Here is a 124514-nt window from a genome sequence, read left to right as displayed (position 1 = left end):
CCCCCCCCCCCCCCCCCCCGCTTTCTAGAAGATTTAAGAATCTTCTCATTATCGGCCTTTTTCTTTTCTTCCCTGAAATGTCATGAGACCGAATCCAGGTGCTGATATTTTTTCACCTTCCATGCGGGCTCTCGCCGGACCCCCTCACTGTGGAGATCTCCCCTCCTCGACTCTGACACACACACTTGATGCCGTTTTGTGATTAGCTCCTTTCTCCGTTCTCTCTTTCCCTGCCGGGAACACTCCTTCCCCGGGCCTCAGTCTTTTTAAGTTGGTCACGTAATGTCTCAACTCATCTCTCAACGCTTTTCATTTCTTTTTTAGTTTGGTTTCATTTTAATTTTATTTTTTAAAAGATCTTATTTATTCATTTGAGAGAGATCTTATTTATTCATTGAAAATTCATTTAAATTTATTCATTTAAAAGATCTTATTTATTCATTTAAAAGATCTTATTTATTCATTTGTGAGAGGACACGCAGGGGTGCGGCAGAGACAGAGGGAGAAGCAGACTCTCCACGGAATAGGGACACCCACCCCCATGCGGGACTCGATCCCTGGATCCTGGGATCATGACCTGAGCTGAAGGCAGACGCTTAACGACTGAACCACACGAGGGCCCAACACTCTTCATCTCTCTGTGGGTTTCATTGGGTTTATTCTCCAGCCTAGGAGATCCCACTGGTGGGCATCTCCCCGCCCCACTATTGTACCTTATTTCCCTCATCTTGTATTTTGACAGTCGCTCTTGGTACTTACATAAACTGTCCCTCTGTTCAGGCAGCCCGTTCCATAGCAATCTGTTCTTATTTTGCGGGTGTGATTTCTGCTGGAATCTCTTGGAGGATACTCATTAGAGGTTTTTTTGGATCATTATGCTTCCTTCCCTACCCTGTGTTACCCTCCCCACCCATGGGAGATGCTTGTCCTATTTGCTCAGAAAGTCCCCTCTTTCAAGCTGCCGCTTTATGCCCACATTTCCAAAGACCGGGGGTTGACAAATGTTTTCCGACCTCCTTATGAGAGGCTGGCAGGGCTCTGTGGGGCAGACGTGGCGTGCCACACTGACTTTTCTCTAGGGCAGCGCTGTACAAAATCTGGCTCATGAACCTCAGTCCTTCTGTGCAACAGAAATCGAAACCAAGCGTTTAGAAGCTCTTTTATACCATTTCGGACTTGCCGCAATAACCGAGCATGAAGGGCAAGTTTGTATCTTGAGTGTCTTTTTTATTTACTGTCATTTGCTAGAATTCCTTTTATTATATTTTATAAAAGTACCAGTCCAAAAGAGATTAGAAGCTTTTTTTGAAAAGGTGGAGGGCTGGGGAATGTCTTCTCCTATTAATAGTTCAGGAGACACTGCTTTGGGGGGCTCAGGTCAGTGGGGGTCTAGGCAGGCTGTCCCTCTAGTAAATGTCACATGGAGAGGGGCCCTTGGGCCAGTGTCCCCATTCCAAGAGCCCTGGACACTCAGAGCAGGTTTCCTATAAATACTTCTTTGGGGGCTCCTGGGTGGCTGAGTGGGTTAAAGCCTCTGCCTTCGGCTCAGGTCATGATCCCAGGGTCCTGCTCAGTGGGGAGCCTGCTTCCTCCTCTCTCTCTGCCTGCCTTTGCCTACTTGTGATTTCTCTCTGTCAAATAAATAAAATCTTTAAAAAAAAAAAAAGAAATACTTCTTTGGCCTTAAATTTTAAATTTTCTAGTAGCAACGTTAAAAAAGCAGGTGAGATTCATTTTAATATATCTTTTATTTAATTGAACTTATCTAGAATACTGTTATTTCAACATGTGAGCAATATAAAAAATATGAATGAGATATTTTGTATTTTTTTTTATAGACTCTTCCAAATCTGGGTGTCTCTTACACATTTAGCACCTGAACTCAGACGCTAAATTTTTCTTGAAAATACTTGACCTCTTCTTAGATTTTGTAAAATTTACGGTTGAAAAAGTAGATTAAGACACAGTTCTGTCTTCATAAGGGATCAAGTTCCACGGTGTGTGCATTTGTCAAAGCTTACCTCATGACATAGTTAAGATCTATAAATTTTACCTCAAAAAAAAAAAAAAAAGGCCAAGCCAACTTCCATTTAATGATATGCATGTATGTAAATTTTGTCCCAAAACCCACCACTAGTTAATGAGATGCCTGACGCAGTATTGAAAGGTAAAGTCTGCTGATGTTTTCAACTTACTTGGAAATGTGTCATCAGAAATAAGGATTAATGACTAAGGGATACCTCAATGGATATATATGTAATAAATCAAATTAAGCAGAAAGCTCATTGTAGAATCAGGTGGGTGGGGTATATGGGTGTTCGCTCTACAATTTTTCTAATTTGTCTGAATGCTTAAAAATTCTAAGAAGGTATTGGGGAGGAAAAGAGACATGCGTGTCTTCAATGAGCTGTACCTACACGTAATCTTACTGCTAAATTTCAGAATTACAGTGTTGAGTGAAAGAAACCAGACTCCAGAGGGGATCTAGGTGTGGTTCCATTCACACAGTTTTGGGGCTGCGTAGGTCAGATGTCAGGCACAGTTATCTATGCTGTCAAGGGTCGGATGGTTAGCCATGGTGGGGAGGGTGCCTAAAAGGCGGCACAGCGTTCTATTTCTGATTATGTGTGTGGGCTACAGAGGTGTGTGTTTGCCTTGTGACAACTCACCAAGCTTTTTGCAGAAATTTGCCCTTGGCTGTGTGCATTAGCTCCCTAATGGGCTGCGTTGTTTTAAGGCAGGCTGACCCTTCCCACCCTGCGTAAAGGAAGCCAGACTTCTTGAAAACCACGCTGCCTGATGTGAAGGTCTCAGATTGCAGGGGAGATCCCTACCCGATCCCTGGCAAGTCCTCTGGGCCTCGCTGCTATTTATTTGGAGGAACTTTCTCTCTGTGCGGGTCTCGGTCACAGTCTCAAACACGCTCCACAGAAAGCAAGCCTGTGTTCCTCAGTCCCCAGTGCGCACACATCCCCACCACCGCGCCCCCCAAGACGGCCTGGATGTCAGATTCTCCCGCGCTCCGACCACACGCCATGATTGATTTTTCTCTCGCTTAATGTGTTAATATATCAAATGCCTTTCGCTCTGGTAGCTCAAGGGACTTTTCTCAGAGAACTTACAACATGAAATGGGAAGGCATGTCCTCTAGCTATTACAGGGGTAAATGAAAAGAGAAGGGGAAGAAAAATGGCAAACTGAGGCAGAATAGGAGGGGTGGTGGGGGCTGGGGGAGTAGGGGTGCCTCAGCCGGGAGAGAACAGTCTGAGAATATTAGGCTGTGTCCAAGACAGCCAGATTTTTGGGTTCATGATTCAGATAAAGCCTCAGGCAGGATCTTCCCACCCACACAGTGAAGATCAAGGACCACCCCCCACCCCCCCACCCCCGCCCCAGGATCTATGGCCATAGCTGCCAAGAGTAAATTATTATAAACGTGGACATCTGGAAAGCACAATTTCTCTTATGGGGTCATTCAGCAGAACTTTTGAGAGCACTAGTGGGGGTGGGTGTCCCGGGCCCAGGACAGTGGGTCGGGGGAGGAAGGCAGAAGTAGGGTCTGTGGCCATGAAGTGTCCAGAAGCGGCACATGCCGGGCAAGCCCAGAGCAGTTTCCAGAACAGAGGCTGAGGGTGAGGAGATGTTGGGGCTTAGGGGGGAAGGGGATGACAAGGCTATAGGATTCCTAGCTTCCGGCTTCCTTGGGGGGAAAGCCTCCCACCAAATCACAGGGAGGAGGCCTGGAAGTTCTTCAGAATGTGCCCAATTCCTGCAAAAGGACAGCTGCCTACACCCGGACCCAGAGCTGGCACCCCCTTGGTCCTCCCCAAGTTCCCTGAGCCAAGGCAGTGGAACTGGGGGGTCTGAACTGCAACCCCAGGACCCACGGGCTCTCCCCTCCACTCTCTTCCCCTCTGCTCCCCAGGGGCCTGGGACCCAAACCCCGCCCCACCCCCTCTTCCTTATCTCTTTCTAACCTTTTGCATTTTTTAGTCTCATTTCCTGTCGGGTTTTGCATTTCCCTCCCCCTGCCAGCCTATGACACACTTTCTCTCCTTTTTTTCTCTCTTTCACCTCCTCTGGCCTCGGGGACTCCGGCCTGGGCTGCGCGTAGCCCCCTCCCCGCCCTGCAGCCCCTGGGCCGGTGGCACCCTTTAACCTACGGCCGGGCGGTGGCGCGGAGGGCCGAAGGGCTGGGACCCAGGGGGAAGACGGCCGCCTGCGCGGAGGAGGCGGCCAATGCGGCTGGTGGAGCATGAGCGCCCCAGGTAGGCAGGGCAGACGTGGGGGTGGGGGGCATGGGGCGCGACTAGGGGGCGCAGCGTGGGGATGCCTCCGCCGCGGGGGGCACCGTCGGGGTGTGGGGGGGTGTGCTGGGGGAGAGGACACGCGGGGGTGGGACGGCGTGGGGGGGGCCACAATGCATCCGGGCCCAGGAGGGGTGCGGCGGGAAGATGGGGGGTGGGCCACGGGCGGTGCTGGCGATGGGGTGCGGTCGCTGTGGGGGTGCACCCGGGGAGAGCACACCCGGGGAGAGCACACCCGGGGTGGGAGCGACCTGAGAGGTCTAGGACGACTTGCCCTCCTCGCCCTGCGGAGCTGGACCCCCATCTATCTCTCTCCCCCTCCCTTTCTCTACCTCACTCTCCATGTGGTATCCCCGCCCCCCACGGCTACCCCAAACCTCTCCTTCCAGTCCTGATTAGTCCCACTTTCCACCTCCCTGTGTCTCCTCCGGTGCTCTCTGGGAAGGGTCAGTCTCCCTGTGTCTCCACCTGGCAGAGTCCCCACACCCCTCTCAGAAGAAAGGGGTGAACCTGGACGTGGGTCCGGGGAAGCAGGTCCCCAGAGCGGTCCCTGGCAGTGGCCTGGCAGGGCACCCCTTGGTGCACCTGCCCCACAGAGAGGAAAAGAACCTTTTCTAACATCTGAAAGGACAGGAAGTTTCCGTACCACAGCGAGGCCTGACTCAAGAGGCTCCCGAGAAGGTGGGGCCCCTGGGTGCGGAGGGGGAAGGACCGCCTCTCCCATGGAGAGGGGACAGGAGGGGCTCCAGTTCCCAGCAAAGCCAGGAGGAGGTCCTGGTGACCGCAGCCTGCAGTTCCCTTCCCTGGATGGAGGACCAGCCCAGCACAGGGTTAGGCAGGAAGGCCCCCCTCCCCCAAGCTCTCCTGCACCCTGGGGCATGGGGAGAGAAGGTGAGTTCTCGGTGGCTTCATAGCTCAGAACAAAGTTGGAGGGGCCACAGGGAGACTAGGAGGCTGTAGGGAAACAGCCTTCCCAGCTGCACTTGCCCTGCAGGAACGGAGAGGTTTGTCTAAGCTGGGAGCCTCCCAGCACCACCAGCCCAGGAGTGGGTCAGCGGAGGGCCATTTGCTTACACCTGGACTTGGACCAAACTGACGTCTGTGCCTAGACCGCCCCGAGAGCCTTTGATTTGCAATTCCAAAAATTTGCCCTGACATTTACAACTCTCTCGAACCTACAAGGTTATCAACCTTCTAGAAAGGGAAAACATGTTGGTCAGTCCCTTGACAATTACTGAGTGCCTACCGTGTGTGCAATGTTCCCTGGTAGTCCTGGGGGCCACGGATTCATCCCTTCTGTCCACCCCCGAGGAAGCCATAAAGAAATGCTGGTCCCACCGTGGGCCAGCGGTGCTCTGAGGCCAGAGGGAGCCTGGCACCGAGCCTCGACACACTCCAGCAACAAAGCTTATTTCAGCACTGGCATCAAAAAGGAAGGCGTCTGGCCCCGCCAGTCTGGTCTTGAGTCAGCGCACGAATGATCCTTGATGGGATGTTTTTCTTAATGGTGGTAAAATACACGTAATGTGAATTTTACCTTCTCCACTGCTGTTGCTGTGTCCAGAACTTTCTCATTTTCCCACTCTGAGGCTCTGTCCCCATTCAACACTAACCCCCCCACCCTCCCCCCAGTTCCCGGCATCCATCCTGCTGCTTTCTGTCTCTGTGAGCCTGATTCCTCCAGGGACCTCCCATAAGGCGGTTCCTGCATCTGAATCGCCTTCCTCTCTAAGGCTGAGCTGTATTCCATGGTGCCAACCCTCTTGGCTTTGTTTTATCCATTCATTCTTGGTGAGATCTCTTCAGATGACTTGTGCACCTACCTAACTGTTCATCGAAATGTCACGGCCCTTGTTGAATCAGGCAGTGGGCACTGTCGAGGGGGGTGCTGCCCTGGGCGTCGAGGGGGACACACCGAAGGGAAGTGAGACCCAGATGTCCTTGCCCTAAGTAGTTCGTGCTGAGCGTACTGAGACTCAAAACAAGATGGAACAGAATTGGGGAGGGAGGACGGTGGGCAGTAAGGCTGCGGCATGGTAGGTGAGCACGCTCAGAGGGCATGACGGGTAGAAGGCTCCAGGCTGAGACAGCACTGGCAGGACAACATCCTGGCCTCTTCTTTCACTTTCCTACTAGTGTTTCTCCATCCTTTGGAGAGATGACTTGCTTCCCAGGACTGAAGGCCTGTGTGTCTGGTGCGCTGGGGGCAGAGGGGAGGGGCGGGGGGGGGGGAGGGGCGGTGAAGGGGGAAGGCGGCCCCTTGCGGCACATCACCGGGAAGACGAGCTCGGGTCCTGATGTTCAGATGATGGCGATGAAGAGGAACGTTGGAAGATCCGCGGAGCCGCTCGAGTCCGTTTTAAGGCCGCCTTCCACTCCCCGCTCAGCCTTGGAGGCCGGGCACCCTGGTGATGGGGACAGGGCGTGACGTGTCCTCCGTGCTCTGCCTGTGACCTTGGATGGGCCGTCACATCAGCTTCTGGGAGTCGTTTCTCCCCGGCGAAACCCGGATATTCCTACGGATTATTCTCAGGATTGTCGGTTATATCAAACATCAAATGAGAAAACATGAATTGTGACAAATGACCACCTTTGCGAGTATCGCTAACGGCTTCCTTGTCCCCAAGCGCCGTCCTCCAGGTGATTGTTTGGACGTTCTTCAGTATCCCATCGGCCTAGAAAATATTTGCATCAATTTAAATACAGGAACAGAGAGAAAAGGGAAAGACAGCTTTCCAGGATGCCCCTTAAAAATGCTTTTCTCCAGGGCACCTGGGTGTCTCAGTCATTAAGCGTCTGCCTTCGGCTTGGGTCATGATCCCGGGGTCCTGGGATCGAGCTCCGCTTCCGGCTCCCTGCTCGGCGGGAAGCCTGCTTCTCCCTCTCCCTCTGCCCCTGCTTGTGTTCCTTCTCTTGCTGTGTCTCTCTCTGTCAAATAAATAAACAAAATCTTTTTTAAAAATGCTTTTCTTCTAAGATCAGTTTTCCCAGATGCCAGTCCCGACCTGGGCCAGCCCTCGCAGGAGAAACACTCTGGGCATCAACCCCTGACCTCTTGGTGAGCTCCTCCTGCTCTGTGGATCAGTGGTTTTAATGTTCTCAGGAGGGTAACTTTTTTTTGGTCACGATCTGTTCAGGGCTTCGAGATTATGATGGTCGCTGTCATGCTTGTGTTCGGGTGTCCATGGCCCAGTGCCAAGGAGTCATAGGGGTTGTGTTCCCACTTCCCCCAGGTTTGTGTGCTCTCTCTGTGGTCCAGCCCCACGGTCAGGCTCCCCCAGACACATGTACTGTGTCACAGCTCCCCACACAACTGGAGGGGGTCATTCCCCACTGTATGATGGTCTTCACTTGTGGCTGAGCCCAAGGGAGGGGTGCACAGACTCTACACCCCAGAAGAGGGCTCCCTCCTCCCTGTTGGTTTCTCTTTTGAGGGTACAGACTTCCTTCCTGCCCCACTCCCACTCAGGAATGAGCAGTCCTTGGACATACATGCGGTAGTGACAAGGCGGGGCCTGCCACACTTCTGTCCCAAATCCCACCCCTCACCCCCGATCCTGATGGTGCCGCAGGCAACACTCATTAGCCTTGGCTTTCTCCGGTCACCGCCACCCACCCCTGGTGCTGGTCCTGTCCACAAGGAGGCAAGATCCTTGAGTGGGAATATCTGTGGTCTTGGACTGAAGCAGAAGGGGCATGCACCCTGACTCTGCAGAGCGCTAGCTGGTGTCCTCAGCACACTCAGGAAAGTCAGCATAGCTCCAAGCCTTAGCTGCCCTTGTGTAAAATGCGTATAAAAATACCAACCCTTAGGGGCACCTGGGTGGTTCAGTGGGTTAAAGCCTCTGCCTTCAGCTTGGGTCATGATCCCAGGGTCCTGAGATCAAGCCCCACATCGGGCTCTCTGCTCAGCGGGGAGCCTGCTTCCCCCTCTCTCTCTGCCTGCTGCTCTGCCTACTTGTGATCTCTGTCAAATAAATAAATAAAAATCTTTAAAAAAAAAATACCAACCCTAAATTAACGTAGACCTCAGTGCCTCCAAATGAAGGTGTCTGGGGACTTCTCCTTTTAAAGTTGTACTTCTGACTTGGTTCCTTGGGGTGGAGGTGGGGAGCAGAGTGAGGAATTAAACACGAAACCGTATGTACCACAGTGCTCTCTTCGAATTCACACACACACACACACACACACACACACACATCAACAAGATGTAGGAATTGGCACACTTTCTCTGTGATGGTCCAGAGAGTAAATATTTTAGGCTTTTTGAGCCCGACGATCGCTATGGAAACTGCTCAGCTGTGGTCTTGCAGCGTGAGAGCGGCGTGCACAAGCAACTATGGCCAGATCAAGCCAAGGGCACAAAATGGGACACGCAGGATTCACCCCTGACCATAGTTTGTCAAATCCAGAAGGGGAGAACCTGGTCCACGAGGAGAATTCTTTTTTTTTTTTTTTTTTTGAAGATTTTATTTATTTATTTGAGAGAGAGCTAGAGCACGAGCGGCAGGGAGCCACAGAGGGAGAGGGAGAAGCAGGTTCCGTGCTGAGCGGGGAAACCCACATGGGACTCCATCCCAGGAAGGCTGACATCACAACCTTAGCCAAATTCAGATGCCAAAACCGACTGAGCCACCCAGGCGCCCCAAGAGGAAAAGTCTTAAAGGACCTGAGCAAACAGTATGAACACGCCAGTCAACGCGTTTCCTTCCTAATGAAATGCACGCGAAGTCAAACGGCAGGGGCGTACCACTTTCCACGTCGTGGCTTTGACAATATTCACCAACAGGATAAGTGCTTAAACCCTCTGGCCCAAGAATCCCGCTTCTAAGAATTTAGCTCACAGATGGAGTGTTTCTGCGCGCCGATGTCCACTGTAGCATCATCACAAGAAAAAGTTCGAAGCCACACCAGTGTGCCCCAGGAGTGAGGTCCATCCAGTACTGTGGAATTCTATGAGGCCATTAATGGGCCAGGCAGGACTCGAGGGGACATCTGAGGAGTTTCTGGAAAAAACTAACACGTATAAGAAACTGCTCTGGTCTGGACCTTGGGGAGAGCGGCTTGGTATTTATTTTATGTTTCGTAGGATTTATTTTGTGTCTTTGTCCCTCTTTATGTTTCTTTTTTTACCAAGAGCATCTGTTATCTTGATGATCAAGAAAACAACAACGCAGGGGTGCTTGGGTGGCTTGGCTGGCATCTGCCTTCGGCTCGAGTCCCGATCTGAGGGTTCTGGGATCGAGCCCCATGTCGGGCTCCCTGCACAGTAGGGAGTCTGCTTCTCTCTCTCCCTTTGCCCCTCCCCCTGGCTCAGGCATGTGCACACGTGCTCTTTCTCAAATTAAATTTAAAAAAAAAAGGAAACAATAAAAAGTAAGGTTAGGAAGCGTGTCTAGAGTCATTCCCATCCACTGCTGCTGCTGTCCTAGCTGCCCTGGGTCCCACCTTCCCGCTCCCCCCCCACCCCGAGAACCTGACTTCTGATCTCAGTGGCATCACAGTAAGAGAAATCCCAGGACCTCAGCACTCCCGTTGAAAGACATGACATGCATCTGACCTGCACAGCCACTGAGTGTGTCCATCCACCTGTGTAGCCAAGCACCCAGGTGGAGACACAAGTCCCTTCCAGGTCCCTGGGGTCAGTGAGTCCTGCTGCTCACCCCCCACCTGCTTTGCCTGCCCTTGGATGTCACATAAATGGAACCACAGGGCACGTTCCCTTCTGCCTCCTGCCTGAGACCCGCTGGTTGACGCCGTGTGCTGCCGCACTGGGGTTGTAGGGCCCGCGCCGTGTGAACGTACCGCGCTTTCTTTACCATCTCCCGTTGGGAAACATCTGCGTGTTTGCACTTAGGGGCTCTTATGATAAAGGCGCAGTGGACATTCTTGCGGAAGTCTGAGTAGCAATGACCCGTTCTTTTTTTTTTTTTAAATCTAAAGGCACACAGAAGCCCCACGCCAGCATTACTGAACGTCAGTTAATTATTATTTTAGTGGATGAACATTGGAATGAAATATAACCGTGACTTACCGACATTAGTACTTCCTTCCTGGCCTCTGAGTAAGGATTATGGGATTCACTGAAGGTTTCTAAGAAGAAATGGCCTTTTCTTTTCTTTTTCCTTTTCTTTTCTTTTTTTAAGGGATTCAAGTATAGTTGGTTCAGGGCGACATGTTCAGCTGAGTAGTAGAGATACCTCACTCAGCCATCCCAGGCTTCAGGCCCCGATTCTCAGGTGCTTTTCAAAGCCCCGCATGTAAACCTCCATCACTCCTGGGGCGCCGTAACCCAGGGTCATCCCTGTTTGTGGACGAAGAGACGGGTTCAGAGAGATCCTCTGTTCGGGGGGATGTTCTCCCAGGGTCTCTTGGGCAGTTTCTGTCTCATGGCTTCTATATTCGGGGAGGTTTTAGGTCTCAGAGGAAAGTGACTCCAAGTAGGGGACCCACCCCCCGACTACAGCAGAGCACGGGGCGTCCACAGGGAACGGACCCATCTTTCTCCCTCAGTGTCATATAGAACTTTGACAATGTATTGTGCCTTTCTTAACTAACTTTAAAATATACTTTTTAAGCCCAACCTTCTCTGTCTTGTGGCAGAGTCAAACGAACAGGCCCTCCTGCCCTGAGCCGGCGGCCACCCTCCCTCCTGGGTCTGGGCTCGCTGCCGCTCCCCACCCCCTTCCCCCTGCATGGGTCCCAGGGCCAGTCACATCTGTCCAGAGGATCCCTGCCCCCCAGCACCCTTGCTCTCCTAAGTCGTCCACATCTCCCCTCTCCCTAAGGATCATGGCCATCTGCCTACAGATAGGCTGTGGCTCTACCAGACTTTAAAGAAAAGAGTAGCCCGCCACCCCCCCCGGCTTTCCTGGCCCCTCGCGGCTCCCGGCAAGCCTGGCTCTGGCCGGCTTCGCACCAGTCCCCCGCCGCCGCCACTAGAGCAGAATCCCACAGTGGGGACTTACTGTCTCAGTCCGGGAGGCTGGACGTCCCCGAGGAACGTGAGGCCAGGGCTGGGGTCTCCGAAGGTCCATATCTAGGGCGGGTGGACGGCCACCTTTCCCGCTCGGTGCATTTGCTGCTAAGACTATGTGTGTGTCCCGTTTCCTCCTCTGATGGAGGATCGCCGGCTATAGGTCCCTGGGGCTTCAGTTTATGAACACGGAGGATGCAATTTAGGCCATCAGCTTTCGAGCAGGTCTCTCTGGAAAGGTTGTCTACACTCTCTGTCCCCCGCTCCTCCGCTGCCCTCCGTCTGGGCCCCAGCACTCAGTTCTAATAGCTCTCATCAAGGTCACTGATGGCCCCCAGGCAGCTTCATCCAGGGGTCCGTTCTTAGTGCTCCCACGACCTAATCCCGGCCTCACGTGACCGTCCTCTCCGTCCTCTTCAGGACACGGCGTGGGTCCCGCCACACTGACCACTCCTTCCTACTTCTCTTTTCTGGTTCCTCCGTAACCCCCGACCTCAGGGTCAGAGTGTCTGGGGCCTCTTCTCCCCGTGCTCATCTTCCCCAGGTGCTCCCAATCTCACGACGTCCAGGTCTCCGTCTGCTGCTCAGGCCCCCTCCTGAGCTCTAGAGGCCAACAGCCAGCAGTCTCAACTTGACCTGGACACAGAGCAGATCCAGAATTTCACGACCCTGCCGGGTGCCCAGGCTTAACCACCTCCAAGAGGCTCCTGATTCCTCTCTCAGAAACAGCACTGCGTGCCCTGCTTAGCGGAAATCCACCTGCTCTGGTGAGGTCGTGGAGAACGCCCTTCTTACGCCTTGTTGGTGCATCTCTTTGGGGCCTCGCTCCCCCAGCGGGTGGAGAATGGCGTGGGGTGTTGGAGACACCGCCCAGCTCAGCAAGGCCGAGGGAGTGGGGGGGTGGGGACTTGGAGTCTGGACCGCAAACCCATTGCGCAATCTTGGCCAAGTCCCTTCTGCCTTCTGGGCTCAGTCTCCTCCGACGCAACGCAGTTACACAGGACTTGGGACGGCGCACGAGGTCCTTCTCGAGGGCCAGTCCTTGCAGCTAGTGAGGGCTTGCGTGAGAAGGACCGAGCGCGGTGGAGGAGTTCTGTGCTCGATTGCCCACGTCTGCTGTGGGTGTAAGACTGAAAACTGAAGCCGGGTGCCCCCAATGAGTCATCTGCGCACTTGCTTGTCAGAACCAGGAATGCTCAGAGCCTTCAAAATCTGTGATCGCTGCGTGACCTTGAGCAAATCACCTCACTGTCCCAAGATTTTTGCTTCTTCACGAGCAAGAGGGAGATAAACAACCTCTGCCTCCCGACTACCCAAAAATTGCTCTGGGGAGCAGATGAGATAGCCGGTGAAAAATCGCTTTGGAAATTACAAAATGTTATATATAAGTGTGAGGTTTTATGGTTATTAATTGACCTCTCTAGTCCGTAACTCTTGGTAGCCATGGCTTCCTCAGCACCATCTCCTTGGGCTTTGCTTTCCTTTTCTCCTGCTCTGGCAAGACCACACCATTTGGATTTCCCTAATGATGACGAGGAAGGGGGGCGGACCATAATACTGGGCGTGGGGCATGATCTTCTAAGCTTGGAAGATCGCGATATCTTTAATGCCAGGGCAGGTGGCTTTCTCTGGGGCCCTACAGGTGGTCAGGGGTGAGCCGTTGTGTCTCCAACCATGGTCTGCCCCCCCCCACTTTGTGATGCTTCCGCCCAGCAGGTGGGGAACAAAAATCTTCCCGAAGTAAATTTTTGTCTCCCTTCAGGGTTCATCTTTAGGACCCAAATTCTGGAGTTAAGTTAATTCTCCCTTTGGGCAGTCGGGAGAGGTTGGTCCTGTGGCCGAGCCCAGCTCCGGCTTATTTCCAGAGTGGACCTCCATGGAGGAGTCCTTAACCATCCATTCTGTCACCTGATAAAAACTTCCCTGTCCCCAAATCCACACGTCTCCCTGCTTTCACCTTGAACGTTGTTAATGCCCTGTGTTTTCTGTGAAAATCCCAAACAAGAGTCCCCATTTGTAGCCTCCTGAATGCATGAACTTTTCCCTCAGACCCAGGGGAGCCATCTGTTCTTACATTATTTGGTTTAAGCGAAGCTTTGGGGCATTTCTTCTTGCCAGTGGTGTATTCTGAGTTGGATTCATTGGTCGGGCTCTTATTTATTAGCGAGTGCGTTTTATTGTAATTCATTTCCTTCTGGCTTCATTCTCCGGCCTTTGTCATGAACAATGTTTGGTGTGGTGTGAAATGAGAAGCAGTCACAACTTTTCGAAGACATAAAGGGTCTTTTTTTTCTGGGTTGATTTCTTTCTTTCTTTTTTTCTTTTCTTTTTTTTTTTTTTTTTTTTTTTTTGGTTAGTGGCAGAAAAATAAAGGACTTGTGTTTCCTGTAGGCCTGGAAACAGTGAATCAGATTTTTGTTTTGTTTCAAACCTGAAAATCTCAGGCAGGCGTTGAAAGTCTCTGGACAGAGCTGAACGTCGTGTTTAAGGGCTCGGGGTGGTGCCCCTTCCCGACGGGCCGTTCCACAGGACAGGGGGTGGCTACCCACAGAGACTGATTTGAGCAGGACCAGAAGGGTAGCCTGAGTCAAACCACGGCTGGGGCGGAGTGGGTCCTGATACTTCCTCCCTCACCTTTCCTGTCCCGAGGGACATTTTTGTGATTCAACACCTGGTTATTATTCACAGAAGAAAGAGTATACGTGGAAGGTGTGGGCTCTGCCTCCCACCAGACACAAGACCTTGAATGGATCCCCGAACATCTCTGCACTTCTCCTCTTCTGTAACGTGGGGGTCACAGCAGTATTAGGCAAGATGCCCTCCCCTGAGTGCCCAGCACCTGCAGCGGGCTCATCACTTGGGGAGACACACAGGAAGGGACACGTGCACACTCATGGTGCAGGCGTATGCTGCTTGTTAGCACGGGAACCTAGAGCAAGCTCCAAAAGTGCTCATGCCCAATCTAGAATATATCGAGAACAATTTACTCCTCTACCCAACCCCCACCCCCGCCGTACCTGAACCCCCCATTACTGCTGTTATCCATTTACCCATCCCTCACACATGCCCATTGTCCACCAGCCTCAGGCCCCCTGCTAGATGCTAAGGATAAAAGGAGGGCGAGCTGGCATCCCGGCCCCAACCGGCCTGTAGTGTGGTGAGGAGTCAGGTGAGGGAGCACCCGATCGAGGCTGAACAGAGTCTGGGAGCATAACAAGGCTTTTGCCTGCAGAGAACCAGCCTATGCTAAAGCCATGGAGGGGCAGTGAGCGTCAGGCTCAGACAAAAAGATGGGGAGGAGGGCGCCTGGGTGGCTCAGCGGGTTAAGCCTCTGCCTTCAGCTCAGGTCATGATCCCAGGGTCCTGGGATTGAGCCCCGCATCGGGCTCTCTGCTCAGCAGGGAGCCTGCTTCCTCCTCTCTCTCTGCCTGCCTCTCTGCCTACTTGTGATCTCTGTCTGTCAAATAAATAAATAAAATCTTAAAAAAAAAAAAAAAAAAAGATGGGGAGGAATCAGGGCAGAGGGAGGAGAGGCCACTGAGAGCCGTGGGCTGCCGTGCCAAGGAGGCAGATGCTGTCCTGTGGGCGAGAGCCGGCCGCTGGGGGGTTCTGAGCAGGAGCCGCGAGCCAGGATGGATGTGCAGGTTCGAAAGATCACGAGTGGCAGCAAGGAGAACAGATGGGAGACTCGAGGCGAGAGGCAGGCCCCTCCCTGCGATGGGACACGGGCCAGGATTCGTTTTATTGTGATTTCAGATAAACTTCCCATTGAAGGGTAACTTTCACACGAGAGACGTGTGCAGACCCCAAGCACACGACCCGGGGGAGGTTACGCAAAGCTCACGTGTCCATGTCACCGGCGCCCACATCAGGAAACAGAACTTGGGGCGCCTGGGTGGCTCAGTGGGTTAAGCCGCTGCCTTCGGCTCAGGTCATGATCTCAGGGTCCTGGGATCGAGTCCCGCATCGGGCTCTCTGCTCAGCAGGAAGCCTGCTTCCCTCTCTCTCTCTCTGCCTGCCTCTCTGCCTACTTGTGATCTCTCTCTGTCAAATAAATAAATAAAATCTTTAAAAAAAAAAAAAAAAAGGAAACAGAACTTGACGGGCTGAAAATTAATGACTATCATTAGTGATCATAGTCATAATGACTAGTATGGTCATTAGTGATCATAGTGACTCTCCATATAGTCATAATGACTAGTATGGGTATGTCCCCAGTATTGTGTGGGACATCGAGATGCTAAAAATATACTGTTTCTTGAAACTACAAATCTAATTGGGAGCTGTATCTTCTATCCAGACCCCCCGAGTGGCATCTACGTTTTGCACGTGTGGCTGTACTTGGCACTTAGCCCCTCGCCAGAGACAGCCTGTTTCATGAATATTGCACATTTTATACATTTTTATCTGTACTTACTGGTGAAGGCTCCTTGGGTTGTTTCTGATTTCTTGCCATTGGGAATAAGGCTGCTGGGAACATTCTTACCCTGTCTTTTGGAGATCCATGCCTGTATTTCCACTCCAGAGGCGGATCTGCTGAATCACTGAGTTTGCTGCTAGTCAGCTCTGCTAAATTCTGTCAAGTCATTCTCCAAGAATGTTCCAGACTACACCCCTGTCAGTGTCACATGTGAGGTCCAGCTGCCCGGTGTCTTTGCTCACACATGCTGGTGTCTGTCTGTGCGTATTATCCATTCCAGTAGGGCTACAGCCAAAATAAATAATGTTGTGGCTTCAATTTGCATTTCGCCTGTGACTAAGTCGAGTCACTTTTTATGTGCGTATTGGCCATTTTGGATATCGTCCTTGGCAAAACACCCCCTCACGTGTTTTGTCTGTTAATCTCTTAGGTTGGCAGTTTCTTATTGAATTATAGTAGTTCTTTATATATGATAGGTAGGAGTCCATTGTCAGACATGTGTGTTACTGCTATCTTTCTTCAGTTTATGGCTTGCTCTTTCATCTTCTTAATAAAGTCTGCTGATGAATGGAAGTTTTTCATTTTAATGTAGTCCAGTTGACGTGGATTTTTTCCTTATGGCCAATTATTTTTTGAATCCTTTGCAGAAAGACTTGTCTACCCCAAGGTTTATGGCTTCTTCTTAAAGCTTTATTGTTTCATCTTTCACATTTTTTTGACGATTTCATTTATTTGAGAGGGAGAGAGAAAGGAAGAACAAGCAGGGAGAGGAATAGAAGGAGAGGGAGAAGTAGGATCCCCGCAGAGCAGGAAGCCTGATATGGGGCTCTATCCCAGGACCCTGGGATCATGACCAGAGCCAAAGGCAGTCACTTAACCGACTGAACCGCGCAGGCAGGCATCCCTCTTTTTCCACATTTATATCTATAATCCCTGTAGAGTGATTTTCCTTTAATATAAATTTTACTGAAGGATAATTCACATAGGATAAAATGTACCCATTTTAATTATACAGTCCAGTGTGTTTTGAAAAATGTATATACCCATGTAATGACAACCACAGTCAAGACATAGACTGTTTCCATGACCCCATAAAGTTGCCCCAGGTCCCTTTGCCACTCAGGGTGTGGGCCATGGACCAGCAGTACTGTTTTATGAACATTCCACTTACCTGGAAGCCGGCTAGAAATGCAGATTCCTAGGTCCCGCCCCCAGACCCGCTAAATTAGAATCCGCATTTCAACAATATTCCAAGGTACTTTGTATGCACACTAAAGGTTTAGAGGCAATCTGAGTTCCTTTGGAGAAAGATGACAAGCCAAAAATGCTGTTTCTATTGTTATAAATAGCATAGCCCCAGGCAAGGCAGGGTAAATGATAGATTATCCCGTTTGGGGGAAAAATGAAAGTGAGAAGAAGGACTAAGTTGAGAAGAAGTGTTGAAGTCATTACGGGAGCACCCTGTATTCCCCGGATGGAGTTCTGACCCCAGCCATGTAGGGACAGGCCTCCGGGGAGGGATAGGATCTGACAGTGGGGAGGCTCATGGGGCTGCTGCATCCTGCAACCAGACCTGTGCCCAGGTCCTGTGCCCTGGACCAGAACGGAGAAAGCCATCCTAAGGACCGAGCTCAGAAGAGATTTAATTGGGGAGTTCTTATTGTTACCTTTTTGACCTTGTTTCAAGTTTGTTTTTCGTTTGTTTGTTTGTTTTTTAAGATTTTATTTATTTATTTGACAGAGAGAGATCACAAGTAGGCAGAGAGGCAGGCAGAGAGAGAGAGAGGGAAGCAGGCTCCCTGATGAGCAGAGAGCCCGATGCGGGACTCGATCCCAGGACCCTGAGATCATGACCTGAGCTGAAGGCAGAAGCTTAACCCACTGAGCCACCCAGGCGCCCTCAAGTTTGTTTTTTATATTTATCTAATAAATACATGTATTGGTTTTAAATATGCAGTATTTCCTCATGGCTTATCATAGAAAGTTACAGTCCCCCCAGGCTTCTTGCTCCCCCACTCCGCTGCCTCTTCCCATGGCCCTTTACCGCTCATACCTGGTGCCCTGTTCTCCAGGGAGCAAACTTTCCTTCTCCTCCTGGGCTGGGGAGGAGATATGGGGGATAACAGCTCCTTTTCCACATCTTCAACCATCCGTCCTGGTGTAAGCCCTCCTCTGCATGCCCACTGTCTATGGTATAAGGTGACTATTTTCTGAGCCTTTCTGGGTCCCTTCTTGCCAGCTCTTTGACCACAAAGCACTAGATTACATGTTTCTCCAAGTCTTCAAGCATTTTAAAATTATACACTAAGTATCTCTTAAAAATTCAAATCAGTTGGGGTGGCTTAGTCAAGTTATGCATCTGCCTTGGGCTCATAGGTAGCATAGGCACTGAGTAAGAACATGGTCATTCATTTCACCAGCCCCCAAACTAGAATCACCTGATACACTGTGACTATTAGGGAAAAGTCACAAACATTGTTGCTATCGTAGACCCGCCCCCACTTATAATGGTTCCACTTAAGACCCTACATTTTTTGACTTTATGGTGATGCAAAAGTAGAAACTGTACAGTAGAAACTGTACTTTTTCAGTAGAAGCTGTACTTTGAGCTGGATTTGGGTATGTTCCCAGCCTGGCGATTGCATTATGATTTCTCTCCTGCTGCTGGGCAGCCCTGGGCTGCGGCTGCCCCTCAGCAGTGCCAGGATGAACATAGCCAGTACACTTCCAAGCATCCTGCACCCACACACCCATGTTTTCACTTTCGGTACAGTATCCGATGGAGGACATGGGATATTCAGCCCTTTATTATAAAATTGGCTTGGTGTTAGACAATTTTGCCCAACTGTGGGCTAATGTCAGTGTTCTGAGCCCATGGAAGGTAGACTTAAATGTAGCTACGATGTAATGTTCGATAGGTTAAGTGTATTAAGTTGCATTTTTGACTTAACAGTATTTTCAGCTTCCAATGGGCTGATCAGGAGGTAACCCCATCAGAACTCGAGGAAGATCTGTACTTGAGATAACAGTTCTATTTTAGGTCAATTAGAAATGAGAAAAATGGGGGCGCCTGGGTGGCTCAGTGGGTTAAGCCTCTGCTTTCAGCTCAGGTCATGATCTCAGGGTCCTGGGATCAAGCCCTGCATCGGGCTCTCTGCTCGGCAGGGAGCCTGCTTCCTCCCTCTCTCTCTGCCTGCCTCTCTGTCTACTTGTGATCTCTGTCTGTCAAATAAAAAATACAATCTTTAAAAAAAAAAGAATGAGAAAAATGAAAGATGTTATTTTACATGTATTTATTTATTCCTTCTCCAGTGTTCTTCCTTTCTTTATAATGTCTTTCTTCTGCCTGAAGATCCACTTTTAACATGTCTTACAGGGCAAGTCTTGCTGGCCATAAATTCTCTGCATTTAGTTTATCTGAGCAAGTCTTTATTTCTCTTTCCCTTTGAGGACGATTTCCTTGGATATAGAATTCTAGGTTGCTAACTTTTTCTTTCTGGATACTTGGATATGGCCCTCCACTCTCGCTGCATGATGGCTGACAAGGAGACCACTGTGATTCTTACCGTTAGTGCTTTGTAGGTGTTTTCTCCCCCTGAGGATGCTTTCTAGATTTCCTGCTCATCTTTGGACTGCTGTAGTTTGGATCTGATGTATGTAGGTGGGTTTTTCTTTTCTTTTTCTTTTTTAAAAGACTTTATGTATTTGAGAGGAAGAGTACAGAGCGAGCAGGCGAGAGAGAGCACGTGCGGGGAAGAGAGGGAGAAGCAGGCTCCCCACTGAGTAGAGAACCTGATGCAGGGCTTGATCCCAGGACCCCAGGATCACAACCTGAGCCAAAGGCAGATGCTTAACCGACTGAGCCAGCCAGTCGCCCCTGTAGATGTGTCTTTCTTGTTATTTATCCTTCTTGGTCTTCTCTCTCTCTTTTTTTTTATAGTCTAAAATAAACTCTTTTAATTGCACGTCTGTGTCTCCGGTCATTTGCGGGGTGAGAAACCCCCTCCTCATTCCCAATCCCAGCTACGTGGGTACAATCTGACGTCATGGTCCAGCTGTCGGTGAAGGGGGGAGGGCAGGTGGGAAGGTGCAGGGCTGGCTCATGGATCTGCACCAGTCTGCACCTGTTTCTTCAGGATTTGTGCAGTTTGGTGTCATTAGCTCTGGAAAGTTCTAGGTGATTATTAATTCAAATATACCTCCGGCTTCTCTTTTTCTCTGCCCCGCCCCCGACTCATCCAATTACATGTATCCTCCACCTCTGATATTATCCAATAATTCTTGCTTATTCCGTTCTGATTTTCCCCCTACTCTTTTCTCTTTCTGTATTTCAGTTTGGGAAGTTAGGTTAACCTATATTCACATGCACTGATTTTTTTTTTAAAGATTTTATTTATTTATTTGACAGACAGAGATCACAAGTAGGCAGAGAGGCAGGCAGAGAGAGAGAGAGGGGGGGGGGGAAGCAGGCTCCCCGCTGAGCAGAGAGCCTGATGTGGGGCTCGATCCCAGGACCCTGGGATCATGACCCGAACCGAAGGCAGAAGCTTTAACCCACTGAGCCACCCAGGTGCCCCACTGATTTTTTTTTCTTTTTTCCCTTGCGAGCTTGTCAGAGGCGCTCTTCATTCCCAATACTGTGTTTTTTGCTTCTAGCCTGCCCTCTCGGTTCTCACCGAGAGCTTCCATCTCTGGTTACGTGACCCATCTGCCTGTTACTTTTACTACTGGAAAAAATAGCATCATCCACCTGTTAACCACAGTTATTTTAAATTCCCCATCTGATAGTTCCAGTACCCTTGTTGTACCTGAGTCTGCTTCTGATCACCGCCTTGTCACTTCAAAATGTGGATTTTTTTCTTGCCTGTTGGCATTCCTTGTGCTTTTCCATGGAGAGTAATAGAACCTGAGGTAAAGAGGCCTTTAGCGGGAGGACATACATTCATATGACCAGGACTGAGCTCTGTTTAAGGTCCACGGTAGCCGCCTCGGAGACCTCTATTTTTGTCTCCATTCTTGACTTTGAGCTTCCCTCCACCTCAAAGGGTGAGTTTTTACAGCACTTTCAGCTCTAATCCATGGTAGTCCTGGAGCCTGCTGGTGTGGTGGAATGTTCTAGAATGTGTGATAAAGTGTCAGTCTTTTAGTGGGCCTGTGCCTTGGGGCTGGGGTACCCCAAGGATACAGATTTCCCCTCTATGCCCCACTCCCGCCTCCAGCCAGTGTCTTGGTCTGTTTCCTTGACGCCTTCCTTACCTGTGACTATGGCTGTGAAGAAGGTCCTGGGTCTGTTCAAGGTGGTTCCTTTCATCTCCCTCTGCCAGAGCCACTGGGTACATCTTCCTGGGGTCCTCCCTGTGAGAACTTGGTGGGGTTCCTGGTAGAGAAACCAAGAAGATTGTGGTGCCCCCTTCACAGAGAGGTCCCCTAGCTTTTCAGTCTCACTGGTCAATACTCGGCCTCCAGCAATCTGCCAAAACCACCGTGAAGAGTTCCTACCAGTGTATGGTACCAGCAGCTTCTGTCCCTCTAATAGGTCTCTATTGCTGCCTCCTGCTAGATGTCCCCGTCTCTCACATTCTCAAGGAGGCCATTTGTCCTGTGACCTCACTCCTCTGATGTTAGTTCTCTGAGTCTCTTAGTTCTCAAGAAATGTGTTGATTTGCCATTTATCCAGCTTTTTCTACCCAAAATCACAGGTCGATACCAAGATGCCTTCATTACTGTAGTGTAGTATTGAGGGTCGGCTGTACTGCAGAGCAAGGGGACCCCACAATACCAATGTCTTAAAGAACAGGAAGTATCTGTTTTTATTTTTTTCTCATGCAAAACGCGGGGCGGGTTTTCAGGTGAGGAGGACAGCTGTCTTCGTTCAGGGCGCCAGGCTCTTTCCACCATACCCCGTGGCCTTGGTATTTTCACCTGGTCAATGGAAGGGAAAGAGCAGGAAAGCGCACACATGGGAGGTTTATTACGCACCTGTCCTGGGAGGAAGACCTACTGTTTTTGTTCACCTGGAATTGAAAGGAACAGGGTCACATGACCACACTTCATTCTAAAGAAGATAGGAAATGTACTCACTCATGCACCTGTCCCTCCACCCACCCCCCAATACCTACCAACCTTTTTTTCTTTTTTTAAGATTTTATTTATTAGAGAGAGAGAACACACAAGTGGGTGGGAGGGGCAGAGGGAGAAGCAGACCCTCTGCCAAGCAGGGAGCCTGATGCGGGGCTCGATCCCAGGACCCTGAGACCATGACCTGAGCCGAAGGCAGACGCTTAACCCACTGAGCCACCCAGGTGCCCCAGCAGCCAGCAGTCTCAATCACTTTTTGCTTCACTTTTGATCTTAATGCCTGGTAGGACCAATCCATTTGACCTCATTCTTTGATCTTGTGTCTTGATTCTTCTTGATCACTTGCTTCCCCTCCAGCACCTCCCGCACCTGCTCCTCATGTTCTCTAAAATACCCTGTTGGGACTTCACTTGTCTCGAATCTATATTCAATCCATTTGCAGAGAACGGGCATCTTTCCGATACTGTGTCCGTCTGTGAATTTGGTTTATCTTTCCATTTCTTTAGGTCTTCTATAACGTCTTTCAATAAACGTTTAAAATCTCTCTAAAGGTCTTGCTGAATTTTTGCTAGTAGATGTCTTTTTAAAACCTAGCATTTATGTTTTTACTAGTGTAGAGAACATGGGGTTTTCTATATATTTAATCTTGGGATTGGAATGATACTGAATTCTTTTTTAAGTTCTGATAATTAGTCTCCAGGTTTTTTGGTTTTTCTATGCACATACTAATATCATTTGTGTGGGATAATAGTGATTTTTCCCCTTTTTCTCAATTTTTAGATCTTTTATTTTTTCCTTTCTTTCATTCTTTTTTTATTTTTTAAATATCTTTATATATAATATATATAAAACAAATGTTTTATATATATTATAAAAACATAAAAACATTTATATGCAATTGTATATATTATAAAAACATAAAAACATTTATGTTTTAATAATATATAAAACATTTATGTTTTATATATGTAATATAATATATAACATTAATATAATATATTAATCATATTAATATAATATAATTGCTTCTATATTAATTAATATTATATTATATGATATAATATTATATAAATATTTGTATATATTAATGTTTTATATATTTATATAAGTATATAATATAATTTTATAAATATTTATGTGTATTATGTATATTTATATAAGTATTTTCTATTTTTCGATTTTTTATATAGTTTTTAATTTTATTTTTACTATGCTGCGTAGCATCTTGAACAAGACACCAAATAGTAGCAGTAATAGTGAGCATCTGTGTTTTCATTTCAGTCTTGAAGGAAAAACTTCAGACTTTCACTCCTAACTATTTTGTTTGCTGGAGGATTTCTGTGGAGAGAGAGAGATATATATATATATTTAATTAGTTTATTTATTTCCTTTCCATTTCTAGTTTGCAAATATGTTTGATCTTGAGGGCATGTCAGAGCTTATCAGTTGCTGTTTCTACAGTTACTGAAGTATGTACACTTCTGCCTTACTCTTAATTAATCAAATCTCTTTTTTTAAAGATTTTATTCATTTATTTGTCAGAGAGAGAAATGGTGAGAGAGGGAACACAAGCAGGAGGAGTGGGAGAGGGAGAAGCAGGCTTCTTGCTGAACAGGGAGCCCGATGTGGGGCTCGATCCCAGGACCCTGGGATCATGACCTGAGCTGAAGGCAGAGTCTTAACGACTGAGCCACCCAGGTGCCCCTTACTCAAATCTCTTATACTATTTTCTAAACTTAAGCAACTTTGTATTTCTAGGATAAACCCAACTTGGTCATGATTTTGTTTATTGTAGTTAGATTTTTTTTTTCCTACCTGGACAATCTTTTTGAGTTAAAGCACTCATTTTGTGCTTTTTCTATTCCCCAACTTCAAATATATATATATAGATATACCTATATCTATATATACTTTTTTCCCTTCAGGATTGAGATATTTGTTGTGCTTCCCTCCCAGTTCTATCCCTCACCCACAGGCTTCTGGTTTGAAAGTTATACACTTCATTTTTTATACACTTATTGGAGACTGGAGACCTTTTTTTAAAAAAAGATTTTATTTATTTATTTGACAGACAAATCACAAGGAGGCAGAGAGGCAGGCAGGGAGAGAGGGGGAAGCAGGCTCCCTGCTGAGCAGAGAGCCCGATGCGGGGCTCGATCCCAGGACCCTGAGATCATGACCTGAGCTGAAGGCAGAGGCATTGACCCACTGAGCTCCCAGGCTTCCCAAGACTGGAGACGTTTAAACATTCGTATTTAATAAGCTATAAAGTCAACTAACATTTTTGTTCTCCTCCCCCAAAATGCAAGGACTTTTGGATTCATTTTCTAAATGTTGAGCATATCAGCTCATGGACTGCTGCCCAGTATTTTAGTTCTTTTATTTTTAAACCTACAAAATAGGCATCCTTAGTTTTGTTTTCTACATTTGTCTAGATTTATGTATATATTTGCCATTTTCTTTGATCACTATTCCTCTCTGCATCCAGACCTAGTATTTTTCTTCCTTCAGAGTTATGTCCCTTAGAAGTTCCTTTAATGAGGGTCTGTTGGCGATAAATTCTCTCTTTTTTTTGCTGCTGTTGTTGGGTTGTTTTTTTTTTTTTTAAAGATTTTGTTTATTTACTTGACAGACAGAGATCACAAGGAGGCAGAGAGGCAGGCGTGTGTGGGGGGGAGGGGAAGCAGGCTCCCTACTGAGCAGAGAGCCCAATGCGGGGCTCGATCCCAGGACCCTGAGATCATGACCTGAGCCGAAGGCAGAAGCTTAACCCACTGAGCCACCCAGGCACCCCTTGCTGTTGTTCTTGAAATAAAATTGCCCTGAGTATACAGTTGCGAGTCAGCTGATAGGTTTTCTCAGTACCTTAGATGAACCATCAACTGCCTGAAGTTTCTCTTCTTGTTGACAGTTTTCTCCTCCCCCAGTGACTGTTCTTCCTTCGGGGGTGCTCTTCTTATCTCTGGCTTCTCTTACAGCTGCCTTCTATCTTAACAGTGTTTGCTCTCCCTCATCCCACAAAACGCAATGGGTGTGGGTCGACACATCTGTTCTGCGTCTGGGGATTCCTCGTACATTCTGCCTACGGAGACTCACGTTTTCCTCAGTTCTGGAAAATGCTCCACCATGCCCCCTTCGAGGGCTGTCTCTCCTCCTGGACATCCAAACCCACGTGGTGGTCCTTTCCGTTGTGCCTCCACGTGCCTCAACCTCCCTGATAGTTTCTGTCTTTTTGCCTTTCTAGGCACCCCCTTCTTGGTAAATTCTTGGCAGTTGGTATCTTAGTGATTTCTTTTTTTTTTTTTTTTAAGATTTTATTTGTTTATTCAAGAGAAGGAGAGAGCACAGGGAGGAACAGAGAGAGAGGAAAAAGCAGACTCCCTGCTCAGCCCAGAGCTCCATGCAGGGCTCAACCCCAGGACCCCGAGACCGGGACCCAAGCCAAAACCAAGAGTCAGACACCCAACCAACAGAGCCATCCAGGGGCCCCTAGTGATTTCTTCATATCTGTATTCAGTTGATTAATCCTTCCCTCTGGTGTATCTGTCCTACCATTGAACCATCCTTTGGGAGCTTTAAAAACCATACTATGAAGGACTTATTCAAACACACACACAAAGAGAGATTTAGAGGGTGAACACTTTCCTTGTCATTCGCTGCGCATGGTGTGCTCCTTATAGCCTGTGGCCCTTCTCCCCTCGCCCATGGGCCTTGGGGTACATCCCCAGCTCTGCCTCATTTCAAAGAGAGCCCCTTGCTTCGGGAGTTTTTCAGCGTCCATCATGATGATCTGGTTCACCTAGAAATCTGCCTGTTTGCTTTGAGTTGCTCTTTACTTTCTATATTTAGTTTCTTTAAACATATCGAACGTTTTGATTATTTAAGCATATTAAAGATAATATGTCTGCGTTCCGCATTGTTCAGCCTCTAACATCTGGGTTCCTTGTGGGTCTGATGCTACCGTTGCTGTTCCGTTGATGACCGGGCTTCCCTTTGATTTATCCCTTTTTAAAAATCGTTCCCTGTTTTGGTGTCTTTGGGAAACATGAAGTGTTACCTTAATTGCATAAATGATTTCTATCAGTCGTGAATTCCAAAAAAAAAAAAAAAGAAAGAAAGAAAGAAAGGAGAATAATTTGGCTTGGCAGTTCTACAGATAATTTTATTGAATTTAATTTTTTAAAAAATTTTTTAAATGTTTAATGGAAGTACGGCTTCAATTGTTGGATCACAGCATGATTCAACAGTTATAACAATCCCGAAGGCTCACCACTTTGAGCATACGACAGCATTACTGACTGTATTCCCCGTTCCGCACTTACCATCCCTGTAACGGATTTATTTTATTTTATGTATAAAATAATTTAATTATTTTATTTTATTTTTAAATTTAAAATCCTTTTAATTTAAGGAAGTTTTTTCATTACAATTTTAAATTTATTTTAAATTTAAAATAAATTTAAATTATTAACTAATTTTATTTCTATCTGATTCATTAATTTATTTTATGACTGGACATCTGTGCCTCTTCACCCCTCCACCCATTTTGCCTACCCTCCGTCTTCGGCAACCACCAGTTTTCCTCCGTATTTACATGAGCCGATGTTCTTTGAAACGTTCTCCGCAGAAAAATGTTGAGGCCCGAATAGAGTGTGTGTTTTCTTCAAAGACGATGTGGCTTTGCTTCTGCCAGACACCTGGGTCCCCTAGGAGCAGGCTCACGTTGTCTGTTTGGTTCATGGGAACATTTTATGGAAGTACAACGTACATACGAGCAAAATGCAAGTCATTACCCAACAGCGTTTGTGGCTGGCAGTGGAAGGTGATCCGAACATCAGAATTCCCCTCCTGCTTCTGTGGGTCATGTCCTCCATCCGAGCTCACAACCATCCTCAGCACAGGGTGGTTCTCTCTGTTTTCTCTTGACTGAACCTCACGCTCTGGGCTCCTCCTTCGTAGCTGGCCTTTTTTAACATAGCACGCGCCTGGGAGACCCGTCCGTGGGGCTGTGCTCCCTGACTTTGCTGTGTAGTACTCCACTTCATGTCTCTCTCCTGTGGTTGATGAGCATGAGAAGAATGGCTTCCCATTCAGGGATCTGATGCCACAAGCTTCCCGTGTGTGTCCCGTGTGAATAGACCGTGCTCGTCTGTCAGGTCTCACACCTAGGAATGGAGAAATTGGGCGGGGGGTGTGCAAGATACTCATGTTTCCGCTTTCCTACTAATCGTGTTCTGCAACGGTCATGTTCACATATTTCCATCGGCTGTACGAGCATGCAGGACGATTTAAACTAAATCCTCCGCTTGGTGTGTTTTGGTCCATGAAGTCAGGTGAACGAAAATCCTCAAGCTGGCCAGAAACAGGTGGCTACAGTTTCACAGCAGGGACATTCCCTGCCTCTCAGCGGAGGCTAAGATGGGTGAATTCCCTTGCGGTCTCTGAGTTTGTTTAATCTTTTTTTCTTTTAAAGATTTTATTTATTTATCAGAGAGAGAGAGAGAGAGAGAGAGCATGCACAAGCAGGCGAGGAAGAGAGAGAAGCAGGCTCTCTGAGGAAGGAGCCTGACGCGGGACTCGATCTCTGGACTCTGGGATCGTGACCTGAGCTGAAGGCAGCAGCTTAACTGACTGAGCCACCCAGGCATCCCATGTTAAATCTTTTTTAAAAGATTTTATTTGTTTAGTTAGAGAAAGAGAGAGCGAGCAGCAGAAGGGGCAGAGGGGGAGGGAGAGAATCTCCAGCAGACTCCTCACTGAGTGTGGAGACCAACTCAGGGCTCAATCTCACAACCCTGAGATCAGGACCTGAGCCAAAATCAAGAGTCAGACGCTTAACCGACTCTGCCACCCAGGTGCCCCTTCACCTGAGCTTTTAAAATCCATCACGTCTCTGGGAAATACAGCCCATCAGGGGTCCTGTACTGTAGGTGAGGGTATCCGGTCTGAGTGCCCATCACCAGCTTGGCCCCAAGTTGGCTCACCTGGGCTCAGCAGGGGCTTGCCGGACAGCCCAACCTCAGTGTTTCCTCCCTAACCTCTGTAGCTCCTGCTCTGGTTTTGCTCCCAGCCCCTGAGGACTGCGCTTACGGTCTTACGGCGTCCGTTATGTACGTTAATTAACATTCTGAAAGACTTTCTCTGGCATTTTCGATCTATTATGGTGGAAATGTTTTAGACCATGTAGTCTTCCTAGAAGGGGTAGTCTCTGTCTGCTTTCCGTCTCCAAAACTTTGTTGATAGGTCTCAGTTGCCCTGCTTCCTTCCATTCTCTGTGTCCATGTGAACACACACATGCGTGTGCATGTGTTTCGTTCCTTTACTGTCAGATCGGTGCTGTGTCAGGAAGGAATGGAGAGAATTATGTAGGCATATAACTGGAAATCCAACGTGAAGCATTTTAAGTAATTTTTCTCTCCCTGTCTTTCTGAATTTGCTGATGACTTCTCTCCTGGTGCCCCCTTCTCCTGGTTCTCAAACATTGGTCTTCAGACCATTAGCACTGACATCTCTTGGGCTCTTGTTAGAAATCCAGGCTTCCAGACCCCAATCCAGACCCTCCAAGCTCTTTCTACAGTAAGAGCCCCTGGTGATGTCTACATGCAGCAGATCTCAAGAGGCACAGCTCAGTGAAACAACAAAGTTCTGGGACTTTTACCGTGAGTCCAAGCCTCTGACTCCATTGGGTCTCTTCTCCTGGCCCTTCTTGCTCTCGTATCCTGGCCCCTTCTTCCTTTTCTGCTTGGATCTCTGTTCAGGCCAGGAGCTCTGCTGTAGTGCTTCACAACCTCCATGTTAGAAGCAGCTTCCAAAACTCACTCTTCCTGGGCCACACCACGACTGGTCACATCCTTTTTGGGGCAGCACCCCAAGCATCGAGCATCGTGTTCTAGAAGCTCCACAGGTGAGAGCCAGGTATATCCAAAGATAGTGAGAAACAGCCATGGCCTTGGGAAGTTCCCAGCCTGGCACTGAGAAACATTCTAGAGAATCACAAGCAGCCCTGAGGGCAGAGAGTAGATTTCTGGGCATTTAATTAATATACTTTATGCACAGCTACTGAGCAACAGCGTTATTGGAGTCAGAGGCTTGGACTTGTGGTAAAAGTCCCAGAGCTTTGTTTCCTGGGATCTTGGATTCAGTCGAAGCACTCAGGGTTTTCCTGGCCAAGCTTGGCCCCCGTGACAAACTAGACAAATTGAACTCGATCGCATCGTCCAGGATCCACAGCGGGACCCAGGACTGGTGTGGGAAGAAACCCGTGACCAGGGTACCATCGAGCGGCATCCTCTGGAAGTTTCTCCCCAGACACTTTCGTCCTGCCCTGGGGACGTCCTGTTTGAGCAACAGGTTGAGGGGCCCGTCCATTGCCGCTAGTGAGCAGGTGGCCCCGGCCCCACAGAGGCAAAACGGGTCTCTGCTCCCCGACATCCCACAACCTCTCCTCCACACCTCGATTTTTCAACGAGCCTTGCCCTAACACAGGCTCGGGTTCATAAGTAGGACAGCCCCTCCTAGAGCTGGATTCTCCGGGACCCACTGTCTCTCTCCTTTGCCTGCTGGACGAGGCACCTGAGTTTCCCCTGAGATACTGGGAGTTTTCATTCCTGGTGCTGTGCTGGTGGTTGAGACTCCTGCATGCCTCCTACAGGGAACTGGTGCCTGGGTTTTCTCTGAAGTAACAGGTAACAGACCCACCCCTGAGTGGGTCCTGGAATCTGAGTCTGGACATGCTGCCCGCCAGAGCAGCCTGACTCAGCCAGCTGAGGAGGGGGCTGGCTCCAGGGCAAAAGGCACCATGGGGCGTTCTGGGCCAAGTGGTACTCCCCCACCAAAACTCACCTGTTGAAATCCTCACCCGCGGGACCTCGGAATGGACTGTGTCTGGAGACAGGGCCTTGAAAGAGGTCTTTAAGGTAAAGTGAGGTCAGTTGGGTGAGCCCTAATCCAATCTGACCGGTGCCGTCCTCAGATGAGACCATCAGGACACAGACACACCCAGGGGGGTGACCGTGGGGAGGACACAGGGAGAGCACAGTCGTCTGCATGGCCAAGAGAGAGGCCTCACAAGGAACTGACCCTGCCAACACCTTGATCTTGGACTTTCAGCCTCCAGACCTAGAACAGAACCAAATTCTGCCTTCCCGGCCACCTGGTCTGTGATACTGATACAGGGGACCTGCTGACGTCTGCCTCCTCTGATGTGACTCCCTGCCCCGACGTGGGCGACAGCCCCAGACAGGGAACCAGACACTCTCCTCTGGACAACAAAAGCAGTGATATAGCAAATATTAGACCTGACTTCGGCGTCAACCGCAAATACACATCCAGCCCATGGTTCCCCAGAGCAGAGCGGGGAAGCAGGCTGAGGAAGCAGTTTGGGTTTGCACCTTCCCTGTGGTTCCCTAGTGTCCTTCCCCATTACCATGGAGCTGCTGGGTGAACATGAAGCTGAGCTGATTTTTTTTTTTTTAATTGGCCTTCCAGACCCACTGTGGGAGCTCCTGGGAGTTCATTTTAAAGTCAGAGAGAGAGGAGAAGCAGGAGCCGGCTGATTCCCAGTTTGACTGCATGCTAAATCTAGTTTGGTATTTTCCCCACTTGGCACATCTCTTTTATGGTAGTTGGAAGCTGTTGAATGACAGGTCTGGGTATCCTGCCTCTGTAATTCGGGGGTCAGGACAAAAGAATGATCTCATTACAAGGCCCCCAGCACTCTGTCCTGTCCAGTCCGCCTTTTACCACAGATTCCCACGATCTGCTTAGAAGCCAAAGGACATGGGTGACAGGTCTTGGGTCCCAAGCCAGAGCCCAGTCTCTGCTAAAGGGCCCTCAACCCACCCATCCAGTCAACTTCCTGCAACATAATGTGGGTACTCAACTGAGCTGATTACGTAGATGGCGGCCAGACCTGTCCCCACCTCTGGGGCTCAGCCTGGGCTCCCTCCCTGCGCTGCCTGGCTGTCCTCTGTGCCCATGGAGACCACCCATCCTGCAATCTGGCTCGGGCCCCGTGGAACCTCTGCTGGGTGCCCTACTTCATTCAGCTGCCTCCCTCCTCTGAACTTCTAATGCATTTTGTGATTAAAAGCAAAACCCTGGTGGGGTGAGAAATGGTGCAGCTGGTGTGGAAAACACTTTGGCACTTCCTCAAAAGGTTAAACAGTGAGTTACTGTAAGATCCAGCAATTCCACTCCTAGGTGAGCCCCCCACAAGAATTGGGAACAGGTGTTCACACAACTGGTATGCAGATGTTCACGGGAACACTACTCGCAAGAGCCAAATGGTGGAAATAACCCAAGTAGTACACGTTAGCAGAGGAAGGGATAAACAAAATGTGGTAAATTCAGACAATGGACTGTTAATCAGCCATGAAAAGGAATGGCATCCACACGCCTGGTGTGAGGACAGCCTTGAAACCGTCGCGCCGCGTGGAAGCCAGGCGTGAAAGAGCCTCGCTCCTTCCACTTATACGAAACGTCCAGGATAGGCAATTCCATGGGGACAGAAAAGCAAACCAGCAGTTGCCCAAGACTGGGATGGGGGAGGACCTGACTGGGGAGGGCGTTTAGAACCAGGTAAAGGTGCCTGTACAACACGGGGAATGTGTAAAACGCAGCTAAACCATGCGCTGGAAGCGGTCAGTTTCCTGTTGTGTGAATTTCATCCCCATGAGAAGGAGGAATTTGTGGACTCTTAGAGGCAGCGGGAGCTTGGATCCAGTCCACCCTTGTACGTGAGGCAGGGCTCCTGTGTGGGGATGTGTGAGAGGCCACAGCTGATGAGGAGAGGGTCACAGGCAGGCGGACAGTTTAGTCATGGTTTGTAGGTATGGACCAGTCACCTCCACTGTCCCTGTTGGGATTTTCACACTGATCACCAACTCGGTCCTTTCCCTGGATGGTTAGGATGACCGTATCCCTTCCTGTCAAATCAGGATGCTCTTTGTTTCAATTAACGTACAAAAAATCAACGCCCTTTTGCTGCGTCGTTCCTTGTTCAGTGTATATGTGGATTTAGGTGACCACCGCCGTAATCCACATTGAGAACTGCTCTGTGCCCCCAAAACAACTCTCTCAAATCGGTAAGACCCTTCCCTCCCCCCAGCCCTGCCAACCAACCATTGATGTGTTCTGACACTATACTTTCTCTTTTGAAGAATATCACATAGTGAAATTTTGGAGGCTAGCTTCCTCCATCCAGCATAACATAATTTTTAAAAATATTTTATTTATTTATTTGAGAGAGAGGGAGAAGCAGACTTGCTGCTGAGCAGATAACCCAATGCAGGACTTGATCCCAGGATCCCGGGATCATGACTCCAACGGAAGGCTGACGCCTTCACTGACGGAGCCCCCCAGACGCCCCATCTGGCATAATGGCTGTGACGTTCATCCACATTATTATGGATATCAACAACGAGTCCCTTTTCTTCCTGGGTAGTTTATGATGTTCTGGACACAAGTGCTCTCTGAGACAACTGATGCACAATCATAGCCTCCCAATCAGTATCTTCTCTTTCATCCTTTTAATACCGTCTTTTCCCAAGTTTGCGATTTTCAAAAAGTCCCACTTGTCCATTTCTCTTTTCGTGGGCTCTGCTTTTGGTGTCTTATCTAAGAACTCTGTCTGACCCATGGTCACAGATATTTTCTGTTTTTTTCCTAAAGGTTATATACAGTTGTACCTTGTATTCTTAAATACAGGATCAATTTTGAATTAATTTTTAGACAATGTGGAATTTTGTGTGGAAGTTCATGTTTTCACGTAGGGATGCCCAATTATTTCCTCCCCGTTTATTGAAAAGACCACCCTTCTATTGAGTAGCTTTGAACCTTTGTCATAAATCTCTTGGCCATATTTCTGTGGGTTTATTTCTGGACTCTCTCTGTTCCTCTGATCTAAGTCCTCTCCTTCCCCAATACCATACCCTGTTGACGACTCTAGGTTTATAATAGTTTCCAAAATCGGGTTTTCAAATTGTTTCGATCATTCTTGTTTCTTTGCCTTTCCATATAAATTTTCGAACTAGCTTATCTGTATCTACAAAAAATCCTGCTGTGATTTTTTTTTTTTTTTTACTGAAATCGGATTAAATATATAGATCCGTTTGGCAAGAATTCATATCTTTACCAGGTTGAGTTTTTTCATCCTTGAACACCAGATGTCTCCTCATTCATTTGGGTCTTCTTGGAGTCTTTTCGTCACTTATTTGTTCCGTATTCAGATCCCACACCTGTTTGGGGAGAATCGTGCCTGTGGTTTTTATTTTTGTTTTTGGGAGAACTTCTTTACATCAAACCAGGGAGCTCTTGATTGAAAGAAGAGACACTGCTCATAATTACACTAGGGCAATTGGCAGAAACCGGGTTGTACTGGGCAAATGGGGAAGTATCATAGAGATAGAGCACTCTGGTCATGAAAGTCTCTCTTGGAGCCTGATACTCTGATCGGTCTCAGAATCGCAGACGTGGGGCTTTCCCACCACACAGGGGGAGAGGCTGATGCTTCTTATACTCTGGATACCCTACTCATTCCACAATAAAGTAACCAAAGATTTCACTGGCATTTGGCTTGGTTTTGTATTTTATTTATTTGCATTTCTAAAAATTCATACGGGAAGCCATTCTTTTAAGTTTTTCAAGCAGTGTAGACAAAGCTATGACGTCCCTGTGTACAAGCATATCGTCAGTCCTGGGGCGTTCCCCTGATGAAAGTGGGGCTGTCCGTAGTTTAAGCTCTACTCTGTTCTCACGAATGCCAGCAAGGTCTCCTGCGGTATGAAGGCCCCATGTTTTACATAATGTAATTTACAACAGGGAATTCCTGGATGTAGGCTACAATTACTGTATGTGTGAATGGTTATCCCCAAATCATCCAACCAAAGCTGGTTGGACTAACTTATATTCTACCAAGACAGTGTGAGAGGTTTTGTTTTGTTTTGTTTTTTGTTTCTTTTTAAAGATTTTATTTATTTATTTGGCAGACAGAGAACACAAGTAGGCAGAGAGGCAGGCAGAGAGAGAGGAGGAAGCAGGCTCCCTGCTGAGCAGAGAGCCCGATGCGGGGGTCGATCCCAGGACCCTGGGATCATGACCTGAGCTGAAGGCAGAGGCTTTTAACCTACTGAGCCACCCAGGTGCCCCTGAGAGGTTCTGTTTTTTGTTTTTTATTTTTTGTTTTTTCCTGTATCCTTACCAAAACTTTGTATTACCAAGATATAACATTCTTGCCACTCAGATTGCTCAAACATGCGAAAGACAATAATAGTCACTAATGCTTATGGACGGTTGACTGTGTTCCGGACACTACTCCAGAATCTCTACTTATATATTTATATAAGCTCAGTGAATCCCATAGCAACCCTGTGAGGTGGGGTCGGTTTCATTGTTTCTGTTCTGTAGCGGAAGAAATTCAGGTGCATGAGGAGATCTCATTGAGTTTCAGCCGGTTTTCAGAGCCTAATTATGGCTTCATGTTTATTGATCACGGAAACCTTTGTGACTTGCAGGTTCACTTTCCTTCTGCTCCGTTCCTCATCTGTTTCTTATTGATCCTCTGCATTAATCTTTCTTTCATACATTACAGATGTTTTCCTAGACCATAGTCTACATTTTTAACTTGGTTGCACTGTTTTCCATCATACGGAAGTTTTAAATTATGATGGACTCAGACACATCAATCTTTTCCCAAATGACATTAGCACATTATGCCTTGTTTGGGGAGGCCTTCCCAATCCCAAGGTCATAAGCATATTTTGGTTCTTCTAATACTTTCAGAATTCATTATTTAATTTTTAAGTCATTAATCTACCCACAAATCATTTTGGCAGTGGAGCAAGGGAGGAGTAGAATTTTCTCCAAATTGTTAGCAAATTATCCCAACAGTCATTGAACACTCCTTTAATTCTCTGCCTGGATTTGGAGCGCCGCCCTACTCATGCACTTAATTTCTGCACATAGTTGTTTGCTAGACCTTTGTTCATTGATCTAATTATCTACATCTGTGCTTCTGTGGCCTATTATTTTACGATATGTTTTAGTATATGGAGAGATACAAGTTGATCCTGTATCTGGTCACCTTGCTCAGTCTTCCTATCAGTTCTCGCAAATAGTGTTCTCATTACTGTTCCTTTTTCAATAGCTTTTAATTTATGTTTTTGTATTTTTGGGGTATACAGGTTGGAAATGGGAGTCTCTGGCCATTTTAAAAAATTTTTATATTTTCACCAGCAAATATGCCCTATGTTATTTTTGCTTTTCGTTGCCTTCAAATTTCTTTTGTGGCTGATGCATGGTAAATTTTTGTAAAATTTCTACATGTATTTGAGAAGAACTTGTCTTCCCTATCCGTTGGATACAGAATTCTGTAGATCCATTGCAGCAAACCTGTTATTATTTTTTGTCTTCTGCAACTGTATTCATTGGTCTTTTCTCCAGGACTTTATGAAATCTCTTATGGGGGCAGCGTCTTTGCCAACTTCTTCTATTTCTCTTAGTTTGCTTTATGTGCTTCAAAGCTGTGTTATGAGGTGCATAAAGAGTCAAGGTGGTTGATGGTTCTTCTTAATCACGTAAAAATCTTCTCTGTCCCTTTTAATGTTTTTTCCCTTGAATTCTGTTTTCTCATAAACCCTTTTAAAAAAAAAAAAAGATGTTTATTTATTTATTTGACAGAGATCACAATTTGGCTCAGAGAGAGAGGGGAGGAAGCAGGCTCCCCGCTGAGCAGAGAGCCCTATGTGGGGCTCAATCCCAGGACTCTGGGATTATAACCTGAGCCAAAAGCAGAGGTTTTAACCCACTGAGCCACCTAGGTGCCCCTAAACCCTTTTATATTTACTGTAAATTATGACACACTGGACTTACTCTCAGCACTTCATTTCGTGGTTCCCATTTCTCATGATTTATTAGCCTCCTGCCTTTTGTAGAATTGGTCGGGTATTTTTGTTCTTTTTTTTTTTTCCTATAATGGTTTGATCATCGTCGTTTCTTTTTTTTTTTTTTAAAGAGGTGGGGGAGGGAGCAGAGGGAGAGAGAATCTTAAGCAGACTCCACACCCAGCACAGAGCCCGGAACAGGGCTCTATATCTCAACCCTGAAATCATGACCTGAGCCGAAATCAAGAGTCAGACGCCTAAACTGACTGAGCCACCCAGGCACCCCTCATCATTGTCTCTCATCAATCTATCTGGTTATTCTGTTCATTATTGGAAGTGGGTTATTAAAGTATCCAGCTGTTATTGTAGAACCATTTCTCCCTCTAATTCTTTTGCTTTATGTAATTTGGGGCTCTGTTATTAGGTGCGTATATGTGTATAATTGTTGTATCTAATTAATCAGCCCTTTTACAATATATAATGTCTTTGTCTCTTATAACAATTATTACTTAAGTCTATCTTGTCTCATATTGGGAAAGCTGCCCCACCTCACCCCCAGTTCTCTTTGGTTATTATTCATATGGAATATATTTTTCCATTCTTAGAATCTCATCCTAATGGTTTCATTTTAATTTAATCAATTCTTTAAAGAGCTGTCTTCAAATACACATACATTCCAAGGTATAGGGACTGGAGAATGTTAACATATGAATGTTGCAGGGCACCTAGGTGACTCAGTCAGCTAAGCATCTGACTCTTGATCTTGGCTTAAGTCTTGATCTTGGGGTTGTGGGCTCAGATCACTCTGGGCTCCACAATGGACATGGAAACTACTGAAAAAACAAACAAACATGAATTTTGCAGACACAATTCAGATCATAGCACGTAGGTACCATTGTTTCTTCCCCCTTGAAATTCTTTTCTCCTCACTGAGGTCCATTGCTTGGTGATTTTTTCATTGTAGGTCTGTACACGGTAAATGTTTTGAGTCCTTGTATGTGTGCAAAGTGTTTCTTTTCCTTTTTTTTACACTCAAGTCATTGTTAACTGAACATAGAATTCTAGTTTTAAAAGTATTTTTTCTCGGAAATGTAAGGATATTGTCCCCATTGTCTTCTTGTATCTGGTACTGCAGTTGGTCCCTCTGATTCTATGTCTTTGTAGGCAATATATCTCTGTCAGTTTTTAGGACTTTTCTGTGTGAGTCTGGTGTTCTGAGCTTCATCACAAGGTAAATGTGGCCTTTTTTTCCTTTATCTTACTGGCAATTTGTGTGTCCTGTTAGCTGAGGCCTCCAATTTTTCAATTCTGGAGGGTTTATTTTTCCTAGAATGTCTTACAGATTGTCTTCCTCTCCATTCTTTTCATTTTCTCCTTCTGGGTCACCTGTAAGAGAAATGTTGTCCCACCTGGCTCTAGCTTCCATTTCTCTTGACTTTTCTTTCATTCTGTTCAGCAAACCCCTCCCCCCCACCTTTTTTCTGGATTCCGGGAGAATTCCTCAGAATTCTCACTGATTCAGTCCTGAGCTCTGTCCATGCTGCAACTTGGATCCACCTGCTGATTTTTGGCTCAGAGACGTTTCAAATCTCTCCTGGCTGAGCCAATATTCTGCCTCTTTCTGAAGACATTAAATATGCATATTCTCATTCGTGGCTTGTTCTGCTGGCTCTGTGAATGGTTTCCCGGGCAGGAGGTTCTGTTTGTTGCACTTGGTTTTCTTCAGTGGCAGTGGTGTTCTGCAAACACCCAGAGTTTCTCGTGAAGGGACTATATTTGCACTGAATGTTCTGTCACCTATCTGTTATGGCTGCACCTGTCACTTTAGCCTTTCTGTGAAAGAGATGATCGCAGGTGTGTCATGGGGAAAGATGCTTCAGGCATTCCTTCTCTCGGCTTTGAATCCTCCAGGGCTCCTGGACCTTGGCTGCACAGCCCATCCCTCATCCCTGGCCCTAGCTGCTGCCCCACCTCTCTGACCACCAGCCTCCCACCTCCAGGTAGGCACCTCCATGATTTGCTGCCTGGCCATGGCAGAGGGGGTAGGAGTCTGCTGAGCTGCCCTGTCCCTGCAGAGCTCTGACCTGTCACCCTAGGGCCACTCTTGTGCTGGGCACTTCCAAGCTGGGAATAGGCCCTTTCTGCAGTCATTTGGACCTAGGTTTCCTCTTTCAATCTTCTGCTTATCAAAAGAGTCCTTGCAATTTCTCATGCATCGGCTGGGGGTGGGAGGGAAGGGAGAAACTACATGGTACACAGACTTTCTCTTCTTCATATGATCCTACATTGTATTTTTTTTTTAAGATTTTATTTATTTATTTGACAGACAGAGGTCACAAGCAGGCAGAGAGACAGGCAGAGAGAGAGGAGGAAGCAGGCCCTCCGCTGAGCAGAGAGCCCAATACGGGGCTTGATGCCAGGACCCTGGGATCATGATCCGAGCTGAAGGCAGAGGCTTTAACTCACTGCGCCACCCAGGCATCCCCCTACATTGTGTTTTAAGTACTTGTGTTACATTATTGGGTCCTTTTCAACATTTAGTTAGTCGAAAGTACAGGCACATAGTGCTTTTTTATTTGCACTGGTCTCTGCCATGCCGAGTTCCCCGTATCCTGCCCGTCTACACTTTTTAAAGGCAAATTTCAGCATTTTACATTTATTTCTGTTGAATCCCGTCTTGTGGTTTGGGCCCTATATCCTTGCCTGTCAAATCTCTCTGAATGTTGATGAGCACATTTATCATATTAACGGTCTCTCCCAGCATTGTGTGACCTGCAGATCTGATAAGATTCTCCTTTACTTCACTGTCATTGCCAAAAAATGTTGACCACGACAGGGCCCAGAAATGAGCTCTTTGGTTTTACCATTTGACGCCCTGCCCAATGTTTATTCACTTATTCAGCAGAGATGTCAGTAGTCTTTAGGTGATGCTGTTCAACAGCTCCCGAGTTCACCTGTCGGGAAGACTAGTCAATCCAAATTCTATTATCTTATCCTCAAGGTTATCACAGAAAATTAGTCAGGAAATGAAATCAGGACGTACCATTTGTTAATTCTAGCAGATCAGCGTGTAATTGTCTCATTGTTTCCCGATTGCTCTGCTATACTGGTTTGCCTGCCAAGCTGGCGTAGGAGCTTCTTGGGGGAGAGTATTAGTGTCATTTCCTGAGGGGCCTTATGCTTACGCGTGTGCTCGTTCTGACGCAGAAGCCATTGTGTTCAAGACAGAGTGCGCCACACCACAGTTGAAGAGATGTTGTGATTCTGACTTTATAGATGAGAAAATGCCTTGCTGGCCTTGCCTTCATAGATGAAGATATGCAGGGACGCCTGGGTGGCTCAGTTGGTTGGACGACTGCCTTCGGCTCAGGTCATGATCCTGGAGTCCCGGGATCGAGTCCCGCATCAGGCTCCCAGCTCCACGGGGAGTCTGCTTCTCTCTCTGACCTTCTTCTCGCTCATGCTCTCTCTCATTGTCTCTCTCTCAAATAAATAAATAAAATCTTAAAAAAAAAATAGATGAAGATATGCCTTGCCTTGCCTTGCACAGCTGGTTACAGTGGAGTTTGTCTGACTCCAAGCCCAATCCCTCTGTGGCTCACTTGGTCCCTCCCCAGGCCTGGCACCACCTGGTCTGCCATTTGGAATAGGCTCAGAAAACACCATCCTCTAAAATTCCACCAGACAGGAGCGCCTGGGTGGCTCAGTGGGTTAAAGCCTCTGCCTCCGGCTCAGGTCGTGATCCCAGGGTCCTGGGATCGAACCCCGCATCAGGCTCTCTGCTCGGCAGGGAGCCTGCCTCCTCCTCTTTCTCTGTCTGCCTCTCTGCCTACTTGTGATCTCTGTCTGTCAAATAAATAAATTTTTTAAAAATTGTTTACATTCCACCAGACAGGAATTGAGGTAAAATGAGTGAGGTGATCCCTCACAGGGGGTCACCCACCCTAAAAGACGAGCTGGAGTTAATGGGCCCTTCCCACACCTCATCAGTAGACACCAAGCCAAATGTAACCAGATGCATGGGATCTCATTCACTGGACTTGTCCATCATGAATTTTGGTGCCATGACAGAGCAGAGGAGTTCTTGGCGGAGAGCGAGAATTGACCTTGTGTTCTTTACCTGCACTGTCCTGGGGAAGGCATAGCCTGGTGCTACTGACAAGTCCCTGTTTTCAGAACAGACACATCCCTGGAGTGAACATGAGTTCATCATGCTTTTCCACATTGATGTACATGGAGCTGAGATGACGCTTTGTATGTGACAAAGAACACCTGTGAGTTGCTCCATAAAGCAAGGATTCTGGATCAAACAAGTTGGGAAAGGCTGCCTGCTGCTTTTTTGCCTTGGGGAGATGTACAAGCTAAGGCTCTGAGAAGTCCTGCAGTATGCCAAGCTTCCAATCAATTTGAGCACATCACAGCCCCCACTACTCACTTTGTTGTTGTTGTTGTTGTTGTTAAACATACTTCGAGAGAAATCCTGACTCTGGAGACCTCGCATTTTTTGCTCTGTTTTTTGAACTTGTTCACTGGGCACATACCTCACTCCTTTACTCTCTTGTAACCTCGCTTCACTGCTTTTAAATCTCATATCACAGTGTCTTACTCTGGGTTTATTAGTATGCTTATTTGTTTCATGCTAATATTACCCACTGGACTGTAAGCTCCATGAAGGCAGAGATCACGCTGGTTTTATTCACCCCTGCAGACTTAGTGTCCAGAGAAGAACGGGTGTGTAGTAGTACTCAGAAGTGTGTACACATAGACTAAATGTGTCTCCAGTCATTATTTTGGTCTCCTGGGGCAGAGTCTGTGCAATTAACAGGTTATTCTAATTGACTTTCCACGTGTCAGGCGCTGAGCTAAGCTTCTGCACATCACTTCATTTACCCCCTGTGGCAACCCTGTAAAGTTTCTAGAGTCATCGTTACCCTCTTACAGGTAAAGCATTTGAGGCTTGGAGAATTCGAGTCCCTTCCCCAGCTCCCTCAGCCAATAAGCCGCAGAACCAGGTTCAATCCCAGGCCTGCCTCACTCCGGAATCTACACTGCTGTGCTCTTCTGGGGGAAGGTGACCATTTATAATGGGACAAAAATGAATTAGCATTCTGCCTCATGAGTCAGCCTCGGAAGAGCCCGGTGCTCTAGATGACCCAGAACGAAGGGGAAAATATTCAATTCCTCAAGTTTGCAGAACTGAGTCTCTCGCCCCAAGCGGAGGGTGACCCAGGGGACCCCAACTACAGTGCAGCCGGAGTCTTGGTCTTTTTCTAGAGATTTCACTTAACCTCTCTGTGGCCAGACTTTCCTGCTGAAAGAGATCAAGCGTGGTACCAGGCACGTTTAGGCATGCCTTGGCTGCAGAAGTGTGCGCCGGTGCGAGTGCTTCCCTGGGAAGACTTGGCTGTGAGCCCAGGGAGGTGGGGGGGGGGGGTGCTGCTGGCTTCTCTCCCAGCCCCAAGTGGTGCTTCAAGTCAGGGTCTGCTCTCTGGAACTCCCTGGCGTGTGGCTCTGGGTTATGCGACATGCCCTAGGGTGCTGCCCTCAGTCACTGCACACCCGGCCGCTGACCGAGCTACTTCTCCTCTCTTGGCCACTCTTGAAGCCCCTTGGGGAGTCCGAAAATCCCCACTCTGCCTGGTCCTGGGCCTCTTGGCCCCTCAGCCCATGATGCTCATTCACCCTGTCCCTGCGGGGACCTGACATCCCATCTCCATAGTAACCTGCAGGAAGCTCGCGATGCTCTGGCCCAGAGTAGGAGTAGACCGCGTTGCGATCCACATGCAGCAGATGTGGCCTCCTCCCACGGTGACCCGAGGTGGGGAAGAGGTGACTCGGAGCGGGCAGTGTGAAAAGCTGGTCCCCGCGCTTTCTGGGCCGCTTGTTGGTGAAGGCATCCGCTCCTATGCCCTTCTTGACTTTGAGTTCTTGCCAAAACACATCACTGAGCCGATGTGACAGTAGGGTAAGGTTCTAAGAGGCCCTCCCGGCAAAGATGCATTATTAATAGGCCAGGCTGTGATGAGTAGTTGGGCAGGAGACTAGACCGCACGAGGGACGTGTGTGATCTGCTGCAGGTGTGTGGCTTTCCAGTGTCTGAGGGGCCCGGGACCAGCAAGGGTTCCCCCAGCGGTGTGACTGCCTGCTGAGTTCTGGGCCCCGCGCTGGGACAGCAGGATGAATGAAACAGACATGGGCCTTAATACAGGAAGCACTGGAGGTGGCATCAGTAGTGAGATCTTGCACCACCATCTAGTACCTTAAGAAGGGTCTTTTAGGGGCACCTGGGTGGCTCAGTGGGTTAAAGCCCCTGCCTTCAGCTCAGGTCATGATCCCAGGGTCCTGGGATCAAGGCTTGCATCAGGCTCTCTGCTCGGCAGGGAGCCTGCTTCCCCCCGCCCTCTGCCTGCCTCTCTGCCTACTTGTGATCTCTGTCTGTCAAATAAATAAATAAATAAATCTTTAAAAAAAAAAAAAAAAGAAGAAGAAGGGTGGTCTTTTAGTTACACCAGGAGTTAGGTGGTGAGATGGGACAGTCAGCCCCTCTGTCCACTGTTAGCATCTGGTGTCCAAGGTCACCATGACCCCACGCCCCCTGAGAGGCCTCCTGCCTTCACTCTTTCCTCCTGAGTCTGTTCTCCGGAAACAGCCTCTTCAGTCTGTTTAAGATGCAGGCCACGCCTCCTGTCCCGGAAGATCAACACTCGCATTCGCCCTCTGGCAGGCCCTGTCTGTGCCTCTCCCCGGTGTGGCCATCGGGCACTTGAACTCCATGCCTCAACTGGGATGTGCTGTACGTGTAAATAAACACACTTTGGGTTTAAAAAATGCAGAATGTCTCATCAATGGTTCTTATATTGATCACGTGTCAAAATGTTCATACTTTGGTTATATTCGGTGAAATGCGACGTATTATTGAAATTACTTTTCCCTGTTTTCTTCTGAGTTTCTGTAACGTCACAGCTGGAGGATTTATGATGATGCCCCTATTCCTGGCCGATGTGATCTTCCTCTTGGACCACTGCGGGCCTTTTTCTTCCCTAGATTTGTGCCTGCTTGTCTCTCTGCCAGGATCCCGGATTCCCCGAGGCTTCATTTGACTTGGTTCCTTCTCATCCTTTGGGCCTTGAATTAAGACTGACACAGGCAGGGCGTAGGGCACCTGGATGGCTCAGTGGGTTAAAGCCTCTGCCTTTGGCTCAGGAGCTGATGATCCCAGGGTCCTAGGATCTAGGTCCTCATTGGGCTTTCTGCTCAGCAGGGAGCCTGCTTCCCCCTCTCTCTCTGCCTATTTGTGATCTCTGTCAAATAAATAAATAATCTTAAAAAAAAAAAAAAAAAAAAAAAAAAAGACCGACACAGGCTTTCCCTGACTGCCTCATCCTCTCTTGGAGACCCACCATACCGTCAACACCTGCTTGCTTCTTTCCTGGCATTAATGACCCAGTAGGATTGACATAATTTATTGATTCTGTTCTCCACCGCTCACCATGTGCCAAGCATATTTTAAGTCTTGCATATTCTAAGTCTACACTTCTAAGTGTATTCACGTTCTAAATCCTCCCTGCGACCCTCCGAGGGAGACCCGTCCCCATTTTACAGATGGGCAAACTGAGGGATCCTAACCCACAGATTGTAGGATTCCCTTGATGTGAAATGTCCCAAGAGGGACTCCCTAGAGACAAAGCAGACTGGCTGTTGATTGCCAGGAGCTGCGGGGAGGGGAGGCTGGGGAGTGACTGCTAAGGCATACGGGCTTCTCTTGGGGGTGACGGCGGTGTTCTGGAATTAGATAAAAGGGTTATACAACCTTGGGAATATATGAAATGCACTGAATCATACACTTGAAATGGGAGATTTCATGAGACGTAAATTAGAGCTCAGTTAACATATATAACGATGTGTGGTGCTTACTGAACGAGTCCGCACAGAGGCAAGCCTGAACAGACCAGGGCTTCCCACTCTTCTCAGGGAGTCCCCCAGAAATGCCATGCACAGATGCAAAGTGAGGGTGTACCCATGCCATTCACCCCCCGGTACTTCTCTGCAGCTGCAGACACGCCGGACCTTTGCCAGGCATATGTGACCACAGCAAACCGGACAAATGGGGTCCCTTACCTGGGGGTCCTGCACCTGCTCAGACGGCTTAGCCTGGAGCCTGGGCGCCCCCGCCCCCACCCCCACCCCCAGAATCTGTGGAGAGAATTCAGGAGCCCATGAACTTGCCTGGAAGGGAATTACATCTTTTTTCCCATCAGTTCTAATGAAAGTTCAGCATTTCCTTCGATGATGAATTCAGTGACAAGCCACGACAGCATCAGTGCGCTCTCAACAGAAATCACAGATATTTTCCTATCCCGTTGCGGTTATTGTGGATACCTCAACGTCTTATTTGCATGTTCCCAGAATCAGGGGAATCGTTGGGCCCCAGGCTTGGATATTACTGGAGGCGTTAATAAGGCAGCATATGGGTTAGAAGATGATAATTTTTTAAAATATTTGGCGTCTCAACAAAGTGGTTTTCCTGTGTGCTCCTCTGGGTGCATCGCGTATTTAAAAACTTCATTTGGGGCACCTGGGGGGCTCAGTGGGTTAATGCCTCTGCCTTTGGCTCAGGTCATGATGCCAGGGTCCTGGGATCGAGGCCACATCAGGCTCTCTGCTTGGCCGCCTGCCTCTCCGCCTGTCTCTCTGCCTACTTGTGATCTCTCTCTGTCAAATAAATAAATAAATACATCTTTTAAAAAAGGAAAAAAAAAAACTTCATTCGGGATGTGGTTCCAGGTACCGAATGGGTTCAAGAAAGTTCGGAAGCGCCATTCCCCCCGGGGAGGAGTTCCTTGTGCTGGACACGTCCTGGACGTTCCTGCACTGGAGGACAGTGGCAGTAATGGATAATGGGTGACAAGAGAGAGGGAGTGGGCCAGCCTGCACAGGCAGAGTGGACGGCTCTGGTGACCGTGAAGGCAGGTGGCCCATCAGAGACCACAGGAGTGATGCTCGTGCCCTCGGAGTGGCCGCAGGGCAGAATGGAGCTCGTAGCGTCCACTTCTCAACCCACCCAGCTTTGGCTTGTACGTTTGGCCTTTGTTGCTTGAAAGACCCCTTGAGGAAGTGGAGACGGAAAGAGCTCCAAGTAGCTTCCTGAAATACACGGCTAGGCTTGGTGAGTCCTCTCCGCTCAAGGCAGAGCAAGAGGGAAGCCCTCCGTGGCAGGGAGGTGATGGGGTGACCCACGTCTCTGCTCCAGAAACAGGGAAAGGAAGGCACGTTAACGAATCGCATATCAGCCGCAGGGGTTAAGTTTCCTGGTTTTACTGGTGTGTGTCCTAACCTGAGCATTACTTCAGTGTGGCTTGGTGGTGTTTTTTATCGTGGTTTCCCCCTCTTTCCCCATAGCTGCTAATATTTCGTGCTGCAGCTCCCCACTCTCTCTTGTCACCCGTTATCCATTACTGTCACTGCCTCGCTAGGATGTCCTTGGAGGGGACTCTTAATGGAGCTGTCCTGGTTAAAGAAATGCGATGCGATTGAACCGCAGTGAAGAATCAAAATCCAAATTTCTGAAAGGGATGAATAATAACTAGGTATTAAAGCATATTGGTTATTTATTACTGGCAGAAGGCAGGAAAACATTAGCATGTAAAAAGCTGTAAATTAATCACGGCCAGCTATAGAAGACCTGAAAGAGTCACCTCTGTCTTTGTTAACTCGGTTTTGTTATTCTTGATGTGTTCCCGAGTCCCCATTTCTGTCTTTCTGTGATAGATTTTCATCCCAGCTGGCCAGCGGAAGGCAGGAAGGGGAGAGATTAAACCAAAAACAGGGTTAATCTCAGGTCACCTGGCATTTAAAAAAAAGGTAGCGGGGGATTGAGCATCTGTTGGCTGACCTGGATTCGAATCCTGACCATACCACTCACTTCCCAGTGACCTTGGACCGGTCACCAGCTGTCTCCAGATTCTGGGTCTCAGTTAAAGAGCACATGATCTCCAAACCGTGCTCACACGGCTGTCTTAAGGATTACACGAGAGACTGCCTTTACCAGTTTAGTCCCATGGCTGATGGCAGCTGTTGGTGACCAACAAAGGTGAAAAAGTCCTTGCCACTCAAAATGCCACCTGTGGACCAGCTGCATCTCCGACCTCCTGCATCAGGAATCTGCATCCCAGGTGCAGGGAACAGCATGGGCCAGGTGCAGGGGCACGAGAAACCCAAGCTCTTGGGCAGGGCTGCTGTGCGGGTCTCAGCTTTCCCAGGGTCATTGTCACCACACACTAAAGGACTGCAGTCCTCACCCTTGGGATTGTTTTTCAAGCTTCCAGACCATCGCCAGGGGGAGCAATTCAGAGGGAAGTCTGTATTTGGACCAATTGCAGCGTGACGGGAAAGAATCTTAAATAACTGTGTTATCCACCAAGTCCCCTTTGTTTAAAGAAGTCCATGGGGTCCTACATTCTTCAGGACGGAGAGCAAGTGGTAAGCTGAATCACTTTCACGGACCGAATTGTGTCCCCTCTGAATTCACATGTGGACAGCCCGAGCCCCCGTGGGACTGTCCTGGGAGACGGTCCTCTAAGAAGCTAATTAAGGCTAAAATTGTCATAAAGGGGGGCCCCTGACCCAGTGGAATGAATCCCTTTATAAGAAGAGAAAGAAACCCCACATGTGGGCATACAGGGGAGGCTGCCGGCTGCAAGCCAGGAAGAGGCTCTCTCCAGAAACCAGCCCTGCTGGCACCTTGATCTTGACCTTGGAACCTCCAGAGCTTCGAGAAATCAGTAGTTATTGGTTAAGGCTCCCCGGTCTGTGGGGCTCTGTTCGCACAGCTGGAGCCGGTACGGTCACCGGCAGAGACCGAGCGTTTCTGACCTGCCTTCTTCAGACGGTCCTGCAGACTTCCGAGCTTCCGTCCAGCAAAGGCGTTCACGGGCAGGACCCACTGCCGTTCAACCCTCTACACGTGTTTTTTTTTTTCTCGTGGACAAACAGTGCTGTGTTTTCGAGGCACCCTTTCCCAGAACAGCTCTGTCCCCGCACCCCCACGCATGGCTGTCGGACCTCCTGATGTTTCAAGTCCTCAGTTAGGAATCGCTGTTTCCCTGTTCCCAAGCAGGTGTGTGCAGAAGGGCGGGTGCCCTGAAGAGCCGGCTGCCGGAGCCCAAGCGTGGAGGGTCTGGAGGTCACGGAGCCCCGCGCCTGTGTGTGAACAGAGCTAAGCCACCACCCCATCACCCCACCCCACCCCAGAGTATCACTCTGGACTGGGGCTTCATGCCTCTGAGCCCAGTGTGGCCAGGAGCATCTGCATCCCAGGGGACTTGTGAGAAGACAGCTGGTCGCTCTGTTTCTGCTCTACGCGTCTTTCCTGGGAGCAGAGTTTGATGGGACAAGACTAAGGAGGCATAAGGACTCTGAGCGTTTGGTGACGTAGCCTGGAGAAAGGGGAGGGGTCGTTGGAGGGGCGGGGACAGGTTTCCTTAGAACCAGCTCCTAAACCCGCAGGAGGTCGCCCCCACTGAGGCTCCCTCGTCTGTCCTGCCTGGGGGGTTCCTTTCTCTGCGGATGCGACCTTCTCCCTGACTCTCAACCCCTTTCCCGCACTGTGAGCAAGTGTGGGGGCATGTTCCCAGTTTCTCAGGGCCCTCCAGATTTGAGTCGTGCTTCCAGATGGATGAGGTACCAATCCAGGGTGGCCACTAGAAACTTTCTCTCAAGAACCCTGAGAGGTGCTTCTTGCAGCCCTGTGTCCCGTGGGAGAGGGGCCCGAATGAGAGACCATATTCCTCTTTTGAATTTTAATGCAGAAAAACAGGCCATTGCTGCACCTCTCTGGCCTGGGCGTGCAGATCCCGAACCCAGCCGTGGGCTGTTCAGAGCCCCCTTGGAGACCCAGGCCCTGTGCTGTTCCCTGAAGAAGCCTTGCCCATTTCCCTGCACTGAAGCTTGCTTGACTTGTGTCCTCTGCCGGGAACCAGGATCCCTGAGCCCATCAAGGTGAATTACAGCTTTCTAACAGGACAAGAGAGTTGCCAGGACCAGCCTCTCCTTCCAGGAGACGTGTGTGTGTTAACAGCGGCCTTCTGGAGACAGTTAAAGACTCACCGGGTGTTGGAGTTGGTACTGGTAAAGGGTAGCCCCTGCGTCCGCTGACCGGCGCCCCTGTGAACGGATACGGGGCGCCTGGGGGGCTCAGTGGGTTAAGTCTCCGCCTTCGGCTTGGGTCATGATCCCAGGGTCCTGGGATCGAGCCCCGAATCGGGTTCTCTGCTCAGCAGGGAGCCTGCTTCCCCCTCTCTCTCTGCCTGCCTCTCTGCCTACTTGTGAGCTCTGTCTGTCAAATAAATAAATAAAATCTTAAAAAAAAAAAAAAAAAAAAGAGGATACAGAGACGCACAGAGAAGAACGCGTGGCCCAGCAAGGCAAAGATTGGAGTGATGTGTCTCCAGGTCCAGGAATGCCAAGGATCACCAGAAATGACCAAAAAAGCAGAAAGAGAGGGACCTCGAATAATAGCTTCTCTCTCCAAGCCTCCAGAAGGAACCCATCCATCCCACACCTTGAGATCAGGCTTCCCGTCCCCCCAAACCGAGGCCCGGATAAATTTCTGTTGTTTCAACCCACCTCCGTCTTACAGCCACATCCCTGGGAAACCAACACAGATAGACTAACTTGGGGGGCACTCAGCCTTTCTGTACTCCCCCACACGTGGTGGCTGGGGCTCCCACAATGCCAAGGGCTCCAGTGAGGTTGACCTCATCTCCGGGGTGTTTGCCGAAGTTCTACCTCTCTCCCCCGCCCCCACTGCAAGGTCATCTCAGATGGCAAGGGAGTGAAAGCACAGCTTTGCAGTAGAATGGTCATCTCAAATTCTCTAATTCTAGTTTCTTTTTCCCATGGAGACCCAGTTGTACACTGGAAAACACAGCCCTTAAGTGTAGAAGTGCTTCTGCAAGCCTTCCATCTGCTCTTTGACTTCTGAGGGTTTTTATTGGGGGTAGGAGTTCTTTATTTGTTGTACATACTAGTCCTTTATCAGGGTATATATACAGCAACAATTTCTGCCACGTCTGGAGCATCCCTGTTCATTTTCCTACGAGTGTTTTTAGTGGATGGTTTCTCAAGTTTTTTATTTTGATGATGTTTATTGACTTTTTTTCCCCCTATCTTCAGTTTTGCCATAAGTGCTTTCTGGATCTTGTCTAAGAAATCTTTGCCCACGTTAAGGTTGTAAAGATGATCTTGTGTTTTCTTCTCCAAACATTATAGTTTTGGATTTTAGGTGGTTTTTTTTTTTTTTAATTTTAGGTTTAAAGCTCTATCTTGAGTTAATTTTAGTGTCCAGCGTGAGGTAGGAGTTGAGGATTATATTTTTATGTGTGGCTGTTTAGTTGTTCCAGCATCAATCACTGAAAAAACTCTCCTGCCACTTTCTAATTGCTTTGGTGTCTTTGGCAAAAATTAACCAACTGTGTAGCTATTTTTGGACTCACTCCTCTGTTAACTGATAACGTTGCCTATCTTTACACAGCAAAACACACTGTCTTGCTGATTGTAGTTTCACAGTAAGCCTGGACATGATATCTGTATATAATATATGTTATAATATAATAATTACATGTTATTTAAGAATGTAGTATATAACATATAAATGAATATGTAATACATAAATTTATAATTAATATATATTAATTTATATCCTATTCCTCCAATTTTGTCCTTTTTTCCCCACAAATTTTCCTTGCTGTCCTACATGAATATTACAGTCAGTTTATTCATGCTATACCAAAAAAGCTCTTTGATATTTGATTGAAATGTTCGCTGTCATAGGTAAATTTGGATCCTAATTAATGATACCGAAGTGTCTTCCTATCTATGAACATTGGGTTAGGTCTTTCCAATTGGTTTAGGGTTTCTTTCTTTCTTTCTTTCTTTCTTTTAGCAATACTTTGTAGTTTTTAGTGTGGACATTTCATACATCTTTCATTGTATGTAAATCTATAGTATTTTATGTTTTTTGATACTAGTTTTTTTATTTTTGTATATTGACCTTGCATCCTGTGTCCTTGCTAATTTATGATTAATTGAAAGTAGTTATTACTGATACTCTCGTATTTTTTTTACAGATTCCTTTGTATTTTTTCTGTACAAAATTATGATGTCTATAAATAATGGCAGTTTTATGTCTTCCTTTCCAAACTTCCTTTCCTTTATTTCTTTTACTGGCCCTAATCCACATCTAGAAATACCGGTACAATGTTGAATAGAAGTGATTCGTGTGACTATCCTTGCTTTGGCCCCAATGTTAGAAGGAAAGCATGTAGCCTTTTATCATGAAGTATGGTGATAGCTGTTATCAGCTTGAGGGAAATTCCTTCTATTCTAGTTTGCTGAGGGTCATTAATATGAATGAGTTGAATTTTACCAACTGATTTCTGCTTCTATTGAGGTAACCATGTGGTTTTTTCCTCTAGTCTCTTAATATGATGAACTAGTGGTTGATTTTTGAATGTTGAACTAACCTTGCATTCCTGGAAGCAATCCCACTTGGTCATGATGTAATATCCTTTCTATATATTTCTGAAATTTTGTGCTAAATTTACATTAAGGATTTTTGCATCTATATTCATGGAGGGTACTGTTTTTTTTTTTCCTGTACTTTTTTTGGTTTTGGCATCAGCATATGTTGGGCACATTAAAATGAGATGGGGAGTACTACTTCTCTCTTTTATGAAAGAATTTATAGATGTTATATTTATAAAAAGAATTTGTAGGTGTTATTTCTATCTGAAGTGTTTGGTAGAATTCACCAGTGAAGCCAAATGAGTCTAGAGCTTTCCTTGTGAAAGAGTTTCTGATAATGACTTCAGATTCTTTATTAGGTAGGCTGACTCAAATTGTCTATTTCTTCCTACGCCAACTTTTGAAATTTGCATCTTTTGAACAGTTTTTGTCCTTTTATGCATAGAATTTGTGGGCATAAAGTTTTTCATAATATTCCCATAATATCTTCTCAGCACCCGGTGAATCTATAGTTAGTATCTCATCTCTGTTACTTGAATTATTTTGTTTTTTCTTTTTTTTTTCTTAATCAGTCTAGCTAGAGGTTTATCAGTTTTGTTAATCTTTTCAAACAAGCTATTTTGTTGACTTTTTCCATATTGCTCTTATAGTTTCTATCTTATTGTTTCCCACTCTTACCTTTATTGTCTCCTTTCCTCTACTTACTTAATTTTACACCATTCTTCATTCCTGATATAAACCTTTAAAATTATAAATTTCTGGGGCACCTGGGTGGCTCAGTTTGGTGGGCATCTGCCTTCAGCTCAGGTCATGATCTTAGGGTCCTGGGATCAAGCCTCACATCAGGCTCACTGCTCAACAGGGAACCTACTTCTCACTCTTCCTCTGCCTGCTGCTCTGCCTACTTGTGCTTCTCTCTCTCTTTCTGTCAAATAAATAAATAAAATCTGTTTTAAAAAATTTAAAAAAAAACATAAATCTCCCTCTAACCATTGCTTTAGCTGTGTGCCCCAAATTTTTGACATTGTGTTTTTATTTCTATTCAGTTCAAAATATTTTCAAAATTTCCCTTTTGCTTCTTCTTTATTTAGGACTGTATCATTTAGGACTGTATCATTTAATTTCCAAATATCTAGGGATTTTTAATTATCAATTCTAATTTATTCCCTTTTTCCCTAATTTATTTCCCTTTTTCTAATTTTTCCCTTCCCTTTTGCCTTAAATTTATAAATTTATTCTAATTTATTCCCTTTATTATATTTTATATAATTCTAATTCCTATAAAGTTGTTGAGATTTGTTTTATGGCCCAACATAAAATCTTAGTGAATGTTTCATACACACCTAAGAAGCACCTGTATTCTGCAGGGATCCCCCTGTTGTTACCTGTTGTGTTTTGTAAATGTCAGTTGGGTCAGGTTAGTTGGTAGTGATGTTCAAATCTTCTGTGTCCTTGATTTTTATCTACTTATCCTAACAATAACTGAGTGGGATGTTGAAATCTACAACTATAATTGTCAGTTTGTCCAACCTTCCTTTCAGTTTTGTCCATTTTTTGCTTCACATGTTTTGAAGCTCTATAGTTAGATGCATACATATTTAGAACTGTTAAAGCTTCTGGATGAATGGACTCCATTATCTTTACAAAATGTCCCTCTTTATCTCTGGTAATACTCCTTTTCTGAAGCCTATTTTTAGGATACTGGTATAGCCATTCCAGGTCTGATGAATAATGTTTCTATGTTTTTACTTTTATCTTACTTATGTCTTTATATTTAATGTGTGTCTATTAACACAGCATATAGTTGAGTGTTTTTTTTTAATTCACCCTGACAGTCTCTGCCTTTTAATTGATGTGTTTAGTCCATTTACATTTACTGTCTGAGTCTTTTCTTTATGATGCATCCATTCTTGGTTTCATTTTTCCTTCTTTCCTGCCTTTCTTTGGATTAATCAAGGTCTTTTTTGATGTTCCATTTTTATCTCCTCTGTCGACTTGTTAGACAACCTCTTTGCTTTATTTGTAGGTGCACAGTTGCTCTATGGTTCATATAACGCACCTTTTAACTTGCTACAATCTACCCTGCACTTATATAGCTTTATGCATCTAGCATAAAGACTTAGGATGTATGCTTTCATTTAACCCCCCTCATTCTTGTGTTATTGTTATTGTGTTTTCTACATATGTTATAAAGTACACAATAAGTTGTTTCTACATGTGTTATTGTTATTGTGTTTTCTACATATGTTATAAAGTACACAATAAGTTGTTATTTTTGCTTTAAATCATCAGTTATTTTTAAAGAAATTAAAAATGAAAAATAAATGTATTTACTTACATATTTATCATTTTTGACACTCTTCAGTTCTTCATGCAACTTCAAGTTTCTGTCTGGTATCATTTGTTTTCATTCTGAAGACTATTCTTTACATTCCTCATACGACAGGTCTGCTGTGATGTATCTTTTCAGGTTTATATCAAAGAAAGAGCTTTTATTTCATCCTACTTTTGAAAGATGTCTCCCCAGATAAAGAATTCCTAGTTGACTTTTTGTTTCAGCACTTTAAAGATGTAGTTCTATTTTCTTCCCCCTCACATTGTTTCCCATGAGGAATGAACGGTAATTCTTATCATTATTCCATTGTATAGAATATCTCTTTTTTCAGTTGGCTTTTAAATTTTTTCTCTTTATATTCAATTTCCAGCAATTTGAGATATTCCTATTATAGTTTTTTATTTATTTTGCTTCAAGCTCAGTGAGTTTCTTGAATCTGTGAGTTGATATTTTTTGTCAAAAATGGAAACATTTTAAAAATAATTTCTCTCCCCCAATTTCTCTTTCTCTTCTCCTTCTGGGACTCTAATTACATGAGTGTTAGACTATGTGATGTTATCCCACAATTCACTAATTCTCTGTTCAGTCTTTTCAGCCTTTTCTTTTCCTCTCTGCCTCAGGTAGATAGTTTTTCTTGCTCTATTTTCAAGTTCACTGATGATTCTGCATGTCTAAGTGGTTTTTAAACCCATCTATTTGAATTTATAACTTATATATTCTAATTTTTACATCTAGAATTTTCATGTAGCTATTTCTTGTTTCATACCTGTTTTGCTCTTGTGCTCATGTTTTCTTTAAATTTTGACATATTTATAATAGCTGTTTCAAAGTCTTAGCAGGCACATTCCAGATCCAAAAATAAAAAATTATATTTCTGTAATTTCCGGATCTGTTTCTATTGACTTTTTCCCCCTTCTGGTTATGAGTCAAATTTGCCAGCTTATACACATGTCTAATAATTTTTTTTCTTGAACTCTGGTCATTGTGAATACCAAGTTTCTGGATTTGATCATGAATCATGATAAGTTTTGATTACTTTATGTATGAATGGGCCTAATCCTTTTGAAACTTATTGTTAAGCTTTGTTAGGTATATCTAGAGCAGTCTTTATTCTGGAGTTAGAGTAGATCTACTGCTAAGGTAGAGATTTTCTGGATCTCTGAACTCAGTGAAGTTTCTCTGGTCTGGCTAGTTGGAAGTCTGACATCTCTCAGTCCTGTGTGTCATCTGAAATTTATCAGTTCACAGCCCTGTGATAGTTACTGTCTGCTGCACTCATGGAGTCTTCCATGTGTAAGTATAGTTTAGTATTTAGCTTGTGTCTGTGTCTGTGTCTGTGTCTGTTAGTTGCTCTTGGTATCTCTCCTCCCAAACTTTAGACATCAACAGCCCTGAACGCTGATCTTCGTCTCCACGGTTTGGTGAACCTGCCATCCTCTGGGATCCACCTTTTTGCCCATACTATGTAAAATGCATCCAGGCAAAAAGCCAGAGCAGTCCTGAGGCCTGCCTCCTGAATTTCTCTTCTGTTATGGTCATCCTGAGCCACCTGTCCCAATGTCTACAAATAGTTATTTCAGGTATCTTGTCACTTTATAATTGTTTAATATTTTTGCTGTTATTCATGGTGTGTTACTTTTTGCATACCTCATGACTGATCTGAATTCACCAAGCCAGATAAGAAGGTATTATAAAAGATGAGCAATGATTTAGGATTTATTGTAAGTAGAAATCATGGGGCACCCTGTCCACAAGAAAAGACTTTAAGTATACCCAAAAATCTTGTTGTATAAAATATTGGAATTTTAGGGATGCCTGGGTGGCTCAGTTGGTAAAGAGTCTGCCTTCAGCTCAGGTCATGGTCCCACAGTCCTGGGATCGAGCCCCACATCGGGCTCCCTGCTCGACGGGGAGCCTCCTTCTCCTCCCCCTGCTTGTACCCTCCCTCTTGCTGACAAATCAATGAATAAAATCATAAAAAATAAAATAAATTTTTTTAAAAACTGGAATTTTATAAGAAATACCTGAGGAGCTTAATCCTACTTTGCAGAAAAACCCTTACTTCACTTTACAGAAGAACTAGCTACAAGTAAATAGTGTTCTTCCATGACCCATTGGAAGGTGATTGTTGGAAGAGATAGGTAATGGACAGCAGAGCCCAGGTCCCTAAGTTTTAGAAGTTGTTTCCAGGTTGTTGATTAGAAATGAAGCCAGTGAACCACTGAGCTGTTGCATTGCATACATAAGCATCTAGGGCCCACAGCAAGGCCAGGACAAAGTGAGGGCCACTGAGGTATGAAGTATAAAGACCTGGTCCCACATGGGGCTCAGTCACCTCTAAGATCTGAATGAATGTATTGAGCCAAAATGGGCTTCATCAAAGGCCAGGCAAGGTGTGAGCCGTGAGAGACCAGCACCCGTGTCAAAGAAACGTTCTAGAAGACTTGGATGGGGAGTGAACAGGCAAGTCAGCAACCCGCGTCTCTGCCAACAGTGAGGACTGAGCTAGGACAGCACTTACCCGTGTCTGTGTGAGTCACCCAGTGAGCTTGTTAAAATGCAAGCTCTGACTCAGAAGGTCTGAGATGAGGCCTAAGGAGCTGCAGGTCCCACAGGCTCCAGATGGCGTCGAGGCCGTGGGACAGCACTGATGGGGGAGGGATTTCAGCCCGTGAGCCAGGGTAGTTCCTCACATGGGCAATCAACTGATGCTTGTGGTGTAGAGGAGACCGTGGTGCTAAACCCAGTAAATGGAGACAATAGGGTTGGATTTACCCAGCATCGTTTACCCATGACATTTAATCCTTAAAGCCATCTGCACCTGCTGGGGCTGACAGTTATACCTGAGGGGGTTCAGCCTCTAGCATCCCAGAAATCTCAGCGGTGACCCTAGGAGAATTTCCCCCAGAGCCACAGGAGCTGAAACACGTGCTATTCCTACTGGTTCAAGTTCTCATATGCCAGCAGAACAGAAGCATGCTTCAGTTAAAAAAAAAAAAAAAAAAAAAAAAGCAAGCATGAAAACAACCCTAAAAACTCTATTACCTTCTGCCATAAACTTTTTTCTAGAGTATCGTACTGTCACACAAGTGTGCCTTGACTGCAAACTCAGTCTGAAGTTTCGTGCTGGAGATCCCCTCAGGAGGGAAGGAGACCCTCACATCTAACAGATGTTTGTTTGGGGAATCTGTGTGTGCGCCATGACCTCTGCTTGATGGACATACTCTCACACCATCCACACACACCTGGGTCTTAGACACTGGCGCAGGACACATTTGGTTGATGACAGCATTATTTTAGCACCAACCGTGTGGACTGGGTTTCCATGTTTCACCTTCAGCTTCTTGAATGATGCTTGAAATAGTCCGTTTCTTCGCAATAGGACTTCAGATCTTACTGAGTTCTGGACTTTGGGTTTAATGAATGAATCCATCCAAGGATATTAATAATGATGGCTCCCATTTATTGAGCACCTGCTATATTCCAGGCACAGGCTTTAGAAATACGTTCCATCATCACTAAAATTCCACCAGCTGTGAGCATTATGCCTATTTTATAGATAAACTATTTATAGATTATTTATAGACTCCATTTTATAAAAGTTAAACTGAGACCAGGGGTAGTTGGAGGAGCAGGTGGGTGTTGGAATTCATGTGTTTGGTCAAGTGTGAATAGCCCCAAGTGTCCAACGAAACAGAGTAACGGGGCTCTTCCTTAGCTTTAGTTCTTTTTCGTTCAGCCTCTTTCCAGTCCCCCCCCCCCCCCCCCTGCCGTGGAGACACAGCCAGGCCAGAGTGCCCAGGACCTTCCCACCAACCGGAGGGGACATCCTACCCGCATCCCAGTCTCTAAGTGAGCAACCCCCACCCCGCCTTAGTCCTTCCCGCTCGGAGTCTGCTCCCTTGCTCTCCAGGCTTCAGGGGTCGTGGCGAAGGGCAGAGGGAGAGGCAAGGGTTAACAGGTCCACAGGTTCTGTTTAATGTGGGGCGGTCTTTTCCTGCTCTGCTCCTGCTCTGCGGTCTCCAGGCTGGCTTCTGTGGCGACTTCATTAGCAGCAAGCTGCTAATTAAATTTCATATTTATGGTCAGAAAATAAAATCATTGGACCTTTTGGAAACAGGATTTTATGAGTTTTGGCTCTGGCAGCTGAGTCAGCAGTCAAGGGCCTGCAGTGTTTAGAACTACGGTTTCAAGGCAGAGATAAATTAAACAAATAACACAAAGGGGAGAGGTTGAATCCTGCGTCCTTGGGCGGGCCCAAACGAACGCATTCTGGGGCCGTAGCAGGACAGACCGGGGCCTCCGGGATGCGGCTGATGCCCCAAAGCGCCACTCCACGTTGGGTGTGTTTTGTGTCTGGGTCCCCTGCCCCCCACACCGCGCAAGGCTGTTATTACAGAGCCGGATGTTTTGCGTTGTTGTTGGGGTTTTTTTTTCTTCTTCTTCTTTCTTGCCATAGTAGAGAAATCATTCTTCACCTACAGCTCAGACTTGAACCTCCTTGGGTGTGCGTGCAGGAAGCTGCTGGAAGCCACTTCCTCTCACGTGTCACTTAGCTCCTGCCACCTCCCCTGGAGGGGCTCTGGGCACCTCTTCTCAGCGGCTGCCCGTGACGATACAGCTCCCTCTGCCTTTCCATGCGGGCACCCCCCACCCCCTGTGTTGCGCCCCTGATGAGCCCAGTGGGCATCTCCCCATTGAGTCCAGGAAAGAATTCTGCCAACCCCGTGCTGGTCTCTCTGGTGGGGAGTGTCTTAGACTCCCAGGGACAGAAGGACATGAAGGCACCTGGCCCTACCCTGCAACATGGTTGGACCCCCTTTCCCCTACCCTCATCCTGGCTCTGGCGGGTTTATCTCTCCTTAGAAAGATCCGCTTTCTGTGCAGGACAAAGAAAAATGGGGCATGATGGAAAGTCCAGGGTGCAGAGGTAGAAAAGACCGGAATTGGTCCCTGTGCCTCTCCCACCACCCCGTGGGGTCTGGGCCCTGGTGTCCGGACCCTCTTCTGCAGCATGAGGGTAAAGCGACCTATCCCACAGGGCAGGCATGGAGAAAGCCACCTGCGGGAACGCCCGCGGAGGGCCCTGCAGACACCAGGCCCACTGTTTGTGGGTAGCATTCATTCAGCAAGGGCTCCCTTCCACCGGTCAGTACTCACGTTCCCTAACGGGGGATTCACCATGCAGGGGTCTGAAATGGCACCAAAGACCACTCCTGGGTCTGAAATCCCATTACCTCGTGCTCTGACCAACTAGGACAGAGGCTTCGCCGTGGTGCTTCCTTCCCATCGATTTGCCGGCGAGTCCGGGAGTCGTCACTCAGTTGACAGTGTCCTGGTGATGTTCATAGCACAGCAGGTAGAGGGAGGCCCTACTCCTTTGGGACACACACAGGAGCCTTCTATCCCAGGCAGAGCCAGCCCTAAACCCTCCCCAGAATTCATGTGGGGAAGCCCTAAGCCCCTGTGGGGTGGTATTTGGAGGTGGGGCCTTTGGGAGGTAATTAGGGTTAGATGCGGTCATGAGGGTGGGGGCCTTGTGATGGGGTTGGGGTCTTACAAGCAGTGGAAGAGGTAGGGGAGCTCTCTCTTCATGAGCTCACGCCAAGGAAAGGCCAGGTGAGGACAGCATGGGAAGGTGGCCATCCGTGAACCAGGAAGAGGTCTCACCAGACACGGAACCCACCAGCACCTTGACCTTGGACTGCCCAGGCTGAAGAACTGTGAGAGCTGAGTCCCTCTTGTTTAAGCCTCCCAAGTCTGAGGGGTGTTGTCGTAGCAGCAGAAGCTGACAAAGACACCGTGTGGCCTCAGGTCAATCCAACGACTCCCCCGAGGCTTGGTTTCGGGTGGTAATGTCAGCTGCCACACATGACTGCTGGCCAGTGGAAGGATTTGCAGTTAAGCAGGACTTCCCTTCTGTGGCATTAGAGTAGGGCTCGGCTTTCAGAATTGGAGGACGAAAACCGGGAAGAAGACAGACCCAGCTGTCCCTAGGAGGTTCTTTGGAAGGTCCCAGAGAGGAGGACGTGCTCACCTCCCTCCTACTCCTTTCCGCTCACCCAGCAGTGATGCCATCAACACCTTGAACATGGGAGCATGACCAGGAGATGCTGCAAACCCGTTTCTGTCCTCAGGAGGGAGGCTGGGCCATCCCTGACGGGAGATCAGCTGTGTCCAGCCCTGAGTGCTGACCAGATGTAGGCACTGAGCTCGTGTTCTCCAAACTTCACCTTTTCATCCTCACACCCCCAGTGACACTGGCATGGTCATTGTCCCCATGTGACAGTGGAGACACCGAGGGCTCAGAGGGTGCCCTGCAGACCCAGCCCACCCGCCGTGCCCAGAGGCTGACCAGAGTGAGCTCTGTGCATGAGCTCCCTGACCGTTGGCTTCTGTGTGTGACCGCTCACCCGCTCGGGCTGGAGGGCAGGACCCCACGGCCACCTTGGAAAACGGGCGGTTTCTTACGGAGCTGATGGTGCACCAGTGCCATGACCCAGCAATTCTAATCCCAGGTATTTATTCCAAAGAAATGACAACACATGTCCATATAAAGATCTGTGCGAGAATGTCCCCAAAAAGAGAGCTTGGGACACCACCCAAATGTCCACTGAGAGGCGAACAGATAAGCTGTGAGGCGCACAAGCCCCTGACCATGACACAAACACATGCCCCTCAACATGCTGAGCACAGCAAGCCAGGTCCTAAACAGTGCGTTGCACGCTTTTCTGTCTTTCGGTGACAGACATCCCAGGACTGGTGACCCCGGAGGGTGGGAACATGGGATGGAAAGGTCTGTGAAGGAACTTTCTAGGGTGTTGGCCACAGTCCACTTCTTAACTGGTCATAAGGGGGTCTTCTTTTTCAGAACCCACTGCACTGGGTACTTACAATGCGTGGGGCTTCCTGATCTCACCGCAGTATTTTAGGAAAGCGGAGAGTGTCCAGCAAGTTCTGTGGCGATCCACATAGGCTGGGACACAGGAGGGAAGCTGAAGCAGTGTGGGGCTCCGCCGTGTGGGGCCGGGGCGCCTGGGCGGGGACGCTCACCCAGGTGTGGAGGCGGGGCGGGGAGCTTCTAGGAAGGGGGCGGGACGGCCTTGCTGGGTCACCGGCGTGTGCGAGCGTCACCTGGACCCGTCCACCCACGGCTTCCGTTGCCCCCACTTCCCTGAGAGGACATGGCCCTGTGTTCCCCCAGGGGAATGGGGTGATCAGAGCCTCCCCACCCCGCTGGGCAGCCCGCAGGGTAAGAAGGCAGAGACACGGGTGGTCAGAGAGGCAGAAGGGAGCCGGGTCCGTCGCCTACCGTGGACGTCTGGATGGGATGTCTGGAGGAGAAAAGAGTAGGATGGGCTGTTTGGCTCCGGGCAGCTTGATCTAAGACTTGCGGGAGCATCTTCCCTGGAATGTTCTAGGCCAGCCAGGAGTCCTCCTTGGTGCAGGTCACAGGCAGGAGGTTGCGGTGTCCCTGGTGAGGTCTGGGACGGCGGCAGGGGCCAGCAGGCAGGGAGAGCACAAGTGATGCCAGACTCCTGGCCCCTCCTCCCTCCACTCCGGCACCCCCATCCCCTCTGCGCCCCAGCGGCAGACGCGGCCCCACCTGCCAGAGAGAGCAGCGTCCCCTCCGCGTCTCCCAGCCTCCCCCTCGGTGGAAAGTCACCCACAGACTCTGCTCAGAACAAAAATAAAAAGGGAAGTATGGCAGCCCCCCAGCCCCCACCTCTGGCCCTGCTAAAATTAGAGGCGGCCTCCGAGGGGGTGTTGTGTGGGCTTCCGGGGAGGCCGCTGGCTCCCTGCAGCATCAGCACTTTCTGGGGGCCCTGTAGGCCACGCACCGGAGGAGAGGGAGTGGAGGGGACCACACAGAGTCCCCCCCTAGGCAGACCCAGGACCGAGCTAGTTTTCAAGCACGTAAGTATATTTTCTGACTGGCCGGTCCTTTTGCTTGGAACCATGTGGGTGCAGAGCTGGGGAAGCTGCGTCCTTGTCAGGGAGGGCTTCTGCAGCAGACTGGGGGCTGCTGGGCGACCCCCCACCCCGTCCCCTACCTCCTCCCTCTTGCTCTCGTCCACAGCGTGTGTCTCACGGCTTCACGCATATTCCTGTCCATTTCTGAACTTCTTAAACAACACGGTGTGGCTCCCGGCCCCCCGGTGCTGGGGCGACTCTTTGATGCTGTCATGTCGACCGCACAGAGCGTGGAACGGAGCTCAGAGAAGGGCCCTCGATAAATGCCTGGTCGATTTGGACCAGAACGCTCCCATTATTGTGTGCTGGGTTTTGTTGTTCTTTTTTTTTTTTTTTTTTTAACTTTCTTCTGACGGGGCGGGGGCCGAGGGCAGAGGTGTGGGCGTGAGTGCACAGAGAGGTACCCAGGCTCCCCGCTGGAGGGGTCGGCAGCCAGAAGCCCCACAGTCTTGCCCTCCGGGGATCCCCGCCCTCCCCAGGAGCTCCTAGCAGCCTCTTCTGAGCTTTAGTAAGATAACATGTGCAAAGAAAGAACCTGTTGCCGAGGGTCCATCAGCACGTGAACCCGAGGTCCAACCCCTGCCTGTAGCCAACACAGAGGGAGAGAGAGAGAAGCTGGAGCCTGAGCCCAGCGAGAGAACTTTGATCCAGAACCCAGGGCGGAAAAGCACAGCGGGGCATGAATGACTTTTCTGGGAGGCAGAAGGACCAGGGCCCAAGGGGAAGTCCTCCCACCCCTTGCCCCCGCCCCACCAGCATCTCCCCAGGGCCTCAGAGAAGGTTCCTCATTTCCTACTAAAAGGCTTCAAGAATCCCTTAGGTCCTGCTGGGCTGAAACTTTTGTAGTCCTTGGGCTCTTGTGTTTATCAGACAGTCGTACCTTGAGGGGATCAAACTGACATCACGGGTTAGAAAGAAGGCAGGGAGGTCTAGGAGGCATCCTTGAAAACAAGAGACAGTATAAGCGCAGGGGTGTCTCAAAGTCTCACAGCGGGTGCCATTCCTCCATGGAGAAGTCTCCTGGCCTGGGGACAAAGGCCCGCTTGGCCAGTGACAATCGCAGAGAGCGCCAGGCAGCTGGCCTTCAAGCCTGGCTTTGCAGACGGACTTGTTCCCAGCTCCCCACACAGGCCCAGAGAGGGTCACAAAATCAGCTGGTTCCCTTGTCCCCAGCAATCCACGCTCACTCTTAACAGCCCTCGAGTCCGTCCTGATTTCCCGTGTCTGGGTGCAGTTTTGACAGGCGCCTTATTTAATTAATTATAGGTGATCAAGTCATTTGACACAAGCCCCCCCCCCCCAAAAAAAAGGTTTTCTGATTGCATCTGATTTACGAGCTTTCGCTTTCATGGACAGAAGCTAGTGATGGTCTCTGAGTGTGGAGATCCCCAGATTCCTGCCCCTGTTGCTCTCAGAGGCTAGGCAAATGTTTCCACCCCACCGTGTAGGAAGCACAAAGAACATCAGAAAAACACGGGTGGTGTTTGCCAGCACCCAGCAGGGGAGAAAGTGAAAAGAGACACCCACCAGCCTCCAGCCCCGACAGATTCATTTAAAGACACTCTTACTTAATAGCTCGTTAACAAGGAGAGACGCACACAAGACAGAACTCCCCTTACAAGGAACAGCCGGGTGTGTTAAGATGCTTTGCCAAATCCTCGTCCCATTTACCCTCTTATCCCGCACAAAGGAGTGGAAAATGTGAGTTTCCCTCTGTTTCTTTTACGTTTCAAGCTGCCTGGTGGCTTTAACACAGGTGAGCTGGCCTACGGGAAATTGCTTAAGTTCATGTGCCGGTCGCCGGCGGTCGCTCCCAGGAGGAGGGACGTGACGGTTCCACGGACACTTCCACGGAAGCAGCCCTTCCTGGCCGGACCCCACTTTCCCATTCCCGCCCCCCCACCCCCGGCCGGAGCCCACCCCCACTCGCATCCGTCCCATCCCTGGGCCGTGCACCTGTGGGTTATTTAACCCGCTGTGGGGGCTAAAAACCATGAGTTCCTCTTCCCTTTCCTCCGCCCTCGTCCTCTCTACAAACCCGCACGCACCCCGGCTGCTTCTGCTGCCTCTGCCTCCCTTGGGCCTTGTCCTGCATTTCCTGCAGGCAGCGTCCCTCCGCAGACGTCACTCCTGATTCCCAGGGGTGCCTGGAGGAGGAGGGTGCGTGCGGGCCTCGTAGGCTTGACTCGGTCCCTCAACCACCCTCAGGTCCCCCCCACCCCGCCACCAGGCCCTGGGCCTCTTACTTCTTCATCAGAGTTGATAGTACCTTCCCAGCAAGGACCTGGCACCTCTCGTGTGCTCCAGAAACTGTAGCTGTATTTATTTATTTGATCTGATTTGAAGGATGGAGGTGAAGTTCACATAACCTCCACACCCCTTTTTATTTTGTTTTTAAAAGACCTTATTTACTTGAGAGAGAGAGAAAGCCCAGAGGGAGAAGGAGAAGCAGGCTCTCTGCTAAGCGGCGAATCCCACACAGGGCTCGATCCCAGGACCCCAAGATCATGATCTGAGCAGAAGGCAGACACTTAACTGACTGAGGCACTCAGGTGCACCCCCGTTTGAAAGTGAACTATTCAGTGGCATTCCGCACTCTCCCCGTGTTGCACAATCACACCCTCCACCTAGCTTTGAAGCATTTTCCAGCACCCCCAGAATAAAACCCCTTCTCTGCTAGCAGTCACCCCTCCATCTCGGCCAGTCCCCATCCCCTGGTAGCCTGTCGTCCACCTCGTTTCTGTGTCTGTGGATTTCCCTCTCCTGGACATGGCACATAAACGGGATCACACAAAACGTCGTTCTTTCGGGTGTGGTTCTTTTCCTCTGTGTGAGGTTTTCAAGGTTTGCCCGTGGTATAGTGCAGATCAGCACCATGTTCTGTTTCGTGGCTGAATCGTATCCCACTGTGCGTATAAATGTCTTCATTTCTGGAGTCAGTGGCTTGGAGGGCTCGGGGCGGTGAGGACCAGGAAGGGAGGTGGAAGCGGGTGGGGGGGGGGGGGGGGGGACCCTGCTTGCCGCCATGATGTCGCAGACACCAGAAGCCACCTGCAGGCCTGTGAGGCTCTCTACCCGCCACCCTTGCCCACCCCGAGGCCTGTGCAGCCGGAACCCTGAGCAGCCCTCGTCCGCGGGCATGTTGAGGACAGGAACGTCTCTGGCCTTCCTTCCTGAGCTACGGTTGGCTGTGCCCCAGAGCACATTATCACAATTAATTACTGCCAGCCCTTGATTATCCAAGGTGATAGGGGGCCAGAAAACAGGGCTAATTGAAATGTGAGGCTATAGGGGCTGTGGAAAGGAGGGGCCCTGATGCATGGGGGAGCTGTTTATTTTGCAGTTAATTGTAAGTAAAGGGACCCTTTCTGGGTCCTTTCCTGCTTCTCTCTCCCTCCCAAAAGCCGGATGTTTCATTGGAGGCACAAACTTATTTTGCTCCCAACATAGTGGTTCCTCAATAAATACATTGTAGCTGACTTACTGCCCCCCCAACCTTGCCATCTCTGGGCAGACCCCCCCCCCAGCACAGGAAATCTGACTGGTTTGAATTTCACCTCTGTGCTGGCGGAATCTGGCACGGACACGCTCATGTTTACAATAATCTGTTACAATAATCTGGGGAAGGAAATAAGAGTGCTGGAGGTAGGCGCCGAACATATTCTCCCCAACATGGCTGCAATAAGTGGTGACGTTTCGAGACGTGCAGAAAGAGGGGAATGGAACAAATCAGGCTTCTGGAACCCCCACAAACTGGGTCATTGGTCCCAGAAGGCTCCGGAGGCCGTGGTTTGTCCCGGAGTCCTTTGTGAGCGAGCAACTGTGCTGAGCGGCGAGACACCACTCTCATTTTGCCACCCAGTTGAAACTAACAACCACGGACGCGTCCCGCAGCTTTCCATCACCGGAGTCTTGATTGTCCCTTTTCTCCTGGGAAGTGCGAGGCCGGTCTAGCGTAATCCTAGATTAGGTGACTGACGCCCTCTGCGAGACACACTGAATTTGCAGAGGGTGGTTTTTCCAGCCCTTCTGCACTGTAGCCATCTTTTCTGACACTCTGCCCACCTCCACTCCCGCCGTCTGTTGTGGGTTTTGTCAATGCTCCATTCTTTCCCCTCCTCTGATACTGCATGAGTGCCCACTGCATGTCAGACACCCACAGTTTCGTCCAGAAACGTGTCCCCTGAAGGGTCCTGTCTCCCACAGGACCAAGAGAGGCCCTCAGCGTTCTCCAGAAAGTGCTGGCTGGTACGGGGTTAGCAATTTTCCAAGAAGGAGGCTTCCACACCGAACGGATTTGCAGCATGCCAGTGGCTAGCACGGGCTGTCTGCGGTGACGCAGACGGCCCTGCAGACTCGGGCCGTGCCCCAGGGAAGGAGCACCCTGCAAAAAGTGACTGATATCGTGTTCTTCCCGACAGAACGTGAGGCCAGCTGGCTTTGCCGCAGCTCTCACCCAGTCGGGGTGGGTTGTGACAAGATAGCTCTGTCCCTGCGGGTCAGAAATTGGACAGAGTGTGGATTCTAGACTTCTGATCCGTGACTGATTGAGAGGCTGAGAGAGATCGACGCTGAGATCCAAATTGCAGACACAGCAAAGCAAGCCGGTGCCAAAGAAGGGCGTGTGAGCCAGTCCACAGGCTGTCGTGAAGACCCACACCACGTCTGCAGACACAAAGGTCTTCCCCCGCCACAGGGAGGAAGCTAAAACGAGGAAAAGAGAGAGCGCACTTATGCATTGGAAATCAATCCCTTTATAAATATTAAACGCCCATCTGTGTAAGCTCCTGTCTGGACCGCAGCGTGGACCAGGGAAGAAAAGAGAGGGATCCCTTCCCGGAGGCCATAAGCAGCACAGTGGACATAAGGAGATGCCAACAGCGCTGGGCGGGTGAGATGCAAACCGGCGGCCCCGACAAAACGGTTGAAGACAGATCTTTGGTGTTTTTGTCTAAGTTCTGTTTGGCATGATTGCACAGAACATCCGGCAGAGACCCTGTTTCTAGCCAGAGTTTGCCGTTGGCTTCCAAAGGGCCAGATTAAGTGATATTGATTAAGTGCCTACCGTGTGCACAGCGGCAATCCTAAGATGTTAGCGCTGCTTGTCCAATTCTACAGACCGAGAAATGGTGGTAGTGACTGGGGGAGGGGCTCAGAGAGGTTAAGCAACATGCCTAAGACCGCATAGCAGAAAACGGCAGAGCTGGAACTCACACCCAGAATCCCCACTTCAAGATTAGATGCCTTCTGGGGCTCCTGGGTGGCTCAGTGGGTTAAGCCTCTGCCTTCGGCTCAGGTTATGATCTCAGGGTCCTGGGATCAATCGCCGCGTCGGGCTCTCGGGCTCTCTGCTCAGCGGGGAGTCTGCTTCCTCCTCTCTCTCTGCCTGCCTCTCTGCCTGCTTGTGATCTGTCTATCAAATAAATAAATAAATACAATCTTTAAAAAAAGAAAAAAAGATTAGATGCTTTCCAGTAGGACACACAGTGTTAGTTCCTTATGCAAAGATTTTTTTTTTTTTTTTTGACTAGACTTTCAGTTTATTCAGAGTAGAATTCCTTGATTCTTTATATGCAGATCCCATCTTCTCCAGGAAGGGGGGGATGTCACCTGACATCGACAAGCACAGTGCACTTTGACCTCTCAAGGACAGGCTCTACATCCTCCTTGCAAATGCAACCCCAGCGCCCCAGCTCTGTAGGCGTACCCCAAAGACGTCTGCAGAGACCGCGCATCTAGCAAAGGCCCTCCCTCTGGCTCTTCTGCTGCTGTAGCCTGCAGACCTGTCCAGGGGACTGATGTCGGAGAAAGTACAGCTCTGACCTCAAGCCTCGAACACAGCAGGGTAAAAATAAGAAAGTCTGAGGTCCACATACCATGCTGCTTCCTGCCTCAGTGGTCCCACCAGCCCCAGAGGCCTTTCGAGAAGACGTCTGTGGGAGCCCCTGCAGCCGCGGGAAAGCAGGAGCCTCAGGCCTCTGAGGGGCTGCCCTCCAGCAGCAAAGGCGGCCCCACTGGTTTCACTTGGTGCGGTCCACTCAGACTGTGGCAGAAGCATCGGAAAAAGCCAGAGGCAGGGACACCCTGCCCCCAAAGCCACCTCTCTCTTCCCGCAGGAGGAAACCTGAAATCTGCATGCTTCTAGATACCAGCCCGCTCCTGATTGAAGTCATCAGCAGAGTCCTAGTCAAACGTGTGGAAACGTGTTCAGAAGAGTCACTGAGTTACCCATCCTCATGATATTTCACAGAAGGCACAGCCCCATGAAAATACAAATGCATTTTTGGCTGTTGACCGCATGGCTTCGGAGTCTGTGTTCTGTGCGCCTTCGAAAGGCAGAAGAGAGAAAGCCCAGATCACCTTGTTGCCGGGGCCTCAAAGCATGCTCGTGAGGCTATAGACCGGCCCTGGGCCCCGGAGATAAGTCCATCTGAGCGGCAGTGTGGCCCGCGTGGCCCGCTGCTCGTTCCCCTGGCCGATCACCGCATTGTACCTCAGAACTGCATTCTCCAAGCAGAGGCTCACCTGCCACCCCGGGCTTCCTTCTTCCTCTTTCTCCCCAGCCTTGCTCCTGCCCTACCTCTTCCCACGAACCTGCAGGCTTCCTTACCATCACCCCCAGGACCCAGCCGGCTCTGCCATTCTGACCTGGGCTCGCACTCCCCCTGGGGTTGCAGAACCAACCAGGCGACATCAGGAGGAGGTAAACAGGGGAAGATTTAAGGTCCAGGTGTGGCTTGCACAGAACCCTCCAGCCTCATTCCTGGCCGCTGTCCGCATGGGGCTCTTACTTGATGACGCTGGTGACCTTTTCTGTGAAACGCAAGGGCCCAACCTTTTCACTCAGAAGACTCTCACCGCACGCACTCACCCGCCAGCCCCGGGGGCAGGACTCCATCCGTGCAGAATCCGGTCTAGGGCTGTGCCTGCCCCATGTCTGATTCCTTCCCTTCCCACCTGGCTCCCCATTCCCCAAATCAAAAAGGAACTCGTGGTTTCCTTCTGCTTCTCCCGGGCTGGAATTACATCTCCTTATGATTCATGCACCGAAATGCACTCTGTGTCCGTTTCTGCGCGGTAGAAACCCCAGGCATGCGGGCCGGACTCTGGAAGGAGCCCTGTTTGTTCGCTCATCAGGCAGATGTGCGCAGAGCTCACCACAGGCCGGCGGCATGTGCCTGACACTCCCCGTAAGCATCACACAAGCCCTCTCAAGGAATCACAGCGGGTGTGCAAATGGGTGATGGCGAACCCGGGTGGAGAGCACAGGAATGTGGGTCTGTTCCACAGCAGGGACTTGGGTTCCACTGGGAGAGGTCGAAGCAGGGCAGCTCCATGGGCTGACCATATCCCCAGCCGTCATGCAGGCCATCTTGGCTAACCGATGACTGAACACAGTTCTGAGACAATGGAATGTTCTTATCATAATACCTTAGACCATTAGAGCTGTTACTTTAGCAAATGTTAGCGTGACTTCAAGCCAGGTCTCAGCCTGAAGCCTTCAGAGGGGCCCGCGGACGCTCTGAGTTTCTCCCAACCCAGAGAACAAAGCGGCAGCTGAACAGTGAAGACTGGGCACCCGGATAAAGCAGAGGGTCTGTCTTTAAAATCACAGAGGGCTCCGGGGCTGGACTTGGCTGGTGGGTACCATGACGTCACCGTGCCCGTGGCAAAGGCCATCTGCTGACCAGGCTTCGGAGAGAATGGCATTTCAGGATCGCCGAGGCCAGGGCTCTCCTTGGCCAGCCCCAGAGCAAGACCATGCTTCCCAGGTTTGGCCAAGTGGCCCAGCCCCGGCTCCCGGAGACCGTCAGCGCTGTGGGAGCACTGTGTGCCGGGCTCCAGAATCCAGGTGCTTCTGAAGAGCCAATGCAATGAATTGATATGCATTTCAGAACAATTTAAACCTGTTTTTCCTGGAAGTGCTTTGTTTCAAAAGCTGCTGTGCAGCACTGATGGGAAAACGGGAGCTGGAGGGGGGCAGTATCCTTTGCTAATGCAAGAGGTGTGTGCCCTTCCCATGTTCTTTGCCACGGTGTGTGTTAGAAGCTGCAGGAGAAGGTGGGGTGTGTGGCAGGCCTGGGGACGGGAAAAGGGTGGTGTTCGCTGTGCTTTCGGTCTCTGGCTTCAGTCAATGCCTCGTGCTCCCCACCAACCCCGAACCCTGATATCTACTGATGCCTCCCTTCTTCCTTCCTAAAAGATACCAGGTCGACACAGTTTTATTCACAGAAACCATGGGCCCTTTGCCCAGATTACCTGAAAGTAGATGAATGAAGCCCCTAGAGGAGCTCCAGGTGTGATTATGGGTGGCCTGGTCCCCGAGGAGATGGTCAGGGGAGGTTGGCGGTGCTCTGGGATGACGGCGAGGAGCTTGGCTGTCATGTGAGCTGGGGCTGGTAGGAACCTGGGGGACAGTGGGCTTCTGTGGAAGAACGAGAGCTGAATGAGAGAACAGAGAGATTCCAGTGGATGTGGTGGAGGCTGGAGACATGACTCGAGGCTGAAAAAGCTGAAAAGCGTGGCTCAGGGTTTGAGGCAGGATCTGTTCGTCACATGTCCTGGACTGTGCCTTATCTCCTCACGGGCCGCCGACACCTCGGAGGGCACTCTGCTCATGGGCGGGCGGTCCTTGGTCCTTACCGATCTCTTGCTTACTCTGGTTTTGGATCTAGAAAAAAAGGAATCAGCACAAACGGAAGAAGCGGTCACTCAGATTGTGGGCCTCAGAAGTCTGTTGCTAGGGTTCATAGGACTTTCTTAGGAGGCTTGAATCGCCTTCGTTTGAGACAAAATCAGTTTTGTGCATAGTAGGGATTTTATTCTTCTCATGAACCAAGAATTCAGAGGTTAAGCTTAGACCCAAAATGCCTGTGGCATCCTACTGTGAAATCTTCCACAGCCATACTTAGAGTGTGACCTTTGTCTTCATGCTCACAAAATAGCTGCTGTGCAGCTGAACATTGCATCCACATTCCAGGTATGAAGACGAGAACAAATCAAAGGCTCTTCTGCCCTGATTCTGCCCCAATTCTGCCCCACCCCTCTACAGAGCCCTTTAAACATCTGCAGAAACTTCTGCTTCCATCTCATTGGCCAAAACTGTGTCCCATCTAGCTGCCAGAGAGGTGTAAGCATAGTTGTTCGAGGCTTCCCACAAAATTGGGACTGTGCTGAGAGAGAATGGATGTTAGGTAGGCAGCGGGTGGGATCGGCCACTCCACTGCGAATTTAAAACGATAATTGCTGCTTTCAAAATACATATCAGGGAAGCTCTGTTGATTGCTGTACAGGTGTTAATTGATGGGGAATACTATCTTCTTAATATTTCTGTTGAATGAGCTGAAAGAGATAGGTTAGAAAGTTACCTGGGATCCCAGGGAAGAATCCTGTAGGGGGGATATTTCTTCCTGTTTCTCTACATGTCCTTTTTATAGGAGTGGGGGCTGCAGGTGGCAAGGGCCACGGCGGGGGGGCGTTTTGGTCCTTTTCTATAAAGCTTCATTTCCAGGGCTGTGAACATGTAGATGGCTGGACCAGCTCCTTGGTCCTTTCTAACAAGCCATAGACCATCCTTTTAAATAATCTTTTTCCTTTTTTTTTTTTTTTTTTGCCAGAAATCCTTTCAATTAAATGGAGGTTTCTTTGGAAAAATGAAACCCTCCATCTCAAGTCTCTCACTCCAATCATCCCTGCAAATCAATTAAGCCAAGATACATCTATTTGACTGACTGCTGACCCCCTTCTAGTTCCAGAGCTTTTTCTCTGGGGCAGCTCTTAGGAGAGAGGAGGTATCTGTCCCACAAACGGTTCCTTTCCAAAGGGCTGGCACTCCCTGTATTTGAAATAGTAATAGCCTCTTGTTTATCTTATTCAGGATGTAATTTTTTTTAAGATTTTTATTTACTTATTTGACAGACAGAGATTACAGGTAGGCAGAGAGGCAGGCAGAGAGGGGGGGGGAGCAGGCTCCCCACTGAGCAGAGAGCCTGATGTGGGGCTCGATCCCAGGACCCTGAGATCATGACCTGAGCTGAAGGCAGAGGCTTAACCCACTGAGCCACCCAGGCACCCCCAGGACGTGATTTTTATTTATTAGCCAGTATATACTGAACAGCTCCTAAGAGTAAGTTGTCATGCTAAGTTCTATAGGAGATGAGACAGACGTGGGGCAGGTCGCTGAGCCTCCCTGAGTCTCTCTTCTATAAAATGGTGACAGTGGTACATGTCTTCTAGTGTATTGTAGGAAAAGAGATAATCCACATGGAACATTTAGCACAGTGTCTACCTAGAGCTACACCATGGACATTTTCGTAGACAGCTATTAGAGGATGTGCTCCCACTGAATGAGGGAATAAAGCCATAAAGAGAAAGATAGAGAGCCCAGGGAGCCAGGAATCAATTGCTGGATAACATTGATGCTAATTAGCATAGATGCATATGAAGCATAGATGTTCTGCTTAATAAATGTTAGTTGTGACCACCGCTAGTTTAATTAACATCAGATGAGTCGGAATCAATGAGGGCTAAGTTGGAATCTTTGGCCGCTTAGTGGCAAGTGGGATCTCACCCCATTATTAAACTCTCTGATCCTACCTCGTTCTCACAGAGTGGGAATAATAAAATCTAGAATAATAAAACCTACCTAACGGAGCTCCTGGGAGGCGACGTCTATGAAACACACAGGCGGCACTGCCGGTGTACAGACAGGGGCGCTGTCCGACAAACGCTGCGAAAGGTAGACTGTGTTAAGTGCACAGAGAATGGAGATAACTCTTTGATTCTTTATACTTAAATGTATCGTCCCTGTTTCCAGCTACTGACATATGTTAATTTTTGCTCATTTATTTGCCAGGATAAGATAAGTCTTGCAGAGTCGCAATGTGAAGTAGGCTTGTAATAAAAACATCTGTTCTCAGTCCTGATCCCCAGAGGCAAGCACTTCTGACTCTTCATTGTTGTTTGCTTCTGTTACTTACCTCATTTCTAAGTAAAGGGTTTGCATGGTTATTTACAGATATAGCCTCTTCAAGGCGTTCTTTATTGACATACTCTTAGGTAGAGGAGCATTTAGCCCTCTTCTGAGTACCCCACTCCACGCCTCTCCCCTTCCTGCATTCTCTCCATGCGTTTAGATCACAGCTTTATGTGTTACATTATTATCACTTAGGTAAACATTGTTTATGTTGGGGGCAGGTTGTATGCTGTGATGATGTCTTTTCTTACCTTTTTGTTTTCTCCTGGAGTTAATACTGCCTTTTTTTTTTCATTTGTTGAGGGTTTGTTATTGTTTTGTTTTGTTTTTTAACATGCCTGTCCTTCACTATTTTTCCATCTGACTCACAGTCCTGTCATTTACCCGACAATATTATTTCCTAAATTGCGAAATATATCAGAGGACCATTCCATTTTCCCCCTGGCCACCTCCTGCTAGTGGGCCCTCCGTGATCATGTCACAATCTTGGCTAGCTCCTTCTTGCTACCTCTCTCTCATCCTGGAACTTTCCTTGCTGCTTTGTCCAGTTTTTCTGTTTTCTGAGCTCCATACCTTCCTCTTTACTGCTTTTTTCCCTTCATTTTACTGGAACATATCCTCTAGTAGCTTCCTAAGGAATGGTACACGGGAAATAAATGTTTAGAGTCGGGAAGCCTTGTTGGCTCAGTTGGTTAAGCTTCTGTCTTAGACTCGGGTCATGATCCCAGGGTCCTGGGATGGAGTCCCAGGCTCTAGGCTTCTCTCTTTGCCTGCCACTCCCCCTGCCTGTTCATTCTCTCTCTCTCTTTCTCTCTGACAAATAACCAAATCTTTAAAATAAATAAATAAGTATTTAGAGTCTTTTGCCTTTAGGAAAATAGTATCATTCTATTTTCCTGCCTATAGTTTGGAGGGGGGGGAGTTTAATAGAATTCCAGGTTAAAAAATATTTTCCATCGAAAATGTGAAGGCATCACTTCATTGTCTCCTAGCTTCCAGTATTGCTGTCGAAATGTCTGATGCCAAACTTACTCCTAGTCCTTTGCCTATGACCTGATGTGTCCTCTCTGGAAGCTTTTAGGGTCTTCTCTTATTTCCTGATGACCTGAGATTTCACAAAGAGGTTCTGAGAAGGTTCTTTTGCCACTGATGGCAATGAGCACCCAAAGGGCCATTTAAATCTGAAGACTTGTGGTCTTGCATCGGGAAACACCTCTAATATTAATTCTCTGATAATTTCATCCCTAACTTTACATTCTAGCCCCAAAAGCTAGACAAGAAAGGAAACTACCTCTGCACTCTCTTTGCAGGATTTCTATTAATTGGATATTAGACCTATTAACCTCATTTCCCTCACCATTTCTTATCTTTCTTCCATTTAACTTTTTATTAACTTCTTTGGAAGATTTCCTCAAATTTGTCTTCCAAACATTCTATTGATAAATTTCTGGTATTTTATTTTAATTGCCAAGAACTCCCTCTCATTCTTTGTTCCTTTTTCATAGCATCCTACTATTGTTTATAAAACAATAAGATGCAATATCTTATTTAATTTCAGTGGATATTAATCATCAGGTTTGGGGTTCTCGTTTTGAGGGGTTTTGTTTTTAATTTTCTCTTAATCTGCATCGTCTGCTTCGTGCAAGTTCTTTGTAGCAACTTGTTGCTTTTGGTTTCTTCCTTTCACATGAAGACTCTCCTCCAACATCAAGTGATCCTTGGCTCTCTGTTTATCCTTAAGTAGGAGTTGACAAAAGCAGTGTGTACAAGTTCTGCTTGTCGATTTAACAGCCTCGCCGTAGGGTGAATGGGCATAGACTGTGTTTGAGTAATACACTAATAACTCACTAAGCAGTCGACTTCCAGAAGCAATCGTTCTTTTTAACCCTGAGCCTATAGCTGCCCTCTTAGAATGCATTTGGAGTTCTCTGTTAAGTTTGCATGTAAAAGTGCTATTTCAGGGAATGTACGTACATATCCTTTCTGGATCCCAGCCCTTCTAAAAGCAAACTTGTCTCTTTTAAAAGGTGATTCTAGGGGCTGTGTGTGCTAAGTCAGAGAAACTTGGGTCCAAATCCTGACCTCTGTGCTAATTATATGACCTTGAACCTCTACCAGGTTTGATTTGCTTGGTTATAAAATGGGGATGATGATAGCAATAATAATACGAATCATACTGCCTATCTTGGAGAGTTTTTGAGGTTGCTTAGTTGTGTTTAGCAAGGGCCTGGCACATAGTAAATAATCTATAAGCCTCAGGGATGGTGTTTCAACCATCTGAATGTTACACCAATAAGCTAATCTCTCAAGAAACACGTCCTGTATGTTTTTCCGACCTTGTGACCAAGTTCTTGAGGGTGTCGTCCAAACTCTAACAGCAGAAATAGAAAGTTCAGCCTCGTCACTGGTTGTCTTGTGTCTCAGTTTTTCCAACCAGCGTTGACATGTTGGGTAGCTGTACAACCCTATGGAAATCCGGTTTTCCTTTCTTATAACTAAAATCTTTCTTACAATTAATTCTGTAAAAGCCTTTTCTTCTGATTATGAAAAAAAAAATGTATGTCCTCCTGCTTGTAAATGCAAATGAAAGGAAAGTATAATTTCCCTTTGCCTTTGCTTATCGGCCTGCTGGTCTCTGCTGGGGCCTCTCGCTCTGCAGATCCCCTGCTCCCCTGGCCCTCGCCTGCAGAGCCAGGCGGTGGTGGCCCCGTTCCCAGCCGCAGAGCAGGGAGGCCACAAGGCAACGAAGGAGATGGTGTCCTCCAGAGAAGCATGTCACTGCCACCTCCCCAGGGCAGAGGGCCTGTGACAGCTCACTCTGATCTAAGTGGACGCCCGACAAGAGAAGCTTCCATCAGCCCTGGGAGATCTGGTGTCACCTGTGATTAATCGTCAAAGCTGAAACCAAACAAGCTCCTGATTAAACAGTGATGTCCCAGGGTCCCTGTCATTGCCGAATAAGAGCGGTTGGTCATGAACAGCTGCTTAAAGTCCCCACCACCGGGATCCCAGCTGCCATCGGGATAGGTGTCAGGTCCCACCTCACCTTCTCTGGGGTTGTGCCTCACCTTTCCGCCTCCCTGGCTTTCCTTTCCCGGGCTCCCAGAGTGGCCAAGCTGGGCACAGACGACAGCGTCGTCAGTCACCATAAGGAACACCACCTTGGGGAAATTACGGTGCATGCCATGGTGTGTTCCTGCCCAAAGCCATGGCGTGCTGGGGGCTGAAGACGTAATTCACAGGGAAGGGAAGTCTTCTGGGCTCAGGACGGTGGTTTGCCACTTTTGACCTAATGAATTTGTGGCTGATCAGAACGTCTCCACTCTGCAAACACTCCTGCCAAGGACTTTGTAAAGACCTTCCACCCTGGCCAGGACTAACCTCAGAGCTACCACTGCCCTTCTTCCCAGTCCCAGAGGGCTCAGGACCTGTGGCCCCTGGCCTTCCAGGCTGGCCCTGGGCTGCGACAAAAACCCGTCTCCCTAGCAGCTCCTGGCCATGGTCCGCTGCGTCACTGCTACCGGGAAAGATGGGCACCCCAGGATTTTCTGGCCTTTTCTTCCAAAGCAGGGCATCACTCTGATGCTTGAGTGGTTCATTTTCTCTCTCTCTCTCTCTCTCTCTCTCCAGCCTCCGCCCTTGTGCCAAGTCAGATTATCTTTCCTTTTATAGATTCTGGCCATCGCAGCTCTAGATCCCGAGGAAGACTGGCTCGGGGAGGGCCAGGCACCAACCTGGAGGCTCAGAAGTCGCACCTCCATATCGGGACGGTGGCTGCTGTCTACTGAGCACCAACTGTATGCCAGGTACTTGGCTTGTGTTACCTTCTGTATTGGAAAACAAAACAAAACCAAACCAAACCTCTGAGTGAGGCTTACCTAAGACTTGACAGGGGCGCAGTGGGGGAGGTCCTAGGCAGAGAGAGGTGTGTGAGCAGGTTTGGTGAAGAGCCTGGGACACAGTCAAGAGGAGAGTCTGGGAGCCAGCAGGAGCAAAGCTGAGCAAAATGACCCTTTCCATAGAACCTGCCCCAGGACCCTTGAACTTGCTTTTCCTGCTGTTTGTAAAAAGGCCCATGGGATCTAGGCTCTGACTCAGGATTGAACACCAGCCCCCACGACCCCCAGTGAGGACTGTGGGGACCGTGACATAGAGCAGGCAGGACCACCCAGCACCATAGGCCATCAGGGCCTCAGCGTCTGAGGGCACGATTCTGGGCAAACTCTTTCCAAGGAAACTGCCCAGAATCAGATACCAGCTGCCGGTGGATCCATCTCCGAAGACCAGACAGAGTCAGGCTGGGTCACGGCCAAGTGTATGGGGAGGAAATGATCTGAAATTGTGTCGAAATGGTTTTTTCTTCAAGGTTAGATACACTATCAGTAGTTTTTACCCATGAAATACTTCATGTAGTTGCGTGTGTGTGTGTGTGTGTGTCTGTGTGTTTGTGTCTGTGTGTCTGTGTGTGAGACAATAATACAGGGGACACCATGTCCCCAGCTGAGCGTCACCCCAGGCCCCAGAATCACTGGTGTCTCCCAGGGACAAGGACACGGTGCTGCCCCCTGCACGGGAGCCACCTTTCTGGTTTGTTCTGTTCCTTGCTCCTCAGTATGGTTTCACTGTATAGCCTTAACACCATAGCTCAGCGGTCCTTTTTAGAGACATGAACAGTGTCACATTGTGGGGGCTCCCGTGACCCGCTGCTGTCCCCGCGTCACACCCCGAGGTTTCTCAGTGAGGACGGGGGCAGGCAGCTGCTTCTTGCTTGGCCATTCCAGCGCGCAGCATCACTGAAGGCTCGCGGTGTTTGGCTCTAGTCATGTCCTGCTTCGTTTTTATTTTCCTTTTTCCCAGCAGAGGCCATGGAAAGGGCACCCCAGTCCCTGGAGGAGGCATTTCTGTTGCACTGGCTATGCCTGGCACTGCCTTCTTGGCCCGTGAAGAGAGGTCAGAAATGCTTCTCTGCTCCACACAGACCTGCATGTCTCCCTGGCTTGAAATTTAACTAATTTCTGGGCACAGGCCTTGACCCCCAGTAACCAGCGTCCGCCTGTGTGAGCACCTGGTTCTCAGCTCACTGTCCTTAGCTAGTCTTTGTATCAGGTAGATATGTTCACTAGGCAGGAGGGTTTGGGATGGCTGTAATAGTTGATCAAATTTAAAATGGCTCAGGGAAAAGGGCATTTATTATCTTGCCTATGAAGGAGTCCAGTGGCAGTGGGGGGGGGGGAACATCTGGTATTAGTGAATTCAATGCCCAGGAGGGGACATCAGGGACCCAGGTTCTCTCCATCTTTCTGCTCTGCCATCTTGAGGGTGTTAGTTTTTGTCCTCAGGTGAGTCCTCAGGTCACAGAATGGCTGCACAACTCCAAGCATCACACACACCTCCACCTGCTAACATCCCAAAACTGGAGGACAGTGTTCCTTCCTGTGTCCCTGTCAAAGATCAAGGAAAAGCACCCAAGTGCTCCCACAGCAGGCTTTCCCACAGGTTGTGTGTGTTATAAAGCACTCTATGTGCCTTTTCTGAAGCCACTGGTAGGGACTGCACAAGACCTTGCTCCTCCCAGCTCAGAAGATGCCCAGCCTCCCTGAAGCCCCGGGCTACTCAGTTCCTGAGAACCCTGAGGATTCTGTATGCAGGAGGAGTTGGGTGGTGACAAGGACAGACACAGCAGTGGCTGCCACATGCTCCATTAATGGGTTGAATCGAGTGCTTAGGATTTAGATAGAGTCTTTGAGAATAGTCTAGGAAAGTACATTTTGCTTCTTGGGTAGAAATGGCCATACTAACCCAGCGTCAGGGAGGAGTGGCTGCTGTGGGCATGTTCATGTCGCCCCAAACCACAGGCTCACCACGGGACCCCGGTGGCCATCCTCTGTGTCAGCGAGAGGGCTGGCGGGGGTCAGGACTTGTGTCTGGGAGGCAGGGCTGTCTGCGTCCCATTCCGCGCCCAAATCAGTTGTTACTCATGACAGCAAACAGGTGACAGCAAACAGTCCTTCAAGTTGTATGAAGCAAACACCCACCTGCATAGCTCAGATCGGTGTGGAGACTCGGAGATCTCACAGCAAGCACCAGGCAGCACACGTAGCCAAGGCTTATGGGGCCAGGACTAGAGAGAGACGGCTCCTGCCTCTTCTTCAGGACCCACCTGGCTTCTCATTGAGGCTTTGCTCAGCAGACCAGCTTCTTCTGCCTTCCTCCACCTTTTCTGGTTCCAGTCTCCCCTGTCTGTGCTGTGGCTTCTCTGTGACCCAGTTCTGATGACCCCAATGCCGCGTCTAGCTCGATTGCCCACAGCACACTCACTGTCCTGCTATCTCTTCGGCCCCACCTGAAACCCCCAGCCTGTGGACCAGTCCTTCGTGAGGCAGGTCAGGGGACCAGCCAGAGGGTTTCCTTGGTGCAAACAAGCCGCTGGGCCTGTGGTCTTCCCTGAAGATGTGTGTTGGGGGGAAAGATTGGATATTGGCTTGACTATTGTGCCGTACTTGGCTTCTCCCTTCATTCATTTGTCTTTTTTTTTTTTCCTTCTAAACCGTACAAGTCGTTCACTGCCTTATGCTTGTTGTAAATACTAAAACAGTGCCATGTCCACGTCCGCCTTGGTCACTAGCCTCTGAACTTATTCCTCTTCTCAGATGTGACCGTTGCGTCCAGTTTTCTGGAACCTTTCCCTGCCCTTTCTCTCTCCCTTCCTTCCTCTCTCTCTGCACACACACTTGACTAGTCTTGCTTAGCGGTGTGTTACGTTTGTGGTTTCACACTGCGCTGTGACATCTTCTTCCCGACCCCCAAATAACCTGTCATTTTCCACACACAGCAGCCAATTCTCCCGACACCGGCTAGGGGTGCCACAACTCGACTCAATCCCAACACTACTCTCCAGAGTCACCAAAGACCCCCACAGGCCTGCCCCCACTTCCGATGCCAGCTTCAATTCCCAGGGGCCACCCATACTCTCCCCAAGCAGCCACAAATCTGGGGTTCCCACAACCCCTTGTCAGGTTCAGTAATTTGCCAAAATGACTCATATACCCCAAGAAGACATGATACTAATTACAGCTTAAGGGATGCAAATGAGCAGCTGGAGGGTGGAATCTAGAAGGGTCTGGAGTGTGGGAGCCTCTGTCCCCATGGAGTTGAGGTAAGCAAACCCGTTCAGCGGAAACATGTATTCCCCTGCCCAGTAGCTCCTTGAAGCCCACTGTTGAAGGATTTTTATCAAGGTTTCTTTACATAGCCATGATTGATTAGATCATTCATTCTTGATGACTGAACTCAATTTCCAGCTTCTCTCTCCTCCCCAGAGGTAGGGGTGTGGGGCTGAATGTCATAACCCTCTAACTACTTGGTCTTTCCGGCATCCACCCTGCCACCCCCCCCCCCAAAGCTATCTCCAAGCCCTTAAGCCGAGTGTCATCTCATTACCATACAAAAGACACTCATCATTCAAGATTCCAAGAGTCCTAAGAGCTCTGTGTCAGGAACCAGGACCAAGACCAAAAAAAAATTTTTTTGATAGTGTATTTCATATATGTATTCTGAAATTTGACTTTTTTAAAAACAATGTGTCTTGTGATGTGTTTACACCACCACATTCCCTTCCAAGGTTACTCCCTAGTACAAAAGGATTGTGGAGTAGGGACTGACCAGCTGACCGGCATCGAGCTTGCTTCCGTGGGTTCCTGCTGCAAATAGCGCCTAGCGTCCATGCAAAACACTGGGGGAAATTAAATATTCATTAGTAGAGACATGGGTAAATAAATTATGGTATATTCTTGCAATGGAATAATACATAAAACAGTCAAATTGAACAATTAACTGAATAGTCGCAGACTTTAATGCCTACTTTTAATAATGGATGGAACCACTAGCCGGAAGATCAACAAGGAGACAGAGGACTTGAATGACCCTATAAACAAACTAAATTTAGCAGATGTCCTTAGCACACTCCTCCCACCGGCAGCAAGACACACTCTTCTTAAGCACACATCTGGAACATTCTCCAAGCTTGGTGGTATGCGGGTCCGTATAGCTAGCTTCAGCAGCTTAAAAGGATTGAAATAATAGGGAACACGTTTTCCAGCCACAATGGTATTAAATTAGAAAGAAATAACACCGAAATTTGGGGAATTCACCAATATGGGGGAAGCTGAACACCATACTTCTACATCACCAGTGGGTCAAAGAAGGAATCAGGAAAGAAATTAGGAAACGTACTTCGAGATGAATGAAGGTGAAGATTGCAGCCTACCAAAATGGGTGCAGCTGAAGCAGCACTTGGAGGGAAATTTATAGCTCTAACGTTTTCACTTAGAAAGATCTTAATAACCTAGTGTTTCACCTTATGCAACTAGAAAAAGAAGAGCAAATTAAACCCAAAGGAAGCAGACAGAAGGAGATAATAGAGATCAGTACAGAATTCAGTGAGTTGGAGAATAGAAAGGCAATGGAAATCAGTGAAACCGAAAATTCTTTGTTGTTTTTAATTTTTTAAAGAATGTTTGACATGTAATGCTACATTCGTTTCAGATAAAGTTGGTTCTTTGAAATAACAGCAAAATTGATAAACCTTTAGCTAGAGTGACTAAGGAAAAAAGAGAGAAGTCTACCCACCCTTCTCTCCCCTTGTTCCTCCCCCTTCCCCCTTCTCTCTCCCTACCCACCTCCTTCCTCCTCCTCTCCCTTCCCCTCCCCCTCCTTTCTCTCTCCCTCTCCCCTTCTCCCCCTTCTACGTCCCCTTCTCTCTCTCCACTCCTCTCTTCCCCTTCCCTCCGCTCCCCCCTCTGAGGTTAATGAGACTTACAGGAAACTAAGAAGAGAGAAACCATGGTTTGAAAGTATGATGGCTGGGGCAGTAAGAAGTTAAAATAGGTATTCATTTTGTTTCCCGTAATTACGGCAAGGTATCCCTTGGTAGAGTTTCAAGGGCACCCTAGATCCAGAAGAACGTGATTCTGATTAGTATAATCAGAAATAAAATTGAGGACATTACTAGAAAGCTTCTGTAAATGAAAGTGTTATAAAGGAATAATATGAATAATTGTCTCCAATAAATTATATGACTAAGGGACAAATACTTAGAAAGACACAAACTACTGAAACTGACTCAAGAAAAACAGGAAATCTGAGCAAACATATAACAAGTAAAGAATTAGTGACCAAAAATATATCCACAAAGAAATGCCCAGGCCCAGATGTCTTCCCTGGTAGCTTCTGCCAAACAAAAGAGAAAATTCCTCACAGACTCTTCCAAAGGGTAGAAAAGAAAGGAATATTTCCCTACTAATTCTGTGAGGCCAATATTACTCCAGTAACAAAACCACTCCAAGACATTCACGAGTGAGAAAACTACTGACCAATATCTCTTATGAATATAGATGCAGAAGTCCTCAAAAGTACGCCACCAAATTGAATCCAGTAGTATATAAGAATAATTATATACCATGACAAAGTGGGATTTATATCAAGAATGCATGGTTTTTCTAATACCTGAAAATCAAGTAATATAATATGTCACTTTAACAGAATCAAAGCTAAAAATCACATGGTCATCTACTTGATTAATTTCATGACAAAATTACTCAACAGACCAGGAATGTAAGGGATCTCCCCCAACCTGCTATCTAAACACACACACACACAACTAACCAACTAGCATCACACTTAATGACCAAAAAAAACAAAGTGGACACTTTCCCCCTGTGATCGAGAACAAGAAAAGACGTTCTTGCCAATCCTATTCAATGTTGTGCTGGAAGTTCTAGCCAGGGCAGTTAGGCAAGAAAAAGAAATAAAAGCTGTCCAGATTGAAAAGACAGAATTAAACTATCTAACTGCAGGTGACACTATTTTGCATAGAGAAGATCACAAGAAACCCGCCAACAAACAATTAGAACTAAGAAACTCTTTTGGTAAGGATGCAGAATGAGAGATCAATAGAGAAAAATCAGTTGTCTATCTATACACTAGCAGTGAACATTCCACAAATGAAATTAAGAAAACGGTACATATTTATGATGTCATCAAAAAGAATAAAATACCTAGGAATGCATTAAGCAAAAGAGGTGCAAGACTTATACACTGAAGGGGCACCTGGGTAGCTCAGTGGGTTAAAGCCTCTGCCTTCGGCTCAGGTCATGATCTCAGGGTCCTGGGATCGAGTCCCACATCGGGCTCTCTGCTCAGCAGGGAGCCTGCTTCCCCTCCACCCCCTCTCCGGCCTCTCTGCCTACTTGTGATCTCTCTCTCCCTCTGTCAAATAAATAAATAAAATCTTAAAAAAAAAAAAAAGACACTGAAAACCATAAAACATTGCTGGAAGAAATTAAAGACCTAAAAAAAAGAAAAAGAAAAAGACTTGTATACTGAAAACTAAAAAACATTGCTGGAAGAAAGTAAAGACCCAAACAAATGAAAAGATACCCCATATTCATGGGCCTCCAAATCTGTCTACACAGCCAGTGGATTCAGTATTGAAATCCCCGCTTCCTCCTTCTGCAGATATTGACAAACTGATCCTTAAAACCTATGGGATTGCTGTAACTAACCAAAACAATGTTAAAAAGAAGGAAAAAGTTCAGAGGACTCATGCATGTTTCCCAATTTCAAACCTTACTACACATCTACAGTAATGAAGACAGTACAGTGCTGGTGTAAATACAGACCTATAGAGCCATGCAATAGAATCGAGAGTCCAGAAGCAAACACAGTGAGTTGATTTTTGATGAAGATGCCAAGGCCAATCCATGGGGAAAGAATAATCTTTTCAACAAATTTTGCTGGGACAACTAAATACCCGCATGTGAAAGAACCAGTTGAACCTCAACCTCACCCCATCTGCAAATACGAATTCAAAATGCATCATGGGCCTTAAATGTAAGTGCTAAAAGGATAAAACTCTTAGGATAAATAGAAGCAAATCTTCACGGCCTCGAACCAGGCAATGGTTTTTAGGTACATGCCAAAAGCCCAAGTGAAAAAAGAAAAAAATAAATCAATGGGACTCCCATCAGAGCTAAAAAACTTTTGTGCTACAAATAATACCTTTAAGAACGTGAAAATGTAACTGGGAGAATATCTTACACATCTTATATCTGATAAGGGAATTATATGCAGGTCACATAAAGAATTCCTACTACTCCATAGTAAAGACAACCCAGTTTAAAACTGGGCGGGGGAGGGGTGGTTTGAATAGACATCTCTCCATATACAAATGGCTGGTAACGCCCATGAGAGGATGCTAACATTGTCAGCCATTAGAGAAATACAAATCAAAACCACACTGATACCACTTCCTACCCACTTGGATGACTAATAAAACAGAGAGACAACCACAAGTGTTGACAAGGATATGGATACGTTAGACTTCTCACACGTCACTAGCAGGAATGTAAATTGTGGCAGGCACTTTGGGAAGCCGTTTGGCAGTTCCTCAAAATGGTAAAGATGGGCTTTCCCATCTTTCCATGGGGCTCAGCAATTCCACCTTCTGTGTCTGTCCAAGGGATATAAGAACATAGGCCTAGGGACCCCCTGGTGGCTCTGTCAGTTAAGCATCTGCCTTCAGTTCAGGTGATAATCTTGAGGTCCTTGGATTGAGCCCCACATTGGGCTCCCTGCTCAGAGGGAGCCTGCTTCTCCCTCTTCCTCTGCCTCTCTTCCCTCCCTGCATGTGCTCTCTGCTCTCTTTCATGCTCTCTCAAATAAAAACAAATCTTTAAAAAAAAAAAAAAAAAAAAACATAGGTCTACACAAAAACCCCTACATAAACACATACATTCATAGCAACATAACTTATAATCACCAAGAAATAGAAGCCACCCACCCAAATGTTCACCAATGGATAGGTAAATAAGATAGGATATAGGCATATAATGAAAAATTATTCATCAGGAAAAAGAAATGAAGTACTGAAACAATATGGATGAAAAGTAAAAACATTACGCTCCATGAAAGAAGTCCGTCACAAAAGACCACATGTTGCAAGATTCTACTTACATGAAAGGTCCAGAATATTAAGTCTCAGAGACAGAACGTAGATTGGGGGCACCTACCGCTGGAGGAGCAGGAACAGGGGGATGGGGAGATGCTAGTGAAGAGGGATAGAGTTTCTTTTGGGGCTGATGATGGAAATGTTCTAAAATCCATTGTGATGGTCGCACAACTCTGTGAATATGCTAAAAACCACTGAAACGTACACATTGAATTTTAAAAGGTGAATTGTATGGTACCTGAATTTTATCCCAATAAAGCCGTTTTTTAAAAAATGCACGCATGTGTGTGTGTGTGCGTGTGTGTATCAATGCAGATAAAACTCAAAAAAGGTTGAAAGAAAAAAAACAAGTTGAAAAAGGAAACAAGCATACAATATGATGTCTTTTATGTGAAATTGTAAAACAGAAAGCAATAGCATGTATTGTTTGGGGGAAGATAAATTCTTAGTAAGATAAAAACTTGGATGAAAGGATATACTCCAACTGCAAAATTTTCCCTCTCTATAAATAATTTTTTTCAAATTTTATGGCTTACTTGTCCACTGTTTATGTGTAGTATATAAAGAAATATATATCTCTATGTCCGTATCCTTTTCCTTTCTTAAATAAGAGGTAAAATACCTTATGTACTTTACTATTTTTTTTTTAACACTCGACAGTATATTCTAGAGATCACCCTAAAAGAGTTTAAGGAGTCATTCCGGTGAGGCTCCTTTATTAACCTTTTTGGGGCTTTTGTCCAAAAGGAGGAGGGCCAGAGATGGACGACTACATGGAGACACTGAAGGATGAGGAGGATGCCTTGTGGGAGAATGTGGAGTGCAACCGGCACATGCTCAGTCGCTACATCAACCCGGCCAAGCTCACCCCCTACCTGCGCCAGTGTAAGGTCATTGATGAGCAGGATGAAGACGAGGTCCTCAACGCGCCCATGCTGCCATCCAAGATCAACAGGGCAGGTAACCCAAGGAGCCGCCCAGGAGGAAAGGGTGGGCGCCCTCTTGTGGCAGCTCCAGGAATTACCCTGTAGATGACTACCAGAACGATGTTTCTCCCGGTCAGGAATTTTCAAACTGGGGTGCGCAGACTTCTGCCCACCCCTGTTCCTCCACCGAGCTCTCTACATCTGGAACTGCGAGTGTCTGTGAACTTGGATGGGGGGAAATTACATCTTTATTTTACTAACTTTAACCGAGATTTAGCGTTTCCATCAATTGCAAATGTATGTAGGCTACGAATCGCAGTTGGGCTTAGCAATACCTGTGACTTTGTCAACAATGAAATTACAGATATCTTCATACCACGTTACAGCTGTTACAGATCTTCCAAAATAGCATTTACACTCATCTCCCCCTCAAAATTAGAGTAGTTATTAGAGCTGCCAAGAGATCGTGTTATTAATGCATTAGTGAAGAAGCACTTTTATTACTGAATCTCAAATTTAATATTTGATAACATATCTTATTAGAATTGATTCCCTTTATAGTCCAATTCCTTTTTATCTGCTTAAAAATATTATTCTGAGAAGGGGCCACGACCCTTTATCCCATTCTTCAAAGGTACTAAGTGTGATTTGTAAAACTTGGTTTTACATACATAAGCGTATATGTACACCTGTGTTTGTGTAGGTGTGTATGAGCACAAGGTCACAATGTAAAATATCTTTCTTTCAGTGGCTCACCATTGAAAGGGTTTGGAAATCACTTCCCTGCCGTATGGTGAAACGTATTTATTATATCTGTCCTGGGACCTCAAGGGAAGAAATAACTGAAAATAAAATATTTGAGGATGGTCCAAGAAATGTAAATATTATGTGGAGCCAGTAGCAAAGAAACTGAAAGTGCCTGGCAGGTTACATTTAGGTTAAAGGTGTTTCCCAAAGATCGTGGAGCCGTGCTTGTTTCCCATGACTTTTCCTAGCTCTGCCCCTGAAGATTTGTCTTCCTGCTCCGAGTATCAGAAAACCATGCATTACTCTGTAGGTGCTTTGTACTTCCAGCCCCCTTCAATCACAGAAGAGCTGGAGCCTGTGTGGTTAATTTCAGCACCCGTCAAGCCAGTCAATTGGGAAGCTCTTTGAAACTGTTGGTTTCCCATAACTGCAATTCCATTTATCCTGGTTCTACCAATTTCTCAGAGAAAAGAAAACTAACAGCCCCTAAATCCCTGTTGAGGACCTGGCACTTTGATTTATAGTATCTGGACTCCCAGATACCACTGTCAAGTGACAGGATGTGGTGAGACGGTCTTCTTAAAGTTTATCGAGGGCTAGGAGTCCAGGGTGAGACTGACGCTGAGACTGGCATCCAATCAGAAGTGCATTCTTCTCACTGGGTGATTTCCATTCTGCCAGGCCGACTGTTGGACATCCTACATACCAAGGGCCAAAGGGGCTACGTGGTCTTCCTGGAGAGCCTGGAATTTTACTACCCAGAACTGTACAAGCTAGTGACCGGAAAGGAGCCCACCCGGAGATTCTCCACCATTGTGGGTACGTGGCTTTGCCATCAGGAGCCTTGGAACTCTGGTAGGAGTGTGTGTGCATCTGTGTGTATGTATGAGTCCAGTGGGGGAACCGTGCCATGATGTTAGGACAGTGTTCATGCGGCCCTGGTGCGCTGTCTACCACTCATTTCGGCCTGATGATCAAAGGCAGGTGACGGAGACAGACCAAAGGAGGCGCCAAGAGAAGTGGGTGTCCGTGGAGCAACCTCCATGAGTATTGGTGCAGGTGGGGCAGAAATCCCTACTGCCCTCTGGATCCTGTCCTTGCCTTGCATACTGTATCGGCAGCAACCCTGAGCCAGAGCCCTCGGTAACCTCATTCAACTTTCCTCCGTAAATATTCCTCACTCAACCTTCTCTCTGCCTCCACCACTACCCCAGTTCCAGGCTCCTCCAATCCCATCCACTCTACAGCCATTCCTGCTCTCTCCAGTGCTATCTCCAGCCTTCAAGCCACCCTCCTCACTGAAAACCTTTGGTGGTCCTCCACGGCATCCAGCTGACACCCATGGCTTTAGTGGAGCCCACAAGAACCCTACGTGGTCAGCCCCTCCCCGCTGATGCTCCCGCTTCTGCCTCTCCACCTCTCTGGACTCCAGCCACTTCGGTCTTCCTTCCGTTTCTGAAATGTGCCACGTTCCTCCTGGCAGGGCTCCCTGGAGGGCTTTAGCAATATTTTTCCACCTTCCTAGGACGTTTTCCCTCCTCAACGCTTTCTTGCTCGCTCTGAGCGTCCAGGACCTGAAGCCTCAGAGCAGTGTTGGTGTGAATGAGTGAGTGAGTGAGTGAGTTGAAGGATGGACCCGGACCCCACCCCTGGACCCCGTGCACTCTCCCCCTCCTTGGACCTGACGGGCGCCCCCTTTCCGCAGTGGAGGAGGGCCACGAGGGCCTCACGCACTTCCTCATGAACGAGGTCATCAAGCTACAGCAGCAGATGAAGGCCAAGGACCTGCAGCGGTGCGAGCTGCTGGCCAAGTCGCGGCAGCTGGAGGACGAGAAGAAGCAGCTGACGCTGACTCGCGTGGAGCTGCTGACCTTCCAGGAGCGGTACTACAAGATGAAGGAGGAGCGCGACAGCTACAACGACGAGCTGGTCAAGGTGAAGGACGACAACTACAACCTGGCCATGCGCTACGCCCAGCTCAGCGAGGAGAAGAACATGGCGGTCATGAGAAGCCGAGACCTGCAACTCGAGGTGAGCGGCATGCGCGGGGGCGGGGGGCTGCTGGGGCTCGGGACCCCCGCGAAGGCAGGTGCGCACGGGCCCCCAGAGCTTCTCACTCAGCTAGGAGAGGCACAGTGGGGAACACTCTGTTCTTGGGGGCGCCTGGATCCACCATGCGCGTGAACACAGCAACCAGTGAGGCTTAGCATGACAGCTGAGGGCCGGGGCCACAGTGCGCGTGTGCAGACATGCGCATCCAGACCCGGCGGGGATTCCCGCCCCTGGTTCCGGCCTCAGATCCTCCATGCGCATGTCCGGACATGCGCACATGGAACCGGTGGGGCTTCCCTCCCCCCCCCGCCCCCATCCCGCCCCGCCCCCCACCTCCCTCCCAGGTACCACGTGCGTGTGCACACATGCCCACACACCCCCTCTACAAAGCCAGGAGATGGGGACGATGGAGAACCCAGGGGCCCTGACCGTGAGTGATCCTCAGGAAGAACAGCGAGGAGGCGGATACTTGGAGACTTGAGGTGTCTGAGGCCGGGACGCCGCCGTTCAGAGCTGTATCCACAAATCTCCGCATGGCACTGGGGATGGTCAATGTACTTATCAATGAACAATCCGCCACCCAAGTGATTAATGTCATGAATGAGTTTACCTCCAAAATGGGGACGGGGAAGGGAATTTGCTTAACTCATTTATCCTTTTTATTTATTGAGGGCCACCGTGCACCAGGCTCTTTTCCAGGGATACATAACTCAAGACCCAGGCTCTGCTGTCACAGAGCTCACATGCTAATCAGCAAACAAATACATAAGCACCTGCTAATAATAAGGGCTACTAAGAAGAGGGAAGGAAGGAGGATGAGGATAGTGAGTGAGAGATACAACTTTGAAGAGGATGGTCAGGGTCTCTGAGGAGGGGACACGGAACCAGAGGTCTGAGGACAGGGAGGGAGCCAGCCATGCAGGGATCATGGGGAAGAGCAAAGAGCACATGGAAGGTCCTAAGTAGGGGGCATGCTTGGTGTTTTTGACCATCAAGAGAGCCAGTGGCCAGGAGCCAACTTAGGAAGTGTCCCAGAGAGGTGGCCACGGTCCAGATCGTCAGGGCAGGGTAAGAACTCCGGAATTTATTCCGGTTGCGATGGGAAGCCACTGAAGGATTGAGAGCTGGAGAGTGACAACTGATTTATATCTAGAAGGATTACTCTGGCTGCTGGGTGGAAAATAGACTCGGAATATTTATTAAGCGCTTGCCATGTGTAAGGCGCAGTGCTAAGCACGGTGGGGGACGCGGGGATAAATAACCTGATTTCTGCTCGGGTCACTTACAATTTAGTTGAAGCAGACAGATCAGTAAACAATTCGCTGGAATTCAGGTGACTGGAGTCAGTGGCATGGCGGGCAGTAGAGCATTTCTGCCAAGAACACGGGACTTTGAAAGCCTACACATTTGAGTTCGAATCTGCCTTTGGTTTCTGGCTTTACCGCTTTACTTGGCTTTTAGCCCGTTTCCTCATTTGTAAATGGCCATCATGGAAAATAATTCCTGTGTCTTAGGGTTGCTGAGACACAGCCCCTTGTCTTTGGCAAAATAGCTGACCCAGTAAGCACCCCACAGTGCTGGCACTCCATGCCCACTTGGGTGGGACACAGGATCTGGACCCAGCACTGGGCACTCGGGCTGACCTTCCAAGATGCCGGGAAGGAGTTTTGCTGTAGCTAGGATTTGGAGACGTTAGCCCATGACAGTGACTTAAAAGTTTCTCTCCTAGAACTTTGTCCTATATTATATTTCCCTGGTGATATAGGAACAGAAAGGAAGCGTGTCCAGAACTTGAAAGAACATCTGGCCAGCTGAGTCCCTAGGTCATTTCCCAGCGCCAGGCTGCTTCCCTGTGTGCCTCTTCCTTCCTTCCCTTCCATGGGGGCCCAAGCACTGTTCCTTGCTGAAGTTACCACACTCTGCCTGCCAGGTGCCTTGCAGGGTTCTCCCCGTAAGCCTAGATTTGTAAGAGGGAGCTTGCCCCTTTGGCACCTCCCTTTCCTGTGGCCCTTGAAGTCAGGCCTGCTGTGGGTGTTCTGTAAGGTCGATCAGTTTGGGGAGACAGACACACTTAGTCACGAAGGTCTAAGAAGTCTTCTCCTGGGCCACCTTCCTGACAGTCGCCTCTCCAGGGCAGAGCTCAGCACATCTCCGTTTGTCTTGTTGCCTTTCTGGGTGTCAAAACTGCCTCCTCCAAGCAGCCTCTCTCCCGGCCCTAAGTGTGGGTCCTTTAGGACAGAGATGCTGTGAACCCAGAGGGTCGCACACAGTCCTTTTCACAGCAGTGCTGTTTGTCCGAATAGAAGTTTGTGGGAAACCCACAAGGACAAGCCTATACCAGTCACCCTGGGGGCAAAGTCAGGGTGTGGGGCCTAGAACCCTGAGCTCGTGGTCACCTCACTTCCTGCGATGACATGGGATTTTGAATGGAGCACCCCCAGGTTCTCTAAGGGACATGTAGCCCCTTTCATAATTATCCTAAATTAACAAATCAAGAGCTCTTCATCAAGAAGGTGGCACTTAGTTTTACCGCAGCGGGTTTCTTTGAGCCCTTCTCTGTCGCTAACCGGAGCAGCTTGTGCGGGAAGTCTGCTGGGCATCTGGGCGACCGTTGCCTTTTCCCTGTATTGCCTGCCAACCGCACCGTTGGATGTTTCAGATTGACCAGCTCAAGCACCGGTTGAATAAGGTGGAGGAAGAATGCAAGCTCGAGAGAAACCAGTCTCTGAAACTGAAGAATGACATTGAGAACCGGCCCAAGAGGGAGCAGGTTCTGGAACTGGAGAGGGAGAATGAGATGCTGAAGACCAAAATCCAGGAGTTGCAGTCCATCATCCAGGTGTGGGCTGGGGCAGGGCAGGGGACAAGAGAGGCAGACCCCGGCCTGGGTGTGCATCCCTGTTGCTGACCGCAGCGCCGCAGGCAGCCCACGGTGTCCCTGGGGTCCTTTATGTCTCCACCCTGGCAGGTGGGGTCACCGCCCTCCCCACTTGCAGGAGACACGACATTATGGGAGGTGACACTTGCCCCGTGCTCTGTGAGGCAGGGACCACCAGGAAACCGATTTCCCCCTTAAAGATCCCAAGAAATCCACCTCTCGGCTCCGCATGATTTGTTAAAATGTCCAGTGGCTCCCCATGTTTCTCATCACAGACTTGTTTTCGGGTGTGGAGGAGGAGACAGCTGAGAAACTCATGGACAGGGAAAGAAAAAGGCTTCCCCTCCCCCTTCCTCCAGAATGGCTCCCCCATTCTGGAGGCAGGTTGGCTGCCCGGGGTTTAAGGCGTGGATCTGGAGCCAAGAATGCATCCCAGGTTAACCAAAGCAGATTAATTGATATTTGGGGGGATGCATCTGGACGGGAGAGCTGTCCCCTCTTTGCTGTCACCTGTGAAGTGTTTGGGGGAGCACCAGCTGCTTTTCTTGGCTCTGATAAGAGCTAGGGCAGAACAATAGGCATTGGGATGTTCCTGAGCAGAAGTGGGTTTTATGCTTCTCTCCAGGAGATAAAATTCTTAAATAATAAGCTGCTTAAGGACCCCAGGAGGCACCAACTCCTTCTCTGCTTCCCTGGCACAAAACCTTCTGCCTCTCTCAGCGTCTGTCGCTGGCTCTGTGGTTCCCCCCTTCCCTTCCCCCACCCCTCCCTCTGGGTCCACCTGGCTCCTAGCCCGGCCCCAGCCCCAGCATGGTCACACCTTCCTGCCCGCCCGCCCAGGCCGGGAAGCGCAGCCTGCCAGACTCCGACAAGGCCATCTTGGACATCCTGGAGCACGACCGCAAGGAGGCTCTGGAGGACCGGCAGGACCTGGTCAACAAGATCTACAACCTGCAGGAGGAGGTCCGCCAGGCGGAGGAGCTGCGGGACAAGGTGGGAGCCCCCAGGTGGAGGGGCAGCACCCCACCCCCATCCCCGGCCCCGGCCAGTACACCGACCCCCACTCTCTTCTGGGGACTAAGGTTTCAGTCCGGTCCAGATTTCCCAGGCATGCTGGCCTGAGCCCCTCGCTGTGATTGGTGAACTGCTGCACACCCCAGCCCCCGCCTTCCCCGTTCTGACCACAGGCCCTGTGAGGGCACGCAGTGTCTACCCTGTTCCCCCTGCGCATTCCCTTGCGCGCAGTGGATAGGAAGCACATCCCAGCTAAATACCCCCCAATGTGGGCCCTGCTCTTCAGAGAGCTGGCTCTCTGGGAGGGACAGCCCAGCGGGGAGGCTAGGCTGGGAGACCCCCCCAAGCCTAGAAGCCCTGCCCTCTGCCCGCTGGGTGCTGGCACCAAGCTCTCCCCGTCGCTTGCAGTACCTGGAGGAGAAGGAGGACCTGGAGCTGAAGTGCTCGACGCTGGGCAAGGACTGTGAGATGTACAAGCACCGAATGAACACGGTCATGCTACAGTTGGAGGAGGTGGAGCGTGAGCGGGACCAGGTGCAGGCTGGCGTCCAGACGGCGTGGGGGCTTGCGCTGGGCTCCATGGGCTCCTACGCCAGTGTGCAGTGTTCAGGCTCCGTCACTGATCAGATGTGCAGGCTAGCTCCGCCCCAGGGAGGCCTCAGTGTCCACATCTGGAAAATGGGAGGAGTAAGACAGCCCCACCCGCTAGGGGAAGGGTGCTGGCGAGAGATACTGCCCCAGGGCTCTCAGCACGGTGCTGGCTCCTGGCAAGGGCCTGGCGAGGGTGGGGACACTTGGCAGCTGTGATGTGGACTGTTGAGGAAGAGTTGGGGTCAGGAGAAGAGCAGCCTGACCCCCGAGCTGGGAGGCAGGCGTCCAGACAGAGAGCACGTCCCGGGTCTGATTTGGATCGGTCAGGGTGAAGAACCAAAGTGGCCTTGTCTTCCCCACCCCCCACCCCCACCCCGCAGGCCTTCCATTCCCGGGACGAAGCCCAGACCCAGTACTCACAGTGCTTAATCGAGAAGGACAAGTACAGGAAGCAGATCCGGGAGCTGGAGGAGAAGCACGACGAGATGAGGATTGAGATGGTCCGGCGGGAAGCCTGCATCGTCAACCTGGAGAGCAAGCTCCGGCGGCTCTCCAAGGACAGCAGCAGCTTGGAGCAGGTGGGGCCGGGCGGGGCAGGGCCCTGCACACCTGTAGCCTGGGGTGGGGGGGCTCCCCACACCGCAGCCCCACCCTGTCCTTGACCCTCCTGCACAGGCACACACCACTCTGCACAGACAGTGAATTTTGAACTTGGGAAATGCGGGGTGAAACCTTGTCTTGGCCACTTGCTTAGGCAAGTGACTTCACCAGGCAGCCTCAGCTCCTTCTCCGTGGACCATGGCTGGCTGCCAGCCACCCGTTGAGTCGCCACCACCACGTGGAAGGTCACTGGGTGTCAGGTGCCCGCTGCCCACTGCAGCCCCTGGTACCTGTGAGGGCACCGTCCTTTACGGATAGTGTGGCACTGGACGCTGCCATCGGAGCAGACGACATTACCATTGTCATAGCTGTGCGATCGAGTGCAGTCACACACAGATGCAGGCTGAGTGCATTCTGCGTGTGAGCTCCGGCCCACCAAGCCCTCCTGCCAGGAAGGTACCATGACAGTTCCCATGTACTAGGGAAGGAGCCCAGACCCTAGCAGCTGGGGGCACCCCTGGTCCGTGGCCTGGGGAACCTGTAGCGAGACCCACAGAGGACACCGGTCCAGGAACTTGGCATTTCAACACCATGTTGTGAATCACAACTGTCCCTCTGGGTGGTTCTGCCACCTGTTCGGTGGTGGGCAGGGACAGGCAGGAGACATGCCAGGACGGGTGGCAGGAGGTGGCCAAGTCGGCTTGAGGGCTGAGGCCCTTCGTTGTTCTTTGGGGACCTTGATGCATTTTGTGCCGGGAAGTAAGGCAGAGAGCTTTGGGTTTGGAGGAAGCAGCGGGAAGGTTGTGTGGTTTGGGGAGGGCAGCTGGAAGTTACCGACTGCCCGTGCAGCTGGGCCCGAGGCAGTAGCTAGAAAGCACCCGGACAGACAAGGCCCGAGCTGCCAGGTTCTGTGTTTGGAGCTCAGGCCCAGGGTTGCCCCTTGGGGTGTGAAGGTAGCTTGTCAGGCCCCAGGGGCCATTCTGTTGATGCTGCAAACACCACAAAGCAGGGGGAGACAAGGGCAGGAGGCTGCTGACAAGTGGATAGAGCCAGAACCACAAGCCTGGGCATCAGGGAAGGGGAGAGGGGGACACAGGGGTCAGGGAGATGCACAGGCCGTCCTGAATTTCAAGCTGGGGCCCCTGGGAAGGTCAGCCGCCAATGGTGGCCGCTCATCCTGCCGCATCACTGGTGCTGACCTCTCTCCGCCCCAGAGTCTGCCTAGGAACCTGCCAGTGGCCATCATCTCTCAGAACTTTGGGGACGCCAGCCCCAGGACCAATGGGCAGGAAGCTGACGACTCGTCTACCTCGGAGGAGTCTCCGGAAGACAGCAGATACTTTCTGCCCTACCACCCCCCCAAACGCAGGATGAATCTGAAGGGCATCCAGGTACGGGGGGGTGAGGCGGCCACGGGGCCCCTGGGGGACATGGCTGGATGCGACTCCCCCTGTTCCAGCCCCATCGGTGGGAATCCCGCCAGGCCCAGCTTCTCCCCCATCTGCTTTCACACACCTCCCATTTCTCGTCCGCGTAGCTGAAGTTAGAGACGGAATGAAGTAAGCATTATTTCAAAATTCATTCGTTTATTCAGCAAATAGGTATTGAGTGTCTATCCCGTGTTTATTGACATTAATGGCTTGTGAGAGGCCCGCTGGGGTTCCTGTCCGCTCCGCTCAGTGTCCAGGGCCGTCCGAGGCTCCCTCTCCAGGAGGAATGAGCTCATGAGATCATCTCCCATGAGAAGGGCCGGGCAGCGCAGGGTGGAACACCCCCCACCCCCCTGGAAGCACCAGCACCTTGTGCCGGGCGAGGGTAGCCAAAAGCTTCATGCTTTCTGGAAAATTCCCCATATCTGCATCATGTACCTGGTTCTGCTGGGCTTCACACCCACATGCGCTCCTTCCCTGGCCTCCACTGTCAGCTCTAATACCCACTGAGCCATGTGTTGTCACCTCCCAGGATGGGGGGGGCCCCTCTGTGCAAGCCGCTGCCACACAGCCTGGGGTGCGGGCATCACATGCCGTCAGGTATCCTGAGGCTACACAAGCTTCCTCTGTCTGTTCCCTCACTCTGCTGACAGGTGTCTCAGGCCTTGTCTGATTTGTCGCCTTTGTCTGTTGTCTTCCCCTCCCTCTCACAGCTACAGAGAGCCAAGTCCCCCATCAGCCTGAAACGAGCCTCAGATTTCCAAGGTTGGTATGCACCCAGACTCCTCTCCTCTCTCTCTGTCCGTCTGCCTCTCCCGCTCCTTTTTGCCCATTGTGACGATCTGTCCTGCACAGTCAACCTGAGAGAGGCCTGCAGGCCCAGGGTGGTGGGGCATCTGGTGGTAATTAACGCTCATCGTCATGGGACAGGGATAGAGCTGTGATGTAGAAACGTCCCGTCTGGCACACACGCGCACACATGCACACACGTGCTCACACACGCACTGAGGTCAGCCCGGAGCCCGTGATCCCTTAGCTAGGGTTGGCGCTTCAGCTCACGGCTTGTCAGCAGGACACGGGCTCGACTGTCCGTCCCAGCTTTTGGTCAGGCAGTCTGGGTCCAGCTGTGAGCCCCTGGTTCTCCAAGACACAGCATCTTCAGGATCCCTGCCCCTCATTCTCACCGTGACCCTTGGGGGACAGGTGGCTAGTGAGGGTGTGCCCGGGGAAGTCAGATATCTGCTGTGTGCCAGGTGCCTTTGGTGGGAGCCTGTGCTCTGAAACGGGGCCATCAGTGAGGAGGGAGAATGTGGCTCTGGACACCCAAGCAAGAGGGGATGGAAGACGGCTGGATAAAGAGCCATCACGAAGGCCACTCGGGACACAACAGGGAGCAGGGGCAGACTGGAGGAGCCTGGCGTGCTGCCCTTCCAGTGCTCAGAGCAGGGAATTCTGGGAGTGGGGCTGCAGAAGGTCAGAGGGCAGGAGCTCCACACTGAGGATGTGCACCCCTCCCGGGTCTGGTTGGGGCAGGGGAAGGAGGAGCCCACAGGTAGGGGTCCCTCCACTCCTCTCTTTGCCAGAGCAGGTACCTCTAGAATCGTCTTCATCAGAAAGGGCTGTAAAGGGCCTGAGGCCTGTGGAAGGAGTGTTTGCCCCACAAAGAGGGAAAAGAGGCAGCAGAATGACGGAACTTCTGGACCCTTCTCTAGCCTTTACCACTGTCTAGGGCAATGTGTGTGTGTGTCCGACTATTCACGCACAAGCTTTGGGGGGGCGGGTGGGAAAGCTGGCTTTCCCGTGCAGCAAGGCAAGGGCTGAGAGAAGTGTGCACAAAACCCCAGACAGCCCCCAGAGGAGCAGGAGGGCCACCCAGGGCTTTACGGAGGAGGCCGCGGACTCTGGCTCCCGTCTCCCGTCGGCCTGTTTGGTAGAGACGGTGGGATCCGTCTTGAGGATAGGGTCCCTGGGCAGGGAGGTTTCCAGTCTACCAGACCCATGCTTCCTTTCCTGCTGTTTCACAGAGCGCCAGGTGGGGCCCCCATCTGAGTCCCAAGACACGGGACATGGTCCCAGGCTGCCCAGGACCTGGCGGCGGCAAGACATACTAGTGGGCAAGACCAGAGACTCTCTCCCGGGAGCCAACAGCTAGGGAAACGAGAGGAGGGAGGAGGCTGCCCCCCACCCTCCCTAGGAGAACAGGCCACCCAGACAGGCCAGCTCCCAGGTGCTCGGTGCTCACGGGGGGCTCTCAACCCCCTCTCCCCTGCCTTTCCCCTTTGCCTCCTGCCTCTGCGGGACAGGGCGAGGGCATGAAGAAGAAGGCACAGACGCCAGCCCCAGCTCCTCCAGATCCCTGCCCATCACCAACTCCTTCTCCAAGACGGTAAGCCAGCCGGGTCCCCAGCACACCCCCTTCTGGCTCAGAGCCCGTCCCGTCCCCAGCCCCACCTCTCCGTGGGCTGCAGCAGGCCCACCCCCTTGCTTTGCGCTCTGTGCTCTGCCCTGGGCCTGCGAGCAGCCTCACTCCGGGGCTGCAGCCCAGACCCTCCTTATGTTTATTTGAAGATGTTTCCTCCGGCTCAGGATGTATTTACACCTTCTCACTGCCTCCTTTCCCAATTTAACACTTGGTGGGAGGAAGAGAGGGGCCTCCGGAGGAGCCGTAGGGAACCACACAGGCAGCCGCTGAAAATTCTGCCAGGACTTCAGGTCCCAGGCTCCTCTGGCAGCCCCTGGGGGGCTAGCCCCGGAGAGGGCGGGTTGCTGGAGCAGCTGGAGCTGCAGACCACACAGGCCAGGCTCCCTGCCCTTCCCCCAGTCCCAGCCCGCCCTCCTCACCCCCTTACCCCCCCAATCTGGGGGTCCCAACCCCCCCAGGCAGGCAGCAGAAGGCGTGGGATTAGAAATTCTAACCCCAGAGGCAAAGCCCTGGGAAGCTTGTCAGCTCAGCTTCCAAAATCAGGCCCTGGGGGACCCAGAGGTTTGATAAGAAATGCCTTCTGTGTGTGGCTCTGGGGGGCAAAAGCCTCAGCTCTTATTTAAGGCAGCCCTTGCCAGGAGCCAGCAGGCCTTCCTTCAAAGGGTCATCCTCTAGCAGCCATGCCATTTGGGGCATCAGTCGCTGCCGCCACCACCAGGCCCCGGGGTCTTCCTCTCCAGAGTCGGGGTTACAAGCCCAGCGCCGCGGGGCCCGTGGAACCCAACCGAGCAGGGTTCAAGGCACAGCCCTGCACCCACACCTTGCAAGCCCCACTCTCAGCCCCAGCGGCCTCCCTGCCCCCGCCCAAGGCCAGCAGATGTGCGAGCAGATGTGCGCCCCACTCTGGCTACAGCTGCCCTAAGCGGCCCCCGGCTGAGCGTAAGCCTTCTCTGGCCAAGGTCACTGCTGAGAACCAGTTCGCCTGCCCCTGTTGGGGGCAGGGACGCATCCACGTGCATTTGAGCCCCTGTATCTGTAATATTTGTGCCCGCGAAGGCACAGGGCTCCCCATCGCGCATCTGTGTTTCAAAGCAGCCCCACCGAAGCCGCTCCAGCATCATGTCCATCACCGCTGAGCCCCCCGGAAACGACTCCATCCTCCGGCGCTATAAGGAAGACGCGCCTCATCGCAGGTAGGTGGCGGGGGGTGCCCAGAGGGCGCCCCACAGTCTCCACACCCACTCACTCAGCCCTTGAGCCAGCCTCGCGCTGCCCAGTTCACCGGTGAGGCAAGGCTCAGAGAAGGCGCTTGGTTTTCCCAGGGTCGCTCCGCAAACTGCCAAACGCCATAGCCTACGTCGGTTTGCCCCACTCGCGTGGAAATCAGGCTTTTCCTACCAAGAGCCATAGACCCCAGCAAGAGTCTCCCCATTCCTGCTTCCCCTCCCTTTTCCTCACCTCTGGGAAACCATCCATCCCCACCTGGGGAGACCGCAGTGGAGGTGTTCCCTGGGCACTCAGATGCTGCGGGTCAGCGGGACATCGGGCATCTCATGCTCGGCTCGGGATTAGAGATCCCTGGGTGGTTTCCAGAAGGTCTGGCAGCACCCAGCACCCTGCAGGGTGGAATCCATGTCCCTGAACTGTCCACGGCCTGGTGTGGGCCTCGTGGCCGTGGGGAGCTTACAACTCAGAGCATGTGCCCTGTCTTGTGTAAAGGGCACCCTCAGCCATGTAGGCCCATCCCACACGGTGGCCTGAGCTCGAGTGGGTGCTCAAGGCTCTGTGTCAGGAAGGGAGTGAGTGGGAACCAGCCAGTGGGGCTGTTGGGATGCTGCTGACCGGCCCTTGATGAGCCTCCTCACACCGGCCACCTGGGACACCCTGCTTCCAGTGGTCCGTCCAGCTTTCTGGCCACCTTCCCCTCCTGCCCATGCTGCCCTCTCTAAGCCAAGGCCTCTCAGAGAGCCAGAACGTTCCAGGATCTTCCCCCGCCCTCAACCACGGCACACAGCCTGGGAAGCTCCTTTGGTCACCTGCCCTTCCCCGGGCCTCCCTTGTGTCTTGCAGCACAGTCGAAGAAGACAATGACAGTGGCGGGTTCGACGTCTTGGACTTTGACGGTAGGCACCGGGCGGATCTCAGAGGCATACCTGCGTGGTGGCTGCCTGCCGTCTGGCGGGGGCACGACCGTGTCACCCACACTCCGGGCCTTCCAGCTCAGGGCAGAGCCCTGCGCCTCCTAGGTCCACATGCGGTGTGGACGTTGAGAGGACAGTGTTTTCCTTCCCTTCCTCCCTGAGACTGGAGGTGTGGGGCAGACGAGCCCTGGGGAGACCGAGGGTGGGCAGCAGTCCTAAACTGGCCCCACGGCAGAGCCATTGTGACAGAGGCGACGTTCCCTGGGTTTACAAGAAGCTCTGCAAAGGCTGGGAACGAGGGCTCAGTTTCCAGGGAGCTGCAGCCCCTTACAATCGGGGCATAGGGGGGTTAGGCCAGCGCACATGGAACCCCCACAACCCACTACACCTGGGGCACAGGACACAAAGACTCATCCCCGAGTCCTTGCACTGCCTGACCCCTGGTAGGGCTGTGATGTACCCACCCCAAGCACCTGCCTGGGTGGGCAGAAGACAGATGGGTGGGAAGGGTCCAGAAGCCTCCTGGAGATGCTCCCATGCCTCCAACGGCTCCTCGTCCGCCGGAAGCACCGGGGCTGGCCCCCACGGCCCCAGGTGGGCCTGCCGCCCTCTCTCGTTCCCGGGCTTCCCCCAACCTTGCCCGCACCCTCAGCGGTTCAGGCTGCCAGCAGATACGATGAAGGATTAGCAGCTCTCCCTAATTGGGGACCATCAGAAGCTATCAAGTGTTAAAGAGAGGTTAGCACCTCATAGAGGCTGGGTAATGAGAAGAATTGAAGGAGTTTTGGAAAGGGGAGAGCTCCAAAGAGAATTCTGGGCAGCCATCCAAGGCATTCTGCAGCGTCAGGACAAATTCCCGATGCTCAGAGGCCTTTGTTACCAGCTCAGAGCTGGTTTGCACGTCCTCTGTTCTGGCGCCTGGGCTGCAGGGAGCGGGTGTCTGACTCCTGAGGCCTTGGGGTCCCACTGAGTTGGGAAGAGGGGTCAGTCCTCCATCCAGAGTCTGCCCTGCAGGTCCCGCCCCAGCCCGCAAGCTTAGAAGCAGCAGATGTAAGACCTAAGGTGGTCCTGAGTGAAAAGATGGACCCCAATTCAATTCTGCTAGGGCAGACCCCTTCCCTACGTATAGACGCAGGAGTCTTAAAAAGCAGGTAGCTGGCAGGGCTTCCCGTTAGAAGGGCCTCAGAGGCAGGGGCATGGTTTTTTGGAAGAAGTTTCAGTGCAGCGTCTACGGCCAGCCTCCTGGCTCGGGGCCCAGTGGGAGAATTTCCTGGGAGGCAGGCGAGGAGCAGCAGGAGCCACCCTCCCTGTTCTGCGGGTTCTCACGAGCACACTGGCCCCTTTGCAGACGACAGTCACGAGCACTGCTCCTTCGGACCCCCGTCCATCCACTCCTCCTCCTCCTCCCACCAGTCCGAGGGCCTGGATGCCTACGACTTGGAGCAAGTCAACCTCATGTTTAGGAAGTTCTCTTTAGAAAGGTACCCTGGTGGCGGGAAAGGGGAGCCAGAGCTGGGGGAGGGGACGGCCGAGGGGACCGCAGGGTAAAGCCTGCCACCCCCTAGATCTCCCAAAATAGGACCATCCAGCTCCCCTGGATTCTAGGCTCAGAGGGTCCCAGAGCCGGAAAGCATTTCCCCGGACCCCGATCAGGCCCAGAGAGGAAGGGGCCTGTCCAGGGCCCCCCAGAGAGGCAAGGGGGCAGCCCTTGATGTCCATCGGGCCCGCACCCCACCTGAGAGGCGGGAAGCCTGGTGACCGGTGCCGACGGCAGCCGTCCACTCCCCGGTGTTCGAGGAGGAGCCGAGCAGCCCGTTGGCACAGACGTCCAGTGGGAGAGCTCAGTGTGGCCGAGGCCACGGGCTGGGGGGGACAGCGATGGGACCCTGCTCCTCCTCCTTGGCTGTGACTCCTGGGCAGTAAGCACCGGGCTCTGTCTTCCAGTTCCCGAAATCTAAGCTCCCATTCTCACCTCTGGGTTCCCCCCATCCCATGAGTGCCAGTTACACCTCCCAGCCCAGGTGGCTTCTCCTGCAGCACTGCAGCCCTTGGGAGGGGACCCTACCCTTAGAGGCCTACCGTGGGGCATATCCTAACCGCCGCTCCCTTCCCTGACCCAGACCCTTCCGGCCATCTGTCACGTCCGTGGGGCACGTGCGGGGTCCCGGGCCGTCGGTGCAGCACACCACGCTGAACAGCGACAGTCTCACCTCACAGCTGACCCTGCTCGGGGGCAACACACGAGGCAGTTTTGTCCACGCAGTCAAGCCGGGCTCCCTGGCCGAGAAGGCGGGCCTCCGTGAGGGCCACGAGCTGCTGCTGGTGAGGGGCCGGGGGCCGGGGGAGGTGGCAGCACAGCCAGAGTAGGGCCCAGGGCTTTCCCCACTCCTTCTACACCTGTGCTCACAGAGGGCACACGCACCCGCAGGAGGGAGCAGGAGGGGGGCAGGCCTGCAGCCCGTCAGCCCAGTTCTCTCCAAAGGCCCCCGTGTGTGTGCGTGTGCGTGTGTCTGGAGCTCGTATGCACACACACCTGTGCACACACATCAGCCCACGGGGAGGCAGATGAGTTTAAGTGGGTCACTTCCTTGACTCTTGGTGACCTTGAGCTGGTCACACTTTGGGGAGAGGGGCTTTTGTTTCCCCGGCCGGGCAGCCTCACCCCTGTAGCCCCTCCCGCCCGTGGACCCCAGAAGAACAGTGTGTCTCTGATACCCAGGTGGAAGGCTGCATCAAAGGCGAGCGGCAGAGTGTCCCCCTGGACACGTGCACAAAGGAGGAGGTGCACTGGACCATCCAGAGATGCAGCGGCCCAATCACCCTGCACTACAAGCTCAACCAGGAAGGTAAGGCCGCCACGCCCACCTGTGCACAGCCACGGCCAGCAGCGCAACCCGTGTGGGTAGGGCCCTGGATAAGCAGCCTCCACATTCAGTGGGAGGAGCGAGCTGGTCGCAGCCCCATTGGGAGGGTCTGACGGGACCCTGGCAGGCAGGGGAGGGCAGGTGAATGGGAACCCTGGGATATCTCAGTGTAGACAGCCTGCTTGGCCGCATGCAGACAGCCGGACCGGGCAGGAGGAAGCAGGGGCCTCTGGCTGACAGCCTGCTCCCTGCCTGGCCTGCCTCACCCCTCTCCCTGCCCAGTGGAAGCTTACTTCCTGGCCCCAATGGAGGCGGACACTCCAGGCTGGCCGCCCCGGCACCAGCAGGGCCACCAAGCCGCAGTCTGGGCCATGCCTTCTGCTCCGTGGTCGAGGCTCCAGGACCATCTCCAGAAGGCCTCCCTCTCTTGTCATCTGGCCCCAGCAGGGCTGCGATCCTGGCTCCTCTTCCTGGGCTACGAGTCCTGGGCAGTGAGCACCAGGCTCCACCTTGCAGTTTCCAAAGACTAAGCGCCCATTCTCACCTCTGGGTTATTTTTCCTGCGTGATTGTCTCTGCAGCTGGATCTTATTTTTAACCACTAGGACTCATGAATGTTTCAACAGAGAATAAATAACCACTTTCTCTCTAGCCGCTCCCCACTGCCCCCTGCTAGCGTGCACTCCTTCCCGGCAGTGGCTGGTTGCTGGGGAAGATGACTGTGACGGCTCTGTCCCCACACACAGGGACCAGCAGCTCAAGCCTCCTCCTCCTCACACGGGCAGTCTCCTCCCCTCTTCCCAGCCCGGCTTTCCACCCCAGCAGAAAGTCTCTGGGCAGCACCCTGCCCACTGGCCAGCAGTCCCCTGAGTTGAAACTCTGTGGTCCAGAATTCAGGGTCAGAAAGGTCCCGCCTAGCAGGGTCTGTCGGGCTTTTCTCTGAGTCAGCAGAGAGCTCATATAGCGATGGGCGTTAACTCTGCCCAGGGGCGCCCTGGGGAGCTGGAAGGACCCGACCAGCCATCCCTGGCTTCTCCAGAAACATTGACCAGACAGCCCTGCTGGCGGGTTCAAGCCTCCCCCAGTGCGTGTGGTGACGACACACAGAGCCTGACTCTTAGAACGGTTTATAGCTTCTACTGGGTTAGGCAGCTCTGCGGGGGACGGGGGTGGTCTGATTTAGGGATTTGCATTATGGATTTATGTTATAGGCATTCAGTTTGCTGGATTTATTGTATTTGAGGTTTATGCCCTGCTTTCGTCCAGAGGGATTTGTACACACATACTGTAGAGGACAGTGGCATTAGATAAGGTTAAAACAGCACACAGTGTGGTCCTACCACTTGGGAAGACCTTTGGGTGGTGTCTGGACAGCTACGTGTGTAGATAATCAAGGACCTAGTGATTGCACTTCCGTGAGTACAGCCAGGAGAAACGAGAGCGCGTGTCCTCAAAAGATACGTATGAAACTGCTCCCAGCAGAGCGACATGTCACAGCCAAACCCTGGGAACAGTGCAGCTGCGCACACAGCAGAAGAGCTAAATGAAAGTGTGGAGGGCGTCATAGCGGAGGTCCCAGACTTGTTGCATCTTGGCACACAACTTAGCTGCGAGTTTCTTGGCAGCCAAGACAAAGAGGGAAACCCGCACAGGACACGGGGGAGTCCCTGCAAGCTCTAAGAGGCATGCGCCACTTGGGTGCATCCCCAGGGGCAGCAAGGAGGGAATTTGTGCCTGGAGGATCTTGGCAGCGGGAAGCCCTTCGCCGGCGGACAGCCCCCGCGTCCTTGACCTTCTCTCCTTGCACAGGGTACCGGAAGCTGCTGAAGGACATGGAGGAGGGTCTCATCACCTCGGGGGACTCCTTCTACATCCGGCTGAACCTGAACATCTCCAGTCAGCTGGACGCCTGCTCCCTGTCCCTGAAGTGTGATGACATCGTGCATGTCATCGACACCATGTACCAGGACAGGCACGAGTGGCTGTGCGCGCGGGTCGACCCTTTCACGAAACACGACCTGGACGTGGGCACCATACCCAGCTACAGCCGGTGAGGACAGAGCTGGTGCCGGGGCAAGGGAGGGGAAGAAGGGGCTGCCACCCAGCAGAGGGGCTCACCGGGGAACTGGCGCCTGCTGACCAGTGAGCCCCCCCCATTCCCTCCTCCTCCTGAAGCTCCCCAGCCGCCCATGGGTGTTTCTCCCTTGAGTCTTGTTGCTTCACTCACGCCCGGGAAACCATCCTTCAGCCATTGCCGGGGGATGCTATGGGGCTTTCGATTTTATGCTCTTTGGCTAGTCATGGTGAGTGCTGCCACAGGCCACCTCCCTGACATCCTCACGTAATTAGACAGCCATAGTGCATCCGTTAGACACGGCAGGTGTCGGTTAAGCACCTGCGGACTCCAGTGGTCACTCAGGCCGGCCCTGTAAGGTCAGCACCTGCAGACACCCCCTCCCAGGGCTCGGAGGAGGGGATTTGCCATGGTCAGCCCTGGCCGCGGGGCTCAAACTGAGCTGCCTGGCGTCATGTCCTCCCTGGGGTGGCCCCTGAGCCCCAGAGCTCCCCCTGCCTAGGGGCAGGCCTGACCCTGAGGTTCTGCTCTCCTCTCCCGTTTCCCCCAGAGCCCAGCAACTTCTCCTGGTCAAGTTACAGCGTCTGATGCACAGGGGAAACCGAGAAGAGACAGACAACACCCACCACACCCTAAGGGCGCTCCGGGTAGGTACCCCTGTGCCCTGCCATCGGACACCTCCCACCCAGGGGCGGTTTGGAGAGGGCGGACACAGGAGCCACTAATCTCAAGGGTGATGGGCTATAGGGACTTTGGTTCCTTGGGAATGGGACAGCCCCTCCAGGAGGAGTCCTGCCCTTGGGGACCTTCCCCAGCAGGGACACAGCCTTTCCCCTGCATCTCTAGTCTCCGCTAGAACAAGGACCCTCTTACCCTCCAAGCTTGCTCTCCATCTGGAATGCCTTGATTCCACGACTAATGCTTCTCCCCTTCATACCAAGGGGGCTGGAGGACACGTCCCTGGTTCTCAGTGGCCTGCCTCCATGGGCTCTCGCATCCTGCTGAGCCCAGCAAGTCTGACTGACTGATAACTGATTTCAGAACACCCTTCAGCCCGAAGAGCCACTTTCCACCAGTGACCCCCGGGTCAGTCCCCGCCTCTCTCGAGCAAGTTTCCTTTTTGGCCAGCTCCTTCAGGTAAAATGCCCCAGAGCACCTATTGACTTTGCAATCGTGTTTGGCTATGTCTGTGCCCTCTTGCTGCCGAGAAGAGAAGACCTGATCAAAATAACTGTGCTCTGCGTTTGTATACCACTCGAAACTTTCCCCAGTGTTTCACGTTTCCCCTCCCATCGTGCCCTCACAGTGACAGGTCAGTGGACAGTCTCTGCACCTGTTGGAAACAATGTCACTTGCATAAAAAATGGGAGGAAGTTAAGGCTAGAAGATTTTAAATGACTTAGCTATTCAAATATTGATAGATCAGAAACAGTGAATCAGGACCCAAAAAAACAGACATCACAGGTGTCTAGGTCAGTTTCATCCCTCTGATCATGCATGAAATTTATCTCTGAGCATCATGGCAGCCAAGGGAAAAAGGGAAAGGCTGCAGATTCTTTAAATCTTATCTGATCCCAGAAACATTTTAGTTCTCTGGGACCAGAAAAATGTTTCCCTCATGTTTAATTCTAAAATGGATTTTATTTTGCATGAATCCTTTTACAAGGACATTGAGTAGCACAGTAGGTGATAGCTTCAGAAGGGATTTCACATAAATGCAGAAGCATCCTCTGCAGCCTTATCAGCCCTGCTGACAAGAGCTAAGGGAGGAAGGTTAAGGTGTGGTCCCACAAGGGTGTCCCTGCGTTGGTACCATGCTAGTCAGACCCCAGCAGAGCTGGTATGTCACTCCACTTGCTCCATCCTAGTGTGAGAACATAGGAAACCCAGGTCACACCCAGCGGTGTGACCCTGAAACCAGGTAGATGCAGACAGGTACCAGAGAGATACTTAGGGAGGTAGAAGGAGCCCTGGAGAGTCTGAGCTACTCTTAAAGGCAGGACCACATGAGACCACACAGTCCTGCCCACGTCACTGCCCACATCTCGTGCAAAAGTCATAAACCTTGGGCGCCCCTAGGCCCAAGGGCCGGTGAACGACAGAGCCCGACTGAGATCTCAGCTCCCCAGATTTTTCTTCCTGCTGCAGGAGGGTATGGAGGGATCAAAGCAGCTCAGACAGTCGGTGGGAATTTAGAGTCTGTGTCCACCATGGAGGAATCCCTCTCCACCCTCCAGGGCTCAACTCTGAATTGTACAAGGCGGGTACGCCCAGAGCACTTGGAGAAACTGAGGCAGGGACTGTGGAGAACAGTGTCATGGGAGATGGAGCTGTCCTGCCCACGCCGACCAGGTGGGGGCTCCCAGCCAGGGACCTCCCACCCATGGCTCCCCAGGAATGCACATGGGATTGCCAGAGGGACTCCCCGTGCACCCCACCTGCACCATACCCCTCGGCAGGCTTCAAGCCTGATTAGGGAGGAGAGTCAGCCTTTGTTTGCTTACTTACTTAGCAGTGATGTCCAAAATCGCTCCAGGACCCTTCCAGCCTGCTAAGTGTCTCCTATCTTCACGGGAGAATGTGACTGACCCCAGTCCCTGGGAAGAGCTGGGGTCCTACCAGAGGTCTCCCCAAGCCTGGTGGCGGCAGCTCAGTCTGGTTAGAAACAAGGCCCACCAGCCCCGCCCCTGTCCTCCAGTTCGTCAGCAGGTCCGAGAACAAGTACAAGAGAATGAACAGCAATGAGCGAGTCCGCATCGTCTCGGGGAGCCCCCTGGGGAGCCTGACCCGGACATCCCTGGATGCCACCAAGCTCTTGACTGAGAAGCAGGAAGGTATGACGTTCCTGGATGCCACCTAGCTCTTGACTGAGAAGCAGGAGGGAACCTGGCCCCTCCCTACCTCTTGCTGGCATGGGGGCTTCCAGGGGTCCGGGCGGGTCCTGTGGCTCCCCACCAGGGGTCTGGTACACACACTCCCTCGAAACAGGTTCCACCCTGGGAGGAGCTGCCAGGGGACCTGCCTGGCCTTGGCCCTGTGGCGCACACAGCCTGCCGGCAGGGGTGGGAGAGGAGGGCATCCCGCCAGGCTCACCCCTCACAAACACTCGCTAGCGTTGGTTGGAGCCCAGATGCCCATGTTAATTGGAGCTGTTTGCTGTGAAGTGTTCACTTATTGATTTCTCTCCCCACTGCGTGCTTCTTGCCATTTATCAAGCTGGCCCGGGGTCCCCAGCTGCACGGGCCCCTGTGGAAGGGGACTGATGGCGAGCCAGCCTTCCCAGCTGCCCTCATGGGGCCAGGTGGCCCAGGCACAGATGGCAGGAGGGCCTGGGCTCCCCTCCAGACTGGCCCTCTGACAGCCAGGTCAGGGGACCAAGGAAAGGACAAGCCGCCGGTTTCTGGGGCTGTGGTTCCTGGAGCTGCCCCAGGCCATCTCTGGGCCACTCCCCACACACCAGCCAGAGAGGCTGGAAAAGGCAGAAGGGGGGCCACATCATTCCCTGCCTTTGGCCCTGGTGGCTTCCCAGAGCTTCTGAAATAAGCCCCAAGCCCCTCTTGGCCGGCCCTTCCCACCCAAGCCCCCTCGTCCGCTCCTGCCGGCCCCTCACTCTCCTTCTGCACCCCGCACCCAACCTCCCCTTCAGGGATAGCTCTTGCTCCAGCTCTTCTCACCTGGCGCCTTCTCTAAGCACTGGCCCCAGTCCCCGACTGTCCTCAGAAAAGCCATCCTTGCCCATCCTGCTCCCACTCCCTTCTTGAGAGCTCAGCACTGCCGCCCAGAGTGGTGGGGCTCATTACAGGCCTCTGACCTGCCTCCAGCCGCCACCACCTCCCTGAAAGCAGGCACCAGGAGGCAGGGCCATGGCCCCAGCTGCCCAGAGCAGGGCCGGGCCCTGGGTTACTTCGTAAACACTCCCGGATGGCCAAGGGACATCTTGGTTCCTGCAGACCCCGTGGGGTCAAGGAGGCTCCCAGGCCCTCCGTGCCCTGCTCCCCAGCGGGCAGGCCGGGGTCTCACTGCTGGCCCTTCCCTGTCCCCTCCCAGAGATGGACCCCGAGAGTGAGCTCAGCAAGAACCTCAGCCTGATCCCCTACAGCCCGGTGCACTCATTGCACTGTGAGCGCCGCCGGCCCGTCCTCTTCACGCCCACCATGCTAGCCAAGGCTCTGGTGCAGAAACTGCTCAACTCTGGGGGTGCGATGGAGTTCACCATGTGCAAGCCAGGTGAGTGCGCCCCACCAGCCAGGAGCACATCCCGGGGCCGCCTCCTCCACCAGGTCAGGTGCAGGGGTGGGCAGGAGAGCAGATGGAAGGGCCACGCTCCCTCCTGGCCCGGTGTGCACAGGGAGGTAGAGTCACGGTCCCTGTCGCTGTGGCAGCCCCCTCGGAGTTCCCCGTGACCCCAGAGCAGGGAACCTCCCCTTCACCATTCACACCAAGGGTTCGGGATGAAGGGCACAGGGTCAGTTAGAGGACGGGACTTGGGGTGCCCACTCCGGCCCCTTAGGTAAGAGCCGAGCCATCCCTCATCACTAGGGCGCCTGTGTCCTTGATGTGGCTAGGGGACCATGGTCAGACACCCGATAACAGAGGGCTGAGCCCCAATCCTGACCGCAAACTACAGTCGTCCTTAGCATCATCTATTTAATTCGTGGCCATCCGGGACCCCTGTATCAACTGAAAGTCACGTGTCCAGCAGGGCGTTTGTTATAATAAAATACACGTAACATAAAATTTACCACTTCAACAGCTTCAGGGTGTCCAGTGCAGGTTTGTTAAGTATACCGTATTTGCAGAACTTTTTCATCTTCTTAAAATGAAACTCTGTCCCCACTAAACCCTCAGTGCCCACCCCAAGCCCTGGGTGCCCATGTTACTCTTTGTCTGTGTAGATCTGACTTCTCTGCGGGCCTCGTGTGAGGGAAGTCATCCGGTGTCTGTCCCTTGGCCTCTGGCTTCTGTCACTCAGCATCGTGTCCTTGAGGTCCGGCCCCTTGGTAGCCGGTGGCAGCATGTCCTTCCTCGTTAAGGCCGAGGGACAGTCCCCTCTGTGTCTACCTCACCGACACTGGTCCTGTGCCTTAACAGCAGTCGTGCTAATGGATGTGACGTGCAGACCTCCAGGTTTTGGGTTCGCCCTCAGAGGTGCAGTTTACATACAGCAACATGCCCCCATTTTCAACGTGCCCTTGAATGAGTCTGGGCGGGTGTCTGTACCCCACAACCCAACCACGAGCAGGAGACAGGACACTGCATCCCCTCAAGGTCCCCTCGGGTTCCCCTCCACCCCCTGCCCCAGGCGCTGCTGATCTGTTTGCCATCACACATTGGTTTGCATTTTCTAGACTCTTCTACAAACAGGACCATGCAGCGTAGAATCCCTTGTAACTGGCTCCCTTCACCCCACATAATGTTTTTGAGACCCATCCGTGCTCCTGCTGCTTGCAGAGTCCCATCCCTGCGACCCAAGCGGCCGTATCCATCCATCAGGGGTCCTTTCTGCAGACCTCGTGTGGGTTTCTCGTGTGGGTCTGGGTCCGGGAACGTTCAGAACCATCACAGGGTGGGGTCCAGATATCACGAGCATTCTCTCCTGCTTTTTGACACCTGCATTCATCAGTAAGCCCTAACATTGGAGGGATGGCCTGAGTGGGAGCAGACCTCCCTGCTGATTCCCGGGACACAGTGCCACACGCAGGCTTCTCCTGCATGCTGGCACTGATGACCCTGAGCTCTCCCTGGATGCCCGGCTCAGTGGGAAGTGAGAGGCTGCACCCCCAGTGCCCACCTCATGGTTTAGACCCTCTATGCCAGGAGGGCCTCGGCAGACAGTGCGGTTGGTGGGAATGAGCATGTTCCTTGAGGCGAGTGGTCTCTGGGTTAGGTTCTGCCCTTCCCATCGCTCCCCAGCTGTTTATTTGGGGCAGGGTATCAAGCTCTCTGTTCCTTCTGCTGCAGAACTAGGATAATAGTGGCCACTTCTCCTAGAAGTTAGAAGCTCATGGATGGCCAAAGGCTACCCTGGGGCCAAGGACAGCATGGGTTCCAGGTTCTTAGCCCCCCCCCCACATGGAGCAGGCGGGTGCAGACAGCTCATTGAGTCCTGCAGCTGCTGCGACAACCCCCGCCTTTCTCGACAGGGTCTGCGTGTCTCCAAGGCCCTCCCAAGCCCAGCTTCAGGTGTAGGAACCTTTCAAGGGTGTGCCACCCCCGGCTCTGCCTGCCTATCTGGGAACCTCACACACTCTTCAGGGAGGCTCTGGGAAGAGGACCTCACTCCTGCCTGAGGCTTCCTCCCTGGCAATACGAGATTAGGTAGAAAGCCGATTTAAAAAGCCCACTTAGCCACTCTGAATCCTACAAATGTGCTCTGTCTTCCCTTTGGTGCATTCACAGCCAGGCAGCTGTGGGCACTGTAGGGGGGGGCGTTCTAGGCTGCCTCCCTCCCCCAAAATCACCTTTGGCTCCTCCCATGCTGGCTCTCCCACTCACTTCCAGTGCACAATGTAGTGTACACACCAAATCCGCGGGCTAGTGTGGGCTGCCCCGGCCAGCCTGGGTCTGAGCAGGGAATTCCAGTCCTGGACTGACTCTACCCTTTCCTTTCATAAATGGAGAACCTGAGGTTGAGAGATTAAAGATGTGTTCATGGTCACCCAGCCAGTGAGTTGGGTCTCCAGTATATACCTCCTCTTCCAGGAAGCCTGCCTCTTCCTCTATTCCCTCCAGACCTCCTCACTGCTGCCACAGTAAATAGCCCATCACTGTGCCTACTAAATTGTTTCGTAGCTTCCTGTATCCCGCATTCTTCTCCCCAGCTGTGTCATAGGTTCTCAAGTACAACAACAGCTATGTGTTTAGCATATTTTTATTCTAATGACTGATTCTTAGATTTTCAATAAATGATAAATTTCAACAAAAATTAACTTCAGCGATGGGCGGATGGATGGAGGGAAGGTGGGGGGATGGATGAATGGGTGGGTAGTTGGATGAGTACATAGATGAACGGGTGTATTGGTGGATGGGTAGAGAGATAGATGGATAGCTGGAGGGGGGATGGATGGTTAGATAGGTAGGTGGATGGGTAGCTGGGTGGATGGACGGTTAGATGGATGGGTAGATTCGTGGAGGGATGGTTAGACGGACAGATGGCCGGTTGGATGGGTGAGTGAGTAGGTGGTTGGATGAATGGTTGAACAGGTGGGTGGATGAGTAGATGGATGGATGAATGGATAGATAGTAAGTGGATGGATAGATGGTTGCATGTGTGGATGTGTAGATGGAAGCATGGATGGGTGAGTGGATGAATGGATGGGTGGATGGATGGATGGATGATTGGTTGCATGGGTGAATGGATGGATGGTGGATGGGTAGATGAGTAGATGAATAGATGGATGGGTGGGTGGATGGATGGATGGTTGGTTGAATGGAAGGGTGGATGGATGGTTGGATGGGTGGATGGTTGGGTGGATGGGTGGATGGATGGATGGAAGGACAGATGGATGGATGGTTGGTTGGATGGTTGGTTTGATGGATGGATGGCTGAAAGGTTGGGTGGGTGGACAGTTGTCCATCCTTCACGATAGACAACTCACCAGTATTGCACTTCAGTGTCTGAGCTACTTTGTCCAATGAAACTTAATGCTGAGAATTTACCAGCCAGCTCTTCTGTGGGATGCTGTGGGAAGTGTAAAGAAGCCCTTGACCTTGCCCTTGAGAAGCCTCACAGTCTAGTACCGGAGCTAGGGTTCATTTAAATGTGGCCCGAAGGGGATCAAGGTAGAGTTCTGTTGAGCCCAGAAAGGGGAGGTTTGTGCTGCCCTCAGGACTGGCCCTCTGTCCGCAGACGTTGTCACCAGAGACGAGTTCCTCAGGAAGCAGAAGACAGAGACCATCATCTACTCCCGGGAGAAGAACCCCAACACTTTTGAATGTATTGTTCCCGCCAACATCGAAGCTGTGGCCGCCAAGGTGAGGTGGAGTTGGGGGTTGGATGGGGAGAGACCACCAGTGATATTTGTGAGGCGGCCTCAGCCGTGGACAAGGGTGGGGTACAGAGTTGCTCTGATCTCCCTGTGGGCAAACCTCCTCCTTTTCCTTTTCTCTTCTGCCCCATGTTCCTCTCCACACACCCTCTTTCTCTGGGGTCTGACATGCACGTTGACAGTTTGAAGCCACCTTCTATTTCTGATGGCTCCCTGGCCCTGGTCTTCCCAATTCACTTCGCCCAGGATCGTGTGCCTGTTTGTGAGAACAAGGGCCAGAGACAGGGCGTGTGGGTCAGAGAGACAGGCAGAGAGAACAAGTGGTCACCAGGAGTTCTAGTCCCCTCAGAGGGAAGTTGGTAGCAACTAGAGAAGTATCTGCATGCATTCTAGAATCTTCTGCAGCCAGACAATATGGTCCTTATTGGCCCCAAGCATTGAGTTCTTTCTCCTTCCGGGGCCCTTTCCAAAGCAAAGCTAACTGTTGAGTGCTGCCTTAGCATGTAGGGTGTCAGCTCTGCAGTGGATGGTGACTGAGGGGTCACACGGAGATTGTTCTCAGAAGCAGTGAGCTCCTCGGTGCCAGAGAATCACGCCTTGCAGATGCTCCCGGGACTGTCCAGCCCCACCTCACTTTTCGGGGGTTTTCTACCCTTGATAGAACCACCAACGCCTTCGTAAGCAGAAAGGGGTAGCAGGTGTTCCTGAAGCTGATTTTGCTTTTCATTAAAACTCACTCATGCTTCCTGCTTCCCCTTGGGCTCGATGCCTGTGTTCTGGAAGCACTCACTGCTGTGCATAGCCTTGTGGGACCAAGTGTGCCAACAAGCAGGGGTCAGGCTTCACCTGGTTCCCTGGTGCCGCTGGGGGCGCTCAGGGCTCTCTCGCCCCTATCCCTGTCCCGCAGAGCCTGACTCTACACCATGGGCCCCGCCCCCACTACCCAGAGGGGCTGGAGGAGCTACTGACCACTGGCCACTGTGCTTGCAGGACAAACACTGTCTGCTGGAGGCCGGGATCAGCTGTACCAGGGACTTGATCAAATCCAGGATCTACCCCATCGTGCTCTTCATTCGGGTGTCAGAGAAGAATATCAAGAGGTTCAGGTAGAGCTCAGAGACCCCTACCGCCGGGCTTCCTGCAGCCCCTCCCTCCTTGCCATACCTCTGGGGTTGCCACTTAGAACCACTGGGCACTTGGTCCCCCTGCTCTCTGTTTAGGGTGCCTGGCTGTGCCTGGCTGCCATCCAGGGCAGACTTGACCCCCAGCCTCTAGCAACGGAGAAAATAATACCCAGAGCACGTCCAGAGGGACGAGGACTAGGGGGAGGCAGGCAGCTGGGGAAGGGAAGCTGACATTGGAGCAGCCCTCGGGCTGCGAGGGCAAGCAGGGCAGGTGCTGAGGGAGAAGAGCCCAGACCTCAAGGCGGGGACAGCGGCAAGAGACCATGTGCTGGACTGTAACGGGGAGAGCCATCTCACAGCTGTGGGGTCCAGACCACGCCATTTGACATAATCTAACAGGACGTAAAATGCTCCTTCCCGTGCTGTGTAGAGACAGGGGTTAGGACCACCTGGGCGAGAGCTGGAACCCGATCCTCTTTCGCAGGCGATGAGGAAAGGTCTGAATCCATGTTCAAGGTCAAGCCCATGGTATTTGTGGCAGGTTGGCTGTGGGGTTTGGCACCTGGCCATCAGGCGGTGCTATCCCTAACCCCAGTTCTCCCACACATACACAGCTGCAAGTGAGAAGAGGTAGTGAGGCCACTGGCCTCTTCCACCAAATTCTTCCAGTGCACCTACTAAGTGCCTGGCCCCGAGGAACCCACGAATGAGCACACAAGACCAAAATCCCCACCTCGCCACTGCATACACATTGTGATGGGTGCTGTCCGGAAACCCGAGATGGCCTCGTGATGGCGAGGCTCAGGGGAAGCCTCACACGCTGCAGGCGGGGACATGGGAGCACACGGCCACTGCCGAAGACGGCGGCCCGGAGGGTCCTCACGGGATGGCCGCATGACCCAGTGGTTCCACGCCAGGGCACCCTGCCCGGAGGAACCCAAAGCATCATCTCTGGAACAGCTCACAGCTGTGATGCAGCCTTAGAAAGGAAGAACGTTCTGGCACCAGTGACAACAGGGATGAACCTCGACGACACCAAGCTCCGTGAAACAAGCCAGGCACAAGGGGCAAATACTGCACGATTCCACTTACTCTAGGCCCCCGGACGAGTCGCAGAGGAGTCGATGGTGACCCCAGAGGCCGGGGAGGGTGAGGGGGAGTTAGCGTGTTCGCAGATGTGCGGCTCAGTTTCGCAGGATGAGAAAGTTCTGGAGCTCGGTGGCACGGTGACGTGAAGAGACGTAACACTACCGGCCTGTGCTCTGTAATAGCGGTCAGGACGGGAACTTTTACATGTGTGTGACCATGATTATATAAGACTAAGCAGCGTAGCTCCCCTGCGCGGTCCATCAACTAGCTCTGAAGGATGGGAAAAAAAAAATTTTAAGTAAACTAAAGGAAAAAAATTAAAAGATTTTTTTAAGCCCCACCTCTTGGGATTTCCGCAGGGACCAGGTGGCACGGTGGAGTGCTGGAAGGCAGCAGGGGGTGGCTGTGGAGTGGGCAGGGGAGGTCAAGTGGCACAGCACCCCCTGACCCCCACCCCAAGGCTCCGCCTGCCCAGCCCGGGGACAGATGGTCCCCTGGCCTGGGCTGCCGTGCAGCTCCCACAGCGCCCTGTGTGTGTGTGTTCCTCCCCCCCCCTGCCCTCTGCCCACAGAAAGATGCTGCCACGGCCGGAGACAGAGGAGGAGTTCCTGCGGCTGTGCCGGCTGAAGGAGAAGGAGCTGGAGGCCCTGCCCTGCCTGTACGCCACGGTGGAGGCCGACATGTGGGGCAGCGTGGAGGAGCTGCTCCGGGTCCTCAAAGACAAGATCAGCGAGGAGCAACGCAAGACCATCTGGGTGGACGAGGGCCAGCTGTGAGGGGGCCCCCGGAGTCCGAGCGCAGCTCCCAGGGTGTCCGGACCCCAGCGGGCAGTGCCGGGGGGTGAGGGGGCTCGGTCCTCCTGGTCACGGGCCACCTCCCACCAGGGAGCCCCGGGACAGACGCAGCTGAGGGGACAGACACTCTCCAGTGGGGACGGGACGGGTTTATGCCCCCCGGGGCTGACCTGGCCCCACAGCACCAGCAGGGAAGCAGGGTCCCCCGAAGGACCCGACGCCAGGCCGGAGGCCAGCGGCCCCACGGAAGCCGGAACAGGAGATGAATGTAACGCATGGAACAGGTGTCCTCCTTGTAGGCAGGGACCCTGAACACCAGGGCACCCGCCAGCCCTCGGAACACGCCAGATACGCCTTCCCAGGCAGGACAGTTGGGGCGGAGGGGGAAGTGTGCCATGCTATTATTTTTCTTGCATTAAAATCTCTCCATTTCCTTGTTTTCAGCCTTCATAAAATTATGATTATTTCATCGTTGGCAGAGGTGTTCAACTTTTGCCCCCTCAGTAACCTGCAGAGCACTCGGGGATCGCTTAGGTCAAGCCCCATGTCCGGTGCAGGCGGGGAGACTGGACATCCCAGTTCATCCAGTTCACCCAGGACACACCTGAGTCACCCCTGGTCTTTGGGCGGGATGGGTCCCAGCTCCTCTTTGACTAAGCTACGTCCTGACTGTGGTGACAACTTATCAAGTCACTCTGGAACAGGACTGTCCTTCCATACGCTGCTTGGGAGGTTCCCCCCACCCCCGTCCCAGACTCCAGCCCCAGAGACCAGGGCCCCTTACTCTGCTCTCCCCACACGGGCTCTCTGCTTCTCTGCACGTCACGTTCATACATGCAGCCTGGCTGCTTCCTTCCGTTCAGCATGCGGGGTAAGGGTCTGGATTGGGTTTGCTCCCACTGCCTGAGGGCTGGGGCGGCAGGTGTGTGTGCAGGACAGCTGTGCTTCCCTCCGCAGCAGATAGCAAAGACCCTGTGGGTCTAGAACCATTCTCCTCCTGGACTTCTACATGCAGACTTTCCAAGTATGGACCTGACTGGGCGTGGCCAAAACCAGGCCAGTCCAGCCTGCCACCACACTGAGTATTTATCAAACGGGTAGGTGGTAGGATGGGCTTCCATCCCAGGTCTACGTGTTCATGGGAACCGGGGGAGAAACTGCTGGTTGACAGCCCACTTACTAACAAGATCCTGTTTTTATTCTGGGAAACGGTGTACAGCTAAGAGACCATATACCCCAGCCTCCCTTGCAGCTAGGGAGGAATCAAGAAAATGTAAGGCAACAAGGTTTGGAGGAAAGACAAAGCAGACAAACAGCCCTTCCTCTAGTTTCCTGCCTGAACTACAGATGTGATGGCTGGAGCTCCAGCAGTCACCTTGGACCTTGAGGTGACGTTGAGAATGGAAACTGTGCAAGAGGGTGGTGGAGAAGAAAGAGAAAAGGAGTCTGAGTCACTGATGGCACTTTGGAGCCCAGGGCTATTGCTTGGGTTTTGTTTACATGGGACAGAAATAAATTTTTATCTTGTGTTCAATGACTATTATTTCAGTCCTTGGTTACTTAACAGCTTAAAGCAATTCCTAACAGATACAGGAACAACTCTTAGTCTTAAATACCATGGGCATGAGTGGTTTAGGTTTTTGCCACATAGTCAAGATATGAATTACAAATAAAAGAGCTTTTGATGAATATCTCGGTCTTAAAAAACAACACTGTGCATCCTGCGGGATTTTTTTAATTTTTATTTTTTAGCATTTTGACACTTAGAAGTCAAATGAGCACCACAAAGCCTGGGGAGGTACAAGTGGGGGTGGGGGTGAGGGGTGTCCGAGGCAGGGGGTCTGGTCCCCTTGTCCCTCTTTGATGATGATTAGTCCCCGCACCCAAGACCCAGGTTTGCCAGAGAGAGCAACGCCTTTACAAACAAAAATATATTCCCCCAAGAGCCAGTTAGTAAGGCTTTTTTTTTTTTTTTTTCCTTTCTCAAAACAGCCCCCAGAATCAAGCTGGATGCACTGGGCCCGGAGAGGCCATGCTTCTGGAGGCCCAGCTGTGGTTAATTGTCCCCAGATAAGCCGTCCGCAGGAGCTGGAAGTGGCGGCTTCTGTCTTGCTAGAGCTGTACGTTGAACAGTAAATTCTACCCAAGCCGGGGCAGTTGTGTTTCCACTCATACCCGGTGCTTCCTCTTAAAGTACTTAGAGCCAAGGGGACAGACGTGACCAGAAGAGGGACCCGGAATGAAAGGTCTGCTGATTTATTTCTATTTATTTATTTAATTTCAGATGCTCAGGCCTGGGCAGACTAACCAAACTCGTGGCTTGCATGCAATTTGGGAGGTGGGAGAAGACAAAGGGTGAAGAGACGACACACGTGGGGAAAGATGCCTGGAAAAAATTGGTGGTGGGCTCTCCCTCCTCTCTCCTGCACCCCTGAGCCATTTTCATCAGGTTCCAGAAGGCAGTGTGTGTGTGCTAATAAGATGGGGCAGGAGGAGAGAAGGTCAGGAATGAGTTGCTGTGTTCTGGGTCAGTCCCCGATGGAACAGGGAAGTCAGCAGGAGGCTGGGGTTTGGCACCCCGGGGGGGTTTCAAAGAAGACCTCTGACATCATCTGCTCTAGCTCCAGGCTGCCTGGAAAGGAAAGTGGGACATGCGTGGGGCTGGGCAATGGGGAGACTGCAGCTCAAATTACTGCACCAGAGTCTGCAAGCCGTGTTTTCCCCTGGGAGCCAGCCCAGGGCTCAGGGAGGCGCCCGAGATGCACAGTAGAGCTTGCTGCTTGCATAGAGAAACCAGGACCCCAGGCTCGAGAAGGAAGCCTGTGCCAAGGGGGTAACACCAGGGATAGATGCGTGGTCTTCCTCCAAGGACACCAACCACACAGCTCGGAGCCCCAGAAATGGTGTCACATTTGTAGATCTACACTTTCCCCGGGGGGAGAAACGGCAGGCTTTCTCAGATTCCTGGGGTCCCTGCATCCCCAGATTAATGACCTGTGCTCTCGGGTTGGGAAAATATTAGCAGCTATTTTTTGAGCTCCTACTCTGTGCCAAGCACTTTGTAAGTGTTCTTTGACTTACTGACCCCACAACTCTCCTCCATGTTATACAGGAGAAGAAAAGCCCAGAGAGGCCAAGTAGCTAGACGAAGGTCACACAGCTGGAAAGCTGGAACTCCAGCCAGCCCCAGCTGACTTGCCAACTGCAAGCTTTGCTGGATCTTCCAGTTCAGAGGGCGGGGCTCTGGTGGCAACTGCCGGGCCTCTCTGCTCTCACAGTGACTGGGGACAGTCTCCGGGGTCCCAGGTAGTGGCTGGCTTGGGGCCAAGTCTCAGGATCAGAAGGGAGAGGTTGTGTGTTTCCTCTCTTCCCCCGAGGCAGCCTGCTTGGGTTTCTACCTAACCAGGCCACACTTTGGAGGTGGGGAGGGGAGTGGGGGAGGGACTCCTCTCTGAGCCCTGGCGTCGTGCCATCACAATGGCCTCAAAACCCACAGCATCCGGGGTCACGTTCCCTGCGAGTGCATCTATCTAGGTTGGCATCTCCCTCCAGCCCTGCTTTGCTCCCTGTCCTGGATTTGTCTTTGGCAGTCCTGCCAAGGTCAACCAGGATGTTCTGGCTGCTTGATGGGGAGATGCGCCTCCTAGCACCTGCTCCAGCCCCTGTGTTATCCAGAATGTTCTGCAGGGGTTCCAGCAACTTCCAGGAAGCCTCAGCCTGTGCTCTGATGACCCGGGGCCAGAGAAATCTCCAGGGGCAGGAGTCTGGGGCCGGGGGGGAGGGTTCCAACTGAGACTGATCCTTGGTTTTTTTGTTTCCATTTCAAACCCCAGGAACCCAAACTAAAAGCAACAGGAAGTGTCCTACCCCACTGTCCTGGCTCCCTCCCCACCCAGGCTGTGGGGCTTGGGGGGGAAACAAAACAGACCCTGAGAACAATTCAGACCATCACCCTTGAGGCCAGCAGAAAGGACCCAGGAACCTCAGTGGGGGCAGAGGCTCCTTGGTTTTTAATCTATTTCTAACAGATAAAATATCACAGGCTTCAGAAGCATGTGTTAGAAGACGCCATCCACGTAGATCCTGTCCCCTGCCCTGTCCCCATCCCCCAGAGCTGCCTGCACCCGTCCAGGCTCTTCGTGCACAATCGAGCTATGGTGTGCCCACTGCTCGCTTTGGTGCATGACAGAGGACACTACTCACGCTGTCCCATACTTTTATACCTAGGAGCTCTCTCCCTATCTGTTCCCACAGCTGTCTAGTGTCCCCGGCAGGCCACCCCATCTTTTTCTCGTTAGATATGTAGGTCATTGGCAGGGACTAGCTGTGGCCCTGCATCTCTGAGAGGGGCTCTGCCTGGATCACCCCACTCACTGCACAGACCCCGGTGCCCTCCATCACAGTGGGCCAGCTTCTGTGGGCCAGCTTCTGTGGGTGAGGACCAGAACAGGCCTGGCACTCTGGTCTGGGGCTTTCTCCATGGGCCTGTCGCTCGAGACCCACAGGGGCTGTCAGCGTGTGGCCAGCCAATCCTCTCTGGCCTTGGGGAAACTTGGAAGTTCTAAGACCCCTGCCCCTGGGGCTGCTCTCTGCTGCAAAGTGGTTAAGCAGGGTTTGGTGGGGGGAGCTTTGTACAGGACCCCACAGCACCTCCTGTCCTCCACTAAGGAATACCAGTCTACACAGGCCTAAAGCCAAATTCACACCCTCAGACCCCAAACCTGCCTTCCCCACCCACCCCCGCTCAATCCCGCAGCCAAAAACGCTAGGTGACACCCACTTTCTCTCACTGTGTCTCTGTCTCACTTATACTCTCACTCATCCTGGAACTCTTAACTCCCTCCTGAAGCCATTCACCTCTCCCCATGGCCACTGCCACACTGGCCCAGGCCTCGGGGCTGGGCCTCCTTTTGCCTCTTGCTGTCAGCTGGGACACCCCCAAACCACATCAGCCCTCTTGGTTTTTCTCTGGCTTCTAGGGCTCTGCACAGGCTGTTCCTCTTCTGATATGCTGTTCCCTTCACTCTGCCTCCCTCCTACTCATGCATCAGGTGTCCTCTGGGGGAGGATGGCTGACTTGATCTGACCTGAGGGGCACACCCGCCACAATTCTTGTCAGACCCTGTTGGGGTGACTGTCTTCACTGTGAGCTTCACAAGGGTGGAGAGCAGGTCTGTCTGATTTACCCCTCACACCTAGTAGCTGGGCACAGGCAGCTGCTGGGTTGGACATATAATTAAGTGCAAGTCATTGCATCTCCATCGGAGCTGCCCAGAGTCCAGCAAGGATGTAAGTGAGTGAAGTGGGCCATGGTAAGTCCATAGGGATAGGTGGGGACTGTGACAAATTGGCCAGCATGTAGTTCATCTAAAGGAGGTAGTTGGAACTCAGCCCCAATCACTTAATGTCATGTAGGAAGCAAACCCTATCTTACCAGACCTTCTCATTGTTCTAGAGAACAGTTGGCTTTCCTCTTCGGGCCAATTACCTCATTGTTACAAGATGACTGCCACAGCTCCAGACATCACATCCTCACTTCTGGTGCCCAAAACAAGAAAGGAAGATCTCTCCTTTATTGTGGAGGAATATGTTTCCCAGAAACCCCCAGTAGGCCTTCTCTGATGTCTCATTTGGCGAGTATTGAATCCTATACCCACTCTGGGGCTATGCACATTGTCACTCAAACATAGGAAACAGGACTAGTCCTTATGGGAAGAAACAACAACATTTGCCACAAGAGAGCTTATTTAGATGGTAAATCTATTAGATGGTAAATGTCACCTTTGAGGAGGTGACATTTTGAGCAAGGGCTCAAAGGGAATGGCAACAAGCCATGGAAAAACAATGTGGAGCAAGAGTGTTCAAGCAGTGAGCACAGCAGGTGCAAAAGTCCTGGGGCAGACACAGAAGCCTGCCCCAGCTAGCTCAAGTGGAAAAGAAGGACAGGTTGTTGCGTGATGGGATACACTGTTCCCCTACGGAGGGCTCTACCACTCCTACCCTTGGACCTTTTATGTCAGGAGGAGGCCAAGAATGAGAATAGGGGCCTGGGGGGGATCCTCTGAGTGGAGGAAGGAGCCGCAGTGAGAGAAGTCGATGGGAGAAAGAGAGAGAATGTTTTCCAGGGTTATAGTGCACACAATGTGTTTATGCTTCGTGACATTTAAGGACCTCAAGTCTTGGGATGCCTTTTATGGTTGCCGGACTGTGTTTCTTGGCTTCGGCCACTTTCGAGAGGCCACTCTCAGGTCACATCACCAGAGGAGCTGAGAATATCTGCAGCCAGAAAGTTCCAGAGCAGTCAGGCCCCATGGGGGTGACAAGGGGCCAGCAAACTAGGCAGCCCTGGGGGTGGCTGAGCCAGATGGTATCAGGGAGAGCCTCGGCGTGGGGACAGTGTTGATACCATGGGATCAGCAAAAACTCCAGGTCAGGACTCACTCTCCCTTGACAGCAGGCAGGGGGCTCCCCTGGCGTGCCCAGCTGTGAGCACAGGCAGGTCAGGGTTAGGGGACCAGCCATTGGCAGAGAAGGGGGTACAGGGAAGGTAGTCCGGGTACCTGCGCTTCCACAAGCCTGGCTGTCCCCAGGCCCTCACCTTCAAAGAAGAGAAATCCAAGTGGGACACCAGAGGGACACTGCATGTTGACAGCTGGAGGTGTCACTCTTAGCAGAAAGGGCAGCTCATGTGACCTCATGTGACCCCGTGACCTTTACCCGGTTCGCACCTAATTTCTCCCAATCCGATTCTATTGTTTCGCTGAATTTCTATTTGTTAGAGAAACAGTCACAAACCAAAGGTGGCTGTCACTTTCACTTGCAGGGTTCATGGGGTCCCCGGGGTCTGGGCCAGCCAGGCTCCTCCTGCAGGGTCCAAGCACCCCCTCCACACAGACCTGGGCCAGGGACGCAGTGGCCCATCCGGGCAGCAGGCCCTCACCTGGCGGCTTCCCGTCCTGCCTCTCGCCCTGCCCTCTTGTCATCCGACCTCTGTGGATGAATCGAGCTCCCTCCATGGGGCCGGGGGGTCGCCGGGCACTGCCAGCCTGTCCTCACCCACATTGATTTTCCCCTCCTTCTCTTGGTCATCTGCTCACCTGGGGCTCTGACCACCACCTCCGCCGAGCTGGCCAGGATTGCCTGCTCCCTTGGCTTTGAGGGTCCTGGACCTCTGGCCTTGAACAAGACCCTCAAACCAGTCCTGGCACCAACATGTCCCCGTGGCGAACGTCAGCCCCATTTAACAGATGAGGGAACTGAGGTACAGTTGCTGGGAAGGGGCAGAGATGAGATTTGAAGGGGGGGCCTCGGGGTACCCCTCACAGCCAGCTGGGGCATCCCTGGGGTAGGCTTCACTGTCGGGGCAGGGTCAGGGTCACGCCGGAGCACCCTGGTCTTTGGGAGGGAGAAGGAGGGGCCCCCTGCAGGGGCGGCAGGAAGCGTGGGGCTCACAAGAAGGGGGGTGGGAGAGGAGGGGCGTGGACCAGAAGAGGAGACGCTTGGCTTGCTGGTTTGTTTGGGTGCTAAAATTAGCAGCTTGTGAGTGAGGGGGCCACAGGCTCACGCTCTGCTCTCAGCACTGGCTGAGTCGAAACCCCAGGTGCTCGTCTAAAAATTGTCTCGAAAGTTTCCGAGCCGGTACGGCTGACTGGAAATGAATGTCTAATAACTGGAATTTCCTCCTTTTCTATCACATGTCGTGTTCAGCTCTGACCTTGTTTTGACCGAGGCTGCAAGGCTCCTCAGCTGGGCTGACTGGGCACAAATGTGGCTACAAGGCTGTGGGATATGTGTGTGCGCGCGCACGTACGCATGTGTGTGTGAGAGACGGAGACGCAGACCAAGGCTCAGAGACCTTTAGTTCTTCCAGAAAAGACTGGTCCTTACCCTTCATGTCCCCAGCCCAAAACCCAGCATGGGGTGGACACAAGACTCCTTGGGGACAGTGTACCTGCACGGGGAGGGGGTCCCCAGGCGTCTGTGGGCTGGCAGATGCAGAAACCCAGGGATGGAAGAGGAACATCTGAGTTCTAAGGGAACTTTCTGTAATTCCCCGAAGGTCATCTTTCTGTAGAGTGAGGCCATAAAACCTGATGTGCCCAGCGGGGGGTGGCTGTGAGGGCCAAGTGACCTCACACAAGGGATCCCCCAAACGGGACAGTCTGGCGAGGCCAGGGCCCCTAGGCTTCTCAGGTTGGGTTTGCCCCAAGTGTTCAAAACCAAACGGGGTGGCCTGAAAACCTCATCCCCCACCAGCCACCAACACTCAGCCTTAGTGCCCAGGCTAACCCACTGTGGCCTTCAAATCCCTCCCCCACTCCCAGCACCCCCAACCACTGCCCAGGGAGCGGGCTGGCCAGACCTCGCCCCAACCGGCCCCCAGGCCACCAGTGTGTCTCTGGCCAGGAGTGGTTTTCACCAGGGTGTGCCCCATGATCCCTCCAGCATCTGAAACCCCTCAGAGACCCTCCTCCTCTCAAAGCAGCATTTGCCCGTGCATCAAATAAGGCTCACAGGATTGTAAGGGAAACTGTCTTTGTTGAAATACAGTTCTCAAAGTATTTAAGAGCAAATCTGTAATCTGGTCACTGATGTGTCTTCTTGCAAATGCTTCAAGTAACAAGATTCAACGGCAAGACCTAGGGCGGGGACATTGGGACAGGTGTGATGGTGTCTCCAGTCACCAGTGGAGCTGCCACGAGGTGCCTGCGTGTCTGTCAGCGAGCCAGCCCCGGGGACGGATGCATTCCTCAGGGGGCTCGCTCCTTGCCCCCGCAGATAACAGAAGGAAACACCAACCTTGATTCAGAGTTAGAGAAAGTGAGGTGGTCATTCCGTCCAGTCGAAGCACACAGATGCCCCTGGATTCTGTTCACAGGCCCAAGGGAAGGAGCCCGTCTAGAACACAAATTGGGTCTAGTTCATCCTTCTGTTTCCAAACTTAGCAAAGCCTGGAGCGGATAGCAGGTGTCCCCGACACAGGGCAAGGGAGCCCAGCCCCACCTCCACGGTGCGGTATGGACAGACCAGGAGGTCTGGTGTCCCGAGCACTGAGAGTGGAACCAGGCACCACCCCCTACAACTGCCTGGCGAGGGCTAAGGGTGGGTCGGACCTTGATCATGGCAGGAATGCAGACCTTCAACGAAAGCTTGAGCGGGGGAAGCCTGGCCGGGAACTCACCTAGAGAGGAACGCCAGACACTCTCAGCTACCCTCCCCATGCACCAGACGAGAGGGAGGAAGGCTGTGTTGCCTCAAGGGAGAGCCGCTGCGCTCATCCTGGCTCTCTGAATCCAAGGACAAGGGGCCCGGCAGGGACGCCCTGTGCTACACCCCTGCAGGGGCTGGGTAGGAAGCCCAGGCGGCCAAGGGCTGCCATCCAGGAGGGCTCCAGGCCCGGCAGGAAGGGTGGTGGCCGGGCGCTCGGCAACATTTGCAATGCCTGGTTCCTGCTGCGCTCCAGGTCATGGCTAGGGAGCAGGGTGGCCAGCCCAGCCCGGGAAATGTGATTTCTTACCCCTGCACCCCTCCCTGCGGAGAGGAGTTAGAGGGGAACACGGGGAAGGAGGCCCGCCGGATGCCCGGCACCCTGAGTCCCGGGCTGGCGCAGCAGGGTCTGTACAGCCCCTTTTCAACACAGGCTGTGTGTGTGTGTCCATGCACACCAGCTTCAGCCAGTGGATGTAGAGTCTGGGAAGACTTCTAGCACCCTCTAGTGGTGGGAAAGGCTTCACCGTTTCCGTGCCCGTCTGTGTATTGGGGTGTGTGCACACATGTGTGTGTGTTTGCGGTGGGTGTGCACGTGTGTGGAGGGTGTCAGGTCCATGGTAGGGCACGCAGGAGTCCAGGGCCCTCAGCCACATGCATATTCATGGGGCAACCCCCCCCCCCCCCTCCCTGCCCCAATTTCCTCCACCACCCCCAGCCCCACTGCTGGCCTTGTTCCCTGCAGGCTGACTGCCATCTGCCCTCAATGCACCCTCCCTCTTCAAATCTCCCCAGGCAGGCTGCGGCCAGCTTGTCACACCCGGTCCCCTGCAGATCCTCACCCTCAGGCCCACTGACCCACTTTCTGGTCAGAGACGGGGGTGGGGGACCGGGACCCTGTTCCCCCAGCCCAGAGTTCCGCAATGCTTGCTGACATCAGTCTCCCAGGATTACGCCCACCCTGGTTCTGCAGAGACTCGGCCTCTCCTGTCCCCTCCAGAGCCACAGACTTTCCCCGCACCAGCGGCTGGAGCAAGGAGCTATTGATTTCCCTCTGTAAAATAACACGGGGCCAAAAGGGTAGGTTCCTCTTGGCTCC

General features: G+C 50.9%; 1 protein-coding gene and 1 long non-coding RNA gene across 6 annotated transcripts; one reads left to right on the top strand and one right to left on the bottom strand.

The window, feature by feature from the left end:
• The first annotated feature begins 4012 nt into the window (after positions 1-4012).
• On the top strand, positions 4013-114646 carry CARD11 (caspase recruitment domain family member 11). 5 transcript variants are annotated; one of them, XM_059414323.1, is made up of 25 exons: positions 4013-4268; positions 75141-75274; positions 84223-84435; positions 85830-85967; positions 86854-87179; positions 89860-90039; positions 90919-91071; positions 91501-91626; positions 92064-92261; positions 93498-93674; positions 94427-94478; positions 96017-96099; positions 97192-97328; positions 98206-98258; positions 99625-99757; positions 100397-100598; positions 100996-101122; positions 102949-103189; positions 103764-103860; positions 104255-104350; positions 105912-106047; positions 107261-107440; positions 111063-111187; positions 112192-112307; positions 113986-114646. In XM_059414323.1, exons 2-25 carry the CDS (start codon positions 75268-75270, stop codon positions 114188-114190), a joined length of 3501 nt encoding a protein of 1166 aa, XP_059270306.1. In that variant the 5' UTR covers positions 4013-4268; positions 75141-75267; the 3' UTR covers positions 114191-114646. The 5 variants fall into 5 exon arrangements, with proteins under 5 accessions (XP_059270306.1, XP_059270308.1, XP_059270305.1 ...); XM_059414324.1 differs by lacking the exon at positions 4013-4268 and adding an exon at positions 60348-60436; XM_059414325.1 differs by lacking the exon at positions 75141-75274 and having other exon boundaries at positions 97228-97328.
• Positions 6985-11790, bottom strand: LOC132026443 (uncharacterized). Its single transcript, XR_009406910.1, has 3 exons — positions 11276-11790; positions 10342-10611; positions 6985-7235 (listed from the first exon to the last, which is right to left on the bottom strand). It is a non-coding gene; the product is annotated as an uncharacterized LOC132026443 (long non-coding RNA).
• Positions 114647-124514: the final 9868 nt, after the last annotated feature.

The sequence above is a fragment of the Mustela nigripes genome, chromosome 11 (genome assembly GCF_022355385.1).
Source record: "Mustela nigripes isolate SB6536 chromosome 11, MUSNIG.SB6536, whole genome shotgun sequence".
Classification (NCBI taxonomy): domain Eukaryota; kingdom Metazoa; phylum Chordata; class Mammalia; order Carnivora; family Mustelidae; genus Mustela; species Mustela nigripes.
This window is presented reverse-complemented; position numbering and strand designations above follow the sequence as displayed.

Coding starts and splice junctions, on each gene's coding strand:
- CARD11 (XM_059414322.1), top strand. Junction 85,968..86,853: donor GAGATTCTCCACCATTGTGG/GTACGTGGCTTT, acceptor CCCTTTCCGCAG/TGGAGGAGGGCCACGAGGGC. Junction 90,040..90,918: donor AGTTGCAGTCCATCATCCAG/GTGTGGGCTGGG, acceptor CCGCCCGCCCAG/GCCGGGAAGCGCAGCCTGCC.